This window comes from Panthera onca, chromosome X (genome assembly GCF_046562875.1).
Source record: "Panthera onca isolate mPanOnc1 chromosome X, mPanOnc1 haplotype 2, whole genome shotgun sequence".
NCBI lineage: Eukaryota > Metazoa > Chordata > Mammalia > Carnivora > Felidae > Panthera > Panthera onca.
In genome coordinates, this window is record NC_138357.1 from 118,349,042 (window position 1) to 118,480,356 (window position 131,315).

The 131,315-nt window shown below is 39.1% G+C and overlaps 2 protein-coding genes across 4 annotated transcripts; one reads left to right on the forward strand and one right to left on the reverse strand.

The window, feature by feature from the left end:
* Nucleotides 1–11,478: 11,478 nt before the first annotated feature.
* On the reverse strand, nt 11,479–70,937 carry MOSPD2 (motile sperm domain containing 2). Of its 2 annotated transcripts, none has more exons than XM_081792642.1 (15): nt 70,812–70,937; nt 70,583–70,652; nt 54,446–54,601; nt 52,262–52,348; nt 50,902–51,056; nt 48,147–48,207; nt 45,410–45,448; nt 36,191–36,315; nt 32,469–32,645; nt 31,725–31,837; nt 29,153–29,249; nt 28,192–28,288; nt 27,697–27,826; nt 19,809–19,911; nt 11,479–17,672 (listed from the first exon to the last, which is right to left on the reverse strand). In XM_081792642.1, exons 1-15 carry the CDS (start codon nt 70,818–70,820, stop codon nt 17,631–17,633), a joined length of 1,461 nt encoding a protein of 486 aa, XP_081648768.1. In that variant the 5' UTR covers nt 70,821–70,937; the 3' UTR covers nt 11,479–17,630. The 2 variants fall into 2 exon arrangements, with proteins under 2 accessions (XP_081648768.1, XP_081648767.1); XM_081792641.1 differs by lacking the exon at nt 11,479–17,672 and adding an exon at nt 17,862–19,236.
* A 128-nt stretch (nt 70,938–71,065) lies between these two features.
* FANCB (FA complementation group B) lies at nt 71,066–121,358 on the forward strand. Of its 2 annotated transcripts, XM_081792640.1 has the most exons (10): nt 71,066–71,394; nt 79,047–80,057; nt 81,772–81,924; nt 83,131–83,223; nt 88,552–88,680; nt 92,206–92,372; nt 92,937–93,403; nt 93,522–93,759; nt 94,277–94,598; nt 121,094–121,358. In XM_081792640.1, the coding sequence occupies exons 2-10, from the start codon at nt 79,131–79,133 to the stop codon at nt 121,265–121,267; spliced, it is 2,670 nt and encodes an 889-aa protein (XP_081648766.1). In that variant the 5' UTR covers nt 71,066–71,394; nt 79,047–79,130; the 3' UTR covers nt 121,268–121,358. The 2 variants fall into 2 exon arrangements, with proteins under 2 accessions (XP_081648766.1, XP_081648765.1); XM_081792639.1 differs by lacking the exon at nt 121,094–121,358 and having other exon boundaries at nt 94,277–96,901.
* Nucleotides 121,359–131,315: the final 9,957 nt, after the last annotated feature.

The window sequence follows — 131,315 nt, forward strand, 5'->3', positions numbered from 1 at the left end:
AGTTTATACCTAGATAGTTTACTATTTTGGGTGCAATTGTAAATGGGATTGTTTTCTTAATTTCCCTTTGTGCTGCCTCATTATCCGTGTGTAGGAATGCCACAGATTTGTGTACATTGATTTGGTATCCTGCGACTTGACTTAGTTAATTTATCAGTTCTACTACTTTTTTGGTGGAGTCTCTAGGGATTTCTATATATAGTATCATGTCATCTGCAAATAGTGAAAGCTTTATTTCTTCCTTACCAGTTTGGATCCCTTTTATTTCTTTTTGTTGTTTGATTGCTGTGGCTAGGACTTCAAGTACTATATCGAATGAAAGTGGTGACAGTGGACATCCTTGTCTTGTTCCTGCCCTTAGGGGAAGAGCTCTCAGTTTTTCCCCATTGAGTATGATGTTTTCTGTCGGTTTTTCATACAAGGCCTTTATTCTGTTGCGGTATGTTCCCCCTAGACCTACTTTGTTGAGGGTTTTTTTTTTTTTAATCATGAATGAATTTTGTACTTTGTCAAATGCTTTTTCTGCATCTATTCTCATGATCCTATGGTTTTTTACCCTTTCTTTTATTGATGTGATGTGTCATGTTGATTGATTTGCGGATATTGAACTACCCTTGCATCCTAGGAATAAATCCCACTTGATTGTGGTGAATGATTTACTTAATGTATTGATGATTTGGTTTGCTAGTATTTTGTTGAGGACTTTCGCATCTGTGTTCATCAGAGATGGCCTTTAGTTCTCTCTCTTTTTTTTGTGGTGTTTTATTAAATCTGTTTTGGTATCAGGGTAACTGTCAGAATGAATTTGGAACTTTTCCTTCTTTTTCTATTTTTTGGAAAAGTTTGAAAAGAATAGGTATTAACCCTTTAAATGTTTGGTAGAATTCACCTGTGAAGCCATCTGGTCCTGGAGTTTTGTTTGTTGGAAGTTTTTTTGATTTCCTGTACCAGCAATGTTCTTGTTGGTAATTGGTCTGTTCAAATTTTCTATTTATTCCTGTTTTCAGTTTTGGTAGGTAATATGTTTCTAGGAATTTGTCCATTTCTTCTAGGTTGTCCAATTTGTTGGCATATAATTTTTCATAATAGTCTCTTACAATTGTTTGTATTTTTGTGATGTTGGTATTTTTCCTCTTTTATTTGTGGTTTTATTTATGTGGGTTTTTTTCTCTCTCTCTCCCTCTCTCTCTCTCCCCTCTCTCTTGATAAGTCTGGCTAGAGATTTATCAATTTTATTGATCTTTTCAAAGAATCGGCTCCTGGCTTCATTGATATGTTCTGTTGTTTTTTTGTTTGTTTTTGTTTTTGTTTTTAGTTTCTATATCATTTATTTCTGCTCTAATCTTTATTATTTTCTTCCTTCTGCTCTTTGGGGGTTTTGTTTGTTGTTCTTTTTCTAGCTCTTTTAGGTGTAAGGTTAGGTTGTTGATTTGAGATTTTTCTTGCTTTTTGAGGTAGACCTGTATTGCTATAAACTTCCCTCTTAGAACTGTCAAAAGACTTCATTTGGAGTTCAAATCTTGAAAAGTTTGTTAAAAACCTCAGAAGGTTTTAAAGTGCATGCCTAAATAGGATTACAGATTATTATAAACTTGTATTTACCCAAGATGACAATAAGAGATATTACAGAAGGTAATACAGTTAGCAAAGCTTAACTGCTTTAATATTAAGAAGTTTCAGTGCTCTTACGTAATCAAAGACCTGTTAAAGACAAAACAGAAACAGACTTTCTGGGCAGATAAAGAATAGGTGGGGGAAAAAACCCTTTGTTTACAATTTCTTATCAAGAGCAGACTAATAATCCAAGAAAACTTTGTCTTTTTAATAGAAAAACAGAATTCCAATCTTACACCAGTGTACTTTTAAAATCCATTCATTTCAATCTTAGTCATGACTACACATAAAATTCTTTTCTAAAGCCTTTCATTCACAAACCTTCTACAACTTTCTTTTTACATTTAGATTTTGTCCTAAGCCTCCTCTAAGTAATCAGTTTCATTTTAGGACAAAGTTACTTTCTTTTTTCTCAAGAAAAAAGTATTCCCATTCCTTATATCTTATCAAAAACACATCTTTTTTTTTTTTTTTTTTTTTTTTTTTTTTTTTTTACATACAGAGTCACTTCCCTTATTTCTAGCAGTCTCAATTACAGTGAAAACTAAGTAGTAACCAGTTGTGAAATGCCTATTGCACCAGAATTCTTTAGATTGCCAAAATTATGAATATATTTCACAATTTCTAGAAACATGCTTTTTTCATGGTACAACTTTCAAGAAAGCATAAAATATGTTCACTAACAGACCCAAGTATCCTCAGTTTCTCTGTAATAAGAAGCCAAAAGCAGACAAACCTACATTCAGTAATCTTATTTGGAAAAGATTTAAATATCCAATGAATTCAACCCAATTTGTCATTTAACTTAGCAAACCTTCAATGTTTTAGATTACCAAAGATTCTGAAAGCTATTTAAAAGTTTACACTGTGAATGTAACTAATAAATAGAAAAATAGAGTAAATTCAGGTAGAATGAAAGTTTACTATTACATTTGATGTTGATGACTCCCAAAGACATGTCTGTTTTAATTTACCAAAGATTATCCCAGATCCTGTGAACTTGAAAAACATTTGGGTTAGTTTTTATCTTTCTCAGTTTTAGAATACCCAATTTTTTACAACCACTTGTCTTTTAACCAATTACATAGAACTCTTGCCCGTTCCCACTGCATGCTTCCAGTGACCCAAATGGCTGCTGCGTCCATTGTCCAGGGTTGTGAGGGAAGGAGGAGGTACACAAGGGCCAAGCAGCCAGGGTGGAGATTTAAACAGGGAACAACAATAAACAGACCAAACAACCAGGTGGGACTGAGATTTCCTTCAATCACCTAGACCCTAGACTAATCTCTGTTAGACCACTCCCATTTCGCTAGGTTGGAGCATCCAAGCCTCTGAAGAGCTGGATCCTATGATCTTCTGTCACCTGGGGATGACTGCTTTGTCTCTAATCAATTGTTCAATCCCCCAGAGTATTCTGACTGTTATTCTGGCTTGCCTAGACTTTATGAGACCACCGTAGTTTTATCTCTAAAAGCCATGTCACAGACCTGGCATGACTTATCCCAACAGAAATCCTTCTTAATGAAAGGAATCAGAGTGGCCACTGGATTTCAGGTGAGGACAGAACACCAGGCTGGCAGTCACAAGCATCAAGAAGGGAGAGTCCCTACAAAGAATCTGCCCCTGCCCCCAGTAGCTTGAACAGGTTAGCCTAGGTGAGTTGTTGCTGCCCACTGCTCTATCCTCTGAAAACCAGGGAACCAGGGAGCAAAACTTCAGAAGGACAGTAGTCCTATCTGGGTCACCAAATTTCTAACCGGACCAACGTGAGCAGGCTCCTTGGTGAGTCACAGATGGACCAGGTAGAGTTGTGGCAAAAAGTCAGCTTTATTTGTAACAAATAAGGAGATCGTGGGGGATAACTTCCAAAGCCATAACTCCCTGAGCAATGACGGCTGGGTTCCTTTTATTTAGGGTTAGGATGAATATTTAAACAGAAGATTCTTTTCATCAGATGTAGAGGGGGGCATGAGGTTGTTATGTAAATGAGGGTTGTACTCCTCCTTGGATGGAGATTTTAATATTATAATGGGGTAGAGGTAATTGTCAGTTACTCTAGAGGTCACTCCATGGTCCATCTGTGTGGTTACGAGTTGGGGGTCATGCTCAAACTGGTCTGGGTTGTCTGGGCCGGCTGGAGATCTTGTCAGGGCAGTCACTATTGGTTTGATGGGTGGTTTTGATTTCCATTTGCCTGAATTAAGAGATAACCTATGAAGAGAAGCTTAAGGAAAAATGTAGGACAAAGATCGGTGAGTATAAGCAGGTGGGCAGTAAAGGTCAGGTGACAGGAGTAGGAACGAGAAAGTTAGACTAGACAAAAAAGTGAGTTGGTTCTTGCAAGTTTACTTTCCTTCAGGGGATGGGGGATGACAGAGGTGTCTATCAGGAAGATTACCTAACTAGTGCTGATCAGGTGATTCCTGAATGCCTGGTTTAAGATTCCATTTCTGCAAGAGCCAGAATTGTAATTCAGTCTTAGTTTGGTGATGTGGGACTTAGCATAAGCAACTCCATTTTGGTTCTGTTGCCTTCTTTTTAACAGTTCAAAACCATTCTGAGTATTTGTGGGAGGTGCCTGGATTTGCAGCCAAGTGTGAATTTCACAGGTCCCATATTTCCTAAGCTGAAGAGCTGAATCTCTGACATAATATTCTCCACATCCCACTGTCTACTCAAAGGGCTTTTTGAGCCAAAAGCCCTTTCCCGTCCAACCCAGAACTTTTGTCATTTGAGAAGAGGAAATCTAATCTTTGTGTTGGCAGCAAAGACTGAGAGTTGCTGCTTTTGTCCAGTGGCTATTTGTAGAGCCTGTTTGTAGATGTAAACTTGCCCTTCTATTCTCACTGTATGAGTGGCAGCCAAAGTTGTTACACTACACACAACAACTCTACTTTCCCATCTGCTTTCTGATGACATTTGTTTGGGCCTATCATAATCTATAAGCCCTGCCCTTTTTTCCCATGCTGGGAATACTTGGTAGTTAGCCCTAGTTTCAGGAATCCTTTTTTTATTAGAAAATAGAAGAAAACAGGGGCACCTGGGTGGCTCAGTCGGTTAAGCATCCGACTTCAGCTCAGGTCATGATCTTGCAATTCGTGAGTTCGAGCCCCACGTCGGGCTCTGTGCTTACAGCTCAGAGCCTGGAGCCTGTTTCAGATTCTGTGTCTCCCTCTCTCTCTCTGCCCCTCCCTCGCTCACACTCTGTCTCTGTCTCTCTCTCTCAAAAATAAACATAAGAAAAAGAAAATACAAGAAAACCAGTTAGTAGAGTTATGGTTTATTTAAAGGAGATAAACAAGAAACAGAGTGATGTCGCAGATCCAGCAAAGCAAAATCCATTTACTTACCACCTAAATGAAACATACTCGCTTAATAGGAATGATTACCAGGAGAGAGTCTGGGTAGTAGTTTCTGCTTCCAAAGACCATCCTACTGTGGTAGAAAGTTGCAAACGGCACCTGTTGAAGTATCTTTTATATGTGCTCTGGAGAGCCTCAGGATGTTGAATAATTGGTCCCCAGAATAAGCTCTCTTGTGCTAATGGGTTTTGAACATTAAGTGAATCCATTAATTCTCAGTGGAGCATTAAACATCTGAATTAGTTTTGCAAAGCTAAATATCAAAGTGATTTTTGAAATGAGAATAAACATAGAGCCATTTATTACTAGCGATCACACCAGAAGTTCTAACAACTGAACTCTGCCAAATAGAGGATAGGGCACACCCTGCATTTTTGACTGTGCAAGATGAACCCTCCACAGGGGTATGCTCCCACCAGTATGGAAGTGGGTTAACCACTACTGTCCTCAAGCCCCATGCAGGGATGTATTATGGTTAGTGCTTGAAGCTGTTTGCCCTGAGGCATATTTGCTTTTTCATTTATGTAACAAATATTTATTGAGTGCCTCCCCTGCTTCAGATGCCACATTTCCAGGATGAGTTTTGTTAGAATAGGGTCAGTTATTTTCCACATAGGCCATTTAGAAATTTGTCTCCTCTGTCATTTCAACTCTGAGAAGCCCACATGCTAATAGAACACTTCATCAGCCAGCTCCCAGCATGACACGTCTATGCAAGTGGGAAGAAAAGACTCAGCAGCTGATCTGCAATCCAGCTTTGCCCACCCTGGGGACACATGAAGGAGAAATGACCTGAACAAATCTTAGAGATTGGCTAGTTGGAATCCTTGATGGTACTTGCTAATGGGGAGTCCTTACCTGTGGAATGTTTTTGTCAGGATATACCAGTTTCATGTAGGATTACTCATGGTAAATGCACCTGGAGTTTATGGATATCCGGGACACGACCAGCTGGGGAAATGTCCGTGTTATCTTTTTTTTTTTAAATTTTTTTATGTTTTATTTATTTTTGAGAGAGAGAGAGAGAGAGGGAGACACAGAATCCAAAGCAGGCTCCAGGCTCTGAGCTGTCAGCACAGAGCCTGACATGGGGCTTGAACTCACGAATCGTGAGATGATGACCTGAGCCGAAGTCGGATGCTCAACCGACTGAGCCACCCAGGCACCCCCATGTCATCTTTTAAGTTATCAAAGTAGAAGATGAAGTTTCATGACAAAAATATCTCCATTTCTGTAAGTGATGCCTCATATGTTGAATCTGGGCCGGGGCTACCACACCTGAAAGCTGTGATTCCCTGAGCATCTAGAGAACACTCAATAAATGTTTAGTTCACTTTAAAGGATATCCATACATAACATAAATGCCCACAAAATATTTAGCTAACAAAATAAACAGAGCATATAGCTTCTGGTCACAACTGTTGGAGCCAAGGGGTTGATGAGTAGTCAAACAAAATGGGAGGGCCCTTAGGAAAAAGGACTTCAGAATAAAAGATAGGAGTGCTTTTCAAACTTGAATGTGCATGTGAACCACCTGGAGACCTGGGATCTTGTCCACATGCAACTTCTGATGAGGCAGATCTGGGGTGGGACTTGGGATGGTCTTTTCTAACACTTCTAGAAAGCCTTGTTGGCCAAAGTGTGGTCTGGGCATTGCAGCAGCAGCATGGCCTAGGTTGTTTGAAATGCAGAATCTTTGGCCCTGCCCCAGCCTTTCCTAACCAGATTTTGGCTCCTTTTTCATCAGATTCCTGATTCCTTTGAACATACTCTTTGAACAGGTCCAAGGACTCCTTATTGATTTCTCTCTAAGGTTACCAGGCTCTACTTCAGAAGTGATTTTTTTTTTGGCGCCTCTGTATCTCCATCATAATCATTTGGCTTTTCTAAGCTTAGTGCTATGGGGCAACAAAGCAGATTTCTGTCCCTCGTACCTTTCTGAAACCATAAAACTTTGAGCTTTCAGTCCATTTGATTCAAGCCATGTTTGTTTAGAGACTGCCTAGTAAATAGTCTAATACTACGATGCATGCTGTTTACTGGAGGGCAGGAAAACACACTGCTGAATAATGAAGCCTGTGGGCAAGAACATGAATGTGGAAATTTCACCTATAATCGAGTCCAAACATTAGATTCAGTAGGTATAGCAAGATGTGCTGGGGGTAAACAAAATGCATTTATATGGAGGTAGCTCACAGAGTCACCTCTCTCTCTCTCTCTCCCTTGGGAATCTTTAACAAAAATATATATTGATTTTAAGCCATGAAATGGAAGGGTTAATAGGTACAAGTAGCCAAAGACCATTACCAGCACCATTGAAATTCAAAGATGTAAGTGAAGAAGAAAATACTACTGGCACGAAGTGAGATCCTCAGCGGAATTTCTGTCTTCCAAGAAACATTAAGATGGAAAAGAACACTCAAAAAGGCAATGCCATTAACACAGAGAGGGAAGCAGGCAGAGACGAAAAGGATTATATGCAGTTATGTCCAAGTCTGCCAAGACTTAGGAAATGCCATTAATTTTAAACATACTTACATGCAATGTCTATAATGGAGCCCCCTAAATTAGGATTCTCCTAATGCCCTTGAGATCTTCTTGGATTTACTCTTAGTGAAGGAAAGCCCACAAAGGCCGATGTGTTTCCTGGAGGTGATGACTGCCTATGGGTCATGAGCTAGGCCCAAAGCTGTGTGTGGGTTGGCTAAAATCCAGCTGAACAGAGAGTTGGCAGGCTCTCATGAGCTGCCCTCTGAGTTGCAAACACGTTTCACATATGTAACTGGTCTACAGAAAGATAACAGACAAATATTGGTCCAGACAGGGATAAGAGGGAAGGGAGAGTCTGACCTATGCAATCTGGCCATGAGTAAAATAAAAACTTAGCTGAAAGAACTAAAAAAGAGTGTGGAAATGCAACCCCAAAGAAAGGTCTCTGAGATTGAAGGTAGCTTTTACTTATACACTCTGCCATATTGAATTAAATTAATTTTACAAATGGAAGTTAGAAAGTGAGGGTATGAAGAGCTATACTGAGCTGAATCAGTAAATATCCCCTCCTTTATTTGCAAGTGTCATGGCTTTTTAACTTTTTAAAAATTATTTTGAGAGAGAGACAGAGTGTGTGTGTGTGTGTGTGAGCAGGGGAGGGGCAGAGAGAAAGGGAGAGAGAGAAACCCAAGTGGGCTGGATCATGACCCTTGAGATGAAGCCCGCCACAAGGCTCGATCTCATGAACCGTGAGATCATGACCTGGGCTGAAATCAAGAGTCAGACGCTTAACTGACTGAGCTCCCCAGGTGCCCTGACATTTTAACTTTGAAACCTCACCTTTGGTTCCAGCTTAAATTTCTACTGCAGGCTGGGCTTACAGGCATACAGGATCCCTTCAGTGTATGTTCAAACTCTCAACACCGGGTTTCCAAGTGTGTTTTCAGGACACTTAGTCCCAAATTATATCGCTTGAAAAGAGGATTCCATGGTTTTAAACATTTGGGAAAAACATAATATTCTCAGAGATTGGTCATGCTCATTAGTACACTAATGATTCTGAGAGATTCTATGGGGGAACACTTTAATTTCGCTTAACACTGTGTTTCTCAAAATTATATGACAATGGAAACCGTTTGGCCCAGAGTAAATGATGGAATTAGTGTTCTAGGGTATCTCCTTGGGGAAATGCAGGCTTGCAGGCATAGGAGACAGTACTTTAGAACTGTTGTGGCGCAGTATTGATGGAGCTGTGAGGTGAATAGGGTAAGAAAAGCTGAGGCAAGCTCCGTGCTTATTCAACATTTGGGTGAGCCCAAACACTATCCGGCTCTTCTGTCCATGACTGATGACAGAAGGAATGTCTTTGCGAGGCTTGAAGAGAAAATGGCCTACTGACTTAGAATTTCTGCCAGAGCTGTAGACCAGCTAATCTAGGTTCTTTGAAAACGGTCACTGTCTATTTTACTTCACATTTTCCCTATAGTATGGGGTTACATGCTTTACCCTAAAGCTGTGTTTGGTCACTGTTAATTCATTGATGTACATGGCGGGGGGCCAGGAGGGGTATCTAGAAACGAGGGAGGGAAAGGCTACCCTAGAACTTCAGAATAGTCTATTTTTTAAATCCCAGGAAGTAATTCATTCCTTCACCAGGTAGGCTGCACCCATGTGGCAGTTACGTGCTGGAGAATCAATGGTGACTACCATAGCTTCCCTTGTGAAGTTTATAGTGTAATGGGGAGAAATGGATTAATAAGCATCACACGAGTATCTAAATATAAGCTGTAATAAGTGCCATGAAGAAAATGTGGTGGTGTCCTGGGAATTTCTAATGGAACCTGATCACATCCTTGGAATGAGAGATCCCTTTTCCTTCTTATGGAGGTGCAACTGACATAAAACGTTATGTAAGTTTTAGGTGTACAACATAGTGATTTGATATTTGTGTATATAGCAAAACGATCACTACAGTAAGTCTAGTAAATGTTTATTATCACATAGTTACGATTTTTTTCTTATGATAAGAACTTTTAAATTTCCTCTCTTAGCAACTTTCCAATATGCAGTACAGTGTTATTAACTGTAGTCACTATGCTGTATATTATTTCCCCATGTCATTTATTTTATAACTGGAAATTTGTACCTTCTAAACCCCTTTATTCATTCTGCCTACCCCCTTACCCTCCAACCCTGGCAACCACCAATTTGTGCTCTGTATCTATGAGATCACTTTTTCTTTTGTTGTTTTTGATTCTTCTGTTTTTAGATTCCACACATAAGTGAGATCACACGGTATTTGTCTTTCTCTGATTTATTTCGTTTAGCGTAATGGTCTTAAGGTCCCTCCATGTTGTCATAAATGGCAAGATTTCTTTCTTTTTGTTACAGCTGAATAATACTCCATTCTATACACACCATATCTTCTTGATCCATTCATCTGTTGATGGACATTTAGGTTTCCATGTCTTGCCTATTGTAAATAATGCTGCAGTGAACAAAGGGGTGCATGTATCTTCCCAAATTAGTGTTTTGTTTTCTTCAGATAAATACACAGAGGTGGAATTGCTGGACCAGTTGGTAATTCTATTTTTAATTTTTTTGAGGAACCTCCATACTGTCTTCCATAGTGACTGCACTAATTTACATTTCTACCAGCAGTGGACAAGGGTTGCCTTATTTCCATGTCCTCACCAACACTTCTTATGTCTTCTTGTCTTTTTGATAATCGCCATTCTGACAGGTGTGAGGTGATATCTCCTTGTGGTTTTGATTTGCATTTACCTGATGATCAGTGCTGTTGAACATCTTTTTAGGTACCTGTTGGATATCTGTATATCTTCTTTGAAAAAATGTCTATGCAGATCTTCTGTCCATTTTTTAATCTCATGGGTTTTTTTTCTTTGCTCTTGAGTTGTATGAGTTCTTCACATATTTCAGATACTAGCCCCTTATCAGATAAGTGATTTGCAAATGTTTCTTCCTTTCTGTAGGTTGCCTTTTCTTTTGTTGATGGGCTCCTTTGCTGTGCAGAAGCTTTTTAGTTTGAGGTAGTCCCATGTGCTTATTTTTACCTTTGGTGTCAAATCCAAAAGAAAAATCATTGCCAAGACCAATGTCAAGGAGCTTACTGCCTATGTTTTCTTGTAGGAGTTTTATGGTTTCAAGTCTTGTATTCAAGTCATTAATCCATTTTTAGTTAATTTGTGTATATGGCCTAAGAGAGTTATTTAGTTTCGTTCTTCTGCATGTGGCTGTCTAGCATTCCCAGCACCATTAATTGAAGAGACTGTTCTTTCCCATTTTTTAAATCTTGGCTGTTTTGTTGTAAATTAATTGATATATGTGTGTATTTATTTCTGGGCTATCTGTTCTGTTTAATTGATCTATGTGTCTGTTTTTATACCAATACCATACTGACTTGATTAGCTTTGTTAATATAGTTTGAAATCAGGAAGCATGGTGCCTCCAGCTCTGTTCTTCTTTCTCAAGACTGGTTTGGCTATTAGGGGTGTTTTGTTGTTCCATACAAATTTTAGGATTGTTTGTTCTATGAAAAATTCCATTGGAATTTTGATAGGGATCGCACTGATTCTGTAGATTGCTTTGGGTAGTAGCAGCATCTCAGCAAAATTAATTCTTCCAAATGATGAGCACAGCATACTTTCCACTTATTTGTGTCTTCAATTTTTTTCATTAATGTCTTATCAGTGTGCAGGTTTTTCTCTTCCTTGGTTATGTTTATTCCTAGGTATTTTTTTGATGCGCTTGTCAATGTAATTGTTCTCATTTCTCTTTCTGATAGTTCACTATTAGTGTATAAAAATGCAACAGATTTTGTACGTTGATTTTGCATCCTGCAACTTTACTGAATTTGTTGACTAGTTCTAACAGTTTTTTGGTGAAGTCTCTCGGGTTTTCTATATATAATATCATGTCATATGATATATAGACATAATGTCATGTCTACAAATAGCAATGGTTGTACTTCTTCGTTTCCAATTTGGATACCTTTTACTTTTTTTTTTTTTTTGCTTTTATTTCTTTCTTCTTCTGGCTAGGACTTCCAATGCTATATTGAATAAAAGTGACAAGACTGGGCAAAGAGATACTTTTTCTCAGCAAACGATGAACTGAGTGAGAGTCACAGTGAGGAGGTAAGCAGGGGAAGGAGGGGGAGGTTGGGATAGAGAATTCCAGGCAGAGATGGGACCCATTCCACGAAAGGGAGGTATATACCAAACACCTCCAAAGGCTGAAAGAGCCATAACACTGAAGAAAAAGGCTGATAAGTCCAGCTTGACAGAAATGGTTTACTAAGAGGATTTACAGATAGAAGCATGTCTTGGGTGGCAGCAAGACTAGTAGATCCCACAACATCACCTCCCATAAGACCTCCTTTTGTAACACTAGAGGCTGGGAAGTAGGTGCTAGGAGACCACACAGGAGGAGAATGTTTGAGAATATGTATGTGTCATAGTCATAGCTCCAAGACAGAGCGAGGACATTATCCCGAGGGTGTACTTAAGGATGTGGTTAAGTAAAGGAAAGAATGTGGAACTGGGGTTGTGCTCTAGAAGGCTTCAGGTCAGGGTGGTCATCATGGTGGATTTGTCCAAAATGGCATTAGTCTGGTTCATACAGGATCAGACCATAAAGAGGGAAAAAGAGTGGGGAAAGTGAGGCTGAGAAGGCAGGCCAAGAGCCAGATCTTCCAGGATTTGGTAAGCCAAGTTAGGAAATGTAATTATGAGCTAAGAGCCATAGAAACCACTTAAGGATTTTCATCTGGAGAGTTGTATGATAGGATGGATGTTGCAGTGGAGAGGGAGAGAAGTGGAGAGTGGATGGCCCCTGTGGGTTCAAGGGTGAAGGTCAGGTTTTTAGCTGGTAAAACTGAATGGAGGGTAGTGCCATTCATTGAGATCCAGACTGAGGAGCAGGTCTTGGGGGAAGATCATGAGTTGTTTTTGACATTTTGTGATGGACATTTGGAACTGCCAAGTTGATGGTAGATACATATCCTGTTCTAGACTTCGAACAGGAGGTCTAGCTAGAATGTCCAAGGGTTAACGGCTTACCAATACTAATTACAGCTCTGGGTATTGAGGAGACCACTTATGGGGAGAAAGAAAAGGGAGCCCAGTTCTTTATTTAAAAAAATTTTATTTCTTGAGAGAGAGAGAGAGAGAGAGATCAAGCAGGGGAGGGGCAGAGGGAGAGGGAGAGAGAGAGAATTCCAAGCAGGCTCTGCACTGTCAGTGTAAAGCCCAGTGTGGGGCTTGAACTCACAAACCATGAGCTCATGACCTGAGCCGAAAGCAAGAGTCAGAGGCTTAACCGACTGAGCCACCCAGGTGCCCCAAGGGAGCCCCGTTCTAATATTAACATCTTATAGACTTTGTGGAGGAAGGTAAGTCAGTAAAGGACATTAGAGTGTCAGTGGGAGAAGAAAAACCTGACAGTTGGTGTAGCCAAATGCTGCTGTAAGAATTCACTTCAGAGTCAAACTGAAGCAGGTCCATTGGATGAAGTGACAGGAGGTCATCATTGGAGTTTGAGCCAAGTACTGTTTTTCTGGAGTGATGGGAATAGACATTAAAATGGAGTGAGATAACAGGAACGAGATGGAAGCGGAGATGTGGTGAGGACCCTTCCTGAACAGATTTGAGTTTGGATTTTGGCCTCAACTATATGAACCACCTCATGTATATTGCGTCCTCAAGTTTTAGAATCGAGAGGGTCTATTTGACTTAATGTATGTAGAATGGGAGATGAGAATGCTTTTTTTTCTCATTCTTTCTCAATTCTCTTGTGCCTCTTAAGAGAATCTTGTTGATGGTGATTCTAGTTTTGAAGACACGATACATATATTTACTGTCTTAAATACATTATCTGGTATTAAAATGAAGGTCTGGACTCACCAAGGTAGGAGTTACTATGTCCATCTCTATCGTGGCAACTTTCTAATCAATTTTCAGGGGAAATTCTGAGTATAGTCAATTTTACTCTAAGCACTGACTTTGGATAGAACTCCTCTATAAGATGAACCTCCACCTTTAAATATTTTTGTAATGTTTTTATTTATTTTTGAGACAGAGAGAGAGAAAGTATGGGCAGGGGAGGGGCAAAGAGAGAGGGAGACACAGAATCCGAAACAGGCTCCAGGCTCTGAGCTGTCAGCACAGAGCCCGACACGGGGCTCGAACTCACAAATTGCGAGATCGTGACCCGAGCTGAAGTCGGATGCTTAACTGAGCACCCAGGCGCCCCGAACCTCCACCTTTAATGACAAAGATCTTAAGGGGTTCAAGTGATCCCAGAGTAGTGAATTCTGAATTTGAAAGGAAGCTTTGCTTTTTATATCAGTTTCCTTTTACCTTCCCTTTTTAGCAACTTTTTACTTCAGTCACATTAAAAAACAGTTAAATTTTGTTAGACTATTTTTAATACTATTGTTATTGCTCCTAATAATAACCGCATCCCTCTCCAGTCCCTTAGAAGGAAATAGCTTGAGTCATAGAGTTAGGATATTGGCAAAGTACCCAAAACACATTTTTGACATTTAGTTTATGACAGAGAACAGTGATTTGGTGTTTGGCTCAAAGTTGCTCAAGCACATTTGCCTTATTAGTAGGCAATTCTGGGCAAATTTAATGGCAAATAGTAATTGTACTGAATGAATCTGTAGGCTAGTATTAGAGTGAGGGCTTGGTATAGAAAAGATAGAGGATGTATTAGAGTGGAAACAATAAACGATTCACTTCTTTGATTGTCCCAGATCCAGCAAAAGGGGACAGGTATGCTATTAGGACTTTGGAGGTTTCTTGCAAAGAAGACATATATAGAGTGAATTCAAGTCTGAATTTCTGAGGCAATAGCAAGTCTGTGCAAGACAGTTTTAGATGACTTCCAAAAATTAGATTTTTCTACACACACACACACACACACTGTAGAATGACCTGAAAATGTGCAGAGGACTTTCTGGAATGATAAAATTCAATGTACTGGAGTTTGATCCAAAGCAAATTGGACAATACAAATGCTGGGAATTGTGATGTAAGTTTCTGTAAGAAAAGGATTTTCCCCCTTTCTTACAGTTTTAACCTTTTTGATGTAGCTACCTTGAGAGAGTATATTTATGTCCAAGAAAGCTTATTTAATTAAACTAACTGAAATGAATGGATTATTCTGAAAGAAAAGAGAAAGTTTAAAAAGTGAATTTTCACTACAGCTTTGCTTCCAAAAGTACACAATTACTGGACCATTGCCCTTGTGCATTAATGTGTCATAAGAATATATCTTGAGTGTTCCTGGTTGAACAAATGTTGAAGATACTGGTTATATACTTTCCCTTAAGTTGGTTTATAAGCGTTTGAATACACATGTGCACTGAAAAAGAAAGCCAACTGGGATAGAGACATACTGTCCCAATGCCTGTCATTCGGTGCCTAACACAATTGTCATTGTGTTTGTCACCTATTTTCTTTCACATGTGGGACATCTGTGAATTCAAACCAGTCAATTAGACTGGGTAAGGTTGGTTTAGCTTCCTGACCCTGTCTTCTGATCTGCAAAATGGGGGGACCAGATTGGATGAGCTTGCAGATTCTACCAAACACATCCTGTGTAACCCTCTCCCCTCAAGAGGGGGCCAGAGCTAGTCAATAAGGTGGGATAGCACTCGCATAAATTAGGTTAGTTTATACAGCAGAAGGGATTTTGCAGATGTAATTAATGACAACATTATAAAGATGTGAAAGATCCTATGTGGTATTTTTGTTGAATTATTACAAATTTAAGGGAAACTTATGGGTGTAATACTGCAACATCAACTCTTTGTGTGCATGTGTGTGTGGTGCTTTGAAGGGGTGTGGAAACAACGGTGGAAAGAAGCATCTGACCAAGTCTTCATCAGACTGGAAGGGATATTCCTCCATAGGATTCAAGACAGCCAAACATCACTGGCCTTCTAAAGTATATCCCTTGACCTGGGCACTAGAATTAAGAGTAGGGTACCAAGGAGGCAAGGGTGGGAATTCAAAGCAGGGGAAAGTTCAGAGAACTGATGATTGGCTTCGAATGAGGTGGGATATTCAGTAAGATGGTCCCAAATGTGGAAAGTTCTAGGAAGCTGGGATGGAAGGTGGTGGGGGCAACATCAGCAAAGCCAAGGCCTGACTCTCCAGGGCTGCTGTACCCATATTATTTCCTCCCACTCATACTCATCCCGTGGCAGAGTACCTGGATGATCAGACTCAGAGATCAGGAAAACAGGCTGAAAGAGGTCAAGTAACATCCCCGAGTAACATCTTCACGTGGCAGAGAGGGAAACTGAGCCCAGACAGTCTTACTACAGAGCCCTCACTCCTAACCACCTTTGCCTCAAATGGAATAAATGAGACAATTTGCATGGTCTCCCTGGGGCAGGGGGAGAAGGGGAGCCCTATGCTTCTGGGGGCCGATGTTCTGACATCAGGAAACCTTGAGTGGTTGGTGAAAACTTAAGGGAGGAGGCCGAAGATGGGTGTAAAGTAACCAGTCTTTTCCTAGCTGGAATTTTCCCCACAGGAGCTCTTGTTTCCTGGAGAATTCTATCTTTTAGGTAAGGAGGGCATGGCCTCACAGTCCTCTGGAGACGTGGTGCTTCTTGGTAGGTCACCATTTTGTTTTTGTAGTTCTATTCTGAATTTCTCCTTAGCGTTTTGTATTTCCACTTCTTTTTCAATCTAGAAGATAGATCTGTCCTATTCATTCCATCCTTATGGCGTGGGAGCTGCCATTTGGGAGTTATCATCCAGTGGTGAGGGGACCACACCAACAATCCCAGGGCCCCTCCCCCAGCACACCCTCACTCCGTGGGTGCCTCGTCACAGGGACTGCCTTCCATATACGAATGAGCCAGGTAGGATGGTCTCTCTACAGCCTGCTTCCTGCTGGTTTCTGTCAGGCAGGAAGGTGTACTAGGATTGAGGGGATGTAGGGCAATTCTGACTCATGTGCGGCAGCTCTAGTGAAGGCTCCATGATGGAGCCCCAAGTCATGTCAATGAGCCCAGTGTTGAGTCTGGGGGAAACGGAGAGCTGCACTGAAGAGTAGCCAGGCTCTGGCCTGGGTTGAGGAGAAACAGGACATACGAAGGACAGGTTTACCCGATAACACAATTGTTTCTTTGGAAGCTTACAGCACTGTCCTTATAAAAATGCAAAGCAGGTACAAAAGAAATTAATGTCATCTTTAAAAGGTCAGAGCGAGCCTGAACATTGATTTTAAGATGCTTTATCAATTAGAGACCAGAGGTTTTTCCTGATGATATTTATTTCATAAATGTAATTATTTTTCTAAAACATATTAAAATAGAAAACATGTTCTTTTGATCAATTATACAAAGAAAATACCAATATAGTAATAAAAATACTGAAAATATATGAAAAGCACCAGAATATTAGAGAAATTACACTGGCAACAATTCTAGGAATATATTTTTTTTGCAATTGTACAATAAAGTGCTATTAAATCCAGTCAAAATTAGTGGAAAGATATAAAAAGTTATGGTATTATTATGAAATTTGAGGCTAGGTTTAACCGCAGTTGCATTTTTAGGCTACTTTGAGACCAAGCTAATAATATTAATGTTTTCATGGAAAATCTATTGATTTCCATTCTCAAGCGAAAATCTCGATCTTAATGTTGATCCTTGGTAATTTGGTCATGAATAGGTAATGACAAGATAAAAAATAAAATTATTATCAGAGTACTCAAAGTAATAGTCGCACAAAATGTGATAAAATCAAATGAAGACAGAATAAAATCTGATGTAAATAAGTGATTAGTTAAGACAAGAAGTTTAGATGCCTTTGATCTTATAATTTTCAGTAATCTTGCATAGTCACATTTAGTAGACACACAAACGTTAACAAGATATGTTATTAAATTCAACTGGCCAGACATCAGGGAAGAACATTGTAGTGAGTCCACGTCATTTTCGTAGGAAACATTAAAGGGACACTGTTAGGACAATACACTTCCAATTCTGACCAATGATTTCCTCATTCATTTGCTGAGGAACAAAGAACATACACAAATGCTTTGAGATTAGGCTGGGGATCTAACATGGAAAGGGAACCGCTGTGCACACACACAGGGAGATACTACGGGGAGTACTTAGGGTGTACTGAAGTCACTTTCACGGCTGGAGTTGGCAAACTGCAACAGAAAAACCCAAATTAAGACCAAGTATCAGACCAGTGTCCTTTTAAGGTTTTATTGCTAGGCCAATTTTGAAGGGACTCTATGAAATCACCACTCTCTACAACTCGACTTTGGAATCCTCAGCTTCTCAAGATGAAAGCCGCCAACCCTACACTTCAGAATAAAAAGTTCTCCAAACGTGGCTCAATCAAAACTCAACATTTATTTAACAGGCAGACTATGTTTTCTTTCAGATAGAGTTACATGTGAACCGACGAGAACTGAAAATGGCTGTATGAGTGAGAAAACAAACTGATTTCATCCGCCTCTGCCCCTGCAAGTTGTATCATTTTAGGATTTAGGGACCACCCTCAGGATTACTGTGACGAAGGCAGAGTATCCAGCAAGTGCAACAGCCCTGGTCTGAAGGTTTGTACAAGAGGATCAGGAATTCTAGTTTTCATTCCTAAATGGAGAACCGACACTTGAGTTTTGATTTTTTTTCCCCCCACGCTTATAGGTACTCCAGTGTTGTGTCAAGTTTCCTTCTTGTGGACGATTTTCACGCGAAACTGAAATGTGAATGAATTCTGCTCTGCATCTCAAAACCAAGGTTTCAAAGAAATTTTAACTCCTGTCATTTAGAAAAAGGAGGATTAGACCCTTATAAGAAATGCAGCATGGGGGTCAGTGTCCTGCCCCAGTGAGCGATGGGAAACTGCATAAAAAAGACTGGAAGAGAGGACCAAGAAAACCCAAGCAAACTTAGTTTCCCAAATTGTCTAAATATGAGTGTTCATAAAAAAGTCCGAGATTAATAAAAGGCAGACTGTTAAGGAAGACAGATAAGAAACAAAGGCTAAAAGGTGGTTTGGCATTAAATTGTTTCACATACCCAAAGAATATTGACTAGCATCTGGAAGGAATTCTCAAAATTACAAAGTCATGTTCACAGAAATTAATCTGTATTAAGTACGTGGTTTTTTTTTTTTCAATATACATGTTCTATATACATAGTATAGAAAAGCTAATAAGTTGGCTCAGCTATAATGATTTTGTCATAAAAAAAAGATTACATTTTTTGGCTGTGACAAAGCTTGTTACTTCTACTTTTCAGTCCAGCTAATGTATACATATAATAAAACAAACTTTAGAAGTATTCAAATCAAAAAGAAAAAATAAATTATATCTAAAGTATTAATTTACACAATGGCTATGCCTTGACTTGATTCACTATAACTATGATCTCTTATACTCAATTTCTCCAGTGTTTCCTCATTCTAACAGAGTTTATTTTCGAGACGCGTATTTGTTCCCCTCTAAGTGTTGCACGTTTCCTTTCAGGAAGCACAGATGTGCAAAACTTTTAGTAACATGAAGTTCTGGGTCCTTTTCCAACTAATGAGCGAAAGAGCCATGTTTCTCACTGAACTCCATTTCTTTAAGTGTACAACAAATAGAAGAAAGACACGACAAAAGCAAGCAAGAGCATTGTTAAGGAAAGCAGCAGCTGCTGGAACCAGATACACCGCTGAACTTGGTCTTCAAGCTTCCTATTGCTTTCTAGTAAACGATTGAGCTAAAGAGGGAAAAAGAAGGATGAAAGATGCATATCAGTAAAACAGTACATTAACCATGTGAACGACAACTAGGAATATTAGAAATCCAAACATTTACAGGATGGGGTCCGTCTACTCTGAACAGCTGGGAGCAGGAAATGCAATGAGGGATCACATCTGTTTGGTGAACAGACGTGCGCCTGCTCACTCTAGTTTTGGAAAGATCTAATTTTCCAGTTGAAAAGGAGCAAAGCAGTCACTTTCTGCAGGTACCAAAGCCAGCGAGTCAGAAAGAGAGTCCCTCCAATCTTTTTCGAATTTAGATGGTACCTCTTCCATGAGATCAAATTCTTGGATACTCTCCAAAGCGCCACACCTCGTCCAAATTAGAATGGCCAGAGCTTTTAAAAAGTTAACACATCTCCAAAAGTAACTCACCGCTCACCATTTCCGATTTGGCTGCCCTTCACAAAGAAAAGAGCATTTCTGTCGCGTCTATGCCAAAGGTTCTCTCTACGTCAGTGGGGGAAAAAGTGGATTTCTAATGTTGGTTAGCATTTACAACTTTGTTTTAGGGAGAAAGAACACTTACTTGTAGATAAAGATCTTCACTGGTTTTATCTGACATGTTAAAAGCATTGTCTTTTAATGTAAGGGTGGTTGGTTTACTGCTCTCAACAATATGGCATCTTAACCTGTGGAAATGCAAAGGAAACAGGATCGTAAAAGTAAACTATAAAATGAAAAAGAGTTAAACACAGAAATCTACATAACAGACATGAAAGCACTCATTCTTCTCCCAGTTACACGTAAGGTAGCAGCACAGCATGTATTCATCTTGGAAGGGGAGCAGAATTTGCCACCCCAAGATACGCCTCTCTGGCAGAAGGATTATCTTGGGCTCGCTATTTTTTGAGAAACAGCAGACATAAGAAAAGCTTTGAAAATCTTTTGTCAGGGACATTGACATTTTTAAAGGTAATCTACACTTGGAAGGGTGTTTTCCTCTGTGTACCAGAGGGGGTGACAAAATCTCTAGAAGGGACCCATCTAAATCTGCTTAAGGACCTTACCCTCGTTTACTGTGATTTTCCTGACCGTCTTCCCTGACTCGCTGATGCCCCAACATCTTGTCTTGGGCCATCTGGGGGAGTTTTACTGTTTCCCTGGGTATGTCCCGTGTATACAGGAGGTATACGTGTTATTCAACTTCTGTTTTCTATTAATCTGTCTTTTATTCCAGGGGGTGGAGGTCTCAGCCAAGAACCTAGCAAGGTAGAGGGAAAATTACTTTTCCTCTCCTACGTTTTGGCAACCTACGATGGGCCCTGCTGGGACACCGTACTCACTTAGGCACCTACAGATGGGATCCTGGAAAACTGGCAGAAACCAGTGAAGGGTAAAAATTCTTACCTACCAAAGTCAGCTCTTCTAGATCTCACACTAGTGCCAGGTCGAGAGAGGTAAAAATTTCACCTTGTCCCTACCTTTCCAAATTTAGGTTAGCAGAAGAAAAATCGGTCAAATGGGGTTTTCCTTTCCTCTCGTTCTATGTATTGAGAGCTTGGGTTTGTAACCAGCAAGAATATTCTTTTTGGTCTCTGCCGGCTGGTGGATGCACAACACACAAGGTGACAGGCAGCATTCTCTCTGCCAGCCGTGCCAGCTCGCAGGGCAGTTGTCATTTGGGTCCCCAGTCCGTGAGGGGACTTTGTGCTGTCAAAGTCCAATCCAGGAGCACTTCCCTGGTGTCACAGAGCGCAGGGTCTGTGACTGGAGGCCTCGCACATTGTTGTGGGGACACTGGAGCTGCCATTTTCACGACACCGTTCTCCCCACTTGTGGCGAAGAAAGTCTTTGTTTTCTTACGCTCCCTCTCTGAGGGCTTCAGTGTTGGCACCCTCTTTTGGGAAGCCTCTTGGGTCCATGGTTAAGCCATCAAAAGGCCTGTTGGATCTTATATTAATCTCAATAGCGACTCAAGCCAACTTGTCAATGCCAGATGGTGGATCTTTTACATTTTTAAAGCTTCTATGCTGAAAATACTGTTAGAGAGCTCTCATCCTAAACAATGGTGGTCTTGGTAGCTCTGGAAAGACCAAACTGAAAGGAGAACATGACCCAGTATGGCAGCTGGCCTGAGGAACTTCCTTAGAAAGGAGAGATTATGAAGTTTTCAATCTCTAGTTTCAGAAGATAACCACCTACCAAATTTAGAGAAGAGGTGAAAAGATCAGTCCCCATTCACAGGGACTGTGACTGGCTGCTAAGGGTTGTTCTTCTTATCCATGATTATACTGTAGTTATCAGATGAGCCACATGGTCTCCTGGGGAAAACTCTCCTCACCAGGAACATGACCAGAATTTCTCCCAAGCCCTCCTACAAACGTTCAGGAAATGGATCAGCTGCAGGCTGATGTCTGGGGGCTGATAGAAGCAATAGAACAGGTTGTTTTTCCCCCTGAATTAAATTGGTTCAAGGATGAAGTAAACACTTAGAAAAAGGACAGCATTCAAAGGCCTTTGTTGAATACTTTCTATAAACTTTTTAAAGGCATGCCGCATTAAACCCTAAAGCTCCAGAACATAGAAATCACTTTCTTTCCATCTTAGTTGGAAATCATCTTCCTGATACAGAGCAGACTGAAGAAAATGTAGCTGGATGGGTGGGTCAGTCCCCTGATCCCATTCAGGCTGCAACACAATTATTTGAGGAATTAAAAGCAACCATCTTTGATTTGCAAATCTTTACAAAACCACTAGTGCAACACTGGAAGCAGTTCAAAGTTTGTCTAAACTTACCATCCTAAAACCTACCCTGCCCGCACCCTCTCCCCCAACACCCACCCCCCCCCCCCCAAGTTCATCTGCAAATACATGTCAGTATTGTGAAAGATCAGGACATTGGAAACAGAAATGTCCTGGGCTCAAGACAAAGAAGGAAAATAGAAACAGTAATTACTGAAGACCTCTGATAATAGGCAAATGTACCCCAAAACGGCTTAAAAAAAAGAAATAACAAACCTTGATACTTTGTGCCTTTCGGGTAAAAATTTTCTATCCTCTAGGACCTGATAGCTAGCTCTTCGAAATACAACTTTAGGGTAAACTTATTCCAACTGCCAGAAACGCAATTTGGACCTAAATGTTCTTTTACAAACTAGTGAGTTTTGTGTTATTGTACCTGATTCATGGCTAAAATTCTAGAGCTAGATACCTCAAAAGTCTCTGAGTCTATATGTTTCTGTGTGTCTATATATGTTATGGATGCATAATATTTTTCTACTTCTGGACGGTATTGCCAAAATTAATTTGTAAAAGCTCTATCTGGCTTAAAGAAAAATAAGCACTTATCAAATTAAGTATTCCTAAAACTCTTAGAAATATAGAAACTAACCCAAGTGTCTTTAAAGTTCCTGTGATGTGGAGTAATCTTAGGTAAAATAAAAGGTGGTCAAGTGTGTTGGTTTAATTAAAATAGGCACGTCTTCAAAGTTATCAATATTAGATATAATGCAGATATGCAACTTTTTTCTACTTGAGTTTACTATTCAAATAGGTTCACGTTTTTAGGTAAGTTGGGTAAGAGTTTTTAGGTGAATTTGTGTACTTAAAAACAGCTTTTCAACTCTGTTTGGTAACTTGAGTTTTGCTAAGTAAAATAGGAAATCATTTCCAAATAAGATAAAATATTGAAACATTACTGAGCACAGGTTTATCTACTTTTGGCTTCTTATTACAGACGAACTAAAAATATTTAGTCTGTTAGTAAACCTATCTCGTGCCACACTGAAAAACTGTACCATGAGGAAGCATATGCTTCTAGAAATTATGTATCCCTGAATTTGCCAATCTACAGAATGCTGGTGTTAAATGACCACAATTGTTTACTACTTAATTTTCACTAAAAATTATTGTTTCTAAGAATTCTGATTCATATATGTAATTTACTAGAAATAATGGAGACGACTAACTCCACGTGCAAGGAAAGTAGGATGTGTTTTTAGCTGAGGAAAGGTATGGGCACGTATTTTTCTTAAGGGGAATAAAAGTAATTTTATGCTGAATTAAAGCTGGTTATTTCTGAGTAGGGAAGAAAGCAAAGAAAACTTCTCTTTGTGTAGTCAAGCTGGCCAAGATGGAATTTGTTACGAGGGTTATAAAAATAAGCTTTCATACCAATAGTGTACTTACGTAAAACTAAAAGTTAACATCTGCTAAAAGGACAACATTTTCTTGGACTATCAGTCAGCTACTGATAAGAGACAGTGAAAGGTTTTTCTTTAGCTTTTAAGTAATGTGCCTAGAAAGCAAAAATTGTGTGTTTTATCAAAATAATTTCCTGTGCTTCATGTTATCTTTATCATCAGGTATTTGATTGCTTAGGAAAATAGTCTTCTAAAGATCAAAAGAGCTAAGTTTTACTCACAATGATGTAACTTTCTGCATTTGCCTTTGACATTTTATTGTTACTATGGTTAAATGGATAATTAAGTATTATTTCATGATGATCTAGGATTCTATTCAGTCAAGTGTCTAAAACCTTCTGACATTTTTGACAAACTCCAACTCAAATTCTAACTGAAGTCTTTTTGACCTTGAACTATCTCTGGAATTTTTCAGAGGGCCTCTGGAATGTATGGAAAGATTAGTTTTATAGCTCTTTTTATAAGAGAGAACAAATTAGGCTTATTTACTATGTTAAGTTACATGGGAAGCACTGTCAAATAAGTAATCCTAAACCTTCTTTAGGTTGTATTTGTATGGATATGTTATTAACATAAGTGTTCCAGAAATTGTATAAAATTCCTAGAAATCGGCTATGTTCTAGTATAACGTTATTGTTTTAATTCTAGTTATTATCTTACAATGTTGTATGCCACAGAAATAACCAAATTTCCTTGTCAAAAGCCTTATAATGAACTCTCATCAGGTCTGCAACCATGGCCATTTTTAAGTCTGTCATTTATAGAAGCTATTGTTTTACTCGGATCCTTTCGCAAATGTGCTTCATCTTCAGAGATTCATGGCAAGGACTCTGACAGGTACTCCAGAAAACAGGTTTCTGATGACTTTAAGATCATAAAACTGAACTGGTAAGAATTTCCAGAATAAAAAAGCTGGTTTCAAGCAGACCAAGAATTAATAACATGGGAGTGAATGAACTGATAATTCTACTGTTTAGGACTTTATTTGAAACACTGCTGGTTCTTTAATGTTTTGTTTTCCGAGGTTGAAGGAAATACTCTACTCTTTTCTCATAAGCTATGATTGACAGAACTATACCTTTGTAAGCAGAATTGAAACAAGTTTTCTCCCTCTGTGGTCCCTCCAGCATTCAGAAACTCAAAGTATTCTTTCATGGAAATACGTTTTTTTTGTTTGTTTGTTTTTTTGTTTGTTTTTTTTTTTTTTTTACATCAATTCAGTAAGAATCTCTTCTCCTTGGAAGAGGACACAATTGGAAGCATGGTTATATTACTAAGGCTCTGACTTGAATGTCTTATTTGAAAATGGTATGCATAAAAATCAGGTATGAACAGACAGTTTTAAGGGCCTAAGACTGACTTTAGGGACCCAATAAAGCCCCTTGCAAAAAATGGACCTGTAACCTTGCTTATAGGCTTCTGGATGGCCTTACCAGGTAAGGAAGGTCCCTTACCTTGGCAGGCTCAGGGGCTTCAAGAAGAGAAGAATTCATCTAAATCTGCATAATAACCTTACCCTTGTTTACTGTGCTTTTCCTGATAACCTCTCATTACTGGCTCCTCTGCTCCCACACCCACTCCCCCCAGTCTTTCTTCTTTCACTGGAGATGGTATTGAAGGTGGGGAGAGGGAAAATTATTTTTCCTTCCCTGCCTCTTCCTACTTTATTTTTCCATGTTTATGTTGAGAGAGCATGAGAGCAAATGGGGGAGGGGTAGAGAGCGGGAGAGAAAGAGAATCCCCAGCAGGTTCTGCGCAGAGCCCTCGAACCCCGGTGAGATCATGACAGGAGTTGAAATCAAGCGTTGGGCGTTTTACCACCAGAGCCACCCAGGCGCCCCACTTCCTACTTCTTAGTGCATGTGTAATAACACAAGCAATTACAGATACTGCTCAATAACCTACGGGAAGTTTATTTTATAGGGTAATCAGTTCAACCTACCCGATCTTCCTACTTATTTGAAGGAAACCACCCTTTCTAGGTGGGAGTCAGTGCTTTACTCGGGCCTTCAGTACCAAACCACCAAGTCTCCCTCTTTCTGGGAGGTAAGTGATCCTCTCTTGACTTATAGAAAACCAAACTATGAGCAATTAATTAAAAGAAAAAACCCTGCTTTTGAGGGCCTGTTTGCAAAGAACTTCAAATTAATCTCCATCTTTTATAGCAGTGTTACATAACCTTTCCATTTGTTTTCAGAGCCATGCCTTTGACAAAAATAAACTTGGCTAAAAACACAAAGTGGAGGGTGTCACAACTTGGGAATTTACTCCATCCCAAAACAAGTCAACCCCATCCCGAGCCTTAACCTGTATCTGGGTTCCTTCCTCCTTCCCGAAGAAAGCTGACCCTTACCTTGGATGTAAGTCTTGTCCCTTCAGCCTTGTCAGAAATTTCACTACTGGTGATTTACCCTGTCCAGGTGGCCTCTCTCATTGCAAAACCCATGCCAGACAACTGCTTCATCAACACTACATTATTCCTTCCTCCAGCAAGACTACTCTCTAGAACAGTCATACTACCTCCATTTCTTTGGCACCTGGCTCCTGCCAACTGAAACTACCCCCCCCCCCCCAACCAGGGTGGGCAGTGATGACTTCACTGCCAACACCTCATCCTTCCTGATTGGCATGGAAACACTTCCTAGCACTGGTCCCTTCCTCTTTCGTCAAATGCTCTTCCTTGGACATTTGATGACACAGCTCACCTACTGCTTTCCCTCCTGAGTCCCTGCTGGATTGTCCTCCTCTGGCCATGAAATAATTCTCTAGGCTGGGTCTTACCCCTCTCTTGCTGGGACAGCTGAAATAAAGCTTGTCTTCGTAGGCCCTCTCCTGTCCTCCTCCCCTCTGACAAGATCACTTTTTGCAGGCTTGTTCACAAAGGTAGATCAGGTCAGGTGGACTGCTCTCCTATCTGCCTCTGTCCAGCCTTCTTCCCACCCTGAGTCCTGTCACTCTTACCTATGCGGTCCAGCCACATGTGTGTTCTTTCAATTGCTTTTGAACAGTTAACTCAACCATGACCGTTACTAGGTTTTCCAGCTTCTCATTTATCAAATGGGATAAAGAACTACTTACCTCCTAGGGTCATTTGAATGACTAAGTGAATAAATAAGAGTAAAGCACTTAAATAAGAGCCCGCTGCCAGCCAGTCCTGTTTTAAGTGTTAACTCAGTATCAGTCTTTCACTTGGGTCTGGTCTACACTGTTTTCCACACAGCCCCCAGAATAATCCTTTAAAAAAAAATAAGCCAGATCGCTTCCTGGATCTGCTGAGCACCAAGGGTAGTTTCTCCTCTTAATATCAGAAGTCCTCGCTATGGCAATCATTTGCATTCCTATTATCTCTCTGACCTCATCTCCCACCAAGCTGCCCTTAACCTCCTCGCTGTTCCTTACACAGGCCCAGCACACTCCTTTTTCACTTGCGGTTCCCTCTTCCTGGAAAGCACTTTTTCTAGTTCTATCTATATGGCTTACGCACTCTTTTCCTTCAGGGCCTACAAAAGTGCCATCGGAGTGGCCATTCTTTACCCACCAGTCTTTGTTTTGGGGGGCTGTCCTTTGCATTGTGGGGTGTACGGCAGCATCCCTGGTCTCTACCTGCTAGATGCCACAGTACCCCAATGCCCACTTGTGACAATGAACAATGTTTCCCGACACTGACGAGTGTCCCTGGGAGGCAGAACTGGCACACTCCAAAAGAAAACCACAACACTCCTCTCTGTTCTCCTTTTCTGTGTATCTTTGCATGCACATACATACTTGTATATGCCCATGCAGTCCCAGGTTTTCCCCCTAATACATCATAGGTACCTTTGTGTATCAGAACAAGAGACTTCCCACACTCTTTTGAATAGCTGCAGAGTACTCCTGCATACATTCAAGTGCGTCTGACCGTTGCTTCACTGGTGACCATTTAGGTTTGTTCTTTCCCACTTTTTCCTAGTACAAATCATGCTGCAACACACACATTCTAGGACACAAAGTGAGTGCTCCTATAAAGGGAACGGCCGGGACAGAGAGATCTAGGTTTGTAATTTTGGACACATCCAGGTTCTTGCACAGTCCTGTAAGCAAGTCCCTGCTTGCAACCTCCTTGAGAAACTCCAGATCTCATTCCTGGGCACCCCAGAGCCCCACACAGCTCAGGGCCCACATTAGAAGCCTAAGTGTCTGCCAAATGCTCGAAGGAAGAGACACCTGCCTAGTCCATGCAGGCAAAGCTCTCTGATTCTTCCCATCACATTTGAGAATCTGTAAGAAGCATACCTATGCTCCATCACTTTGTTTCTGGGAACCTCTTTCCAGAACTGAGTCAATTCTGCTGGGCCCGTGCCAGATGACTGTTCCATTTCTGCAGCCATTATCAGAAAACGGTCTTGGGCAGAGACTGTTAAACCTGCATTCCAAAAGAGTAACTTGTTATATAAACAAGCCTTTACAAAAGTTGGACATGTTGGTTTAAGGCATTATTCTAGAAAACAATGGAAAAAGGACAATATGGAACCACCCTAAAAAGGAAAACGTTTTTCTAAAAATTCAATTTCAACAGGCGTCAGTTTAAACAATTTTATGCATTAAAAAACCATTCTAGTGAGACCCATTTACCCATTTCATTTTGCACACGAGAAAATGGATGCCTAAGAATGCAGCGACGTGACGTGCTGACACTCGGATTTCCGGCTTCTAGTCCAGCTCTACGGACTCACCAACCAGCCCCAGGTACCCCAGCACACCCTCTGAGGCCGTCACGTGACAACTCACCCCCGTGGGGAGACACAACTATGTCAACTGAAGCTCCAGGGTCACAACTGCTGTTGCTTGGCTTGACTCTGTATTTTTCTGGAGCAGTTGTTCTCACCTATTTATGAATAGAGTAATCACGTAATCACTAACAACATAATGATAAAACTGATCTTGGGGGCGGGGGGGGGGGGGTAAACGGCTTGAAAGTGATTTTTAGAAAACTAGCAGTTAATAATAAAGTCTACAAAACACCCACGGTGGTCAGGCATAGAATGTATCTTTCCCCATCAACAGGAAAACAGTATCTTTATTTTTTAAAATCTCTGCTAATCTTGGAAGTCCAACTGTCACTCAGCCTTCCTTTTCAACAAAACAATCTGTGCAGTATCCTAGCTGGCAATTGCCTAAATTTAATAACACAAATTCTAAAAAACCGTATTAGGACTTGTTATAATAGCGTTGTCCAATTAAAAACACTAGAAAATCAAAGAAAATATCCTAGTGGTTCAATCTAAATTAAATAGATGATTTAAGGAAATAATTTCTACAATATGGGGCAGTGGCAGACTCGGTCATTAGGTTAGTATCCAGCATAAACTACATTCCAAACTATATCACACTTGGGGGAAAATGCACTCTTGATTTTATAGTTTTATTTTTTTTGCTATTATTATGAATTATTTATATGATGAAGAGTGATTTTCCTTGAGTTTTTATTTACAACAGACATTAAAGCCTGAGATTAATTTGGACATCAGCCTATTACAGCTCATTAAAGATTGAGATACAGATCCCAGGGAAAATTTTAGATAAGCTATGCCATGTGGTTAAAACTAGAAGGCAGCGTAACATGCCTAAAAATATCATAAATAAAAACACTGCACAAGTTACAAATCCTCAGTCTTTCGATTAAAATGTCTGAAATCACTTCCCATATCCAATTTCCACATATAATCTATTAGATCTTTCAGATACTTACCTTAAACGCCACGATGTTTTTAGTTACATTTGTCAACACTATTAAAGTTTTCTTCTCTCCAGATTCTGTACTTCCAAAATACAGTTCTTCTGCTGGGCTAGGTGGTGACAGAAACATAAGGCGTTTGTGTTATTCAGAATAAATGATAATCTAATCATTAGCTGGAAGAAAAGCATTTAATATTATATGCTCATTTGTATAAAGAGATTTCATCAAAAAAAAACCCCTACAAAACAATTACCTAATATAGTTTGTGTTTTCATCTTACTAATTGATTGCATGCTACTTAAAAGTCCTATGGTTGGCTTCCCCAAGATCAAAAGCTAAATAGAAAAGGACAGAAGAAAGAATAGGATGATTCTGGATTAGCCTATAATCAGCACCATCTAAAGGTGCATTTAAACTCTTTGGAAGGTTACACATAATAAAAACAGAGAAGAAGCTGGCACTTCAACTTTAATTACAAACAGAATAGAATGGGGCATAATTTTATACACCAACAGAGAAAAGTCTAATGTAAAATGAATGATCATCAGGGATGTCTTGAAGTAACAGACTAAGGTCTTACTATGTAAAGGCTTTTTCTAAGTAATATGGAATACAAAAAACAAAATTTGGGGTGGGAAATATTTGTCAAACAGTAAAAGCAGTGAGCCTCAAAATACAAGTTTTACTATTGTCACTGTAGAGCATGTGAACTAAAAGACTAAAGCAACGTTTTATGTAGTTTTTATTTTTTTAATGTTTATTTTTGAGAGAGACAGAGTGTGAATGGGGGAGGGGCAGAGAGAGAGGGAGACACAGAATTGGAAGCAGGGTCCAGGCTCTGAGCTGTTAGCACAGAGCCCCAAGTGGGGCTCGAATTCACGAGCTGTGAGATCCTGACCTGAGAAGTCGGGACGCTTAACCGACTGAGCCACCCAGGTGCCCCATTGTGTAGTTAAATTTTTTTAATGTTTTATTTTTGAGAGAGGGTGCGAGCGGGGGAGGGGCAGACAGAGAGGGAGTCACAGAATCTGAAGCAGGCTCCAATCTTTCAGCACAGAACCCGATGCAGGGCTCGAACTCACGAACCGTGAGATCATGACCTGAGCCAAAGTCGGACGGTCAACCAATGGAGCCACCCAGCAGCCCCTCCAATTGTGTAGTTTTGTTACATGAGTCAAACTGTATCAGGTGCCTCCAAACACTGGGTAGAGGAGTGTTTTTGTTTTAGATAAAAAGGTGAATTGTTCAGACTGTCCTTGACCATATACGTAAGTAGATTCATTTTATATCAGGAATGTCGGCATATCAGAGATACATTTGGAGAACACATATTTTTAAGGACATGCTCTCCTAGGAGGGCTCTGCTCATCTTTGGACAAGACAGATTAGCACAGCTGCTGGCTTACTTTTAGAGCCCATCTGAAATATAACACAGAAAAGACCAGAAGGTTATGAATCTCAGAAGTACTCTCAATAACCACGAGACTGATGGGAGACAGCCGCTATTGGGGCACCTGTGCCTGGAGGAGAGAGAGGTGCTGTGACTTTCCTGGGGGCAGAGGCAGGGGATGCTGAGCCCAGACCACAGCCTTGGAAGCTGCCCTGCCCTATCCTTCCCTGGCCAGCTCTTGAAGCTGACCCTCGACATTCATGAGCCAAGATCTAGGGTGTCCACAAGCCTCCAGTGAAAAGTGTGAAACTTCTAAACCATTATAGGGAAAGAGGAGAAACAAACTCCACAGGGGGGAAATGGCAAAGAAAACCCATGACCAGCAGAATATACATGTGGGACCCCCCCCCCACCCAGAAATACACAGATGGTTGAGATAATCCAAATATAATAGTAATCCCAATGTATATAAACAAACCAGTCTTCTCAATTAGAATATCAGTCTTTTTTAAAAGTCTGACCATACTGGTCATAAGAGTCATACCTAAAACAGTTACACAGAAAAATTTCAACTATGGGACAGAAAATGATACATCAGGTCATCACCAAAGTTGGCATGGCAGTATTAACATAAGGCCATATAAATTTATCAACTAAAAGCATCATTAGTGAGAAAGAGATCTTTACGTAATGATAATTACAAACAATCCTGAATCTCAGGCTGAGTAACCTAGAAACAAAAATAGAGATGTGCTGAAATCACGCTTTGGTAAAAGACAAAAACAAAACAACCCCCCCCCCCCCATTTTTCTAGTCCAGCTTTAGCTTTTAGAAGGTCAAACTGATAAGTGCTTAGTTCACTGTCATCTCTGGCACCCTCAAAGTTGTCCAAGTCAAACACTATCAGTAAAATGAGAAAAATATATGTCATTCAGATTAACTGTTAATATATGAATATTCACTTTTATTACCTGATGTGAAATGAGGGCCCTTTAAACACACTTAATGGAATAACAAAAAGGTAGCTAACAATGTCTACTCTGTCTGGAAACCAAGGTGAGTCTTTGGATAACCTTTAATTAGAAAACTTGTGTACTGTTTTTCAAAATGTGGAAATAAATACATTTTCCCTCAAGATGATCAAGACAGATTATTAAAAAAAGCATAGCTAATAAAATCCTCAACTATGATTACCTGATGTGTAGTAAGGGCCCTTTAAACACACTCAATGGTTTTTTGAAAGCTTTCATTTTAGAATCAACCTTTTCATTTTCCTCTGCTTTGGAAGTATGTTCGGTAACGTTAATCTAAAGACCAAAAAAATATGAAGAGAGAAAGATAAAGAAATTTAGTTTCATACTGACAGCTGGGCAGTTCATTAGGTGAAAAAGTAAACACAGTGATTCAATCCAAATTACAATCTTTAACATAAGCTTATTACACCTAAATTACGTATTTGACATATATTAACATGACCATTAACATATACTTGGATGCCTACGACAGGTAAGTCACTACAGAAAATGTAACATGGGCTTTCCCTTAGGGTCTTTAAATCTGTTCTAAATTATAACATTTATCCCTCTATCAAGCCCCTGATGACTCATAAAAAGATAACTAAGTGCTCCTTCCAAAACTGAAATAGAGGAAGTAGATAAAAGGTTTTAAACTGACTACTTTTATCCGATAAAAAATAGTTTTGATAACACAATTCCTAAGTGCATTTTGCCAATTTTTATACCAATGCATGAAATCGGCCTTGTCATACACCATAATGACACTTCTGGTTAGCCAGTGACCTCCTTCCTCTTTCTTTCCAGACAAAATGTTGAAGGACAGGAAGTTAAATGAATTACCCAAAATCACATAGCTAGCTAGCTGCAGAACGGCGGACAGGCCACAGCTTTTGACTCAAATTCATTCTATTGTTAAGATTACCTTTTTTAGAAGAGCTGTTTGTTCTTCGCTGGAAATTGTTTCCAAGGTTTCTTTGCCATCACTCTCTAGATCTTCTTTACTTGAAGCTTCATCTTCACTGGCAATAGGTCCATTTTCACACAATGGTGTCTGGAAATCATCATCTACTAGCGGTGGGTAGCTATACTTGAAAGGATCCTAAGAGAAAGGAATTGTATAACAGCCTGCTGAGAGGTGGGCAGACAAATAATTCTCTCAAGTTAAAAATCCACTCTCCGGGCCAACAAGCAAACCAACACAAAAAAACAGACTTAATTAGTGAATTTTTTTTTTTAAAGGAAGCATTTCAAAACACAAGGGAAAGGGCAACAAGTGGTGTGGGCAACTGATTAGCCATCTGTAAAAAAACCAAGTTGGATCGTGAGCTCATTCTTTGCACCAAAAAGAATTTCAGAGGAATAAAAACTTGAAAGTATGTATTTTTTTAATGTTTATTATTTTTTTAGTAAGCTCTACACCCAACATGGGGCTCGAAACCATGATGTTGAGGTCAAGAGTCACCTACTCTTCCAACGGAGTCAGCCAGGTGCTCTGGAAGTGTAATTTTAAAAAAACATATAAGCTTAAAACAACAACAACAACAACATAAGCTCCAGAAAAACACAAAGAAGGATTAAAAAAAAAAACAAAAAACAGGGGCACCTGGCTCGCTCAGTCAGTAGAGCCTGTAACTCTTGATCTCAGGGTTGTGAGTTCAAGCCCCACATTGGGTATGGAGCCTACTTAAAACAAATACATTAAAAAAAAACAACAGGAAACAAAACACAAAACCTAAGTAGTGAAGACCTTTCTAATCATAGCACAAACACAGAACCCAGCAGGCATAAAAATGCTGATAAAAAATGAGCACACTAACATGAAACATTTCTGAATGACAGAAAACAAAACCCAACACTCAACTCCCCCTCCCGAAAAAAAACCCACAATAAAGTTTTTTTTTTTTTTTTTTTTAAAGGATATATTCTTTTATTTTTTTTTTTTTCAACGTTTTTTATTTATTTTTGGGACAGAGAGAGACAGAGCATGAACGGGGGAGGGGCAGAGAGAGAGGGAGACACAGAATCGGAAACAGGCTCCAGGCTCCGAGCCATCAGCCCAGAGCCTGACGCGGGGCTCGAACTCACGGACCGCGAGATCGTGACCTGGCTGAAGTCGGACGCTTAACCGACTGCGCCACCCAGGCGCCCCAATAAAGTTTTTTTAAAAGCCACAACGAGAAAAATATGTATCACATGTATCAGAAACAAGACAGCTTTTGTTCATATATACAAATCAAGAAGAGTGATAACAGAATTTTAAAAAAAGGAATGATACAGAATTCATAAAGAACAGACTACCTTTTAAATCATAAAAAAATGCTTGACATCACTTACAATAATAGAAATGCAAATTCAAACCACACTAGAATATTTTTCACCTGAGACTGTCAAAGGTTACAAAAATGAGAGTTTGTGCTACTGGCAAGGGTGTGGTTCAAGCATTGCCACATGTTACTGGGAGATGAGCACAATCTCTTTAGAGGGAAACTGGAGCTCACCTTCTACTTACACTGTTGAATCCATGTACCAAGATATTTACAAGGATATTCACTGTAGCACTCCTAATAATGGCAAGATTAGAAAACAACTAACAGTCCTTCCAAAGAGAACTGATTAACTACATTATGTTAAATCCACACAATGGAATATTCTGCAATGGTTGAAAAAATCAGGTAGACCTCTATGAATCAATATGGCATAAACTAACAAGAGATGAAGTGGGAAAACCAGTGAAACAACATATGGTATGTGACTGTTACGTAAAAAAATAAAATGGACAGAATATTTCCAGGAGAGAAAACGTGGACACAATGGTGGCCTCTGGAGAGTGGCAGTGGGCAGTCACCGGGGGAGGGACACATGCTTGGCACTATACTGCTGTAGTTTTCAATCTTCAGTATTGTTTGCTTTTAAAAAAATCATGTATAAGTATTACTTTTGGGGAAAAAATTATGTGAAAGAATATTAGTCCTACTATAATTCTGAGCAGTCCTAAAAAAATATACCATTAACAACAGAGAAGGGAGATAACCTTTTTTACTCCTAAAAGTAAAAATAATTTTTAGTAGGGGCGCCTGGGTGGCTCAGTCGGTTGAGCGTCGGACTTCGGTTCAGGTCACGATCTCGCGGTTTGTGGGTTCGAGCCCCGCGTCGGGCTCTGTGCTGACAGCTCAGAGCCTGGAGCCTGCTTCGGATTCTGTGTCTCCCTCTCTCTCTGTCCCTCGCTCACTTGTGCTTTGTCTCTATCAAAAATAAATAAATGTAAAAAAAAGTAATTTTTGCTAGAGGCTATAAATTTTAAAGTTTATTTATTTTGAGAGAGAGAGAGACAGAGAGAGAGGGAGGGAGGGAGGGAGGGAGGGAGGGAATATGAATCCCAAGCAGGCTCCTCACTGTCAGCCCAGAGCCCGACGCGGGGCTCGAACTCACGAACCCATGAGATCATGACCTGAGCCGAAATCAAGAGTCAGACGCCTAACCGACTAAGCCACCCAGTCGTCCCTAGATGCTATTAATTTTAAGATATAACAATTCTAGGGACAGATTATTAAAAACAAATCAAATATCCAGTTTAACTAAAGGTAGTACGTGAAATGAACCATACTGTGTTTTTCTAGGTTAAAATGTAAAATATAAAGCTTCAAAATAGGAAAGCAGCAAATTTCAAATTAAAAATACTGGTTCAAGTTTTTCTAACCAAAGAAATCTAAAGGACACAGCAAAACTTTTCATCTTCCCGGTCACTTGATTCTGGTTGAATCCAGTTTTGCCAAGTAGGCAGTATCTGAAGTAGATTGGAAAAATCAAACAAAAGAAATTTTATCAATCAGGTTAACACAAAGCATACCAAATCCATAGGTTCCATAGTTTATAAATACACAATACACAGTACGTTTCATTATCGTGTAGTGGTAAAAATTTAACACATACCTAGTTATCCCCGGTCTCTTATTTTTAAGTACTAATACCATTTCAAAGAAAGGTGATAATATATATTATCTTTGAAATTAAAAAGACTGTTAAACAGTAAACAACTGGAAGCAAACTGAGACACGTGAAAAAAAAATTCAGTAACTCACGGTTCATCTCTAGACACAGGAATACTATGTAGCCATAAATAAGAGTAAAACAGCTTTTCATATTGATGTGGAATGATCTCTAAGACATGTTGTAGAGAAAAAAGTAGGAGGCATAAGGGCATAAAAATACACTACTTGTTTAAAAGCGATGAGAGGGAGGAAGAATTACATCTCTATTTGCTTGTGTGTGTTACATATATACTGTATTGCTTATGTAGGCAATACGGGTTCCTGGAAATAAATATAAGAGATGGAACTGGGGAGAAGAAAGTGATTGGGATAGCAGTAGAAAGACTTTTTACTGAATACCTGTGTCTGAATATTCGTATTGAATACTGAATACTTTTCAGTCTAGAACCATGTAAATATATAACCTACTCAAAATTAAAATTTAACAACTCAAAAACTTACATAAACATGTCTATCATGGTGCTATTCTGGAGTATCTATGATCTTTCTTTGCACGTTAAGATACTGCTGCTTCTTGTCCCTTAAGGCAAGAACACGGCTTCATGTGCCCCGATCCAGTCTTATTTTAGAAACATACTTCAAGCACTATACTTACAGTTCCACCCATGTGGGGAGGCAGGTATTCTACACTGACATAGTCTTGGACTTCATTTTTACTTGCAAACTTCAACAAACTCACTGCTTCTGGTCCAAGCCAGGATTTCACAATTTTGAAAGCAGCTGAGGAAAAAACAGTCACTTCATTAAATCCATTGTCTTTCTCAATTAATTTATTGTGTGTGCTAATGCAAGTCTTCTGATATCAGTTTGGGCTAAACTCTGTCAACAGGTATCTTTGTGGGTTCCAAATGTTCCAGGAAGAGTCAGGAAGACTGAATCACCTTGATGTGCACCAAGAAACTTAACAGAGTTTTGGCCTCTCTACAGATCTGTCAATGATCCCAACCGCTAAGACTCCCAGACACGGAATCAAATAGTACTGTGATTTGAGGGATAACTATGCAAGAGTATGGAAAGAGTCATTTTTCCTTACACTTCTGATAAACGCCCAACCTGAAAGACCTCCTCAAATGGGAAGTCAAGAAGAGAAAGCAGTGGCTCTCCTTATTTATGGGTTTGAGCTACACTCAGACTTCCATCCCAACCCTAAACATCTCTGCCTTTCTCCCAAGCCCTGCAGCTTATTTAATTGTGAGGAACTCACGGAATCTGCAAGAATAAACCGTTATCAAACACAACTGTTTAGTAATTACAATCTTGTTCTTTCATGCCATTCTAATTTAGATTTAGTTTTTTTTAAACCTTGTTTCCATTCTGACATTCTAAACACATTTTAAACAAATTAAAAGAGGAATCCTGCATTAAGTTTGCAAAAGCATCAATGAAAAAACATCAGGAAATCAAACAGTATGATAAAAATTAAATCCAGGTTCAGGAAACTGCATTTTTAGTTTGGCTAATTATGCTTAAATTTTATGTAATATTTACATTTTCCTTAATTTCGATTTAAAAAGTCTGTGAGATGACGTATTTGAAGCTAGGTTACTTGAATTAACTAAAATGCTAAATCTGATTTTTTTATAATAGCTTTATTGAGATAATAATTCGCATACCATAAAATTCACCCCTTTCAAGTATGCACATCGATGGTTTTTGGTGTATTTAGATAGTTTTATAACCATCCCCACTACCTAATTTTATTTATTTTAGACAGAGAGAGAGAGAGAGAGCGAGCGCACGCACATGAATGGGAGAGAGGAACAGAGGGGGAGACAGAGAGAGAGAGTCTTAAGCAGGCTCTGCACTCAGCGCAGAGCCCGCCGTGGGGCTGGATCCCATGATCCTGGGATCATGACCTGACCCGAAAGAGAGTAAGATGCTCAAACGACTGAGCCAGCCAGGCACACACCCCCCACTATCTAATTTTAGAATGTGTTTGTAACACCAAAAAGAAACCCCTATCTATAAACAATCTCTCTTTACCCTCCCTCTCCCATTCCTGGGCAACCACTGATCTACTTTCTGGATTGGCCTGTTGTGGATATTGCACATAAATGGAATCATACAACACGTGGTTTTTCTAACTGGCTTTGTTCACGCAGAATGTGTTCAAGGTTCCTCTGTGATGTAGCATGTATCAGTACGTAATTCCTTTTTATGGCCGAGTAATTTTCCGTTTTATGGATCTACAACATTTGTTTATCCATTCATCAACAGATAAACATTTGAGTACTTTCCACTTGACTATCATGAAGAATAGTGCTATGAAGACCTGTGTGCAAGCTTTTGTGTAGACACGTGCTTTCAATTCTTTTGGGAACGTACCTAGGGATGGAACTGCTGAATTATATGGTACTTCTATGTTTAACTTTTTGAGGAGCCGCCAAACTGCTTTCCAGAGTGGCCCCATCATTTTACATTCTCACCAGTAATGTATGAGGGTTCCAATGTCTCCACATCCTCAACACGTCTTTTCGATCACAGCCATCTGAGCTGGTGTGAATTAGTATCTCATTTGGTTTTGACTTGTAGTTCTCTCATGACTAATGATGTTGAGCATCTTTTTATGTGTTTATTGCCCATTTGCCTATCTTTGGAGAAATGTCTATTTAAATCTTTTGCCCTTTTTAATTGGGCCATTTGTCTTTTTATTGTGGTGTTGTAAAAGCTATTTATATATTCTAGACATAAGTCCCTTATCAGATGCACGATTTGTAAATATTTTCTTCCATTCTGAGAGCTGTCTTTTCACGTTCTGGCTGGTGTCGTTTGAAGCACAAAATTTGAAATTTTAATGAAGTCCAATGTATCTATTCTTTTCTTTTGTTGCTTGTGCTTTTTTTGGTGTCATATCTAAGCAACCACTGCCTAATGCAAGGCCACAAAGATGTATTCCTATGGTTCCAAGGTTTACAGTTCTAATTCTTATATTTAGGTCTCTGATCATCCATTTTGAAGTAATTTTTGTATGTGAAGGGAGGTAGAGGTCCAACTTCATTCTTCTGAATGTGGATAGTCAGTTGTCCCAGTATCATTTATTACAAAGACTATTCTTTCTTGAGAGAGATCTTGGGAGACAGTGGCAGACTAGGAGCACCGTAGGCTCGCCTCGTCCCACAAACACAACTAGATAACTACCAAATCATCCTAAATGCCCCATCAATCGATCTGAAGACTGGCAGAACAAACTGCAACTAAAGGTAGAGAAGAAGCCACATCGAAGAAGGTAGAATGTAAGGAGACCTGGCTTGGGAGAGACATGGATCACGGCTGCTTCAGTGGGAAGAGAACCTCAGTCACGGAGAAGGGCAGGTTAGAGAGAGAGAGTGCGTGTGCGCGACAGAGAGGCAGACAGACCAGCACACAGGGGAGCACATGGGGAAAACAAACATGTACAGCAAATGGCTTGGAAAGTGAGAGGGCCTGAATTTTGTGAGTTCTCACAACCAGTGGGGCTCAAAGCCTGGAGTTTTAAAGGTCAGCATGCTTGGCTCTGGGAGAGCTCAGAGGACACTGGGGCTCTTCGTGGAGAGAAGGCAGGGCAAACAGGCCGTGGACATACAGCGAGGAAAAAGTGATCTGAAGAGCGCCTGGGGCACAGAGTGCAAAGGTTATTCGCTCATCTCGGAGCAGGTTTCCGAGGGGCAGCATTCATGAAGAGATCCCTTCTGGAACAAAGAAACTGCCAAGTAGCATTTCATTGCCCCGCCCCAGCGGAAGCCCAGGGCCACCTGTAGGAAGCAGTGCAGTGCTGACACTTGCTACTTAATTTGCTTACACCAACCTCCTCCACATCGCTGCGCTCTAGAAGAACCATCCTTCCCGGTCACGCTTGCCTAAATCCCGGGTCAGCAGGACCCTTTCCCTAGAGGACCGGCCCAAAGCCCTGCCAACATGGTGTCTCCTGACCCAGGAGTTTTGTGAGGCCTCGGATCTGGTAGTGGCAGCAACAGGTCTCATTTCACAAGCAGACCAGAGCATACCTAGTTTAAATGTGCCACATTCAGGCCAGACACCAAAAACTGCCCACAGCAGGCAAAGAGAGTCTCTGCAAATGACTGGCCAGAGGATAAAGCAGCCAGGACACAACAGCAGAGCACACAGAGCACACACTGGAGACAGTCCCAGGAGCACCGGGCCCGGGACACTTAGACAGCAGGGCACCACGGGGTCTCTTCTTCATAAAGCCATCACCCTCAAGGACAGGAGACGGAGCTGCCTTTCCTAACACACAGAAACAGGCACCGAGACTTGGCCAAAATAAGAAGACAGAGAACAGGACAAGGCCACGGCTATGGCCAGAGATCTAAGTGAAACAGATATAAGTAACGTGCCTGATGGAGAATTTAAAGCACTGATCGCAAGGATACTCACTGGACTTGAGAAAAGAGTGGAAGGCATCAGTGAGACCATTAACACAGAGATAAGGAATAACAAAGCAGAGATAAAGGGCTCAATAAATGAAGTGAGAAACACACTTGATGGAAATGAACAGCAGCAGGCTGGAGGAAGCAGAGGAACCAATTCGTGACCTAGAAGATGGAGTAATGGAAAATAATCAAGATGAACAAAAGAGAAAAAAAAAAGAACTACACAAAATGAGAATAGACTTAGGGAACTCAGTGACTCCATCAAACATAATAATACTTATATTATAGGAATCCCGGAAGAAAAAAGAGGAAAGGGGGCAGAGAATTTATGTGAAGAAATAATAGCTGAAACCTTCCCTAATCTGGGGAGGGAAACAGATACCCAGATCCAGGTGGCACAGAGAACCCCCCCCCCAAAAAAAATTAACAAAAGCAGACCCACACCAAGACATATTGTAATTAAAATGGCAAAATATGCTGATAAAGAAAGAATATTAAAAGCAGCAAGACAAAAGAATATAGTTACATACAAAGAAAACCCCATAAAGGTATCAGTGGCTTTTTCGGCAGAAACTTTCTAAGCCAGAAACGGGTGATGTGATACATTCAAAGTGCTGAATGAGAAAAACCTGCAGCCAAGAATAATCTATCCAGCAAGGTTATCATTCAGAATAGAAGGAGAAATAAAGAGTTTCCCACACAAACAAAATCTAAAGGAGTTCATGACCACTAACCGAGCGAGCCCTGCAAGAAATATTAAGGGGACTCCAAGTGGAAAGGAAAGATCGAAAGTGACAGTATAAAGGTAGGAAACACGAAAACAGTAAAAATGAGTATTTCTGTAGGAAATCAGTCAATGAGCTCATAAAATAAAAGGATGTAAAATATGGCAACATATACCCAAAAGAGGGGGAGTAGAGGAGGAAAGAATGGGTTCAAACCTAAATGACCATCAACTGAATAAAGGCTGCTATATGCAGAAGAGGTTATATATAAACATAATGGGAACTACAAATCAAAAACCACTAATAAATATGGAAACAATAAAGAGAAAGAAATCCATATATACCACTAAAGAAAACCAGCAAATCATGAAAGAAAGACAAGAAAGGATCAGAGAAAATCTGCAAGAACAACCACGAAACAAGTAATAAAATGGCAATAAATACATGACTATGAATAATTTCATTGAATGTAAATGGACTAAATGCTCCAATCAAAAGACACAGGGCGACAATGAATAAACAAGACCCATCTATATGCTGCCTACAAGAGACTCGTTTTAGACCTAAAGACCCCTGCAGATTCAAAGTGAGGGGATGGAGAAACACATTTGTCATGCAAGTGGATGGCAAAAGAAATCTGGAGTAGCAATACTTATATTGGACAAACTAGACTTTAAAACAAAGACTGTAACAAGAGATGAAGAAGGGCATTATATAATCATAAAGAGGATAACCCAAGAAGAAGAAATAACAATTGTAAATATTTATGCACCCAGCATGAAGACACCCAAGTACATAAAACAGTTAATAAGAAACATAATGGAACTAACATAATAATATAATAGTAGAGGATTTTAACATCCCACTTATATTAATGGGCAAATCATGTAAACAGAAAATGAACACAGAAACAATGGCTTTGAGTAATACACTGGACCAAATGGATTTAACAGACATATTCAGAACATTCCATACTACAACAGCAGAATACACATTCTTTTCGAGTGCATATGTAAAATTCTTCAGAAGAGATCACATATTAGGCCAGAAAACAAGACTCAACAAATTCAAGAAGATTGAAGTCCTATCATGCATCTTTTCTGACCACAGTGCTATGAAATCATAAGTCAACCATAAGAAAAAATTTGGAAAGACCACAAATACATTCAGGTTAAATAACATGTTACTCAACAATGAATGGGTCAACCAGAAAATCAAAGAAATACAAAAGTACATGGAAACAAATGAAAATGAAAACACAAGGATTCAAAACCTTTGGGACACAGCAAAAATGGTTCTAAGAGGGAAGTTTATAGCAATACAAGTCTACCTCAAGGCAAGAAAATTTACAAATAAAAAACCTGACCTTACACCTAAAGGAGCTGGAAAAATAACAAAGAGAACCTAAAACCAACAGAAGGAAAGAAAGAACAAAGATCAGAGCAGAAACAAATGATATAGAAATGAAAACGAACCTAAAAAACAAAACCAAAAAAATAATATAACAGATCAATGAAACCAGAAGCTGGTTCTTTGAAGAATCCAGTGAAACTGATAAACCTCTAGCCAGACTTAACAAGAAAAAAAGAGAAAGCATCCAAATACATAAAAATCACAAACAAAAGAGGATAAATAACAATAAACACCAAAAAAATACAAACAATTATAAGAGAACATTATGAAAAACTATATGCCAGCAAATTGGATGACCTAGAAGAACATTCCTAGAAACATATGACCTACCAAAACTGAAACAGGAATAGAAAATTTGAATAGACAGATTATCACCAAAGAAATTGAATCAGTAATCAAAAACTTCCCAGTAAACAAAAGTTCAGGACCAGATGGCTTCACTGGTGAATTCCACCAAACATTTAAAGAAGAGTTAATAATTATTCTTAAACTACTCCAAAAAAACATAAGAAGGAAAATTTCCAAATTAACCCAATGAGGCCAGTATTACCCTGATACCAAAACCAGATAAAGATACCACTAAAAAAGAGCTACAGGCCAATATCACTGACGAACACAGATGCAAAAATCCTCAATAAAAAACTAGCAAACCAAATTCAACAATACATTTAAAAAAAATCATTCACCACAATCAAGTGGGATTCATTCCTGGGTTGCAAGGATGGCTCTATATTCACAAATCAATCAACGTGATACATCATATCAATAAAAGAGCCATATGATCATTTCAAGAGGATAGAAAAAGCATTTGACAAGGTACAACATCCATTCATTGCTAAAAATCCTCAACAAAGTTAGTTTAGAGGGAACGAACATACCTTAACATAACGAAGACCATATATAAAAACCCACAGCTAACATCATACTCAACGGTGAAAAACTCAGAGCCTTTCCCTTAAGGTTAGGAGCAAGATAAGGATGTCCACTCTAGCCACTTTTATTCAACATAGTACTGGAAGTCCTAACCACAGCAATCAGACCACAAAAAGAAATAAAGGGCATCCAAACTGGCAAGGGAGAAGTAAAACCCTCACTATTTGCATATGACATGATACTATATATAGAAAACCTAAAAGACTCCACGAAAAAACTGCTAGAATTGATAAACGAATTCATTAAAGTCACAGGATACAAAACCAATGTAGAGAATTCTGTTGCATTTCTATACACCAATAAAGAAGCAGCAGAAAGAGAAATTAAGAAAACAATCCCATTTACAACTGCATCGAAGATATTAAGATACTTAGGAATAAACTTAACCAAAGAGGTCAAAGACCTGTATTCTGAAAACTATAAAACACTGATTAAAGAAATTAAAGATGACACAAAGAAATGGAAAGAAATTCCATGCTCATGGATTAAAAGAATAAATATTGTTAAAATATCTATACTACCCAAAGCAATCTACACATTTAACCCAATCCCTACCAAAGTACCAACAGCATTTTTCACAGTAGAACAAATAATATTAAATTTGTATGGAACAACAAAAGACCCTGAAAAGCCAAAGCAATCTTGAGAAAGAAAAGCAAAGGTGGAGGCATCACAATTGTGGACTTCAAGTTATATTACAAAGACGTAGTGATCAAAACAGTATGGTACTGGCACAAATACACACACACACGTTGATCAATAGAACAGAACACAAAATCCAGAAACAAACCCACAATTATATGGTCAATTAATCTTCAACAAAGCAGGACAGAATATCCAATGGGAAAAAGATGGTTTATTGAAGAAATGTTGGGAAAACTGGACAGCTACATGCAGAAGAATGAAACAGGACCACCTTCTTATACCATACACAAAAATAAATTTAAAATGGATTGAAGACCTAAATGTGAGGCCCTGAAACCATAAAAATCCTAGAATAGAATACAGGCAGTAACTTCTGTGACATCAGCTGTAGCAACTTTTTTCTAGACAGGTCCCCTAAGGCAAGGGAAATAAAAGCAAAACTAAACAATTGGGACCACACCAAAATAAAAAGCTCTGTACAGCAAAGGAAACAATCAACAAAACTAAAAGGCAAATAATCTGCTGAATGGGGAGAAGATATTTGCAAATGACCTATCTAATAACGGGTTCGTATCCAACATATATAAAGAACTTCTAAAACTCAACACCCAAAAAACAAATAATCCAATTAAAAATGGGCAGAAGACATGAATAGCCATTTCTCCAAGGAAGACATCCAGATGGCCAACAGGCACATGAAAAGATGCTCAACATCACTCATCATCAGGGAGATGCAAATCAAAACGATAATGAGATACCACCTTATACCTGTCAGAATGGCTAAAATAAAAAACACAAGAGCGAGCAAGTGTTGGTGAGGATGTGGAGAAAAAGGAACCCTTATGCGATGGTGGGAATGCAAACTGGTGCAGCCACTGTAAAAAAACAGTATGGAGGTTCCTCATAAAGTTATAAATGGAACTACCCCGGGGCGCCTTGGTGGCTCAGTCAGTTAAGCGTGTGACTTCGGCTCAGGTCATGATCTCATGTTTCATGGGCTTGAGCCCTGCGACGGGCTCTGTGCTGACAGCTCAGAGCCTGGAGCTTTCTTTGGATTCTGCGTCTCCCTCTCTCTCTGCCCCTCCCCTGCTCCTGCTCTCTCTCTCTCTCTCAAAAATAAATACACGTGAAAAAAAAAGAAAAAAATGGAACTACCTATGATCCAGAAATCACACCACTATTTACCCAAAGAATACAAAAACGCTAACTCAAAGGGATATATGCACCCTGATGTTTATAACAGTATTATATAATCACATTAGAGTTGGTAAAGAATGTTTTTCAATGCTTTAACAATTTTTTTTTTCACCACAAAATGTATCATGACTGTCTTATTAAGTGACTATAGCAATTTGGAGTGCATTTCAGATTCATCCCACCTTCTTCCTCAATGCCCGAAACCCATGAGAAAACCTAGCCAAGGCCTATGTTCGGTGACATACCCCATCCGTGTGTGACAAACTGAGGCTCCTGGCTCTAGTTTCACCTGAATGGTTGAACATCTTGATGCTGTTTTTAGAGAAGACTAATGTATATCCCCAGAGCCTGGGGCAAGAATGTTAACTGAGTTTGCTTAGGAATCGTCTTTGAATGTTCCAGCTCCGGCCTCTTAAAGAGCATACAACAAGCACAACGTAAATTTTTTTTAAACAACCACAGAAATATGGCTACATTGGGAAAAAGGAAATCAGACATTTTGTTTTAGCAAAGTATAAATAATATACTCACCATTCATTATCCAAGGCATATCAAAGATCACCATTTTCGCTTAAAGACAAAAAAAACAACAAAAAAAAATTCAATGAATGTGATTTAGTATCACTATAGTATCATCACTTATACCTGGCCTAGAAAAAGCTGGTGATCTAAATGTAACTAAACACTGAGCTGGTTGACTCAGTTCTGATTCGGTGACGTGTGAGTGGTGCTCAAACCAAATTAACTTCTCACTGATGAGGGGCCCGCTCAGGGTGGCTTTTGGGAAATCAACAATGCGCTATCATTGTCCTTTGGCAAACAGTCTGTTCTTTTGTTCATTTGTGGCTTTTGCTGTTTGCAGAAAGGTACAAAATAAATAAGTGGGTAAGCGGAGTCTTTGGATGTGGTATGTCATATTAGTGCCGATGTACAGTGAACTTTAGGAATGACCTCAATGTAATTTATTGGTTCTGATAATTTTTTTCTTTTTTTTTTTTTAATGTTTATTTATTTTTGAGACAGAGAGAGACAGAGCATGAACAGGGGAGGGGCAAAGAGAGAGGGAGACACAGAATCGGAAGCAGGCTCCAGGCTCTGAGCCATCAGCCCAGAGCCCGACGCGGGGCTCGAACCCATGGACCGCGAGATCGTGACCTGAGCCGAAGTCGGACGCTTAACCGACTGAGCCACCCAGGCGCCCCAAGTTCTGATAATATTCTAGGGATTACATTGTAAAACCACTTACACGTTTTCCCCTCACCCCAATTTTAATGCATCATTATGTTTTAAGAAAGGCAAATTACTTATACTTTTCTTCATATTATGAGCCCCAGGAAGCCAATAATTCCCAAAGTATACAGTAGTATTATTTGCATATTTAGAAGACCTAAATAGCCCTATTAACAATTACAAGAACCAGAAATCACAAAGGGAATTCTTGATACCTAATTCATTCTATTCCAAATGAATCAAAATGTAATTTCATTCTTCTCTGAGCAGAGAAGCTCCTAGAATGGTTATTAATGTAGGACAGGTAAAGTACATGTAAGAAACAAGGTATCTTCAAAGAGGTACCCTGGAGCTTAATAACCTCAGTCTTCATCTGTGATATGCCTAAAAAGATCTGGACTTAAGATTTTAAGAAATAATGGTTGTATTTCATGACAGATTTTGAAGCATAACCAATTTAAGATTCTATAAAATTTAATGTCTGCAAAATTACATTATGTAGGTAAAATATATGCATTACCTCTAGTTAATTGGAATGAAGTGTTTCAATTCATCTTTATATAGGCCCATGAATTCATTAATAGTTTTCTCAAAAGAATCTTAGATGTGTTTTGTAAGGTAATAATGGTATTTATACTATTGATAAATGGCTCTTCACAAACTTAGATATTTCAATAAACAAGTGGATATTTTATTTTCATGTTTTACATAAGAGGAACAAACTAACCATATGGGGTAGTGACGCCCTATTGACCACTGATTGGCACTGCTCAGTAAAATGAATCGGGGTACGTGGCGGATCCAGGAAGAACTCAGAAGGAATAGCAGATCCTCCAGGTTTCCCAGACCAAATAGTCTCTTTACCTAAAAAGGTCCATGAGGACCCTCTCTGAAGACATGAGAGCATAGGGGTAGGAGTGGCAGTGATCCTCGAAATCCATTATGCTTTTTTTCTGCTCCTTACTTCACATTAATAATATGAAAGCACATCAAAGTAAGATGATTTAGGGGTTTTATGCTTTTGCATCACCTAAGTCATGAGTCCCCAAAGGCCCTAATTATGGTATCTTCCAGGGGTGTGCCCAGGCAGACCTGTGAGTTTCCATTTTCTGATATCCTTGTTGTCTCTCTCCTGCGTTTTTTACTTTGAGCCCACTGGAATTCAAATATATGACTGTTGGGGCGCCTGGGTGGCTCAGTCAGAAGCATCAGACTCTTGGTTTCGGCTCAGGTCATGACCTCATGGTTGGTGAGTTTGAGCCCTACGTCTGGCTCTGTGCTGACAGCGAGGAGCCTGCTTGGGATTCTCACTCTCCTTCTCTATCTCTCCCCCTTCCCTGCTCTCACACGCACACGTGCCCTCTCTCTCAAAATAAATAAGTAAACATTTAAAAAATACATAGATATGACTATTTATGTGGGATAGTGTCTTCATTTCTCCAGAGGCAAACCACCATATAAATCCAAGAAATCAATGAATCAAAATGGGTACCTAAGATTTACGTGTTCTTCATTCAGGTAATTAATGCAAGAATCACAAAAACAAATTCTAAATTCAAATGTAGTCTACTGTTTTCTTAATGATAGTTTTTAAACAGCAATTAGTAATACAGTGTACTTTATGCATGAGTACTGCTTATCACACATATACTTTATTTATCAGTATTGTTTATCTGTTTCTTGCATGTAAAAAGTTCCATATAATAAATATCATTTTAAATGAGTTTTTCACTGAAAGATGAATAAAAATGGGAAATCTTGGAAATAAAGGTATGTTTTATGTCCCCATGTATGTGTGTGTTACAGGATGCCGTATATACAGTTTCGAATTTAAATTCTTAAAACTGTAAAGGACAATGATTATGAAAAATTTCCTTTATGTCTACTAGGATACGCACTTAAACTTCTATGCACACATTTAAGTTCTTCATCAGAATATAAAACTTCAGGTATTAAAGTCTATAGTAACATAAAGCTATCTCAGTCACTGCCTATAGTTTCTACACATTATATTTTTATAAAGGAGTAAGTTACTTACAGAGGTATTTAGGGTAATAAACCTTAAAGCAGTTGATGATAAAGCGCACAAAGTCCATGTCCTAAAACACAGATTATACATTTAAAGCTTTAAGACTATCCACATTAGGGAGCTTTAAATTGCACACTTCCAAAGGTGATAAACTATTAAATACAAATGAGACAATTATTAAATTGTGTAAAAAATAAGCTCATATATAAATATATTCTCAGAGGCTAAGGTTTTAAGTCATTAAGCTACTTATAATAATCAGTCCTAATATCGAGTGAAAGAATTCAGACACTTAAACATCATTCATGTTATTTCCAACTAGTGAGATATGCAGGCTAAGGTAACATGGCATTATAAAGCAGATCGAAAGCAATCCCTACAGAGAAATTCTAAAAATCCGTTGAACAGTTAAAGAATTACTGAAACGAGCATACCGTTTACAACTTTACTACTTGCAATGATGATACATATAACCTATCGATTCTGGTATATTCGCTTTTTACCCCTAATTTCTACACCTTGTAATAGCTTTAGTAAAATACGTTTTATCAATCTCTTACACAACAGCTAATCTGATCATACTGGTGTGCTGTATGTACTTCGCTGCTAACTTCTTTCCTCTTATTTAGAGACCCAGAGGCAGAATTTTTTAGTTTACATTCGAGTGTTGTTCATGGACTCCAATCCCTGGAAAACTTTATGAACATAACTGTCTGTTGCTTCTCCTGCACCGAACACAGCCAACATGAACTTTGGTTATGAGGGTTACTATTCACATGGATCGTTTCATTCCGTGTCATTCCCTGGCCGCAAGCTGATTTACTAATCCTGACTGGCCATCTTAGAAGGGCTGTAGAACGAAAGATAACTGTGCAAATTTAAATCCATCAGTTACTGAAAGGTGAGCTGTCCCATAGATGAGTCTATAAAGTCATTCCTAGCATGTGAGTTAGAGTATCTTTAACTTCAGCAAACTGAAAAGTAAGCACCTTTAACTATCTTCAGTATTCATTATGGAATAAACCCTAGTATATAATGGTAACTTTATAACTAATCGTTATATCCATTGTGCACCGAGGTAAATAGTTTGTATTTAAGAGTCAAATATCTCGAAATAACTAGTTATATACAAATTTGGTTACCTGTGTATGATCTGTGGCCCCCAGAGACTCTGCCAAAAGTCTTTATCTAAGATTCTTGCTTTCATCTTTTAAATGGATAGCCTTGCGTATAAAATCCCAAGTTACTGCTAATTCAAGTGGATTCGATGGGATGCCACTGGTGAAGTATATTAGTGGGTGCTACATTAAAAAGCTCTGTGAAACCTGGTGCTCTGCATTCTGTGAGGATGTCTTCAAGGACTGTTTATTATCTTGTAAAATGTCCTCCCTTTGGGGATCCAAGAAATACTTTTCTTTCTAGTTCAAGTATCAGGAATGAATACACTTCTCCTAAGACACTGGTTTTAAAGTGTGGCCACTGAATAATTTTAAATGATTCCATTTCTTTCAGGCAGGCCACTGAAAGACTGAAGCCCGATTAGTGGCCCAACTCTAACAAATAACTTTTAGCTTTTTTTGCCTTGTAATTCTGCATACATGTTTATAAGCCAACTTAAATCCTTTGTGAATCATGAGGAAGTCATATATAAAAATATCTAAATTAAGGGACACCTGGGTGCCTCAGTTGGTTAAGCGTCTGTCTCTTGACTTCAGCTCAGGTCATAATCTCACGATTTGTGAGACTGGGCCCTGTGTTGGGCTCTGTGCTGACAGCTCAGATCATGATCTCATGGTTCATGAGTTCAAGCCCTGCATCAGGCTCTTCGCTGACAGCACGGAGCCTGCTTTGGATTCTGTCTCCCTCTCTCTCCCCCTCCCCAGCTCACACTCTGTCTCTCTGTCTCTCAAAAATAAACTTTGAAAAAAAATTAAAAAAAAAATAGATTTCCAGAAGTTAACCACCAGGCAATGAGTACGAATATGTATACTTTAAGGTTCTTAACATACTTTGCCAAGTGGATTTTCGAAAAGGTTTCAATGTCGCCCCAGGGAAGTGTGTGGATGCTCCTTCACCGCTACCAGAAGGAGCTAAGGTTTGAACGTAAGAGACAACAACAGCTATGATAAATGTGCCAAAGTCGCCCCATCACCGCTGAAGGGTTTGTAGTTACCGCTGAGGTCACGCAAGGACCCCAATTAAAGACTGGTGGGTTTTACTTATTTTTTAAGCTTGGCAAAATCCCCTGACGAAAACGGGTCTCCAAAGCTAACCAAATCAAACAAAAACCCCAACGAGATGACCAATTGCTGTATGTGCAAAAGTCAGGTGAGCACCTCACAACTGCCAAGCATCGTATGAATCTGATGGTATTAAAGAGAGCGTACCTTACTTCACTCCCTATTTGAGTGTATTACTCTGTGCCAGGCACAGGGTTACGTGCCGCAGGATATTAATTCTGACAGAAGAGTTCACTGTTACCACTTCTGCTCATGACCCTGCCAGCCTCGACGTCCTACCTTGACATTGTGTGTATCAGACGAGGAGCATTCCTAGGAAGTACACAGTTTCAGTGCCAAACACCGAAGCAAATTTATTTCTCCACAAATCCTATTTCATGTCTGACTTCACTCACGATACGGAAGGCAAAAAATAAATCCCAAACATAACTTGGTTAGCTCAAACTTGCAGCGATGTCTGGTTGGGAGGAGTGGCAGGGAGAACATAATGATAAATAAGGCTTTGGAATTAAAGAAATGCTTACTATGCTATTTATTCCAGTTTCTGACAGGTCAAACATCACTGTTACAGGTTTCCCATTTTCTCTTTTAGCATAACGTTCCAACCAGAATGCGATAAGCTTCTTTTTGTCCAGTGTGGTTTTATGGTCTTTTATGTGATACTTCACCCTGATCCAGACTTTTAACAGAACACGGGATAAAAATAAGAAAAATATTTGTCATTATATTATTTTATGCATATATCATTCCTATCCCTTGACATTTTTCTTCATTTACAATAAATTTTCTTTCTCACGTTAAAAACATCGCTTCCTTCTTTTCAACGGGAAATAGCGTGCACTTGGGAACCTTAGGGAGGAGCAGAGATGTAAACTATTCTCCCCTCGTAGGAAATAAACTTCCCTAGTAAGTAAAGGGGAAGAGAAAATACAACAAACAATATTTGGTAATAACCTAAAAGTACTCTTCACCTTGCTTAACCAAAAAGCAAGCCAGTGGTTCTCTGGAGCACTAGAAAAGACCTTCCATGCGGAGGAGCAGCTTAGACAGAGGCCGGAGTCCAGTCAGGGCTGGGAGCCGCAAACCACTCAGAGCACTGTGGCTGGGACAGGCTGTGGCGAGTGCTGGGAAGAGGCGCTAAGGAGACAAGGGCTGGGCTGAAAGGGCTCCCAACGAAATGCTAAGGTAGCTGGGGCCCGGGGATGGTGTGGGGTCACCACTCCTCGTGGAGAGGCAAGGTACTTGAGATCACCCAAGGGGACTGTATTGCTGTAAAGTAAAAGACGCCAAGCAAGGTATGAAGTACGGGACGCATGTGGAAAGGACAGCGGAATGACAGGAATGAGGAATGAAGGCACGGAAGGAAGGACTGCCAGCAAAAGGAGGGAAATGCTAGAATACTGTTAAAACTGGACCAGACTGCATGCCGCATAGAGGGCAAGCAAGCCAAGCGCTCAGGGTGGGGCTCTGATGTTCTTGCCAAGTCCCAGCCTTGGCACCAACCAAGCTGGATTTAGGGTCGGGGCGAAGGGGGGAGGGAGAGGGGTAACGAGGGGGTCACCGGGACAGCAGGGGTGGTCCTTACCGCTCCTCCTGCTATAGCAGATTTCACAAGAAGCTAAGGGGAGAAGGTGGGGGCGGGGCCTTGAAAAGTCCATTCAGCAACCCTTAGCGACTTGAAATTTGCCTTTACCGTTTTATCATAATGCCAACAGACCACACAATGAAGTGTCTGACGCTGTGTCAACACGGCCCTAATGATCCCCAATTGTAAGGAACTTGATGTGTGGTACATACGGAGAAGGTTCTGCCTATTATTAACTCAGCTGACATAAATGCATCTCAAAATCTTGACAAGCCAGTACGTCAATTCAATATACTTACACAACTTGTTGCCTTCTTTGTCATAACCGTGCAGATAAATACCACCTATTTCCAATAACCATCTGGGAATGGAAGATTCAGTGAGGTCTAAAAAAGGATAAACCTGATGAGTAACTTTAACTTAGGAGCGTTTTAAAAAGAAAACTTACAATGTAGGGGCGCCTGGGTGGCTCAGTCGGTTAAGCGTCTGACTTCAGCTCAGGTCATGATCTGACGGTTCGTGGGTTGGAGCTCCACATGGGGCTCTGTGCTGTCAGCTCAGAGCCCACTTCAGATCCTCTGTCCCTCTCTCTCTGACCCTCCCCTGCTCATTCTCTCTCAAAATAAATAAACTTAAAAAAAAACTTATAACGTAAAGGTTAATGTTATATAGTAGGTCTGATACAAAAAAAAAAAAAGACAAGCTTATTCAGGCATCTGGAAAGAATCTCTGGCAATAAAAAATTTTGTTCCTTACTAACTAAACAAACCAACTAAAGACATGGATGAGAGAAATGGGGAAAAATCCATTTCCCTTGACACATCAGCCATTATTATATGGACACATTTCCATGTTTTGGTTGTTTCATATAATAACTGTCAACAAATACTATCACTATTGGGACAATTTCAAGATAACATGCTAGTAAATATCCACATTATAGTCTCAGAATTGATTTAAAAAATCACTATGGCTTCTCTAGTAAATTATTTTTCTGTAAAGTTTGATATCAAGTAGAGTCTAACACATTTTATAATCTTAGGGTGAGTGGAAAATACTTCAAAAAAAAAAAAAAAAGCTAGATCCTTTAGCAGGACAAACAAAACAAGGTCTGCCCAGTCTGTAGTGAGGTTAAGAACCGACACAGCGAGGCAGCAAATGCCAAGTCTTTTGTTTCATTCACCCTGAGAACTTTCCAAGATTCGTTACCTTTTTTCTGTACCATTTACCGTATCTCTGCTATTTGCCACTGGAAACTAGCAGTTCTATATAAGAAAAAACTAATGTTGAGTTTAAAAGTTTATTCTGTACTTAAAAATAATTTCTATTTCTTTGCCTGAATTTTAAATGCATCACTGTTCATTGAAATGACCTACAGTTTTTACATTTCCAATCAAACTATCTCTTAAATACCACCCTCTGCCTCCTGGATTCTTTCTACAAGTATGAAGACTGGGGAGAGTATCTGCTCTGGATTTATTTGTTGACTTTTTTTGTCTTAACTTTCCAGACTCACTCACTCCAGAGTCTGTTACTCTCAAGGTCAGGAAATCCTTCTCAGTACCTCATCAAAACCAGTAGTTATGGGGGCACCTGGGTGGCTCAGTCGGTTAAGCGTCCGACTTCAGCTCAGGTCATGATCTCACGGTCCGTGAGTTCGAGCCCAGCGCCGGCCTCTGTGCTGACAGCTCAGAGCCTGAAGCCTGCTTCGGATTCTGTGTCTCCCTCTCTCTCTGACCCTGCCCCGTTCATGCTCTGTCTCTGTCTCAAAAATAACCAAACATTAAAAAAAAATTTTCAAAAACCGCAGTGGTTATGCCATATTCTTTGTGTTAAATTTTTAGGACAGAAATCATGGGTAATTTTCCTGCAAAGGGTGCTTCATCTACTTGGAAGACTATTTAAAAACCCCTTCCAGGACTTAAAACCCATTTTTGGGGGAAAAATGTCCATCTAGAATTGGGTCTTGAAATCAAGAAGTTAAGCAAAGGCTGCTATAGGCATCCTTGGGGATAAGCCTGTTTTAGGGATCCCCCAATCATTTAGTAATGCAACAGGGAGCATCTATTAGCACAAGGAACTCAGGGACAGAGAAAGACAATAAGGCAATAATGAAAAACAAAAAACAAAAAGACCCAAACTAAGAAAACAGTATCTCCTTACCTCTAGGCCTAGTAGTGAAGATGCTGTCTTGCTATTGTTCAATGGTACCCAACTAAATAAGCGCAGATTAACTCTGTTCGGGGTCAAAGGATCTGAATGTAATTTTGCTCTCCAGTGATCTCATTCCCCTATGAATGATACTGCTTTTAAGACATTCATAAGATGCTCCCCGTCAAAGTGTTAGTGGGTTGTCATAAAACACTCTATTTTGGTGTTTTTGAGGATTGCCAAAAATATCTGCAAATACACTATTTGATCAATGTAAAACTAACACTTATGCAGGGCACAGTATATTGTCGAGGTTAAATTGAACGGCTTACCGTTGACAGACATTTCTTTCCTCCACTGAAAACTCTCATCAAGCATCTTCAGTGTTTCATCGACATTATGATGCCTCCAAAATAAGTAACTTTCAACCCAGTTATCATCTTGTTGTAGCCTTTCAACATCACGTGGATCATATTTATCTGACTTATCTAAGGAAAAACAATAATAAATGGCCAAGTCAGATAAATTCTGCACTGAGGAATACCAAACGCTAATGCCAAAGGAGAAGAAAGATGTACAAGACAAGGCTAAGCTCCAGAAGATAGCTACTTGAAGGGTGCAGTTCAGATGAAAATGCAGTTTAAAGGATTGATGGCATTTGTAATTGAGAGGAGGATAAAGTTATCCAAGGATGGCAAGTTTACTTTAAATGTGCCACAGTAGAATTAAAAAATAAGACCACAGTCAAATATTTTGCTGTTTAATTATGTTACCTGAACTTGAAATCCTTACCCTAGTCAATGAAAAGATGAAGTTTTTTATGTAAAGAAAAAAATTGTGCTCAAGAAGACATTTGTTTGGCAATGCTTGTTGAAAAAATGAAATACAAAATGGAAAACCGACCACGTGTGCAGCAGTCAACGTTTCCCATAATTGACTGGAGTAACTGTTTCCAATAATTTCCCATCATCCACCTGCACATGTGCTATGGTACCTTCCACATTTTGGTCCATTTTTCTGTAACTGACCCGTGTCTCCTCACAACCAGCTATGCACATCCAGGTTCTGCCATTCTGCAAGACTTCTTTCAAATGCTTCCTCTTCCACAAAAATTTCCCTGAGCCCAGAAGTAATTCCTTCCCTCCTGGGAACAGCTACAGGACTTAAACTGGGCTTTTTTTTTTAAAGGCACTTAGCATGTTTTCGTTCCGATCAGAGTTACTGGCATACATGCTGTATCTTCCCACACAGGGACTGTGTGTAGCAGCACCATCTATCCATTTTAGGAGTCCTCCAAAGCAGACTACACTGGTGCCAATGAAAAGGCCTCCAGGAAACATTCGTTGAGCGAAATCTGTTCCTTCTCTATTTTTATTATCTCAGCTAATGGTACCCTCCCAGGGGCCCAAGTGAGAACTTCAGAAAATTCCCTGGCTCCTTCATCTCCATTTTTTTTTTTTTTTTTTTGCATCTGGTTAGACTCTAAGTTTTATAGATTCTCTCTCCTCGCTATTTGCTCTGCCTTATTTCAAGTCATCAGAGGTAACAGCCGAAAGGGCAGGAAAATACAAAGTGCATTCAAAGACTCTTCCTTGAGTCTCAATTTCCTTATCTTTAAACTGCTTTAGACGATCACAAGGTTGTGTGAAGATCAGATGAAAATGTATACAAGAAAGTACTTGGGAGCTTAAAGCACTATAAAATGTAAGATTAGACCATAAGCCATGCACTTGTACAGTGTCACCTTGGAGGTGGTTTTCAATTTCTGGACTCTATTTTTCTAATCTATACAATGGCTGGTTCTGTAGTAGGTAAACTTTGGAAAATGCTTTTTAGCTCTGCTACTCAAAGATTTGTCAGTATTCAAAGTACAAATTTTCTTTAGTTCTGATTTATAAACATGAGCCGGATAGGAGAGTTTACATGGTTTAGCCTCAAGAGGCCCCTGCGAGCAGGTGTCCCCTGAAGAAGCACCATCCAGTCCGGCCACTGGACAGCCCTCTCCACTCAACCAATACAATGTTTTCCCTGAAATGACAGGCTGACTTCTTCATTTCCAAGAACACTTCTGCCAAATACCCAACTCTGAATAACTACAGTTTACTCGCCATGAAAAATGTGACTAATTCAGGTGGCGCAGGAGTGGTTAGTGTGTGCGGCCCAATTTTGTCACACAGAACGTTAAAAGGACATGTACTGAGGGGCCAAGGCTTAATAAAGTTGACCGCTTCATCAGGGACTTTCTAAAACAAAATTGGTTTCTGCTTTTTTTTTAAATTGCGAGCACCCACAATGAAGACTCCAATGACCCCTCGTCTTGATGGGCACTGAGGAGCCAGCACTTTTCCCCATCACTGCTTCTGTGTAATCAGCTCAAATGTCAACATAGTGATAAAGACACACGGCTTCTCAGTATTGTTATGAAGACAGTTGTGACCTCACAGGTTCCTGCAGAGTCGTGGGCATCCCCAAGGGTCCAAAGACTAAACTTAGAACCACTTACCTAGAACAATGTGGCAAGCGGTAAAAACTCAATAAATAATAGCCGCGGGGCGCCTGTGTGGCTCAGTCTGTTAAGCGTCTGACTTTGGCTCAGGTCATGATCTCGCGGTTCACGAGTTCGAGCCCCGTGTCGAGCTGTGTGCTGACAGCTCAGAGCCTGGAGCCTGCTTCGGATTCTGTTTCTCCCTCTTTCTCTGCCCCTCCCTTGCTCATACTCTGCCTCTCTCTCTGTCTCTCTCTCAAAAATAGATAAAACATTAAAAAAAATAAAAAAACAAAAAAAAATTAGCCATAGTAAGTATAAAACATTATTGTTATTATCATTATTACTACCACTGCTGCTATTACCACTAGGGATACCATAAAAGAGACAGTGCCTGTTACTAAGAAATTTAAAACGGACTGCTTTTGGATAGCTTTTAGGGATGCAGGTCTCTGAAGTTAGAAATCTCTATGTTAAAATGACTATTATTATCAGAACATGTATTTGCTTGTGAAATGCTTGTTCAGTATTTATCCCTAGACAGACGCAGAAAAGAGAGAGCAAGGAAAAGATGGAGAAGGAAAAGATTGGGGAGGGGGTCCCGTGGTGGTGGTGGGAGGGAGAGACGTGGAAAAAAAGTCCAGCCAGAAGAGGACAGAGAGGAGGACTGAGGCAAGGAGGGAGGAGAGAGAGAGTGAGAGAGAAAAAGAGAGTAACCTGGGCATTCAAGGGAAGGAAAACCTGGCCTGGGACTGCAAGGCCACGTGTAATAAGTGTGTTGATGACAACATAATTTGCTGCTTTCAAATACTGCACTCGGGCAACTGAACCTGCAAGTGTGAGGTAGTTTTCAGAAAACTAGTCCTGTGGCAAAAAGAGACATTACAGGAATAAACTAAAGATGTACACTCAAAAGGAAACTACAGCTCCCAAAACACATATTTGTGTACGCACATGTCTGCCCCCCACCTACTCAGGACACTGTTTTGAGAGACTTTTACCTCTTGATAATTAAAGCATAAAGAGGAAGAAGAGATTAGTTTTATACACATACAGGTACGTATACATATATATTCCCATAATACCTTTCATCTTTCTGTGAACCACTGAAAACTTTCATCGCAAACCAACATTAATCTTGGGCAGTGGGTTCTATCTATCTATTTATTTATTTATTTATTTGAGAGAGAGAGAGAGAAAGTACATATACTCGAGCAAGGGAGAAGCAGAGAGAGAGAGGGAGAGAGAGAATCCCAAGCAGTCGCCGCGCTATCAGGGCAGAGCCCGACACAGGGGCTCAATCTCATGAACCACGAGATCATGACCTGAACCGAAATCAAAGAGTCAGGCGCTTAACTGACGGAGCCACCCAGGCACCTCTAGAACTGTGTTTTAAAAGTTAAAAAAAACACGAAAAAACGTCTCGCCAGATTCAGTATACAGGGCAGAGTGATGGAGTCTGAAGACCCATGCTATTAACTACGTAGAGGGACCGAGCCAGCCGCTCTAGGCCTGATTTTCTTCTCGGTGAAATAGAGATGAGGTCTGTCTACCCATCGTCCTATGAAGATCAAGAACATCCCCCAAAGTTTAAATAATATATAAATGAATTGTGATTAATGTAAGGTAGAATTATACCCATGAATAGAAGACTAAATTCTCACTGACCTATTAGTCAGTTGAGAAAATCTTAGGAGTATACTGTAGTGATTATAAATGTGCCTGCAGTTTAGATAAAGGTTGGAAAAAATACAAAAGTATTCTGATAATGAAAACTAGAGGACAGTTATGAACTGGACAGCATAATGATGTTCGAAAGCAGCAAATACATAGCTGTGAAACATTATAGTAATTTAGAACCTCTTATTTCTCCAGGACTTGGAGCACTGACCAACTTGAAAGTCCTGGTAGGGCCCTGGAATGGCATCTGTATTAGCTGGACCATTTCTACTGGCTGGACTGCGTTAATGTCAACAATGGGAGCCATCAAGCTGAAATAACAAAATATTCCCTTAAGGCCATCCTCTGTTAGTAGGCCGCAACCTACCCTAAATCTCCGCTTTCCTATGAAGCTATCTGGTGAGAGACTGAGAAGCAGGTGATCTCTTAAAAAAGGGATTAAGCCACTGGCCTATACCAGTAATTCTCAAACTTCAGCACCAGTCAGGATCATCAGGGGGGCTTGTTTAAAAAGGAATTATTGGACCCCACTCCCAGAGTGCCTAATTCATGGGTGGGAACCAAGACTCCATATTTGTACCAAGTTCATACAGGATTCGGACACTGCTGGTCCAGAGACCAACATTTCAAGAACCACCAGTCTATTACAGGTGCGGGCAAGCTTTTGGTATAAGGGCTAGATGGTAAATATCCAAATACCTTAGACTTTCAAGGCCACAGATGGCTGCTGTTGCTGCCTTTTTTTTTTTTCCAGCAACCCTTTAAATATATAAAAACCATCCTCAGCTGGAGGCCTATAGAAAAAACTTTGGTCTGTTGTAGAGAGGGGAGGAGCTTTCTATCTTAGATGAGATATACCTTCGTTTATTTATTCAGGTCTTCTTTTGATGTTTAGTAATATTTTATAGTTTTCTCAAAAAAAGAAAAAATGTTGCAAATGTCTTCTATTAGATTTAGAGGTTTCTGTGTTGCTATCTTGAGCCAATAATAACAAGAAAGGCAAACTTCATACCTCTTATTTTCCTTGCCATACTGATAACTAGGTTATTTTATATACTCTAGAATTTTAGAAATAATAGTGAAGATCACTGTCTTGCCCTTGACTTTACGGGAAGTATTTTCAAGTTTCACAATTAAACATAACATTTGCTGTAGGTTTTTAGAAGATACACTTACAGAAAGTTTTCCTTTGCTAAAAGTTTTGCCTGCTTTATATAAAGTTGAATTATAGCCAGTGTGGTTTCTATCTTTATTGAAATAAACATTTTCCCTCATTTTGTTAATGCATACATATTTGTATTTGCCCAAATAAGTATGGAAAAAAGAGAAAACAAATTCAGTTAGATCAAGGGAAAAGGGAAGGGACTGATGAGGCACATGAGGTGAAAGATGTCTGATGTTTACCTTTTTTTTTTATTTTGAGAGAGAGCACATGGGAGGGGCAGAGAGACGGGGGGGGGGGGGGGGGGGGGGATCCCAAACAGGCTCCTCACTGTCAGCATGGAGCCCAAAGCAGGGCTCAAACTCACAAAACTTGAGATCATGACCTAAGCCAAAATCAAGACTCAGATGCTTAACCAACTGAGCCACCCAGGTGCCCCACAATGTTTACCTTTTTATGTGATTTTTATTGGTGAACTGTACCTAGTCAAAAATTTTATTGGAAAGCATTTTTTTAATGTGGTAAATTCCTCTGCTGCATTTTCTGATCGTGACTCATCTTTGCATTCCTGGGACCAGCAAAACTGCTTGGGCCTCATGTGTACGTGTGTATCTCTGTGATGGGGACAGTGGTAGAAATCTATGGCTCCCAACTCAACTTCTTGAATACTCACTGTTCTATTTATGTTTTTTACTTCTAATTGAGACAATTTGAGGTCATTTTTCTTTTCTCCAGAAAGCTTTGCACTTACTCTAAGTTTTATACCTTACTATGATAAGGCTGGTGATTGTATTCTCTCAGGATTTTTAAAAAACTCTCCACCACATCTATAATTCTGTCTGCTGTTTGCTCCCAGTGTAAGTCTTTGCATTCATCCCTTTCTATTAATCAGTCATCCTAGGTTTGTCTGTTTCACCAGTCCTTTCAAAAAAACAGCTTAGGGCACCTAGGTGGCTCAGTGGGTCTGACTCTTGGTTTTGGCTCAGGTCATGATCTCCAGGTTCGTGGGTTTCAGCCGCGCATGGGGCTCTGCACTGTCAGCATGGAGCCTGCTTGGGATTTTCTCTCTCTCCCTCTCTCTCTCAAAATAAACAAACAGACATTAAAAAAACCCAGCTGAAGTTTATTCTACTATCTTCTTTCCTATACCATGAATATCTGCTCCTATTGCTTTCCTTCTACTTTCTCTGTAAATTTATTCATGTTCATTTTGTAGCTCCTTGAACTGAATCTATTGCTGATTTTTATGGGGGCCTTGTTTTCTAATGAATGAATGTAAGACCACAGATATTCTGCTCAGCTTTAACTATTTAATAATTTCCATTGTGATATCTTCTTTAACCAATGGTTATTTAGCAGAGGTAAGAATTACACACATTACTGGGAAGTTGTTAACCCGTGGGTTATTTAAAGGTATGTTATTTTTGTTTCCTAACATTTGATTTTTGAGTACCTGTTTGACTTTTTTTCTTTTTCTCTTTTGTTTTTTTTGGGGGGGCTGAAACCCGGGATTTGTGACTTCTAATATAGTTGCTTAATGGCATGAAAACACGGTGCGTGTGATCTAGCTGCTTTGGAATTTCTGAGACTTCCTTTATGACCTAATATGTGGTGAATGTTTGCAAAAGCTGCAAGAGAACAAATATATTTTCTTTTTTTTAAGTTTATGTATTTATTTTTGAGAAAGAGAGCACAAGGGAGGAAGGGACAGAGAGAGGGGGACACAGAATCTGAAGCAGGCTCTAGACTCTGAGCTGTCAGCACAGAGCCTGACGTGGAGCTCAAACCCCCAAATTGCGAGATCATGACCTGAGCCGAAGTTGGGTGCTTACCGACTGAGCCACCCAGGTGCCCCTATATTTTCTAAAGTATATACATTCTCTATTGGGCAGGAGAGACTATACATTTATACACACATATACATATATGTATCTATGATCAACTTTGCTCGTTGTGTTAAATGAAAGTCTAAAGTCTTGGGGAGCCCAGCTGGCTCAGTCAGTAGAGCATGTGACTCTTGATCTCAGGGTCATGAGTTTCAGCCCCACGTTGGGGGTAGAGTTTGCTTAACACAACAAAAAAAACATTTTTCATAAAATCTAACATCTTAAGGCTTTCTTGCCTGCTTGTTCTGTGTATTTGTGAAAGGTTTGTTAAAACCATTCAACATGTTTGTGGATTTCTTGAATTTCTCTCATAATTCTGGGAGCGTTTGCTTTATGTATTTGAAAGCTATATGGTGAGACACTATTTTATGTTGTTAATTCCTAAATGTAATACCTTTTCAGGGTTCCATTTATCAACAGTAGAATCCCTTTTGAAATGTACTGATGTTTTTCATTCTAAATATTTCATCTAACAAAAGTGCAGCCAACACAGTATCACTTTTGGTTAGTATTTGTTTTGGACACTTTTTTCCATCTCCTTATTTTCAAGTTTTCTGCATTAATTTTAATAAATTTAATAAATTAATATAGTGTTTTGTAGGTAGAATGCAATTAAGATTGTAAAAATCTGCTCTGTTAATAAGTATAAATTGGTTTACATTTATGGTAAGGTGATAAAGTTGGGGTTATTTTGCTGTCTTACTCTCTTTTCTAGTTCCTATGCTGTTTTTTTCCTTTCACGCTTCCCGCTGGAGAGATTCACCTTTTCATCCCTCCATAGCTTGGAAATTAAATATTTATTTCTGGAGCTCAGTGGTTACCCTTATTTGAAATATTCACATTTTATTGACAAAATCTACAGTTAATTATCTCTACCTTCCTTCTAAATAATTCAAGTCCTTCCAACCTCCCTACACCTGCTAATACTGTTAAAAATTTTTTTACTATTAACATGTAGATTTTTTTTTCTTTACTGATTTATTTACCCATTTCTTTGCTTTTCGTTGTTTCTGGATCTTTCTGCCTCTTTCTGGGTTCTATATTCTTATTCATGAAGTAGTCTAGTAATTTTTTATTAGAGACGGACTGTCATTCTTTGCATATCCTAAAAGAATTTACCCTCACCTTTGACTAAATATTCTAAATGGGCAGTTACCTCCCTTAGCATTTTCAGGAAATTATTTCACTGTTACCTGGCATTAATTGCTGCTGAGGAGAAATCAAATAGCAGTCTGATTTCTGTTCCTTTGCAGACAATCTGTCACTTCTTTCTGGTTGTCTGATTTTTTTTCTTTGTGGTGTTTTGACAGTTTCACTATGATATGCCTAGGGAATAATTTCTTTTTCCTTCATGATGCTCAGATCTTATTATGCTTTTTTAACCTGAGGATTTATTGTTGTTTTAAGTTTTTTGAGAGAGACAGAGAGAGAGAGAGAGAGAGAGAGAGAGATGGAGAGAAAGAGAGAGAGTCCCAAGCAGGCTCCACACCGTCAGCGTGGAGCCCAATGTGGGGCTTGAACCCACAAACCGTGAGATCATGACCTGAGCCGAAATCAAGAGTCAGATGCTTAACCGACTAAGCCACCCAGGTGCCCCACACCGGAGGATTTAATGTCTTTTTTAAACTCTGGCAAACTGTCAACTATTTTACCTTCCAACAGCACAGTCTCTTTTTCCTTCTGGAAGTCCTATTAAATGTATATGGGGTTTCTCATGTCTTTTATTTTCTCTTACACAGTTCTGATTTTTTTTCCTCCAATGATCTGGGTATAGAGTAATTGCCTGTACAATAACTTAAAAACTGTCTATGAATGTCCTATGTCAGTGAATATATAGCAGTATAATGGGAAAAGAAAATCTTCTGCAAGTCATGGCCCTACTACTATATATAAAGTAACTAATGTCAAACACGTTCTATACATACATGCCAAATCTCTAAGGTCAACACAAATTCTGCTGAAAACAGTTTGGATAGAAATGTAGCAAATTTTTGTCCTCCCTTTCCTGGATGAACAACTGCAAGGGGGAAAAAATTATAATTTCTGTGAGCTCTACTCCATCTCCTTGAGATCTAATCAAACCAAACTCGAACGACAGATTAAAATTTTCAGCGATGAAAAATCATTCATGCACTCCACCACCCAGAGGACACAGATTTGGTAAACAGACCCCTCTTTGCATGCAAGCTTTTCAAATAGTTGACTAAATACAAGTGACATGTTAGGAATGACAGTGTACTAGTCATAGTCTCTAAAGGTGCATAATCTCACTATACATTTGGGATGAACATATATGAAGAAGAGAAGGTATCAACAACTTAAAGAGATGAGTTAAAAAAAAAAATATTTGCCAAGCACTGATCAAAGTTATTACTGAGAATAAAGATTCACAAATCAGCAGGTCTATCAATTCCCTACCCCGTCACCCATTTACCGCTCAAGTCTCCCTGCAAAGTTACAACCTTATATTCTCCACGACAGGGGCTTGGTATTTTTAGATATGGAAAACAAGGACAAAAATTGACAAACTCTTAAAATCTTTTCCTCTTATTCTGATCATGACAACGTTAAAATGTTAACCTTGAGAATGTTATAAACGTGGAACAAAATTTAAGAAACTTCAAGTGTCTATCTGCCTACCTTTTAAACCTCCAAGAGGTTATCTGCCTATTAACCTCCAAGAGTGGAGGTTAATACATAACTCATTAGTTATGAGGACTAAGTAATCTGTGATCTCCCACCATATGCTAGCTCGAAATGGAGCTGGGGTATTACAGATACAAAGAGTCTCTCTCCCTCTCTTTCTCACCCACCCACCCCAAGAAATTCCAAACTAATCTAGAGATAACTTATTGAAATTAGTGAGAGCTGGTAAGGTTTTTAAATTCAATATCAATGTAAAAAAGTCAAATGTACTTTCTGCTAACCAGAAACAATCATTTAGAAAATTCTTAAGAAATACCATTTAAACAACCACAAACACATAACACGTAAAGTATCTGGGAATAAATTTAACAAAAGCGACTTAACTTCTATGGAGAAAATTATAAATCTTTCAACAAGGAAGTGTTTAGCAGAGATATACCAGGTTCTTAGATAGGAAGACCCAATCATGATGAGGTCAAGTCTCCCAGAACTGGTCTTCTGATTTAACACAATTTCATTCAAAATCCCAATGTCAGTTGTGGGTTTGTTTGTGTTTTTTTGCAGAAACATGATAGGCTGATTCTATAATTTACATGGAGGAACAAAGGGCCAAGAAGAGCCTGAAGAAGTGATTTTCACAGAAGCAGAAACCAAATGGCCCATAAAGATAGGAAGAAATGCTCAATCTCACTGGTACTCAAAGCAAGGCAATTAAAACCACAATGAGCTATCCCTACACCCTAATCAGATGGGCAGCAATTAACAACAAACACACACCAAATTTTAGAGTGGGGAAAAACAAGGGCATTCACAAACTGCTGGTTTAAATGAAAACCGGCGCAATCACTTTGGGAAACTGTTCAGCATTACCGAATAAAGTTGAACAGGTGCCTCATCTATGACCCACACATTTTGCTGTTGGGCGCAAACCCTACAGCAGAAAGTTCTCAAACTTCACGGTCTCAGGACCCCTTTAATACTCTTAAAAATAACTGAGGGCTCTAAAGGGCTTTTTAGTTTATGTGGATTATACGCATAATTACTCCATTAAGTATTAGAACTGAAAGTTTTACACATGACAACACAAAAGCACATGTTCTATCAGCTGTCAGAGCAATGACATCATCACATGCCATGTGACCTCTGGAAAATGCCACTGTATGCTTGTGAGAGAAGGACAGTGAGAAAGGAAAATGATGTTTTGGTGTTATTGTAAAAGTAGTTTTGAATTCTCAAGCTCCTTGAAATGGTCTCCAGGAACTACAGTTCCTGGGCCAACTCTGAGAACTGATGCCCTAGAGAAAGTCTAGGCATCAGAGATCTTTAAGACTCTTTGGGCTGCCTGTGTGGCTCAGTCGGTTAAGCGTCCAACTTCAGGCCATGATCTCGAGGTTCGTGAGTTGGAGCCCCGCGTCGGGCTCTGTGCTGACAGCTCGGAGCCCGGGGCCTGCTTCGGATTCTGTGTCTCCCTCTCTCTCTCTGCCCCTCCCCTGCTTGCACTCTGTGTGTGTGTGTGTGTGTGTCTCTCTCTCTCAAAAATAAACACTAAAAAATTTTTTTTAAAAAAGAATGTTTGGAGCAGCACTGCACATAGTAGCAAAACTTAGACACAACCCCAAATCCATCAACTGGTATTTTCATTCCATGCACTATTACACGGGTATAAAAAGGACTCAAGCACATTTACGTTTGATAATACGGATGACTCGTGAGTTAGAGAAGCGAGTCATGGAGAAATACATTCATCTTCTAGAGTTTAAAAACAGGTAAACTTAATAAAGGACTGATGTGGAATACGTCACAGGTGGTAAAGCTAATGAAAAGCAAGAGAATGAATAACAGCAAATGCAGGACAAGCAGCCGCCCCTGAGTGGCAGGGCTGGGGGTACACAGGAAGTTCTGTTTCTTTGCCTGAGTGGAAGTGTATAGGTGTTTACTCTATTCATGATTTATACAATTTGTACTTAAAAGAGATTTCAAATTATAAAAAATAATAAGCCAAGACAGGGGCGCTTGGGTGTCTCAGTTGCCTAAGCATCCAACTCTGGATTTCGGCTCAAGTCATGATCTCATGGTTTGTGAGTTAGAGCCCCGCGTCAGACTCTGGGCTGACAGTGCACAGCCTGCTTGGGATTCTCCCTCCCTCCCTCGCGTTCTACCTCTCCCCCACTTGTGTGCATGCATGTGCTCTGTCTCTCAAAATAAACTTAAAACAATAATAAGCTAAACAAAACAAAAATTAAAGGACTAGAAAATTATCGGAAAGAAAATTATTTAACAGCAATGAAAGAAACCACAAAGGAATGGATAATTTTGAATACATTCAAAAAATGAAAAAAGTGAAAGTGAAACAAACAAGTCCAAACCAATTTTAAAAGCCATAGTGATGAAAAAAAAATTGAAACTACAAATCGATGTAAATATATGAAAAGTAGGTTACTCTCGCTAGTAACCAGATGCAAACTAAAATAACCATCAGTTAAGAAATGATGACACTACACATGGGGAAGGCTGTGGGAAGACTAACACTTTCACACGTGGTGGTGGGAATAAATCTTGGTGTGACTTCTGGGGAGGAAAAGTTAGCACGCAGATGAAGTGTCTTAAAAACAGTCATGCTCTTGAAACCAGTAATTCTACTTCTAGACATGAATCTTAAGGAAGCAACCTGAACTACCGTACAAAAAGCTGTATTAACAACTGGAAAGAATCTACATATCCAAATAGGGAGTATTGAAGATAAAAGAAAATTATCTTTTACTTAGGGGACTAAGCATTAAATGCTTACTTCATCCATACGGGGAAATAAATTTGATCGTGTCAATAAAACAATGCAAAGTACACACACAATAGCCGTTTAACTACTTTCTTAATGCATGGAAAAAAAAGACCAGAAAAAAACTGCATCTACTGTTAGCAGAGCCATCTCTGGATGGTAAGCTTATGGAATGACTTTTTGGTATGATCCAAATTCATTTAAATAAATTCACACATTTGGGAAGTCAAGAAACAAAGCTAAAATAAGAAAACCCACCAATCTTTCAAATGTTCTCCAAACTCACTTGGGTACACACACTTTGCTTTTGTTCAAGGCTCTCCAGGGTACATTCCCACTGTTTTTAGCGGATGTGCTCACCCCCCCACCAAAGCTCATCAAAGCGGACTTCCCATGGCTTCCCCAACATGCCCTGCGCCTTCTCACTACAGCTCAGACTATTTGACCCATCTGGATCACTTTCTCCACCGGGCCAAGTTCTACCATCTTCCAAAGTGCATGAGAAACACCACGTTTTCTATGAAGTTTTTTCTCACTCTGTCCTAACCCAATCACCCCGACCAGATGTGATCTTTTCCTTGTCTTTGACTTCTACAGAAATTTTAGCACCCTTATTCCTCTTGACACAATTTGCCTGAACTCTAATAGTTAGCCTGTTTTAACGCCTCTACTGGATTGTAAGTTCAAGAAGGGGCTCTATCTGTCTTCAGTTCTTTTTCTAATATTGACACACTGCTTCCCAGAAATAAGCACATAATGAGTATTTGAGGAACCAAATAAATGACTGTCACAAGGGAGTAGTCTCTTGCCTTGGCCACAAGAAGGAGGAAGACAGAACGGGAAACGTTTCTTATTTGAGACTTAGTGTGGAATTTCTCACAGAAACAATGACAAAAAAAAAGGACCATTTGTAATGCATGAAACAATTATGGACTTTTATTCTTTTTGCCAGCCACAAATCTATCCATAATTGGTAACTTAATTTCCATGGAAACAAAAATGTGCTTGGAATTCCCAAGAACCTACCTCCAAAAGAGTTTCTGGAGTACAGCCAGTGCTTAAAGTGACATATTTGCAGATAATATTTTCCTTTAGGAAAAATATCACATTTGTTTGCTTAAGTCAGCCTTAAGTCTCTTCTGAAAACATTGCTAATGATAATAGGGTGAAATGAAAGACAGAGATAGAAGAAAAGTGCCTGTTCTCTAAGCACTTAATTTCTAAAAAGTAAACCTGAAAGGGCAAACACAAGCAGATCAAAAACCCCTTTTTACCACTTTCCTACTTTTCCTTTACCTGATGCAGTATCTCAGGAAACTCAAACTTTAGAAAATCTTTAAAGATTTTTATCTTTCCTTTCCCATGCAAGTCTTTAAATTAATTGACTTAGTATTTACAACAGCTGTGCAAGATGCCCCACTCACACGTCACGTGTATTCACACATACCCAAGTGTGTATATTTAAGGACAAAACCCTGCCTATAAAGTGCTTTACTTTGAAATAATGCTTGTCTTTATGAAATGTATTGTGAGGGCTGTTCTTTGTCAGATTTTGGCGGGGGTGGGGAGCCAGTTCGGACTACTCATAATGCAGACTTGGATTAATCTCCCCATGTATACATTTAAGCATTGCTATATTGAGTATATCTTGAAAACTGTGTTAGGTATACTGAGGTGAGTCAGACCCTGCCCTCCACGTCCACAGGTTGCCCTAGACCCAAACACATTCCATCGGACGAAATGAACAGTAAGCGAGTAAACAAACGAACATGATAATTACAGGTTATGGTAAGAGCTGTGAAGGAGACAAACAAGACAGGGAGGCTATTTAATAATCAGGAAAGGTCTCTCAGAGATATTTAAACCAAGATGGGAAAGAAAAAAAAAATGGTCCCAGCCATACACACTATCTGGGCAAGAGCCTTCCAAACAAAGAGAAGTGGAGAGCTCCCGAGATAAACACAGATTCAGTCTGTTTGAAGAACATAAGAGATGCAGTGTGGCTGGTTGTGTTTTTCAAACTGTGGGTCGCGTAGGTTGTGATGTCAATTTTGTGGGTCACTGCACCAGGGAGTCGTAGGTTTTCAGAATAAGTATTCTTGAATGAACTTTTGCTTCGGTTATGTGTTCATGCATAGTAGATTGCAAGATGTGATGTTTCTGACTGTGGGCAGTGGTGAAATCTGTACTAAGCGAAGACAGTAGTTACGGATTAGCATGCGGGGGGCAGCAGCTACAGCATGCAGGGCCTTGCTGTGTAGGCCACCATAAAGAACCGAGATTTTCATTCTAGACACAGTGGGAAGGTACTGAAGGGTTTCAAGTTGGGGAGTGACACGATCCAATTTGACATGCTGGTGTTGCCAAAGATTTTCACTGTAGTGAAATTGAGAAAACTTGAGCACAAGCCCAGGCCTAGCCACTAACACCAAGGATTTGGAGCAAATCACTCAATCCCTCTAGCTCTTTCTTCATTTTAAAAATGAGAAGGTTGGACCAAGATGACTTTTGAGATCTTGTCTATTGCTACATTTCTCTGACTACACACACACACACACACACACACACACACATCCTGCTTCCTCCTTTGGGTGAGTACATGGCTATTGGGGAGCCACGAGCACATTAGGTCAAGTTCTGGATTACTTCTTAAAATACTATAAACCATGTGACTGTAAGAATTACATCTCTACAGAAAGCAATTTTAGAATTATCTCTTTACTGGAACCAGCTATATTATTAGACATGAGATCTCCGGGCTAAAAGTGAATCGAGTGCTTTTGCAACTCTCTAGTGCAAAGTTTGGGATGTGAAGAAAATTGACAGGGAGGATGAAAAAAGATTTACTGACCAGGTTATTTGGAACACATTTCCTTATTTATTCTAGGTCATCAACTGACATTTAATCTAGGGTAGTCTAAAGTTGCAGAGAACCTCTGCTGAGCCCTCAAGATGCAGAAGCTTAACCCCTTCCACAGCAGTCAAAGTGATTATGCAGACAAAACAGTTGTTGAGAGCTTGCAATAGGTTAACCCCATGGTAGACAGTTTGATATGTGCTTTTTCAGTTAATCCTGCTAACATAATTATTCACGTTTCACAGATATGGAAACCGGGGCTTAGAAAAGACAACTAAGCTATTAAGTGGCAGAGTCAGGATTCAAATATTTATTCCACGTTTATAACACATTATCCTGTAAGTTTTTAAAAATCACTGTACAAGGATTAAGCCATCAGTTTCAAGTATCTGGGACATCTGTTCAACCACATGAACACATAATATTCAACCAATGAATCAATTCTGGACTCACAGGTACTTTGCTAGGTACAGTGCGGGATGACAGAGAACTTGTTCCAGCACTGGAGGGTCTGCTCCGTGGGTAGCATACTGGGTAGTATGAAGTGGAATTAGGCCAAGTATCCAAGGAATTTGTATCCCCCAATTAAGTACACGTGAATAGCATTACGGCAGCTTCCACGTTTTTTTCTCTATTGTTGCTGGTGAAAGGTCAGCACAGAAACTGTGCACTGTACGGTGTCACCCGTGCCGTGGGCCTTGCAAGTGTCCTCCAAGTTCCATAAACTTGAGATGCTAGAAACTCACCAATTTCCAACTTACATTAACCCTTCAGGAAGCAATGGGCATATCACCTGCCCCATTGGAGCCACCGTGCATGGGATGTTAGGAGAAGAAAACCTTGGAAACGTGCAGGGCCTCATCCCTGTGAGGGTCGAAAGGGTCCCTAAAGCCTCCCACAGAGACGCCCGCAACACCTTCGGAAAGTTGGGGACGCTCATTGCCTACCTGCCTCAACACCGAGAACGCGGTACCCACCTGTCACATAATCAGCTTCGAATCTCCGTCGGGTCTCAGAGACGAGCTTGGCTTTATTCTGGGTGTGACACTGAAAGGGAGACACGAAGGGACGCTTAGACACCACGCACACCATCCCGCTTCCCTTCAGCCCAGCCCACCTGCACTTGGGGGCACGGCCCCCGGACTTCAGAGGAAGCTTCCGGATCTGGGGGGGGGGGGAACGGCAGCAGTGCAGTCGGCTTCTCACCTCGGCCATGGTCGCGCTCGTGGACGTGACTTCGATTGCCGTGGCCACTTCCCCACCTGTCCGAATATCTCATCACTGGCCGGGAGGGCCGGGAGGTACAGAGGGAAGGGCGGGAGGTGGAGACAGTCGCGTGACACCGGGAGGCGGGCGGAAGCGTCGCCGCGCTGCCCAATCTGATGCGGCCGCTTGGGTCTGGAGGCGGGACCAGGCGCTTAGCTTGGCTTTCCATTAGCTTCTGGTGCGGGCTCCGCTCCCTCAGACAGCCCCTGCACTGCGGACCCGCCTCCGCCTACCGCCGGATCACGGGAGCTTACAGCGCCGAGCTCCGCCCGAGCAAGCTCCGCCTGCCCCTCTCTTTCACAACCTTCCCTGGAGGCCCCGCCCCCTCAGCCTCCCTTGGCAACCGTCTCCGGGCAGGCTCCGCAGGCTCCGCGCGCCCCGCCTCCTCTGCTCTCGACGCAGCCTCCGGCCCCGACCTCCCAGGATGCAGCGCGCGGGCGGGAGGTTTGGAGCCGAGGGACGCTGCGCCCGCCTGGGGCGTCGGGAACGTGGCGCCTGTCGGACTCAGGACGCGCGGGCTCAGGTATGGCAGGCGCGTCGTCCCGCACCTTCCCCTGGCCTTCGCGGGGCCGGGCGGCAGAGCTGGGTTGGCCCCCCTTGTGCCCTCTTTGCGGAATAAGGGGATGGAAACGAGCTTGCCGGGGCCTATGGCCGTCATTCTGTGGAATGATGACTAGATTGTAAGTGCTTGCCGTATTGGATTATTTCGCTTGAAACTTTCTTCACCGCGCCGCATCTTTCCCACTTGGAGTGTGAGAAATTTATCACGGATTACGTTTTTGAAACCATTAAACTAGAGCAGTTATAGAAAGTTAAAAGATGTAAAGCACCTTACAGTTTATTAAGGTAGTTCTCAACCGGGGGCAGTTTTATCTCCTAGGAGACATTTGGCAGTGTCTGGAGACAGTTTTGGTTGTCATAATGGGGCAGGGACCAGCTACTGGCCATCTAGTGGGTATTGCTAAATAGCCTGCAATGCATAGGGCAGCCCTTACGACAGTTACCCAGGGCAAAATAACCTTAAGGGCCAAACTTGAGAAAGATTTAGGTTTATAGGGCCCTGGAACAATTTTATGATTGTCGGCCAAAAAAATGGAAAAGAAATCGTTTTGTGTTCGATAACGCTGCCTTTTTTAAAAAACTGAAGGATCCTGAAAACTACAAAGAAATGCCCCCATATTTCCACCATCTATAGTCAACCACGATATGTAGCCTTTTTTTTTTTTTTTTTTTTTTTTTTTTTTTTTTTTTAGTGTGTTAAAAATGTGTTTGGGGAAAAATGGACACCTTGTTTAAAAACTAGTTGAATACATTGTTTAAAAATAACATTTCAGCTCTAGCTACAGCCCCCCTCTGGCTCCACTCCCCTACCCTGATACCTATCTCCTCCAGAATAAACAGTCGTTGGAATTTGGCATGAATCTTTACAGAATCTTTGCTTTTTACATTTTGGACCAGGCTGCCTGGGTTTGAATCCTGGCTCTGTTACTTCCTATTTGGAGGTCTTTGAGAAGGTCCTTAAATTCCATGCCTCCGCTTCCCCATCTGTAGAAGGGGATTATATTGCCTGTAGTATAAGGATGTAGCGAGGAATAAGTCCAAACTGCTTAGAGTAGCACCTGGCACAGAGAAGCACTCCAGGAATGTAGCAATTGTAAGTAAACAACAACAACAACAACAACAACAACAAAACCCAATAATGTTTTATGTGTTTTGATTTAGATAAATAATGTACTCAAGTATATATACATTTTTCTGTAGCTTAATTTTTTTCATTTCGTTTTTGAAATCTAGCCAGGGCGGTATATGTAGATCTGATTCATTCCTGTTAACTATAGTATGATATTCCATCTGTATGTATTCATTACTATTGATGGTCATGGAAGTTTTTACTTTTTTTCTTAATATTACAAATAACAGCACAGTGAACATTCTAGAGCAATGTCTTTGTGCATTATTATGTAGGATTATTTCTCTGGGTTCATGTCTACAAATGAAATTGATGGATGTATGTATTTCAGGTGACTGACAAATTGCCTTCCAAAGTCATCTCTCCCTTTAATTAAGAACTCATAATTATCTCCTAACTAAACTGATGGCTTTGCCTCCATTCTTACCTTCCACCATCGTCAACACTGTCACCAAGATCTTTATAATTCAGAAGTGTAGTTCCGTGATTTCTGTTTTTGAAACCTTTCAGTGTATTATCATTGCTTAGAGAAAGCTAGAAGTAATGACATAGAAAACCTTTAACTTAGTCTTTCCTAATCCTCCTAGTGGATCACCATTCCCCCACTTTCACCTACATTTCAGATGCACTAACGTGTTTTGGAAAAGGGAAAATGGAGCTTGGTTCTGGGTAGGCTCCAACAAATGATTTATAGTTAGAGAGGTAGGAAAACGTATTAACAGCAGACCTATTCTGTAGCCAAGTTGATTTACTTGGGTAAATGTTCTATACGTTGGGAAAAGTACATCTATCGGTATTATGCTTATAAAATTATGTTTAATATTAGGTGAAATTTTCAGTGGGGTGTCTTAATTCTACCTTTTTTTTTCAAAGATACTTTCTGTTGGTCATACTTGATACAGTTTCTCAGAGACATTTTTAGATTTTATCTGCAGATAATATGCTCTTTTAGGATCTTCCTCAACCAGACAGGTAGTTTATTTAAAGAGTTCTGAAATTTATGACACCCAGAGGAATTTATTAGCATTTAAAAATAACATTGTTTATTTGATAGGAGGCTGGGAGGGAAGAGTGGATGAGGGTGATAATTTATTGCCAATCTACTATATTTCTGTTAGTGTGTATTATTTCCCTAGTATACTCATCTGTTTTCATTTTATGTACAAAATATACATAGTCAACTTTGATATATGGTAATACAGAACAGGAAACGCTCAAATTAATTGTGTAGTATTTTGTAAATAATCTGCCCCCCCACTGCTCCCATTAGCTACAGTGGGAGATAAAACTTAACTGGTTTTAGTTAACCTGTTTTTTTTTCTCTTGTAAGGGTGTAAGGCACCACAGTGTAAGCCATTATTGTAAGGGTAAGTAAGTAAAAATTCAGATGACCTAGAGACTGGAATAGTAAGCCTGGTGCCCTGATAATCAGGGTTTGATTAATCAGAGCTTGTTTATATTGGTTTTAGAACTTCTAAGTTGAATCTTATTTTCAGTTGTTTCCAGATTATTTCTTTAAAAATTTTTTTTTAAAGTTTATTTATTTTGAGAGAGAGAGAACATAAGTCAGGTAGGGGCAGAGAGGAGAGACAGAATCCCAGGCAGGACCCACACTGTCAGCACAGAGCCTGATGCAGGGCTCAAACTCACAAACTGAGATCATGACCTGAGCCGAGATTAAGTTGGACACTTAACCAACTGAGCCACCCAGGTGCCCCTGTTTCCAGATTATTTCTTTGTAAAAAAAAAAGAAAATTACCATTTATTCCATAGACTTAAAGGTTTGTTTTATGAACATATGCTAAGAACTTTTAAACAGATGTTGCATTGGTATAAATTAAAATAGATGTACATAGGTATGTGAATTCAATAAGTCTTGAAGATGATAGAAAGTTTGAGAAAAAAATTTATCTTCATAAGTAAATATATTAATAACTTCTAATTTTTAACTCTTAAGGTGATCCATTTTAAATAACTTATTTAAAGTGTGCGTGCTTTTGCAGTAGTATTTAAAAATAGAGACATTTCATGTTACAGTCATTTAAATCTATTTGAATCCGAATCCATGAGAATAAGTTTTCTTTTTGCCAAGAGCTCATGCTAAAAGCCTGTTGGATTAGGATTATAACTGGGCTTTGAATGCCATAATAAACTTTATAGCAATGGTTTGCAACCTTTATCTCAACATCATTCATATGTTCAATACACAATGTTTAGCCTCTATCTTTCCAGGTAGTAACTTAAGGATCATAGATCTATTGAGAAAGGGGGAGAAGGTACATGCAAGGTTTTTGAGTTAGGGGACAGTTACCAGATCAAGTTTGTGTTTTTGGACAATAACTGAAGTAGCATAAATAAATTAATACATTGGAGGGGAAGAGAGACTAGAGTAAGGAAGACCAATTTAAGAAGATTTTACCTCAGCCTCAGTGAGAGATGAAAGCCTGAACTACCATAGTGGCAGTTGGAACAGAGTTGGAAGATAGTGGTTTCTAGGTTAAGGAACTTGGTGATAACATTAAAAGAACAGAATGTAAGGGGTCTGATTTTCTTAAGTCATAACTTTATTAAGGTGCAACAATACATACTCTAAAGTTAGGAAAGGGGGAGAGTCTGCTCACCATTTAGTAGTCAGATTCTCCTTCTGTCATACTTGGATATTGGTGAACCAGAGCACTGTGTTGATTAAACATTAGTTGTGATACTTAATACTAAAATCACAAATGTTAGTATGTTTGATGGAGTCACTGAGTTCCTGAAGTCTCTATTCTCATTTGGCATAATTCTTTTTTCTTTCTTTTGTTCAGCTTGATTGCTTCCCATTACATTCTTCTAGATTACTAATTCGTTCCTCTGCTTCTTCCAGCCTACTGTTCATTCTATCAAGCATGTTTCTAATTTCCTTTATTGAGCCCTTGTTCTGTTATGTTATTACTTATCTCTGTGTTAAGGGTCTCACTCATGTCTTCCAAATTCCTTTTCTGTGTAGAAGTTACTTTTGGTTATTTTTAGTACGATTAAGAAAAGTGAAAAACCTTTCAAGTAAGTAGGTAGTAAAAGACAAGTTCTTAGATCTTTATCTCAGATTATGTCATATTAATGCTAATATATATATATATATCTCATTTAATGCTTGAAAAAAGGAAACTTTTTTAGAAATCTAAAAGACCTGACATGTCTGTGGGAAATTTTAAATCAATTATTACTCATATATTTTGTTGTAATACAATATTTATTTCTTTAAACTAAAAGATAGTTTCATAAGTAAAAGCCACACCTTTGATTTACCTACTTAGCTTCTTTACTGAGACAGCTGAAACTACTTTGTAATATTACTGTCCCAGATCTTTGCATTAGTTGCCTAACAACAAACCAGTAAGCCAGTGACTTCTGCTAGTTTGTATTATCATACAGTATCTCTAGTTACTTCAAGTAATAGGTTTCATGAAATTCTCAAAAACAGTATCATCAACTTAATTACCATGGAGCTATGTATTTATCTGTTACTATATGACAAATTATTCCCAAACTTAGCTTAAAACAGCAAACATTATCTCAGAGTTCCTGAGGATCAAGAATTTGGGAGCAGCGTAGCTTGGTTGATCCTTCTGGCTCAGAATCTCTCCAAGGGTCTGAATCATCTCAAGGAGCTGCAAGATCTGATCCCAAGAAGGCTCACTCACATGGCCATTGGCAAAAGGCTGAGGCCTTGCTAACTGTTGCAGGAAGCATAGTCCCTTGCTGTATGCACCTCTCCATGAGGATGCCTGAGTGTCTTAATATGGCAGGTGGCTTTCCTCATTGCAGGTGATCCAAGGGGCAGGTCAACGAGGAAGCCACAGTGCTCTCTGACCCAGTCTTGGAAGTCTCAAATTGTCCCTTCTGCCATATTCTCATGGCTAAGAGTGAGTCATAATGACCAGCCCTCACTGAGGGAGAGGAGAATTAAGTGCCACTTCTTAATGGAAGGGATTTCAAAGAATTTATGAACATTGTTTAAAACTACATCCAATGATGTATTTGGAAATTCGACAATAAGCTATGGCATCTCCAATTTGAAAGTAGTTGCTGACTAATTTAGTCTGTTTTAATAGAATTGCCTCTAAATTAAAGTTATTTCTATAAAATGCTGCCTTAAGTTAAATTTTTAGATGGTTCAGTGATACTTTTTTTCTATTTGAACTCTTGGTAGATTTTTATAATAAAAGAACAAGACCTAAGCCTTTGGAGTTTCTCATTCAACAGAGGAGAACATTATTGCTTAATTGCATATGACCTAGTTTTATATCTGAAATGGTTGAATTTCCTGGTGTAAATGATCTGCAAGTAGAAAAGAAAGAGTATGAGTTAGAGTTATTTATAGCGGAGAGGGACCTTTCAGCGTTCCAAAACTGTTAGTATGCGACTGTTCTGATGTTTCCAAGGTTAGGTACTATAGAAACCAGAGCTGGCCATGATGGTGATGATAATGATAATGGTAGCAGCTAACCTTTATTGAGCACTTTCCATGTGCCAGGCTCTATTTTAAGTGGGTTATATTAGTTAATTTAGTACCTTGTGAGGTAGTACTGTTACTACACCCTATCTATCATCTGTGGATACCAGGCACAAGGGATTACGTAACTTGCCCAAAGTCATGCATCTAGTAAAAGGCTGGCCAGGCCCACCATTCACATTGTTGTCTAGGCTCTGCAGCGATGTACAATTCATAGCATATGGTGAGCATTTGGTAGCTATTAAAGAAGTGAGTCTGCATATATAGCCACTGAGTAAAGATCAACATCTTTCTCTTACATGTTGTGTTCTGTGTAGGGGGTGTTCCTTTGTTGTTGTAATTTTTTCTGCAGTTAGATTTGGCATGTTTTCTTTTTCTAACTTTATTTTTATTATTTTATTATTATTGACATGTTATATGTTTTAGGTGTACAGAGTATTGATTCAACAATTCTATACATTATTCAGTGCTCACCATTATAAGTGTAGTCATCATACAATGTTATTTCAGTATTATTGACTATATTCCCTAGACTGTACTTTTCATTTCCGTGACTTATTTATAAGTTAGTACCTCTCATTCCCCTTCCTCTATTTTGCCCTTTTCCCAATGACCTCCCCTCTGGCAACCACCAGTTCTCTGTATTTAAAGAGTCATGTTTTTGTTTGTTCATTTTATTTTTTAGATTCTATGTATAAGTTGAATCCTATAACATTTATCTTTCTCTGTCTGACTTATTCTACTTCATATAATATCCTCTAGGTCCCAGCTACCCATCGATAAATGAATGCATAAAGAGGATATGGGATGTGTGTGTGTGTGTGTGTGTGTGTGTGTATAAAACATAGATATATATATAGATATGTATATAGATACATATAAATGGAATATTACTCAGCCATAAAAAAGAATGAGATCTTGCCATTTGTGACACCATGTGTGTTCCTTTGTTCTTAATCTACTTTGCTAATTCTCTCAGGTTGCCTTACTTATAACCAGTGTTCAGAGTACGGGGGATGCATGCCAGGACAGTGTGGTAGTTAAAAGTGTAGGCTCAGCAGTCAGAAGCCCCTCTTCTGAATCTAGTGTCATTGCCAATTAATTTTGTAACCTTGGAAAGTTTTCTGACCTTTGTTTCTCAGTTGAAAGATGTGATGATAAGAATACTTTAAGAGAATAGTTGTAGGCATTAAATGAAGTTATGTATTGTATCTGGCATATAAACCTGAATAACTGATAGCTATTATTTAATTCTTATGTTTATTATAATGTTACCAATCCTGTAGTTTTTTCTACTTGGAATAGGAATAGTGACTTCCTTAAGGTCAAAGCTGCACTGTTTTTGCAAAGTAAGATTTAAAATTGATTTCTATTACTCTTATGGTGAATTTTTTAAAACCGTGGTATGGTGTCTCCTCTTTTTCTTTCTGGGCTTTTCATTTTTACTCTAGAGTCTGTATGAGCTCCTGTTTCAGGGAAGCAGGACCCCAAGTGCCTGGGCTGTGGTACCAGTCTAATTTGAATCATTGACTCATTGAATTGTCATTGTAGAGAGGCTAAGGCTGAGAGGAAAAAACCAGGTTTGAGTCCACAGGGTAGAAAATGGGGGAAAAAAGAAAATGGGGAAACCAGATTAGGTTGGTAAGTTTGAAAGAGAGACAAAAGTGGAACCCTTAAGAAATTCCCTGAGCCAGAAAGAATGTCTTCAGGCACTTTCAATAGACCACCTACAGATTCTAATAGATGCTGTTAACACGTTCAGTTATCTTTTGTGATGTGGCTATTTGCATCGTTTGCAAACTGTGTTTTTTTTAACGTACAGAGATAATATTTGGGATGGGGCTTTTTGATAAGCATAATGTTGTTAAGATAGCATAAAGAGCTTAAAAATATTCATAAAATTTGTAGCTATCTATGTGATATTTCTCTAACAAACATGTTTTCTTTTCAACTGTCTACTTGATGGTAGTTTTCCTCATTACATTTTTAGGCTTAAAAGCATCAATTGGAATCAATTTGCATTCGAAAATTGGACCAACACGAAGTCTTGATATTGTGGAATGACTAGAAAACAATGTCATCTAACGAACAAGAAAGGCTCTTGTGTTATAATGGGGAAGTCCTTATTTTTCGATTGTCTAAAAGAGATGTTGCAGGTAAAGGGCCTGCAGAAATACCCATATTACAAGTCAGGAGAATGGTATTTGACAGAGGAGCAAGAGCTTTTATTCAGAAGTCCACTGGATTCTTTATGCTAAAGGAAGAAAACTCTCATTTAAAAATTGTGTGTTGCAACTGTGTGTCAGATTTCAGAATTGGAATTAATCTTCCTTATGTTATGATACAGTGCAATAAAAAGAACACTTTCAGATATGTTCTTCTGTTTCTTCACAGTACCAATAAATTTGAAAAACGTTTGAGTTTTAGACTAAGCCATGAGTTGAAGGATGGTGTAAGGGTCCTTAATGGCCCTTTAGTTTTATGGAAACGTGCAGAAAAATTCTACTGTATCTCTTCTCTAAATGGCAAAGTTATGACTGTGTCTGTTAATTTTTCCTCTGTTCAGTGGGCAGGGGAGATTGAAAATCTAGGTATGGTGTTATTAGGACCAAAGGCATGTTTTTTATCTGAGGAAGGATGCACCCAAAAGCTTTCAAAATCGGATTATGCAATTTGGAAGACCACATTTTGTGTATACTCCCTTGAAAATGAAGAAGTCATAAGTGATGCATACATTATCCCTCCTGCTTATAGCAGTGTGGTAACTTGTGTGCATGTCTGTGCAACTGAGAATGTCAACAACCAGTTAAGAATGTCTCTGATTGCCCTTACTCGAAAGAATCAACTGATTTCATTTCAAAATGGGACGCCAAAAAGCGTGTGCCAGCTTCCCTTTGGAGATCCTTGTGCAGTTCAGCTTATGGACTCAGGTGGAGGAGAGCTTTTCATCGTATCCTTTAAGTCCAATGACATTTGTGCTGTTTGGAAAAAGAACTTTCAGGTATAGTACTTAATTTCATAATCGTTCAATTGGCGTAGTCTTGGACCTATTAAGTATTTATATGTTTCACAGAGCTTATCCTGAAGTCTTATTATCCAAATCAATTATTAGTACTGCACTTAAAATCAGGTATGGTGCATCATTCTTATTTCTTAAAGTTTTCCAAATGCTACTTGATGAAGGTTTTGCCTTGCTGTTTTGAGTCATAGAACCTTTGAGTTATTTGTAAGGATATAGATATATAGCTACAGTTATTGCGTTATTTATTTGTCTTTTAATATAACTATTTCTAGTTTTTATTAACGTGACAATTAGATGGGCATTTTTCTAAGTTTAGTTATTTGAGAGAGTGAGTGGGGGAGGGGCAGAGAAAGAGAATCCCAAGCAGGCTCCCATGCTATCAGCACAGAGCCTGATGTGGGGCTCAAGCTCACGGACCATGAGATCATGGCCTGAGCAGAAATCAAGAGTCAGATGCTTAACCGACTGAGCCACCCAAGGCACTCTGAGAGAATTTTCTTTTATCGGCTACTGGAAAACTTAAAAGTGTATATATGCCTTGCATTGCCACTCCTATATTTCTTTGGGCAACACTCTTCTAGAGCTGTAGGTTGTAAATGTGTGTGTGCAAGCATGAGTATATAGCTCTATGGTATTTGCATGTTGAGCACATTCTTATTACTGTCTTCATATAGTTAAGTGCACTCCGTGATACTCGTGGTGAGGGTGGGAGGAAGGGAGGATATGGGTATACAAATAAGCTTCCTCCCTGCATAAGTGAAAAATCACAGCTTTGGAAATTAGCCTTATGTGGGGCGGACTGATATATGGTTATATAGATTGAAGTCTTATAGTCTTACTCTAATACATGCCACCCTCTGTCATCTAGATGATGTATCTGCACTGATGCCAGGATTCTGAGTGGGAGTTTTAGCTTTTCTGCCTGAGGAATAAGGGGTATCTGATCCCTATGCTATTAGTTTCTGGGGGGCCGCTCTGGAAGCTTTAAGCTTTAGGGACCTTTATGGAGTTGTCTTGTGTTTTAAACTTTGGGTCTCATGATTTGGTATAGACTGATCACAACTTTCCAGTGGGCTGGGATGGTTCTAGGTGCCCCACTATTAGGATCCATCCCCTTTTGTGTCCCTAATAGTGGCTATGTTCTCCACCAAGGTTTAGGGTATTAAGTTCATCTTGACTCTTAAAAGTTAGTCTGCTTTGAGAGCTTTTGAGTGTTTACCACTACCTTCTAGTTACCTAATGCAATTGAATTCCTTGTGTAATTGGTCAGATCACAAATACATACCTGCTAAGGCTTATGAGAATGAGGGTCATCGTTGAACGTGTTGGAGAAAGAATCTTCACTAGAGTTATTCATGAGAAATGTTACAATTTCCAAAATTGTCATGAGAAGTGTTCAAATTTATAAATTATAATAAAATTTTAATGTAGAAATCAGGAACATGACAGACCCTGGACAAACATTAATAAAATATTAAATTTACGTATCTTGGTATTTATAAAATTGTTGTTTAACTTCCTATGTTTTCTGATCTCCCAATATCTTTAGTTTTTAGTGTTGACACTACCATTTTCATTACTTGTTTATAAGATTGAAGATGACACATTACACCTACATGCAACAAAAGGATTTAGTTTATTTCACATCTGATTTTTTTTCTTTCTCTATTCCTTCTTTTCCACTCTCTTTCAGGTTGCTGCTAAGTGGGAAAAAATTAGCTCAGTACTGATAGATGACTTCATAGGAGCTGGAACTGAACAAGTACTGTTACTTTTTCAGGACTCCTTGAATTCAGATTGCCTGAGTTCATTTACAGTAACAGATCTTGGCAACATAAACTATTCAGTAAGTTATGTGTACTTTTTATATATTACTTTAAGAACCATTTTTGAACATTGGAGCACTTTAAAGCTTTGACCTAGCATTTAAATATTTGTAATTTCATACAGTAAACTCTTTGAACTTTAAAAATAGATTGACTTTTTAAAATTATACATTGAATCTCCTTTCAATAAATGTTACACGAGTTGACTATACTTTTTAAAAATATTTATTTATTTTGAGAGTGAGAGAGAGCGTGCATGCACATGAGCAAGTGGGGGAGGGGCAGAGAGAGGGAGAGAAAGAATCCCAAGCAGGCTCCACACTGTCAGGTAGCACCAGATGCAGGGCTCAATGCCACAACCATGAGATCATGACCTGAGCCAAAATCAAGAGTCAGACCCTTGGGTCACCTGGGTGGCTCAGTTGGTTGAGTGTCAGGTCATGATCTTGCAGTTTGTGGGTTCAAGCCCACATCAGGCTCTGTGCTGACAGCTTGGAGTCTGGAACCTGCTTAGGATTCTGTCTCCCTCTCTCTCTGCCCCTCCTGCACTTGCTCTCTTGCTCTCTCTCTTTCTCTCTCTCAAAAATAAACATTAAAAAAAAAAGCAGTTGAACCCTTAACCGACTAAGCCACTCAGGTGCCCCCAAATTGACTATACTTTTGATATAAATTTGAAATATAGTATATCTGGTGTTCACTCACGTGATAGTAATACTGTAAGTTGCCTTTATTGTTGCTTCTGAAAATTCACATTTTATACCGATAAACATGATAACATTGGATTAATTAAGGAATAAAAATGAAAATGCTCTATTAAAAGAAGTAACACTTCATAATATCTTAAGATCTTGGGCAAAAGGGAAATAATACCCCTGAAGTTTCAGACCTATATGAAATATCTGGAAAAAAAAAAATCTGAGTCTTGGTTTTTTTTCTTAATAAAATGAGGACAATTCCTATTTTCTCTAGTTGTGGGATTTTATAAAAAATCTAGTAAGCTGATACTTTTTGAAGCAGTATACAAGTGTTAGGTCAGTGGTGGTAGTAATAATAGTCATTTTTTTCTAGTTACAAGAAATGATGGGGAAATACATATTTTTTTGTCTCATGTAAGAGTGTGTAACATGGAAAACTGCCCTTTGGATAAACTTTGTGTTCTGTTAATCCTATGAATTTTCAATTTATTTCAAAATTTCAGTTTTAGTGTATTTTTTTTTATTTCTTAGAGTGAAACATTGGATTGCAATGAAGATGACTTATTTGAAGACAAAGAAGGGAATCATTATTTGATGATTCCACCTCTGGAAAGAAGATTGAAAGTTGGTGTCTGTTTGCTTTTTGTTTTTACTTTTTTGGGTTAGTGATATTCTAAATGAAGGAAAGAACATTGAGAGAAAGGATCTCAATGTATAAGCAACGCAGTGATTGGGAAAAAATGGTATTTCAAAGGATCTTTACCTTTTTAGTACCTGTGTAAAAACTATTATGGCATTACTTATAAATGTATTATCTAAAAATGATACCTTTTTGTAGTAAGACTAAATTTAATAAGACTTATGAAACATATGAAGCTCACTTTTGAAAACACATTCTTTCTGGTCTTAAGGATCAGCATGCCATAGTATCTCTTTTAAAAGAGAAGCAAATATGATGAATCATAACATGTACCAAACATGAACAGTTTACCCTCAAATTTTCCCTACAAAGCTCTCTAAGGGAGTTTTTGTTTTTTCCAAATATATGAAGGTAATGCGTATTCCTTATAAAATACTCAGACCGTTCAAAGAAATATTAAAAAGAAACTAATAATCACCTATGATTCGGCTACTGAGATATAACCAATTTTAACACTTTGCCATGTATATTCTTGTAGATTTTTTAAGTGAATATTTGTAAATTTAAATAGAAATTTGATATGATGCATGTTCTTTTGTAACCTGCCTTTTTTCATTCATAAAAATTTTTAAATACTCAGAAAAGTTCAAAGAATAGTATTGTAGTTATCTCTAGTCCTCACGTGGATGTTAACTATTGGTACTTTAAAAAAAATTCTGTTTGCCTCATCTATGCTTTTGTGTACATATGCACGTATGTATCTACAGTTTTGCATAACCATTTAAAGCTTGCAAATATTGTGATACTTCACTCTTATGTATTTTAGCAGGAATTGCCTAAAAAATAAGGACGTACTTGTATGTAGCCATACCATACTATTGTTACAGTTGGAAAATTAGTAATACTCTTTTAATCTTATTTACTATTCTCTCTGTATTCAGATGTCTCTAAGTGCCTCAAAAATGTTTTTTATATATGCTTATCTCAGGGTCTGGTCAAAGTTTACACTTGCAGTTGATCATTGTATGTCTTTGTTTTTTTATCTAGAATAATGCCCCTCCCCACTTTTTTACAATGAGACTAATGAGGAGGCGAGGCCAGTTGTCCATCTTTTTGGATTTATCTGTTTCCTTGTGTTGTCATTTTACTTTTTTCTCTGTCCCTGGCAAACTTCTTTCGTAAAGGGCCATATAGTAAATATTTGTACTTTGCAGGTTCTTCAAAACATTTTTGTAACTATTTTAATTATTGTGAATTTACTAAATGCTTATTGAGCACATATTAGATATGCATGTTGGCAATAGACAATAAAATATCATAGTGGACATGGAACCAAAAAGGAAAAGATTGATTACATTAAACCTTTTGTGCCCTGGGGGTGCCTGGGTGGCTCAGTAGGTTAAGCAGCTGACTTCTCAGGTCATAATCTCGCAGTTCATGAGTTCAGGCCCCACATCTGGCTCTGTGCTGACAGTTCAGAGCCTGGAGCCTACTTCAGATTCTGTCTCCCTCTCTCTCTGCCCCTCCCCCATTCATGCTCTGTGTCTGTCTGTCTCTCTCTCTCTCAAAAAAATAAACATTTAAAAAGTTAGAAAAAACCTTTTGTGCTCTGAATATATAAAAAGACAAATTATGTAAATAGTTATTGTAACAAGCGATGAAGGATTAATTTCCTTGGGACGTTTGGGTGGCTCAGTCAGTTGAGCGTCTGACTCTTGATTTTGGCTCAGGTCATGATCCTAGCTAGAGTCATGGGCTTGAGCCCTGTGTCTGGCTCTGCACTAAGTGTGGAGCCTGCTTAAGATTCTCTCTCTCCTTCTGCCCCCTCCCCCTCCCTCTCTCTGTCTCTTAAAAAAAATGATTAATTTCCTTAATATGAATATGCATTCAGAAACAGTATTGCTGAGAATGTAAAGTGGCTCAACCTCCTCAGAAGGAAAGTTGTTACAGCTATTAAAATGTGGACAGGACTTTTCTTCTTACTCTCGCCATTTTACTTCTAGAAATCTGTCCTAAGGATATACTTGTACAGTAAACAAAGATGATTTTATAGGAATGTTTATATAGTATTTATAGACAACAAAATTCAGTCTAAATATCCATCATTAGGAGTTTGGCAAATCAGTTATCATATACCTGAACTATGGAATACCATGAAGCTATCAAGAAGAATAAGGTAGATCTTTATACTGAGTTAGAAATGACGCCAAAATAATTTAATTTATGAAAGCATGACTTTTAGGAATTCCACCTCTGGTAATGTGTCACCCACTTTATTTGGACCAACTCTTCTGATAAAACCAAGTTAAAATCATAGTTGAAATATGTCTTTAAAATCTCCCTAAAAGCTTCAGAGAGGTGAAAATATAAATTACCAGGCCAAGCTCTAAAGGCTGGAACCCAGAGAGAACCCAGAGAACACTGATACTGCTTTTGCCCTGGGAGCATTTGTGTTTAACCTAAAGCAGTAGTACCCTAGGCAACTGGCAGAAACAAACACAAAGTCCTCTCTCAAAACACACATTTATCCATGGCCTCTTATAAATCTCACAAGTAATTTTTCAAAGAAAATGAGCCACCCACAGAATAACTAAGCACATAAACAAGGCATCATGAGCAACTATTCACTGAAAATGACCAAATAGCATTTCTATGAACTAAAAAATACATTGAAATAAAAATGTCTCATCAGATGAGTTTAACAGCTGACTCAAAGAGATACAGAGCAAAGAAGCAAACCAAACTATGTTACAAAAATTATTCAGAAGGTAGCACAGAGTCGTTGGAGGAAAATATTTAAAAAAACACACAGGGGAGGCAGGAACATATGAAAGTGAATAAGACATAGTTGCATGTCCATTTTATTTCAAGTATCCACACGTTATTACTAGCTCTCAATTTGGATAAAAACATTTCCAAGTGTTGGAAGGCCTTTTAGAGATTAACAAGTCTTCCTTCCCCCTCCCCCATTTTATATATGAGGAAGCAAATAGCCAGAAAGGTTAAGTGACAGGCAGAACTTGAACCAGCGTCCGTTTCACCGTTCTTTCCCTTATAAAATTTGTTTTCCAACTGAACGGTTGGAAGGAAACAAGTTGGAGGGGAAACAAGGAGACCAGGACCTTGGAGAAACTTGTGCATGTGTACAGGAATGTTTACAGCATCACTGTTTGTAATAGCCTATGCCTGGATATAATCCAGATGTCCATCAGCAGAAGGATGGAGAAGTGAGCTGGTATGGTCACATGATGGAATACTACAGAGCAATGAAAGTCTACAACTACTAGTGACAAATGGGATGACTCTAAAACCTGGTACATACAGAATGATTCCATTCATAGAAGGTTTCAAAGCAAAACACACAAAAAACTAAAAATACTCTTTAGGAGTTACGGTGATGGTAAAATTATGTAGACAAACAAGGAAGTTACCTTAAGAGGCCAGGGTAGTGTTGCCTCCGTTGGAAAAAGAGGAGTTGGTGACTAGGGAGGGTCCACAGGCAGCCAACTGCATATGGTTATTTGGGTGTTGACTTCCTGATTAGTTTGTAAAGTGTTTTCTGTATTCACTCTTCTCCATGTATAAGAGAAATCGCAATAAAAACAAAAAAGCAAGGTCTGGTGTCTTGTAGCACCCTATGTGCCTGTATTTGGTTTGGGGTGGATTTTACTTCCTTAGAGTGAGGAGAAAGAGAGCATTCCTTAACATAAGCATGGAAAGGTTCTAGAAAGATAAACAATATGTTGGCTGTACAAATGGGATTGAGGGTCTAGAAAGGGAAGTTGAAATGTATTTTTATGCTGTTTAAATGTGCTACCATGTGGTTATTTTTATAGTTTTATAATAGTACTTCACAACATAGAATATTTGAATAATCTAATGATTCACTATTTAGTCCTGGAGTTGGGGGCGGTGCATATTGAAAGTAGGGAAGAGAGAACACAGGTAACTTTTGAGGGTACCTTCATTGTCAGTCTGCGTACATATTCCTCTCTTCTACTCCCTACCCCTCCAGCATTCTCCAGTTAGACTCTTCCCCTCTGACGTGTCCAGCTCCCTCTCCGTAAGTCACAAATTACTCAGGGAGTGAGTGATACAGTGTGAATAATGTGGAGCCCGCAGAACTAGGTCAACAGATGGTTTTTAAATAATAGCTAGACACTTTACCTACTTTGTGCAGTGAGGTAAGATATAATTCAGTCTTTACTTTCTAACTTCTGTTCACCAATAAAAAGTTAGGGAATTTACCTGACTTTAACTGTAATTTGAAAGAAAGGAATTTAAAAACAGGATGCGTTTTGTTTTCCAGTATAGAAAAACATGTTACATTAAAAGCTGGATTAATACTTCAATAGTCTCAGGTATCCATCTGAAATGAAATAGCTTCTGTAAGTTCAAAGACATGACTTTAAATTTTCAGTAGCAAAATATATTTCATGAATGTTCCATCTTTAGTAGTGAAATCTATTTATCTGGTATAATAAAAGGAATGGATTGCTCTTTGCCCAGTCTTTGTTTTCTGTAGTTAAGAGTTGACCCCAGCACTGTTTATTAGCACAAAATTAAACTTGTAACAGTTTGGGGGCTATGTGTTATCTTTAAAATTTGCTATAGGGGCACCTGGGTGGCTCAGTCAGTTGAGCGTCTGATTCTTGATTTTGGCTCAGTTCATGATCCCAGCGTCATGGGATCAAGCCCTGCATTGGGCTCTGTGCTGAGCGTGGAGCCTGCTTAGGGTTCTCTCTCCATCTGCCCCTCTTCCCAGCTTGTATGCCGGTGCTGTCTCTCTCTCTCTCTCTCTCTCTCTCTCTCTCTCTCTAATAATAAATAAATAAATTTGCTATAGATGTTATATTAAACAGGATTTCAAATAGTATCAAATTAAAAGTGACCATTTCTACTCATAATGATGTCTTTGCTTTTTGAAGCCGAAATTATTTCAGCAACGAGAAAAATAGTTTTCTTGTGGGGGATAGGAGTGTTGGTAGGCCTTAATTTTTATTCATATGGATTACACATTCATGTTCATATTGATTGATTACTTAATTCAGTGGTGAAATGCATGCTAATACATTGGCATTCTCTCAGTTTGATATATAAACTCTGTTGCAGTTACTTGCTCTGTTTTTTCCTTTATAATTACTTAACATTTACAAAGAAAATAGTTTTGCTCTGAGAAGTATTCTCTGCTTTTCTACGGAAAGATGAATTAATAAACGAATTTGGAGAAAGTACTTTCTGAATTAATGGTATTGTCAGACTTCATTTGAAATGATGTCTCTGGCAATGATTTTTTTTTTTCTACTTTACAGGTTGGATTGGCTTCTATTCAGGAATTAAAGCAGCATCTCTTGCTTAAGGAAAAAATTATTTCAAAATATTGGAAAATTTTAATAAACCTGATTCAAGGGACAGATGAAAGTACATCAGCTGCAGAGAAGGTAAAATTCATCATGTGACCATTGTATCATTTTATGAATTGAAAATCTACAAGCTATTGGAAGTCATTTTTTTTTTTTTACTTTTTAGTTTTTTCCTTTTTTAAAAAATTTAAATTTTAGTTAACATAAAATGTAATATTAGTTTCAGTAGTGGAATTTGGTGATTCATCACTTACATATGACACCCAAGTGTTACAAGTGCCCTCCTTAGTACCCATCACCCATCTAGCCCATCTCCCACCTACCTTCCTCTGTCAACTCATAGTTTGTCCTCTGTCATTAAGAGTCTCCTGTGGTTTATTTCAGTCTCTTCTCTTTCATTCCCCTGCTTCACCTATATTTATCTGTTTTGGTTCTTAAATTCCACATAGGAGTGAAATCATATGGTATTTGTCTTTCTCTGATTGACGTATTTCGCTTAGCATAATACATTCTAGTTCCACCTACTTCATTGTAAATGGCAAGATTTCATTCTTTTTGATGGCTGAGTAATATTCTATTGTATGTATATGTATGTACATGTGTGTATATATATACGTACATACCTACATACCACATCTTTATCCATTCATCAGTCGATGGACATTTGGGCTCTTTCCATAGTTTGGCTATTGTTGCTAATGCTTCTATAAACATTGGGGTGCGTGTACCCCTTTTGAATCTGTATTTTTGTATCCTTTGGGTAAATACCTAATAGTGCAATTGCTGGGGTGTTGGGTAGTTCTGTTTTTAGTTTCTTGAGACAAACGTCCATACTCTTCTCCAGAGTAGCTGCACCGGTTTGCACCAGTTGCACCACCAACAGTGCAGGAGGGTTCCCCTTTCTCTGAATCCTTGCCAACACCTGTTGTTTCTTGTGTTGTTCATGTTAGCCATTCTGACAGATGTGAGGTGGTATCTCACCATGGTTTTGATTTGTATTTTCCTTATGATGAGTGATGTGGAGCATCTTTTCATGTGTCTGTTACCCATCTGGATGTCTTCTTTGGAAAAGTGTTTATTCATGTCTTCTGCCCGTTTCTTCACTGGATTATTTGTTTTTTGGGTGTTGAGTTTGGTGAGCTCTTTATAGATTTTGGATACTAACACTTTATCAGATATGTTGTTGGCAAATATCTTCTCCCATTCTGTAGGCTGCCTTTTATATTTGTTGATTGTTTCCTTTTCTGTGCAGAAGCTTTTTATCTTGATGAGGTCCCAATAGTTAATGTTTGCTTTTGTTTCCCTTGTCTCTGGCACCATGTCTAGTAAGTTGTTCTGGCCGAGGTCAAAGAGGTTTGTTTATCCTCTTTGTGTTATCCTCTGGGATTTTGATGGTTTCCTGTCTCACATTTAGGTTTTTCATCCATTTTGAATTCATTTTTGTGTATGGCGTAAGACAGTGGTGCGGTTCCATTCTTCTGCATATTGCCATCCAGTTTTCCTAGCACCATTTGTTGAAGAGACTGTCTTTTTTCCGTTAGATATTCTTTCCTGCTTTGTCAAAGATGAGTTGATCATATAGTTGTGGGTCTTGAAGAGTTATTTACATTGGAATATTTGGATATATTGGAAAATTCCACTCAATGGAGGCAAGGAGCAAAGTGGCAGGGATTATAATGCTGGACTTTTGTGACTTAAAAATATTTGATTAAGGAGTCAGTATTTTACCAATTTGCAAATTATTCTTAATCTATAGGATACTAAAATCCCAGTTGTCAGGAGCCTTGGGGAACAAGTCCTTTTGTTTAAAAGATTTAACTATTAAACATTTTTATTTGTGTAGTTTTAATAGAAATCACCCCTAAGTGAATTATATATTTTCTGACTTCTTAAACAGAATATACTGAGCATTATGTAACCTTTTATTAATGAATACATAATTTCATCATTATAATAATCGTTCTTTTCATCTATTGCAGTGTTCATTTCTAAGGCTATTTATTCTTGTAGTTAATGCCCCCAAATTGCTGTGCTTTTTTAGTGTTTATATCTGCTTTTTATAATTTTACTCTAATGTTCTTTATAGTTGACCAGCATAAGAACCTCTTTAGGTTCTTGCAATTACTTATGTCAATACGGTAGTGTAGAAGGTTACCAAAAACTCCTTCAACTTCATAAAAAATAGTATTTATGAACATTAGTTCCATACAGAGAAAGACAGTGTAGTAAAATTACAAATAAATTAAGAAAAGCTGGACATGGAGAAACTTGATACTACATTTTACTCCCTCAAGTCACCTTGGTGCCTAGCTCGGAATTCCTTCTAGATTGACCAGTCTTGCAGCAGTCTATGCCTTGTGTCTGTATTTCAGTCTTAGTGACATGAGGACTTGGGTCCAAAATATGATTCCATTAATGTAAGAATCATAACAAAAGCACAGCATGTTGCTTTTCTGTATTACTGTTCTAATCTCTTGGGAAAGCTCATGAAAGTCATTGTTAAAAGTCTCCCCCATGTCCCTTTCCCACCTCATACCAGTGATTTTGCTAGTATTAGAAAAGGGGAAGAAATGTTTCGAAATTAATGCACTGAAATAATTATGTGCAAGGCACCATTTTGGGCTGTTTACATGATTAATTTTAAAAGCAATTCTGGCAGGCAGTAAAAATTACCCCAGGTTTCAGATGAATGGCCTGTCTCAAATCTCACAGCTCCTGGCAAAGGTATCAGATTCCTAGAAACTTGTTCAGCCTACTATAATGTAAGTGTATCTTATTACATATTACAGACGTTTTTTCAGTAATTACCACATAGAGGGGCAGTATAGAGTAATGGTTAAAATAGGACATGGGCTCTGGAACCAGTCTACTTTGGTTCAAATCCCAGCTCTGCCACTTGCTAGCTGTGTGACCTTAGCCTCCTATCTTCCTTACCTGGAAAACGTACATAATAATACTACCTAACTAAGGTACTGGGGGTTTTGTGAAGGTTAAGCAGATTGAATCCTGAGTAACACTGAGAACAGTGCTGGACACGTAGTAAGCATTCAGTAAGTGTTCTGAATCATTATGATTATTATTTCTCCTCCTCCCACCATTTCTATTGTTGTTATAAATCGATATATGTGTGGAAGTGAGTGAATATGGCCTGGACTTTAAGAGTACAATTTTAGCCATGATTGATCAGCAGTCTAAAGATTTTTAATCAGGTTTATTTGTACAAAATTTTACAGTTATCATTTTAGTCTAAGTCACTTTAATAATCTTTGGATTGTTCTCAGCCCACCCAGGACATATATTATCAGGTTATTTTGGACTCCAAGTTTATATCTTTGCTGGCTCTGTGTTGGATACCCCATCTTGTTTCCAGTCAGGCCATGCTTCTTGGTCTCAGTAGATAGTTTATTATATATAGGTTCTATAAATTTTGTTTTAGTGATTTATATATAGCCTATAGTATAAAATGGTATGGTGCAGATGACAGTGTATTTTAAAATATGTAAGCTTTAAGGCCCGACTGAAAGCTGATTTACATTATTTTTTTAGTTTTGCTACATTGGTAGTTTTTTTGGTAGTAAGTTATTAAACATGTTTTTCTTTAAGGCACATCTTGTTACTCTTTGTGGTAAAGAAGAAAACCCTGTCTGCACCTTTGAGGAAAAGATACCAGATGATTTTCAAGATTCAGAACGGCTAATAGAGAAGATATGGTACCGTGTAATAGATGATAGCTTGGTTGTTGGAGTGAAAACGACATCTTCTTTGAAGCTGTAAGTATCATGATAACATTATCTTGATGGTCTAGAATAGCAGTGTCCAACAGAAATATAATGTTAGCCACATAAGGAATTTTAAATGTTCTAATCAGCCATGTTAAAAATGTAAATGGAAACAGGTGAAATTAATTTTCACAATATTGTATCCAAAACATTATCATTGCTGAGGGGTAAACAATGTTCAATATTAAAAAGTAGAGTTTATTCAAGTTATTTAGGGGAGTATAGAATACAATTTTTACTCTAAACGGGGCGGGGGGGGAAGAAAGCTACCTCAAAAATAAAATCCAGCATTATTTTACTGTTCCTTTCTCCTAAGGAAATTATTTTCCTGAAGTTCAACGTATTTACAGTGTTGTTGGCTTTCCTATTTCAGGAAATGTGCTATTACAGGATCTTTAAAAATGTGTTTGGTTTTTGCACTTAATTTTTTGATAATTTGAAATGATACTTTCTAGGAAAAGAGAGGATATAGTTTTGTTATTGTTTGTGTAGCATTTAATCATCTCTTTGATTCTAAAGAATGAGCTTTTGGACTCAACTCTGGATTTTTTACAGGTCCCTGAATCATGTGACTTTATCACTGGTAATGGATCAAGCTCATAGCTCCAGCTGTCGACTTATTAAGTGTCACAATAGGGTGATCAAGTTGAGTAGGGATTTTCCCCCAGCATCACGCTCAGTGCCATGTGAAATAGGATCAGAGGCAAAAAGGATCAAGTTGACTATTGATAGTGAGGAAGAGGGAGAGGAAGAGGAAGAAGAAGAGGAGAAGGATGAGGAAAGCTCTGCTGGAGAACAAGCATCTGAGAAAGAGTGTGTGCAAGTCATTACTGCTGTAACACCTTTTTCACCACTTTTAGCATTCATTGATTTCTGTTGCATTGTGCTGCTACAAATTAGGGAGAGGGAAAATGGTAACTCTTCTGAAGATCATTATATTTGGTGTGGCAGACTTTTCATAAGTCTAGAAGATCTTTCAAGTAGGAAATACCTGCTGACATTTCCAAAGAAGAAACCTATAGGTAATTTTTGTTGGTACTTTTTAATCATATACCTAATTGAATTAGAAAATTTTAAGAACTCTTTCGATTTGATAATGGACAGTTTAATGACAGAGCTTGTGACATGTTTTTCTCATAGAACACGTGGAAGATCTCTTTGCACTTCTCACAGCATTTAACAGAGCTTGTTTTCAAATCACGTCGCCCACCTATTCTCTGACTTCAATGAAGACGTGGCTACTAGAACACATGAAATGTGAAGTAATCCAAGAATTTCCAGAAATTTGCTTTTGCAAAAGGCCAGGAAGTTTCTATGGCACACTCTTTAACTGGAAACAAAGAACACCATTTGAAGGGATTTTGATAGTCTATTCCAGGTAATGCCCATCAAATTGGAATATGTCCAGAGAAGTTAGTGCATATGTGTGTGGTCCAAGAGTCATCTCCAGAGTAGATATCTGTGTCACTGTGGGACACGTTCAGGTCATTGTCTGGGATAGCATGAATGGACACAGGTGGCCTCATTTAGAAACTGAAGCTTTTAACTTCATGTTTGTTTTTGGCTTTTTTTTTTTTTTTAGTCGGTTAGGACCTAATAGTTATTTTAAGATTTCTACTTATCTTTCCCCGACAATGAAATTTTAAAAATAGAATACTGATGTTATTACTCAGAGAAAAAAATGTCATCAGGAAGCAACTGATTAACATTAACGGATTGGTATAGGATATGTATATTTGATTGCTACAATCTGAATTATATCAAAAGATCACATGCAGGCAGTATTGGTTCTATTCATCAGTAGATGAATATTAAGTGATTACTACAGTAAGTTGTACACGACTGCTTTGTGCTGTCCCGAGTTTTGTAATATTGTGTTTGTTTTTTTATTTCAGGAATCAAACAGTTTTGTTCCAGTGCCTTCATAATCTCATCGGAGCTCTCCCTATAAATTGTTTCTTGAAAAAACTAAAATCAGAAAGTGAGGATTTCCTAACTGATCATTTGGCATCATCTTTGGAGAAGGAATTGGTTATCCTTGGTTCTCTTTCTTCTGCCTTAGTTGAGGTTGAAAACAACTTGGTGCAGAGTTGCGAAGCAAGCAAAGAAAAGAGTAGTGGTGTTGTGGCTGCTTTATCAGACAGAAAGGAAAACATCCATCCCTACAGAAAAGAATTTCAGAGAGAAAAGACGCAAACGTTGGGGACGAACCTAAAAGTGAGTGGTGCTCTTTATAGAGAAATGACTTTGAAATTAGCTGAGGTTCAGCTGAGATCAGACCTTGCTGCACAGAAACTGGCTGGTTTATAATTACCATCTCAATTTGATTATATTTTGAAATATGGTTTCTCTGCCAGGACGTTTTGGTTCCACATTTGTTTTAATTTTACATTCTGTGCCTCCTTTGCAAAAATAAAGATCGAGGCTTTACCGGCGGTGCACAGAACAGCACGCCTTAGAACAGCAATTGTCAGCTGGGGTCATTTTGCTTCTCTCCACCCGCATCCCCCACCTAGGGATTTGGCTGTGTCTGGAGAGTTGGTGGTTTTGTTTGTTTGTTTGTTTGTTTTGGCTGTGAGAAGTAATTGGGGGTGGGGAGGGTGTGGCAGGGCTGCTATTCGCATCTCGTGGGTGGAGACCAGGGGTGCTGCTAAACATCGTACTCTGCACAAGACAGCTCCCACGACAAACAGTGACGCTGCCCCAAATGTCAGTAATGCCAAGGACGAGAAATCCTACTTAAAGTTACCACTTAAGTGAAGACTGAAGTGATCTAACAGTATTCTGGTCCAAACCTTTAAAAAAGTAAATGGTCCCTTTATTGTATCCTGTTTAGTAGAACCTAGCGTATAAAAATCCGCTTCAAACAGATAAACAAGGTTGTTAGGATTCACAAGTTTCTGTGGAAACTGAAATGGCAGTGTCTAGGTGAGACCATTAAAATGAAAATCTTTGAACCCCTTGTTAATTTAAATTTTATTAGAAAGCTCCTCGGAAATTGTGTAAGTCTATAGAAATATGAAAATTTTAGGGCATTTCTCTGAAAAGCATATTTCTTTCAAAAGGCTAAACATACTTCATACACCACTCTTTAAAAAAACTGAAAATGGCTTTAAGCTGTTTGTAATTCCAACTCCAGGCCAAGGTAAGATACAGAATTGTAACTAAAGTAACTTAAAGAATATGATGCTCCCTTAGGGACTGAGAAATTTCAAAATAAGTGAAAATTCACTTAACAGTTAAAAAGTGATTTTTAAGAGGTCCAGTGAGACATTTCAAAGGGGTAAAGATTCAGCCTATTCTTTTTTGGGAAAAATAAGAATTCTGGAGTAATGAGAGAATGTCAGGAGAGGGGAAGACACAAAAGGGCATGGGCCAAAAAGAGTGTTTTGGATTCTTTTCTCTCTAAAATGTTAAGTGAGATGGAAGTTTTGATCTCAGTTGAAAGAAACAGATGATGATAGAAAGTGGCATTTCATGCTTGCAGCTCTGAAGTGCTAATTTCCACCATGCCTTCAAAATGCTTGTACCTCATGATCTGGTGACGCAGATGGGTTTAGAAAATATAGGTTATAACTTTCTTGTCTTGGTTTTTATGATTGTCCATGTAACATGCTACCTCTCGTTTTAGTAATCCATTACGAGTGGAGATAGAACCCTTCAGCTCTCTTTCAGGATTAATTATGGAAGTCTGGAAGCATTATGTGTCAGAAGATACATTCAAACTGCCTGTGACATGTTCTGAAAGAACAGCCATGTATAAAATATAGGAACTAAATTGTAAAATGGAGGCTGTCAGAAAGTAAACAATTTAATTATAATAGTTAATTGCTAGGAAAGTTAGGATAATTGAAGAAAAGCATGTTGCTTATTTTTTTTATCTATAAAAGGAACCAAAAAGCATTACTCTATATACACCAAAAAACCTCTTTGCAAGTGAGTTTTGTACTCCAGTATATTTTTTCTACTCACTACATACAAGAAAAGGCAAAGTTGCAGCAAATGATGCCCTTGCCACTCTCTTATGAGTCACTAGTGTTTGTACCTGTAAGCACATTCTTCTGACCACTGCCCTCTTGAATCTGAGGGTACCCTCAACAACGCTTCTCCCAAATCCACACTGAAGTGAAAATGAGTTTTGTTTTAGAATGGAGCATGCCACAGTTTTCAGACACCAGACTTTCTGTTGTCCTCCTGATCCCTTACCTAAGGAACATGTGCAAGCCAGCTTATGTAGGACCTTTTTCTGTTCGGTGACTAGGTTGAGGGAGGGGGAAGAAAGGTAACATTAATTAACTGCCAACTATATGCCAAACAGTAAGCTAGAAACACACATACATACAAATATCCATATCCATACATATGTATGCTTAAATCCTTCACAGCAACCCATAAAGTAGAACTATTAGAATTGTCCCCAGTATGAAAAAAATGTTAGGCCAAATTAAGGGTATGCATGCAAACAACTTGATACTATATACCCTTGTTACAAATATCTTCAAAATGAGCAGCTCCTTTTAGAATTCTAATAATATATAAATGAATCTTTTATTGTTCTGATAACATCTCTTTATACCATATAAAATTGACTACTCAGTTTTTCTCAGTCTTTTTTTTTTTATTGTCAAGTTAGCTAACATACAGTGTGCTCTTGGCTTCAGGAGTAGATTCCCATGATTCATCACTTACATACAACACCCAGTGCTCATCCCAACAAGTGCCCTCTTCAATGGCCATCACCCATTTTTCTCCACCCCCCTTACCCCTGTCAACCTCAGTTTATTCTCTGTATTTAAGAGTCTCTTATGGTTTGCCTCCCTCTCTATTTGTATCTTATTTTTCCTTCCCTTCCCCTGTGGTCATCTAAGTTTCTCAAATTCCACATATGAGTGAAATCATATATTTGTCTTTCTCTGACTGACTTGTTTTGCTTAGCATAATACCCTCCAGTTTCATACACGCTGTTACAAATGGCAAGGTTTCATTCTTTTTCATTGCCGAGTAGTATTCCATTGTGTATATATACCACATCTTTATCCATTCATCAGTTGATGGACATTTAGGCTCTTTCCATAATTTGGCTATTGTTGATAGCGCTGCTATAAACATTGGGGTGCATGTGCTCCTTCGAATCAGCACTCCTGTATCCTTTGGATAAGTTCCTCACAGTGCAATTGCTGGGTTGTATGGTAATACTATTTTTAATTTTTTGAGGAACCTCCATCCTGTTTTCCAGAGTGGCTGCACCAGTTTGCATTCTCACCTACAGTGCAAGAAGGTTCCCGTTTCTCCACATCCTCGCCAACATCTGTTGTTTCCTAAGTTGTTAAATTAGACCACTCCGACAGGTGTGAGGTGGTATCTCAATGTGGTTTTGACTTGTATTTCCCTGATGATGAGTGATGTTGAGCATCTTTTCATGTGTCTGTTTGCCATCTGATGTCTTCTTTGGAAAAGTGTCTATTCATGTCTTCATTTGATTAATCCATTTCTTCACTGGATTATTTGTTTTTCGGGTGTTGAGTTTGGTAAGTTCTTTATAGATTTTGGATACTAACCCTTTATCTGATATGTCGTTTGCAAATATCTTCTCTCATTCCATCAGTTGACTTTTATATTTGTTGATTGTTTCCTTTGCAGTGCAGAAGTATTTTTAGCTTGATGAAATCTCAATAGTTCCTTTTTGCTTTTATTTCCCTTGCCTTTGGAGACATGTCAAGTAATAAGTTGCTGAGCCTGAGGTCAAAGAGGCTGCTGCCTGTTTTCTCCTCTAGGATTTTGATGGTTTCCTGTCTCACATTTAGGTTTTTCATCCATTTTGAGTTTATTTTTATGTATGGTGTAAGAAAGTGGTCCGGTTTCATTCTTGTGCATGTTGCTGTCCAGTTCTCCCAGCACTGTTTGCTAAAGAGACTGTCTTTTTTCCATTGGATACTCTTTCCTGCTTTGTCAAAGATTGGTTGATCATATATTTGTGGGTCTATTTCTGAGTTCTCTATTCTCTTTGTGTGGTTTTTTAAAATTTTTAAATATATTTTTGAGAGAGAGAGAGAGAGAGAGAGAGAGATACAGAACGTGAGTGGGGGGGAACGGGCAGAGAGAGAGGGAGACACAGGATATGAAGCAGGCTCCAGGCTCTGGGCTGCCAGCACAGAGCCTGACGCGGGGCTTGAACTCATGAATGCGAGATCATGACCTGAGCTGAAGTTGGACGCTTAACCGACAGCCACCCAGGTGCCCCTGTGTGTCTGTTTTTGTGCCAATACCATACTGTCTTGATGATTACAGCTTTGTAATACAGACTAAAGTCAGGAGTTGTGATGCCTCTAGCTTTGGTTTTCTTTTTCAACATTACTTTGGCTATTTGGGGTCTTTTGTGGGTCGCTACAAATTTTAGGATTATTGATTCTAGCTCTGTGAAGAATGCTGGTGCTATTTTGATTAGGATTGCATTGAATGTGCAGATTGCTTTGGGTAGTATTGACATTTTAACAATATTTGTTCTTTCAATCCATGAGCATGGAATGTTTTTCCATTTCTTTGTGTCTTTCTCAATTTCCTTCATAAGCTTTCTAAGGTCATCGGCATACAAATCTTTTACCTCTTTGGGTAGGTTTATTCTTAGGTAGTTTATGGTTCTTGGTGCAATTGTAAATGGGATTGATTCCTTGATATCTCTTTCTGCTGTTTCATTATTAGTATATAGAAATGCAGTTGGTTTCTGTACATTGATTTTATATCCTGCGGCTTTGCTGAATTCAAGTATCAGCTCTAGCAGTTTTTTGGTGGAGTCTTTTGGGTTTTCCATGTAGAGTATCATGTCATCGGTGAAGAGTGAAAGTTTGACTTCTTTGCCAATTTGAATACCTTTTATTTCATTTTGTTGTCTGATTGCTGAGGCTAGGACTTCCAACACTATGTTAAACAATAGTGGTGAGAGTGGACATCCCTGTTGTATTCCTGATCCCAGGGGGAAAGCTTTTTTCCCCATTGAGGATGATGTTAGCTGTGGGCCTTTCTTATATGGCTTTTATGATGTTAAGGTATGCTCCTTCTGTCCCGAGTTTCTTGAGGTTTTTTATTAAGAAAGGGTACTGTATTTTGTCAAATGCTTTTTCTGCATCTATTGACAGGATCATTTGGTTATCCTTTCTTCTGTTGATGTGTTGTGTCACATTGATTGATTTGCAAATATTGAACCAGTCCTGCAGCCCAGGAATGAATCCCACTTGATCATGGTGAATAATTCTTTTAATATGCTGTTGAATTCGATTTGCTAGTATCTTGTTGAGAATTTTTGCATCCATGTTCATCAGGGATATTGGCCTGTACTTCTCCTTTTTAGTGGGGTCTTTATCTGGTTTGGGAAATCAAGGTAATTCTGGCTTCATAGAATGAGTCTGCAAGTTTTCCTTCCGTTCTATTTTTGGAACAACCGGAGAAGAATAGGTATTAACTTTTATTTAAATGGTAGAATTCCCCTGGGAAGCCATTTGGCCCAAGGCTCTTATTTGTTGGGAGATTTTCGATAACCGGTTCAATTTCTTCACTGGCAATGGGTCCGTTCAAATTTTCTATTTCTTCCCATTTGAGTTTTGGTAATGTGTGAGTGTTTAGGAATTTGTCCATTTCTTCCTGATTGTCCCATTTGTTGGCATATAATTTTTCATAGTATTCTCTAATAATTGTATTTCTATGGTGTTGGTTGTGATCTCTCCTCTTTCATTCGTGATTTTATCTCTTTGGGTCCTCTCTCTTTTCTTTTTGGGAAGTCTGGCTAGGGGTTATCAATTTTGTTTATTCTTTCAAATAAACAGCTCTTAAATTCATTGATCTGGTTTTTTGGGGGAGGGGGGATACTACATTGTTTATTACTGCTTTAATCTTTATTATTTCTCTTCTGCTGGCTTTGGGATTTCTTTGCTGCTGCCTTTCTAGTTCCTTTAGGTGTGAGGTTTGGTTCTGTATTTGGGACCTTTCTTGCTTCTTGAGATAGACCTGGACTGCAATGTAGTTTCCTCTTAGGACTGCCTTTGCTGCATCCCAAACGGTTTAGACTGTCATGTTTTCATTTTCATTTGCTTCCGTATATTTTTTAATTTCTTCTTCAATTTCCTGGTTGACCCATTCATTCTTTAGTAGGATGTTCTTTAACCTCCATATATTTGGGGGCTTTCCAAATTTTTTCTTGTGCGTGATTTCAAGTTTCATAGTGTTGTGATCTGAAAATATGCACGGTATGATCTCAATCCCTTTATATTTGTTGAGGGCTGTTTTGTGACCCAGTATGTGATCTATTTTGGAGAATGTTCCATGTGCATTCAAGAAGAATGTGTATTCTGCTTTTGGATGAAAAGTTCTGAATATGTCCGTTAAGTCCATCTGGTCCAATGTGTCATTCAGAGCCATTTTTTCCTTATTGATTTTCTGCCTAGATGATCTGTCCATTACTGTAAGTGGAGTATTAAAGTCCCCTACAGTCATGGTATTACTATCTATACATTCATTTATGTTTGTGACTAATTGATTTATATATTTGGGTGCATAAACATTGGGGGCATAAACATTTATAACTGTTAGCTCTTCTTGATGGATAAGCCCCTTCATTATGCTACAGTGCCCTTCATCTCTTGTTACAGTGTTTGTTTTAAAATCTAGTTTGTCTGATACAAGTATGGCTATTCCAGCTTTCTTTTGACTTCCAGTAGCATGATAGATAGTTCTCCATCCCTTCACTTTCAGTCTGCAGGTGTCCTTAGGTCTAAAATGATTCTCTTATAGGCAGCATATAGATGGATCTTGTTTTTTTATCCATTCTGATACCCTGTGTCTTTTGGGCATTTAGTCCATTTACTTTCAGAGCGATTATTGAAAGATACGGATTTAGTGTCATTGTGTTATCTGTAGGTTTTGTGCTTGTGGTTGTGTCTCTGGTCCTTTGTAGTCTTTGCTGCTTTCCACTCACAGAGTCCCCCTTAGGATCTCCTGCAGGGCTGGTTTAGTGGTCATGAACTCCTTTAGTTTTTGTCTGGGAAAGCCTTTATCTCTCCTTCCATTCTGAATGACAGCCTTGCTGGATAAAGGATTCTTGGCCGCATACTTTTCCTATTCATCACATTGAATATTTCCTGCCACTCCCTTCTGGCCTGCCAAGTTTCGGTGGACGGGTCTGCTACTACCCTTATGTGTCTTCCCTTGTAGGTTAAGGCCTGTTTGTCCCTAGCTGCTTTCAGAATTCTCTTATCTTTGTATTTTGCCAGTTTCACTACGATATGTTGTGGTGTTGACCTGTTTTATTGATTTTGAAGGGAATTCTCTGTGCCTCTTGGACTTGGATGCCTGTTTCCTTCCCCAGATTAGAGAAGTTCTCAGCTCTAATTTGTCCAAATAAACCTTCTGCCCCTTTCTCTCTCTCTTCTTCTTCTGGAACTCCTATGATACGGATATTGTTTCATTTCATGGAATCACTTAGCTCTCTAATTCTCCTCTGGTGTTCTGGTAATTTCCTTTCCCTGCTTTTTTCAGCTTCATTATTTTCCATATTTTTTTCTTCTGTTTCACCTATTCTCTCCTCTGTTCCTTCCGTCCTCCTTGTCATTGCATGTAGTTATTTTGCATCTAGTTTATAGCATTTCTTAATTTATCAGGACTATTTCTTAGGTCTTTCATCTCTGAAGCAATAGATTCTCTGCGGTCTTCTATGCTTTTTTCAATTTTGGCTATTTAGTCTCATGACAGTGATTATAACTTCTTGTTCAGATATATTGTTTATATCTGTTTTGAACAATTCTCTGGCTGTTATTTCTTCTTGGAATGTCTTTTGAGGAGAATTCTTCCGTTTCATCATTTTGCCTAGGTTTCTGTCTTTTATGTCTTTTAATAGCTTGTTATGTGTCCTGTACCTGCAAGAACTACTGTATTACAAAGGGGTCATACCCTGTCCAGGGCCTGGCACTCCAGGAAGTGTTTCTGGTGTATGTTGCGTGCACTCCGTTGTTGTGTATTTGGCTGCTCTACCCCACTGGTCAGTCCTCTGCAGAGCTCCTCCTTGTTTGTAGTGGTGGAGTGTTTGGACCTTCCACCAGGTGTGATTTGATTTGTTTGTTGAAGTAACCCTGGAAAAAAGAAAAGGGGAGGGGACATATTAAACCGCAGGACAGTTGTCTGTTCGCACCTGGGACCTGTGGCTGTGCTGGACTGGAGGAGGGCCCATCTGGTTCTGTCAGTGTCAATCTCACTCCGGTAAATAAGTGGGTGCCAGGCTCGGAGGGGCAGAGTTTGGTATAGACGGGTCCAGCCTCCACTGGGGGCCCTGTCCTGCTCTCTGAAGTCCCACGTTGTTGGTGATGGGGAGAAAAACGGTAACACACCAATCTCTCCTCCCCAGAGTGGGTGTCTCAAACCACACTGTTCAGGCAGCCCTCACAAAGTAGCACGGACGGCTGGCTTGTGCTGCTCTAGTCTTCCGGGCCCCCTAGACACTCAGCTGGGATTCAAACCCTGATGTCTTAAAGGATCCCGCCCCACGCGGACCCAGTTCTGGGGCAGGGCCCCTCCACCCTGCCGATATGGCTGGCGCCTGCAGGGTCTTTTATCCTTGGGTGGGCAATACGCCCTCTTCCCACAGCACTCGAGGGAGGGACTGTGCTCTCCCAGTGCGCCCCTGAGATCACTACCATGCCCCGGGCCAGCTCCCCTCCCTGCAGGCACACACTCAGAGGGACTCTGGTCTGGAGAAAGTGGCACACTTTTGAAAACTCTGATCTTCAGCTCCTAAGGCTGTTTGCAAAGTTGAGACTGGTACTCTCCGTATTTTTTGCTTCCCATTCCAGGGTCTGGAAAGGTTTTTCTCTTGTCCTAGCACAACACTGCAATCCACACCTTCTCTTTCTCTCCCTTTTGTCATTCCACAGAAGGGGATCCCTCCCCTCCGTGCCCATGCAGTTTTATGTCCCCCAATTTGCATACACACACCTCTGTCCCACCACGCCATCTCCCTCCACTTGTGGAGATTTTTCTGTCACTGTGCAGTTTGATTTCCTTGGTGTTCCAAGTGTTTTGACTTCAATACAGCTGTATTTGAAGGACGAGGGAAATCCCAGTCCCCCTACTTCTCCACCATCTTAATTCCTCCAGTTTTTCCCAGTCTTGGAAAGGGAAAGATCTAATTAACTTACTTCTTTGCTGGCTCTTCCCAATAAAAGCAAAAAAGTCAACTGTCCAGGCTAGAAACCTATGTAAAGCTTGCTCTCTCTCTCTCTTCCTCTCTCCCCCTCTCTCTCTTTTTGCCTAAAACTTGGACAATACCAGATACTGAGAGATATCCTTTCCCTTCCTTGTACAGAAAGTTGTGGCAACATTACTTTCCATTCTAAGAATTTGACAGTGAAAACGATTTCTTGGGTAACTCCATCTGGAGAAAGTTAGGCGTTTCCTACTAAAGCCCTTTTGGTGCAATGGAAAGAATGCTGATCCGTAAACTGTGTACTTAATTGAATCCTTTGTTCTCTTTTCCCTTTTTGAGTTTCCTGGATCTGTTACTTGAATTGCTTTCTGCCTCAACAAAATAGCCCTCTCTTATCAAATCCTACTGTGTTGAGTATCTTTCCCTGTGCTAATGGTCTGGCTGCTTTCTGGGATCTTCTTTCAAAAATCTTGTCTTGCCTTTTAATTCAGTAGGGTAGCAGGTGCTGTCGGATAGTGAGTGGTCGTAAGGGCAGAAAGTCAGAAACCTGTGCCCTCGCCGTTCACATTTTCTTGTGCTACACTTGGGAACAGCTGCAGTGGACAGAAATGCTTCTGTCCATGACTGAAGTCAACATAATGGTCCTGAGTTCAGCTAGGAAGATTCTTTAGCATCTTAAACTTTATCTTTATCCATTTCATCTCAGGAGCAGTCACTTGCCCCAGAAGTACAAGCAGTGTTATGGACCAGTACAGCATGCCGTTAGTAATCAGCTAAACACTTAGCACTGGATACCAAGTCAGTCAGAAGTGGGAGAGAAGTGTAATGCGCTCTGCTGATGGCCTTTTCCTCATTGATTTCGTCCTTTTCTTGTAGCAGAACTCTCACTTTGTTCAAGAAACTTCTTTCCACTGTTCATGTGATTGGAAAGGTGGGCCCCACCCCCAGTTCCAGAGGTTCCTCCTGACTAGAGGAAGCCATTTAATGTAAGACGTTTGCTTGGCAGCTGTTACCGCTCTGGGGTGGGCACAGGTCCTCAATCGGGAAAAAAAAGTTCCTTTTGACAGAAATCAAGGTTTTGATTAATCGCACCTGCGAAGATTCCTCACTGTTAGACATGGGAAAAAGAATTCCAGAGGACAGAACTCATTGTGGCCTGTGTAGACTCCCAGGACAGGAACAGTTTCCCGTGGAAGCAGGACACTTGTAACTGCTAAAAGAAAACTGGGGCCCCACACACTCCTTTCCTTTCTGAGCAGTGGCCCTCTGCCTTCTTTCCTGGTTTTTGGTTTTGATTTTTTTTTTTTTTTTTTTTTTTGGTTTAAACTCAATTTCGTTTGTACCTGATAGTAGTTTATATCTGAGATAACTTGCTTTAATTTTCAAAAAAAATTCTTTGTATTTTCTCTGTTCCTTAGCTGAGCTTCTGTCTGGCATGACCCCAGGCCACTGGTTTAATTAGGCTTTCCTCAGTGGGTTAGAGGTATATGTCTGATTATTTAACCTCTTTCTCCAGATTTCCTGTCTTATTTTTTAATCAGATTTTGCTTTTTATTTTTAATTTAAAAAAAAATTTATAGTTGCCATGAATGTAAAATTATACATGTAAGTGCATATTTCTTATGTTTCTTAGGTATCAGGAGAATTAAGACTTGCAATTCTCTGTCGTTGTTTTTATATCCTCAGCTATATCCTTTCCAGTAGGAAGGAGAGAAATCTTGGTCAATTCTGACTTTCTAAGAGTCTTTGTGCTAGGAAAAACAGGTTGGATATTCTGGGACTGTTTTGGAAATACAGCAGTACTGCTGTGTCAGAAGAGATGCACACCATTATTACTTTTGAGCTCGTAGCTTTTTCGAAGGTAACAAAGGTACTAGAACATGAACAGTTGCCTTTTGATACATACTAGGGAACAAAATATAAGCCTTTCTAACCATTCTAACCTCATTTAAAAAACAAGATGTTGGGAATTTTTAGTGTAGTTTTTGTAAACCTGATGGGGTGTTTTAAGGTTTAGAATGACCCAGTAATTCAGTTATGTTAAGTTCAATAATATAATCTTCTTATAAGTTATCCAAACAGGAAACGAATAGGCTGTGACACTCGAAAAATTCTGGTAAGTGTAGTAAAAGCATGGGGAGTGGGGGCCAGCAGTAGCATCTGAAGGGAGCCAAGACCAAATGTGCTCTTGATCATCTGCAAAATCTTCAGAGAAAATGAACATGTAGTACATGTGTTGACCCAAAGAAGGGGACGTGGGGTTTGGTGTGCAGGCTGGTCTGGTGTTTCCTGGAGCTGGTGCCGCCTGGAACAGGAAAGAGTTAGCCTGCAACTACAAATAGTAGGAGCAATAATAATAAACTATTTGGCTTCTAAAGTTGGTTTGTAATAACACAGTGCCATGTCATCTGACAGTTTTAGGTTAACCAGATGCACCTATTGTTAGAAAAAGATTACAAGAAATGTACAGTTCAATAAAATTATAAATTTGTTCATATAATTGAATTATCAGGGGAAATGTGTTCCATGCTATCCTCAGTCCTGTAATGGACAAGTTCTTAGAGTTGATTGGTGGCCCCGCCTGAGTTTTATCTTTTGACTGCTGCCCTCCAACTCTATTTAAATCCCTGAGTCTCTCTTCCCTATTTTCTTTCAGCTGTCTTTGTTAGAACTATCACTCTCCAGACATATTGCCATTTACCATTGCTCACCCATAGTCGGAAGTCTCTTAAATGAGTCAGTTCCTTAAATGACACTTAAGTAACTTCTCTTTGAGCCGTCTCTAGGAGGTTTTAAGGTTCTCTGAAGTGTTTGTTGTTGGTAGGGAATCACTGTGGTAGAGGGTGGAATCCCACAAAAAGTTGAGATCTGTCTAGCCTAGAAGACATGGTTTTATTCCATAGGAGTACTACATCACTTGAGAAGAAAAGGGGTAGAATTCTGTTTTCTCTTTTAACTGTTTCCATGCTCTAATCCTTCCAAATGACATGCCAATAGAAAACATTTCGTCTCTTTCAAAATGTCAGTGCTGTATGAAGTGGAAGGGGATATGGAGATCTTTCATTCAATCATGTGTTTATTGACATTTTACTGAATACCAGGTCATGCCCAGGTGTATCAGCACGTGCTGGGGATATAAAGATGAATTCAAAACCTTCTGGGCACTGTGCTCATTAGGGGCACCCTCTGGGAGCAAGAGTTCTTAATTTGGGGGAACAAGACTTTTTGGGAATCTGATAAAAGCTAAGAAGAGTATTCATGTCGGAGGTAGCTGTGGATTACAGTGCTATTGGAATTTTGCCTGATTCAGGGATCATCTGCCAGACCTGTTCATGCCCCATAAAGAAAGGTGCACAGAGAAATTTATACATGAAGAAGTTCAAACCAGAGCACTTGGTCCAGTAAAAGGTGTCTAAAATACTTAAATCATGCAATTTTGAAAACCTTATTGACGGAAAACTTGGTTTTATTATATTGGTGAACCCATAAAATAATTATATTCAAAACCCTTTTTTTTAAGTTTATTTTGAGAGAGACAGAGATAGCATGAGTGGGGGAGGGGCAGAGAGAAAGGAAGAGAGAGAATCCCAAGCAGGCTCCACACTGCCAGTGCGGAGCCAGATGCAGGGCTCGAACTCAGGAAACGGTGAGATCATGACCTGAACCGAAACCAAGAGGCAGAGGTTCAACCAACTGAGCTACCCAGGCACTGCTCAAAACCCTTTTAGAATCAAAAAGAAGAAAACAAATTTGTTGTGAAAATTAAAGTAACACATCTATGTATGTTAAAGCAATTTCCTTAAACTGATTATCTGAATTATTTTGCCTATTGCAGCAAACACATAACATTAAATTTACCATCTTAATCATTTTAATTGTATAGTTCAGTAGGGTTTAGTATGTTCGCATTGTTGTGAAACAGATCTCTAGAACTTTTTAATATTGCAAAACTGAAACTCTGTACCCAGTAAACATTAATTCTAGCTCCTCCTCTCCCCAGCCCTTTGTCTACACTTATTAATAATTCTCAGCAATGGTTGTACATAAGAGCCACCTGAGGACTTCTTAGAGTGATTGGCTGATCCTGAGCCCCACCCCAAAGATACTGATCCAGTTGTTCTAGGTTCTGCCTTGGGCCTTGGCATCAGTGTAAAAGCTCCCCAGGTGGTTCTGACATACATCCAGGGTTGAGAGCTACCACTTTACTAGAAGCAGCAAATTAGCTTGACCCTTTCAGAGGGCACAGTTTCACAGATTTTTCTTTGTCACTGGAATATTTCTCTTAACAATGTAATATCACCTTGTTTCTCAAGCTTTAATGTACATATAAATCACCTGGGGATCTTGTTCAACTCTACTTTCCGATTCAGCAGGTCTAGGGTGGGGCACGAGACTGCAGGTCTAATAATCTCACAGATGAGGTTGATGCTCCTGGTTCATAGACTCCATTCAGATTCAAGGGTGATAAGCCACCCTATGGTATTGTCAAAGTCCAGGCTTTTGTGTTGGGAAATATTGAAGTTTTTAAATATAGTTTCGTTGTCATGCCATATATTCTCACAGTCAGATATATTTTTTGAATGGATAAGTACAAAGTAATCCATCTCTGCTGGCATTGTGCTCCCACTGATACAAATTCTGCACAGAAGTATTGCCTTGTATGATCTCTGTTCCAAAATCTTTGGTGATGAAAGGAAAACCAAAGGATACCTTAGACTCTTACTTGCTTCTTTGACATTTTCTAATTTAGGTTATCTTCCATGCTTTCTCTCCACAATCATTGTGAAAGGATATCTTTTCTTTAATTCCTAATGATGAAAAATTACTTTGAATACTGAAACAATGGAAAGATGATTGTACAATGCCTAATGACACCCTTCATCCATTAGGACTTATATTGAAAGAATACCCAACTCAAAACAAATTGATCAGTGAGGGAGATGTCCTGGTTATTATAACTGGTGGGTGCTGTGCAAGCTTGAGTCTGTTTGATTCAGCAGCTCAGCTGGGTATCAAGGATGTTCTCATCTTCATTCTAAGGTTGGCTCCCCACACAGTACAGAAAGGCTGCAACACTTCCAGAATACACATCTGTACATCACTGCATCCAGAAAGAGAAAGCTTACAGAAGAGCGAGGAGCCTTCTTTTCCAAAGGAAAATCTTGCCTCATGTCTTACTGCCCACATTTAGTCACACATTCAGTCCTGAAATGGTCGATGGCCATGTGAATACCCTGTATGAGTTGGCTTTGGCCTGGGTTATAAGAGAGAGACTTTTCACTGTTTGCTACTACTTAAATGGTTTTATGTAAGCATTCGTTACAGGTTGAATCATGTGCCGCCCAAAAGATATATTGATGTCCTAATCCATGGTACCTCAGATTGTGACTTTGTTTGGAAATAGAGTCATTGTAGAGGTGATTGGTTGAGATGAGATCATACTGGAGTAGGGTAGGCCCCTAATCCAATATGACTGGCATCTGTAGCTTACAAGATGTGAAGACCTAGGAAGAACTCAGTGGTACACTGTGGGCAGAGATTGGAGTTACGTAGTTGCAAGCCAAGGAATGACGAAGATTGCCAGCAAACTACCAGAATCTAGGAAGGACTCTTCTACGGATTTCAGAGGGAGCCTGACCCTACCTACTTCTTGATTTCAGACTTCTGACCTCCAGACCTTTGAAACCATACTTTTCTGTTGTTTTAATCCACTCAGTTTGTGGCATCTTGTTTTGGCAGCCTTAGGAAACTAATGCAAGACTTATCTATTACATTAGTTTTAAATTTTTTTTAAAAAAAAGGGTGGGGCGCCTGGGTGGCTCAGTCACTTAAACATCTGACTCTTGGCTTCAGCTCAGGCCATGATCTCAGGGTTTGTGAGATCAAGCCCTGTGTCGGGCTCTGGGCTGACAGTGTGGAGCCTACTTGGGATTCTCTCTCCTTCTCTCTGCTCCTTCCCTGCTTGCTCTCTTTCTCTCTCTTTCTCTCTCAAAATAAATGAACATTAAAAAAATGAAGGGTATTTTGGAGGAAGCAAGGTAGGCTATTGTGAAAGCCATGAAAAAACAGCAAGATGTTTGCATAGACTAAAGGCAGATGGTTGTCAGTGTTAAATATTCTGTCCTAAATATCTTAATTTTATCAAGTTTTTTTTTTCCATTTTCATTGCTACCTCCCTATTCCATGCTGCCATTATTTCTCACCTGGACTTATTTCAGCAGCTTTCTAACTTGCCTCCACGTTTTTACTCTTGCTTCCTTCCAGTGCTGTTCTCCAGACAGCAGCCACAGTTGTCAAAGCACAAATCTGATCGCAAAAGCCACTCATCATCTTTCCATTCTTTCGGTGTTCATTCAGTAGCTTCCCATTACTTGTAGAATAAAGATCAGAACCTATATGTGGCATGTATGGTACACTGGTGTCATCTAGCCTACCTCATGACTTTAGTTAGGATTCTCTTCTGTCCCTGTTGACAGTAGTCATTGACATCCCATCGTTTCTTCAGGCACAGCATTGTGCTTTCTGCGTCAACCTCTGCACATGCTGTTCCCATTACCTGTGCTGCTCTCTTTCCAGTCCTACTTTCATTCACCTCATTTCATGCTCAATCACCCTTCAGATCTCATTTGAGATTAATTTACTTGCTCATAGAAACCTCTGACCCTCCAAGACCAGGTTAAGTCCCCCTGGTATATATACTTTTGTAGTACACTATGCTTCTTTCCACTGACTATAATTTAATCACTAACTAATTATAGGCAGGTACTGTGGTTAACTCCAATTTGAAATCAGGACTGTTAACTCCAAAATGTAAAACCTTGTACTCTTAGCTTCCTCATGGACAAAGTCCATTTTCTGTCTCAATCAACTTGATGTCCCATCTAGCATAGTACTTTCACATAATTGGTACTTAACTAATATTAGCGTGTTTTTTTTAGAAAAAAGAAAACATGAATGAATGAAATGTAGTTTTAAGAAATTTAAGGTAAGAGCAAACCTTGGTGTGTTTGTATGTGTGTGGTAAAGGGGAGGATTTCCATATTACATGTCACATTGAGAAGCTTGTACTTAATTCTTTAATCAGTGGTTTTTAGACTTTGAAATGCAGTGTCTCAAAATTTAAGAAGTATGAGCTTAACAACAGAGGGGACATAGCAGAATGTAGAATTAGTGAGCTGGGATATGGGTCAATGGAAAATAACTCAGACTGAAGCAGAGAAAAAAAGAGTAGAGTATAACAGACATATGAGACATACTCAAATAGTTTAATATTCATATAATTGAATTCCAAGAGGAAAAGAGATTGAGACAAAAACATGATTTGAAAAGTTGAGAATTTGGTTCAAACTGTTGAAAGATCAACCAAGAGATTCAAGAAACTCAGAAAACTCCAAGTAGGAAAAAAAAAGTAGGAAACCACATGCGAATGTGGAAAAACAGCTGATAAACAGGGACAAAGTCAATTAGAAAACGTTAAAAGTAGTTAGAGAAGAAAGGTACATTTCCTTGAAAAGAGCAACAGTATAACTGACAGCCACCGAAATGACTGAAATCAGAAAGCAATGGCATTTCATTTTTAAACTGCTTATAAAAATGAGCATAGAATTCTATATGTAGCAAAAATGTACTTCAAAAATGAAAATAAAGACAGAATTTATTGCTAGCAGGCCTACTCTAAAAGAAATATTAAAAGGATTTCTTCAGGCAGGACCAAAATGAAACTGTATGGAAACAAAGATGCAGAGGGAATTGAAGGACCTATGAAAAGATACATAATGGGTAAATTCTACATGAATAAATATTGTATAAAACAATAATTGTCATGTCTTGAGTTGAAATCATTTGTACAACTTAAATGCGTGACAACAGGGGAGTGACATCACCAAGATGGTGGAGCAGGAGACCCAAGTCTCCATACCCCCACAAAGAACAATAACCAGACAGCTATCCACAAGTGAAAATAGCTCTGGAAGAGCTCAGGAGTCCACTTAAGAAGCCTCAGCAACACAGGTGCCCTGCTCCTGCACGCTGCCAGCCTGACTTCTGTCACTACTGTTCACGTGCCTGCAGCTAACCCCCGTAGCCATATGAGTGCACAGTGACAGCTGCCTGTGTACCAGGAGATGGTCCTGACCCGTCATAGGTTCTACACTGTCTCCTGCACTAGTGGTGAGCCTCTGCAGCTGTGCACCTATATGCTGCTTGCTTCAACTCTCATCATTGATCCCCACTGCTGTCTGTCTGTCAGCCCCTATAGGAGCAAGAGTGCACATCAAAAGCCTCACAGCTGCTAGGGCACCGGAAGCCGGCCCTGACCCGGTCACAGGCCTGTATCAACACGTATGCCTGCGGCTAGACCCTGCAGATGTATACCTGCACGCCAATGGCCCTGATTCCTTTCATTGAACCCTGCCGTCATGTGTGTACCTTTGGCTAGCCTCTGCAGTTATGCAAGGGCACACTAAACACCCTGGGACCCTCCAGATACTTATGTGTTCACAGTTGGTCCTGGCCTCTGAAATTGGCCTTGGCCCTTGCCACTGCTTGTATGCCTGCACCCGGCCCCTGCCACCACACAGGCACCTATAGCCAGTTCCCACAACTGATCATGTGCACGCCACCAGTTCTGCTCCCTTGCCTCTGGACTTGGAGGTTCCACTAAGGAACTCAACACCCATTGTAGCCACCACAGACACCTTGCACCTCTCACTGCAAAGGATCATACAGTTGTCAATGTGGAAAACAGCTGCCTGAGCTGATGAGACACCACCCCGCTGCCCAGCCCCAGAGGTACCACATGCCTCCACGCTTGGAGTCCCACACACTAGACCAAAGGCCACAGCATGCTCCAGCATGTCTTGACCTACAGATGAAGTTTTTTTCTTAGCTAAAGTCAGTCCATAAAGTCTGGAAGAAGTGATTGCTTCAAACGTATAGACACATACCACAAGGCTACATGGATTGCTGTGAGTCAGGGAAACATGACAACACCAAACTTCACAATAAACTTTCCATAACTGACCTCACAGAAATGGAGATCCACAAGTGTCCTAACAAAGAATTCAAAGTAATTGTTCTGAAGCTCAGAGAAGCTCACAGAACTACAAAAGAACACAGATAGAAATTCTAACAATCAGGAAAACAAAAGAACAAAAGGAGAAGTTCAACAAAGAGAAAACATTAAAAAGATTAAACATTTTGGAGCTGAGGAATAAAATGAAAATTTTAAAATGCAAAAGAGAGCTTCAATAGCATACTCAGTCAAGCAGAAGGAAAAAAAAAATCAGCAAATTAGAAGATAGGCCATTTGAAATTACCCAGTCAGAGGACAAAAAAAGAATGAAGAAAGCCTACGGGACTATCGAACAACATTAAGTGAAACTATGTTCACATTATAGGAATCCTAGAAAAAGAATAAAGAAAGGGGCAGAATGCTTGTTTAAAGAAATAATGGCTGAAAACTTCCCAGATCTGGGGAAAGATATGGGCATACAACTCTATGAAGCTCAAGGGTCCCCCAAGCAGTTTCAGCCCAATGGAGACTTCACTGAGATACATTATAATGAAGCTGACAAAAGAAAGGAAGCTTGTCACATACAAACCCCGCCCCCAGGTTCGAGGGAACCTCCCTATAAGGTATCAGCAGATTTCTCAGCAGCAACTCTGCAGATCAGGAAAGAGTGGGATGATATATTCAAAATGTTGAAAGGAGAAAACTGCCAACCAAAAATACTTTATCCAGCAGTTTTCCTTCAAAAATAAAGGCTAGATTGTTACATTCCTAGACAGACAAAAATGAAGGGTATTCACCACTACTAGACCTACCTTACAAGAAATACTGAATACCTCAAGTTGAAAGGAAAAGATAACTAGTGACATGAAGTCATATGAAAATATAAAACGTACTGGTAAAGGTAAATGTATAGTCAAATTCAGAATGCACTACTATTGTAATAGTGGTGTATGAATCACTTATAATTTTAGTGTAAAAGTTAAGGGACAAAAGTATTAGAAATAACTAGCTACAATAATTTGTTAATGGATACAAAATATAAAAAGATGCAAATTGTGACACCAAAAATATAAATTGAGAATAGACTGTTAAAAATATAAAATGTTTTATGTAAGCCTCATGGAAACCCAAAAGCAAAAACTTATAGTAGAAACATAAAAAGATGCAGAGAAGGGAGTCAAAGCTTATCACAATAGAAAATCATCAAATCACAAAGGGAAAAAGCAAGAGAGGAAGGAACAAAGGATCTATAAAACTTCCAGAAAATGGTGGTCAAAATGACAATAGTTGAGTCCTTACCTATCAATAATTACTTTAAACAAAAATGGACTCAATTGTCAAATCAAAAGATGTAGAGTGGCTGAATGCATAAAAAACAAGACCCGACTATATGGTGCCTACAGGAGACTCACTTCAACTAAGGACACGTTTAGGCTGAAAATAAAGGGATGGGAAGAAAGGTACTCTGTGTAAATGGAAACCAAAAAGGAATAGTGAGAACCACACTATGTCAGACCAAATATAATTTAAGTCCAAAATGTAGTAAGAGACCAAGAAAGTCTCTTCTGACGACCTCTTCCGAAGGTCACTCCTGAACTACCAATAGGTCAAAGGTCATTATATAATGATAAAGGGGTTAATTCATCAAGAGAAAGTAACAATAGTAAATATATATGCACCCAACATCAGAGCAACTACATATATAATTATTAGCAGATCTAAAGGGAGAAATAGAGAATACACTAATAGTAGAGGACTTCCATACCCCACTTTCAACAATGGATATATCATCCAGTCATTAAGCAAACTTTGAGCCTGAACTACTCATTAGACCAAATGGACCTAACAAACATGTGGAAAATTCCATGCAACAGGAACAGAATAAAATTCTTCTCAAGGGCTCATGGAGCATTCTTTAGGATAGATCATATGTTAGGCCACAAGTCTTAACAAATTTAAGAAGAATGAAATCATATCAGTGTCTTTTGACCACAATGGTATGACTAGAAATAAATAACAAGAGAAAATCTGGAAAATTCACAGATAGTGGAGATTTAACAACACATTCCTGAACTACCAATAGGTCAAAGGAGAAATCAAAAGGAAAATTAAAAAATATTTTGAGACATACAAAAATGGAAACATAAGATTCCAAAACTTGCAGGATGCATGAAAAGTAGTGCTAAGAAGAAAGTTTATAGCAATGAGTGCTGACATTAAGAAAAAATAAGGATCTCAAATAAACAACTTTATACCTCAAGGAACTAGAAAAAATGAGAACAACTATGCCCAAAGTTAGTAGAGAGGAAGAAATAACAAAGGTCAGAGAATAAATAAATGAAATAAAGACTAGAAACACAGTAGAAAAGATCAATAAAACTAAGAGTTGGTTTTTTGAAAAGATAAAATTGGCAAACTTTTAGCTAGACTAAGGATAAAAAAGAGGAGACTCAAATAAAATGACAAATGAAAAAGGAGACCTTACAACTGATGCCACAGAAATAAAACGGATTATAAGAATCTACTCTGAACAATTATATGCCAACAAACTGGATAGTGTAGAAGAAATGAATAAGTTCCTAGAAATCTACACTCTAACAAAACTGAATCATGAAGGAATAGAAAGTTCAAACAGACCAATAGCCACAGTGAGGATTGAGTAAGTAATCAAAAAGCCTCCCAACAAAGAAAAGTCCAGGACCAGATGACCTCACCAGATGACCTTTAGTACCTTAAATACTAAATATTTAAAGAAGAATTAACACCAAACTTTCTCAAACTCTAACAAAATATTGAAGAGAAGGGAACACTTCCAAACTCATATGAAACCAATACTATTCTGATAAAGCCACACAAAGACACCACAAAAAAACTACAGGCCATTGTCCCTAATGAATATAAATTAAAAAACCCTCAAGAAGATACTAGCAAACTGAATTCAGCAGCACATTAAAGGATCAAACACCGTGACCATGGGATTTATTCCTGGGAAGCAAGGATGTTTCAACATCTGAAAATCAATTAATATAATATCCTCATTAACAGAATGATGGATAAGTATCACACGATCATCTCAGTGGACACTGAAAAAGGATTTGACAAAATTCAACATCATTTCATGATAAAAACTCTCACTGAAGTAAGAATAGAAATAAATGACTTCAACATAACAAAGGTGATATATGACAAAGCCACAGCTAATATCATCCTCAACAATGAAAGGCTGAAAGCTTTTTCTCTAAGATCTGGAACAATACAAGAGTTCCTACTGTCACCACTCCTATTCAAGGTAGCACTGGAAGTCCTAGCCAGAGCAATTAGGCAAGAAAAAGAAATAACATTCAAATTGAAAAGGAAAAAGTCAGAGTATCTCTGTTTGCAGTAACGTGATCTTATATATATAAAAATACAAAAGACTCTACTTAAAAAAACCGTTAAAACCAACAAATGAATGCAGTAAAGTTGCAGGATACAAAATCAACATACAAAAATTAGTTGCTTTTCTATATACTAACAACGAACTATCAGAAAAAAGATATTAAGAAAACAATCCAATTTTTAATAGCAACAAAAAGAATAAAATACTTTGGAATGAATTTAACCAAGGAAGTGAAAGATCCATATACTGAAAACTGTAAAACATTGATGAACAAAATGAAAGAACTCATAAATGGAAAGATATTCTGTGTTACGGATTGGAAGAATTAATAATGTTAAAATGTCTGTTCTACCCAAAGCAATCTACAGAATCAGTGCAATCCCTATGAAAATTCCAATGGCATTTTTCACAGAAATAGAAAAAAAATTCCTATAATTTGTATTGAGCCACAAAACACCCCCAAATGCCAAAACAATCTTGAGAAGCAACAAAGCTGGAGGCATCACCCTTCCTGACTTCAAACTATATTACAAAGTATAGCAATCAAAGCTGTATGATACTAGCATAAAAACAGACATTTTGAACAAAGATGCCAAGAAATACACAGTGGGGAAAGGAAGGATAGTTTCTTCAATGAATGGTGCTGGGAAAACTTGATAACCACATTCAAGAGAATGAGATTGGTCACTTATTTTGAACTATACACAAACGTCAACTCAAAGTTAGACTTAAATGTAAGACCTGAAACTGTAAATCTCCCAGAAGAAAACATAGGGAAGACGTTCTTTGACATTGGTCTTAGCAGTCATTTTTTTGGAATTGATACCAAAAGCACAGACAACAAAAGCAAAAATAAACAAGTGGGACTCCATCAAACTAAAAAGGGAAGCTAAGGAACCATTAACAAAATGAAAAGATAACATACAGAATGGGAGAAAATATTTGCAAACCATAGATCTGATAAGGTGTCAATATCCAAAATTAGAAGGAACTCCTACCACTTAATTGGAAAAAATCTGATTAAAAATAAACAAAGGATCTGAATGGACATTTTTCCAAATAAGGCATACAAATGGCTAACAGGTGCATGAAAAGGTGTTCAACTTTTTCAATCATCAGGGAAATTCAAATCAAAACCACAAGGAAATAGCATCTCATACCTGCTAAGATGACTGTTATGAAAAAGACAAGAGATAACAAGCATTGGTGAGGATGTGGAGAAATGGGAATCCTTGTTCACTGTTGGTGGGAGCATAAATTGGTACATCCACTATGGAAGATAGTATGGAGGATCAACAAAACATTAAAAACAGAAATTAATTAAAAATTTAAAAATCATATGATCCAGCAATCCCCACCTCCGGGAATTTATATCCAAATGATATAAAATCACTCTCTCAAAGAGACATCTGCAGTCCCATTTTCACTGCATCATTATTCACAGCAGGCGAGATACAGAAACCATGTAGGTGAGTTCTGGGCTGCAAGTCCCTTCAGAGAGTTGCAGTGGATTGGTTGTGCACTGTCTGGTGTGAAGATAGCTTTCCTTTTCCCTTTGGGGACTGCGAGGTAAGGCCTTTGTAATTCTCTGGTTGGGCCTGAAAAATCACACAGGTTTTTTGCCACAAGTTGGATTCCTTAGTTTCCATTGTAAAATGGGGACTATAAATGACAGTATACATATAAAATGTTTAGGAAACACCTGACATGTAGTAAACTCTCAATAAGTGTCGGTATTGTTATTTTAACGTTACCATTATTATTATCTTTGACTTAAAACTCCTTGTTGTGATCTTGCATTCTGTAGTAAGAAATATATATATATTTGGTCTTTGTCCCCATTTCTGGCACAGAGCTTCTGTGCTTCCAATTCCAAACCCTTGGAATTTCCTGTGATGAGAATGATGAAGGGTTTTTTTGTTGTGTTAATGAGGTGACTTTTGGACTTAAGGATGTCAGTGGAGCCAACTAGGTGATTAGAGGGTTGGAATTTTCAGTCCCCCCTACTGATTTCCAGGGAGGGAGAGACGGGCTGTAGATTTTGTTCAATTACCAAGGACCAGTGCTTTAATTAATCATGCCTATGTCACAGAGCCTCCATAAAAACCCAAAAGGAATGAGTTCAGAGAGCTTTGGGGTTGTTGAACACATGGGGATTTGTGGAGATGACATGGTCAACACTACAGATGACATGACACTATATACAGAAAATGCTTAAAGAGCACCAAAAATCTAATAGAACTGATAAATGAACTCAGCAAAGTTGCAGGATATAAAATCAATATACAGAAAATCTGTTGCATTTTGAGATACATTGATAATTGATACATTGATAATGAAGTAGCAGGAAGAGAAATTAAGAAAACAGTCCCATTTACAATTGCACCAGAAAGAATAAAATACCTAGGAATAATCTTAACCAAGGAGTTTGAAAGACCTTTATGCCAAAAACTATAGAAACATTGATGAAAGCAATTAAAGATGACACAAACAAATGGAAAGACATGCCATGCTCAGATTGGGAGAACCAATATTGTTAAAAGGTCCATACTATCCAAAGCAATCTACAAATTTAATTCAATTCCTATCAAAATACCAACAACATTTTTCACAGAACTAGAACAAATAGTCCTAACATTTTTATGGAACCACAGACGCTAAATAGCCAAAGCAATCTTGAATAAGAAGAACAACACTGGAGATGTCACAATCCTAGATTTCAAGATATACTACAAAGCTATGATAATGCAAAAACTATGGTACTGGCACAAAAAGAGACACACAGATGAATGGAACAGAATAGAGTCCAGAAATAAGCCCACATTTTTATGGTCAACTAATCTATGACAAAGGCAAAAATAAACAATGGGAAAAAAAACAGTCTCTTCAAATGGTATTGGGAAAACTGGACAGCTACATGCAAAAGAATGATACTTGACCATTTTCTTACACCATACACAAAAATAAACTCAAAATGGGCTAAAGACTTAAATGTGAGCTCTGAAGCCATAAAATTCTAGAAGAAAACACTGGCAGTGACTCTTGACATCAGCCGTGGAAACATTTTTCTAGATATGTCTTCTTTGGCAAGGGAAACAAAAGCAAAATTAAACTATTGAGACTATTCCAAAATAAAAGGTTTTGTACAGTGAAGGAAACCATCAAAAAATGAAAAGATGACCTACTGAATGGGAGAAGATATTTGCAAATGATATATCCAATAAAGGGTTAATACCCAAACTATATGAAGAACTTAACCAAAACATACAAATAATCCAATTAAATATGGGCAGAGGAATGAACAGACATTTTTTCCAAAGAAGACATACAGATGGCCAACAGACACATGAAAAGGTGTTCAACATCACTAATCATCAGGAAAATGAAAGTCACAACAACAGTGAGATATTACTTCACACCTGTCAGAATAGCTCAAATCAAAAATACAAGAAATAACAAGTGTTGACCAGGATATGGAGGAAAAGGAAACCTTGTGCACTCTTGGTGGGAATGCGAGCTGATGCAGCCACTGTGGAAATAGTATGGAGGGTCCTCAAAAATTTAAAAATACAATTACCATACAGTCTAGTAATTCCACTACTGTGTATTTACCCAAAGAAAACAGAAACACTGTTTCAAAAAGATACGTGCATCCTTATGTTTATTGCAGCATTATTTACAATAGCCAAAGTATGGAAATAACCCAAGTGTCCATTGGTAGGTGAATAAAGAAGATGTGGTGCGTATATACAATGGAATATTACTCGGCCATAAGAAAGGATGAAATCTTGCCATTTGCAACAACATGGATGGATCTAGAGGGTACTATGCTAAGTGAAATAAGTCAGCGAAAGACAAATACCATATGATTTCTCTCGTGTGGAATTTTAAAAGCAAAAATGAACAAAGATAAAAGAGACCAAACCTCAGACTCTTAACTATAGAGAACAAACTGGTGGTTGCCACTTGAGAGGTGGGTGAGGGGATGGATGAAACAGGTGAAGGGGATTAAGAATACACTTATTTTAATGAGCACTGAGTAATGTATAGAATTGTGGAATTATTGTACGCATGAAACTAATATAACAGGATGTTAATTATACTTGAAAAAGAAAAAACCCAAACGCACATGCCCTTTGACAAAGAAATTCTACTTCTAGGAATTTTTAAAATTCCTGAGATATATTTGCAAACTTGTATGTATGTGTATGCATGTGTGTGCACATGTACACAGTTGTTTACTTTGCCATTTTAGTAATGTCAAAAAAATGAGAACTGAATGGAATTGGTTAAATAAATTGCACGCTTCCATTCAGTGGTGTTCTACATACCTGTACAAATGGAGGTTGCTCTCTATGCAGTGACATGGAAAGATATCAACATTTTTGTTCAGTCAGGAAAGCAAGATACAGGATATGTATGGTGAATTACCTTTTGTGGTAGAGACTGAAAAAATGTGAGTATGTTTTCCAGCGTGCTTACATTTGCATATATCTGGACAGCTGCATAGGAAACTTTGGGAGGCTAAGTAATGGCCACTATGGAATCTAGAATCTACGATGGCATTTCTATGGCAAAAGATGTGATTAAGTTAAGGAGATCATCTGGATTATGCAGGTGGGCTCTAAATGCCCTCACAAGCACATTTGTAAGACAGAAGCAGAGAGTGATTATACACAGAAGAGGAGAAGGCTCTGTGGCCAGGGAGGCAGACATTGTAGTGAGGCAGCCACAAGTCAAGGGATGCCAGAAGCTGGAAGATGCAAGGAGCAGTTTCCTTTAGAGACCTCTGGAGTGAGTGTGGCTCAGGCGACATCTTGATTTCCTCTCAGTGATACTGAGTTCAGACTTCTGGCCACCAGAACTTTGAGAAAATGAATTTCTGTTGTTTTAAGATCCTGAGTTTGTGGTACTGTGTTGCAGTAGCCGTAAGAATGTAGTTCAGAAACTAACAAAAGTAATTACTTCTTTGGAGAATCAGGTGATTGAAACACAGTGGTGGTAGCCAGATTTTTCATCAGTGATCTTTTTATAGTGTTTTGTTTTTTACAAGATGAATGCATTTATGTTTTCAAAATGTAAACTGTTAAAACATTAATCTCTCATTCAATTCAAAACTTTCCCCCTCTTCCCAGCTCTGGCCTGGCTCCCAGTTCTGCAGAGCAGCAGTAAGGAAGAGGAATAGGCTGCATTCTGGACCTTCCCGTGCTCTGCTGTCCTGGCCGGCGCCTGACACGGAGACTAGCGGGATAGAGCAGTCCCTCTGCATTGGTAGCTGTTGGTACCTCTGTCACAGAAGCACATCCTAAATGGAGGTTCGCTATTTCACAGCTTGTGTGTATGAGCTTTTTGGAGATCTTTCTGGAGGCCTCAGCAGTGCCACATTTCACGATCAAGGTGAAAAATGACTTCTTCTGACTTCTTTAACTCCTGGCTTTTGAATCTTGGGAAGCAGTATCTAGTATCTTTTCCCATACTGAACAGTGGATGCCTTCTCCTCTTAATATTTACACAAACAAAGGAATTCAGTAGATTTTGCAGAACAATGAAGATCAGTTGCAAGGTCACCACCCACCACAGGCACTCCATTCAATGTCTGCCTTAACAGGCAATCTGTTACACAAGCAGTCACAAAGTTCTGCCATTTTGATTTCAAAGTATTTCTCAATTCCATTAATTTTCTTGGCCACTACCTTGTTCAGGCCACATCTTTCACTTGGATTATTCTGGCAGCTTCCTAACGCCACCCACCTTTGTTACTGCACTCCAATCCACTCTCCAGATGGTAGCCAGAGTACTCTTTCCAAACACAAATCAGATCACGTCACCTCTTTGTTTAAAACAAGTCCAGTGCTTCTCATTGCCCTCCTAGTGAACCCCTGACGTAATTTTACAAGACCTTCATCATCTGGCCTCTACTTACTTCTCCAGCCTTATGTGATCTTCCCTTGCCTTCCCTGCCACCTACCTGTCCGTTTCCTTCACTCCTAGTCCTGTCCTCGTGTCTTCCCAAAACAGTTTCTTGCTACCCCCTTGACCTAGTTTGAAGGAGGAGAGAATGTCCCCATGACAAAGAAAAGAAAAATGCCAGGATGCCCTCATTTCTTCTCACTTTGAAAAATTGCATCTCTTCTTATTTTTCTAGTATTCTCCTAAATAAGCTGGAGGTAGCTGGTGGTCACTGAACCAGTCACTTAGATGACTAAGTCATCACCTGTCTTTATGATGACGAGGCACTAGACACCCGTGGACATCAGCTCTTGGAGTTTCATGGGCCCCGAGCTGATTAAGAAAAGCCCCATTTAATATCACTTTACATTAGTTTAACGTGGCCTGGTTATGTGACTATATAAGTTTGTAGCAGACTAAAAGAGAACTGGAATAAACACCTTTTAAAATAACTAGGCTAAATAGATAATAAATTATATTAAATATTCTTATTCCCTGTTATGTTCATGTCATAGGTTATAACTATATGTCAGCTGTATAAGAGAGGGTTAATTTATTAGCAGCATTTTCTGAACAAGTGTTTTAAAACATAATGAAAACAAGAAATTAGACACTTTTATTCCTGCTTTACTGGCCTTTATCAAGCTAATACCCTCACCATGGAACTTCACTTTCCATAAGATTTTTTTTTCTCTCTCTTTTAAGGATTTTCTGTAATTGAGACACATAACTTATTACTGAACTGTGGTGTGATTGTAGTGTATTTCAACTACATTTATGTAGTAGTTTCTTACCTAAAAATAATATTTCAGTCATTGTAGACATGATGAAGTTTTGAGAATCAAAGCTGCTTATGGTAAAATATCCTAATTTTCTATATCTCCTTTATTCTTTGTAGTAAGAAGAGAAAGTTATAGTAGACCAAACTTACTATGACACCTTTAGTAATGCAATGAATAGAATATTTTAGACACTCTGAATATATATCTAAAATCCATGATTGGGACGCCTGGGTGGCTCAGTCGGGTAGGCATCCAACTTCGGCTCAGGTCACGATCTCACAGCTCTTGAGTTTGAGCCCCGCGTCGGGCTCTGTGCTGACAGCTCAGTGCCTGGAGCCTGCTTCGGATTCTGTGTCTCCCTCTCTCTCTTCCCCTTCCCTGCTCATACTCTGACTCTCTCTGTCTCTCAAAAATGAATAAACACTAAAAAAATTTAAATCCATAATCAACATTAATTTCAGAAAATATTAAGATTCTCATCACTTGGCTTGACATACTTGTGGAATTCTTTTGAAGAGGATTATATAGCTAAGAAGGGAAGAATGCATACAGTATAAAATCATATTTAAAAACTTTTTACATCATTTTAGACTTCTTAAGGGTTGCAAAAATAGGACGGAGTTCCAGTGTACTATTCCCCCAACGTCTCCTTATGTTAACATCTCTTATAATCATAATAAAATTCATTCTAACAATAAAAACACTATTTTCATATAAAGATCTGTATGCTGGGATTATTGCCATCTGTCTTTCTAGTTATCATTTTTTAAGTTTATTTATTTATTTTGGGAGAGAGAGCGCGTGTGCACACGCATGAGTAGGGGAAGGGCAGAGAGAGAGGGAGAGAGAGAGAGAGAGAGAGAGAGAAAGAGAATCCCAAGCAGGGTCTGCACTGTCAGCACGGAGCCCGACTTGGGTCTCAAACTCACAAACCACGAGATCATGACCTGAGCTGAAACCAAGAGTTGGATGTGTAACCAACTGAGCCACCTAGGTGCCCCTCTAGTTATCTTTTTAAATTTTTTTTCTAGTTATCTTTTTTAGATTTAAAGTTCAAGAAGGTAAAATATAGGTCGAATTGTATTTGTGCCCTAGCAAAGGTTATTTATTACCACCACTCTACTTAATAGTTCAGTTATTTCTGATACTATATTTTATTAGGTTTCATTCATTTATGTGATGTTTTTATTCTGTACCTCCTATGGATTAAACTCTTACAAAGCCCCTGCTCTCAATGAACTTCCCTTCTAGGTGGGAAACACAAAATGATAGAACAAATGAGATGGACGATTACAATACCAACATGATGGATGTGATAATGCAATACAGTTAGTTCAATAGTTAAGGGAGCATGAAAGACATGACTCTAGTCTAGTCTTGGAGAATCCACAAAGAGTTTCAATGAAGTGGCTTTAATTTGTGACATGAAGGAGAAGTAGGAAGTATACCAGTAAAGAATGGAAGGAAGATTACTTCAAGCTGGGGAACAAGAATGGGAAAGGCTGGGAAGTGAGAGATGGGGGAGGGAAGGTGAGAGGGGGAGAGAGAGAGAGAGGGAGGGAGGGAGGGAGGGAAAGGGAGAAAAGTCTTTGCCAAAAAGGGCAAGTAAATTAGGAGGATAGGACTAGGAGAGAAGGAAAGGGACAGGTGGGTGGTAGGGAAGGCAGGGGAAAATCACATAGAAAGCTTGAGAAGTAAGTAGAGACCAGATGACGAAGGTCTTGTAAAATTACACCAAGCGTTCACTAGGAGGGCAATGAGAAGCACTGGACTTGTTTTAAACAAAGAGGTGACGTGATCTGATTTGTGTTTGGAAAGAGTACTCTGGCTACCATCTGGAGAGTGGATTGGAGTGCAGTAACAAAGGCGGGTGGCGTTAGGAAGCTGCCAGAATAATCCAAGTGAAAGATGTGGCCTGAACAAGGTAGTGGCCAAGAAAATTAATGGAATTGAGAAATACTTTGAAATCAAAATGGCAGAACTTTGTGACTGCTTGTGTAACAGATTGCCTGTTAAGGCAGACATTGAATGGAGTGCCTGTGGTGGGTGGTGACCTTGCAACTGATCTTCATTGTTCTGCAAAATCTACTGAATTCCTTTGTTTGTGTAAATATTAAGAGGAGAAGGCATCCACTGTTCAGTATGGGAAAAGATACTAGAACACCATACTGCTTCCCAAGATTCAACGTTAAGGAGACCTGTAAACATAGGCCAAAAAGACCTCTTTGAGAACTAGGCGTAAGGTGGGCAGTGACATCTTGTGAATATAATGACTGAAGAAAGGGGGCTGCTGAGTAGTCCCCGAGACGACGGTTTTGGAGTTTATGGAGAAGGGCTGGTTTGGGCACAGTCTGCAATAGTGCTGGAGGCTCCTTCAGGCCTAACTTCCTGGTCTGTTGTGGTACAGGATGTGGCACTCCTCAGAACCTGAGGTGGGTGCTTGACCAGTCTTTCCAGCAGCAGTCAACTGTACAGGACCTGTTCACAACAGCAAAATTGTATGAGAACTCTGTCAGATACCAATTCTCTAGTTGGTCCTCCACTTACATGAAGAAGCAAAGCCATCCTTCCCACCCCGATCCCACTCCTTGGATTGGGTAATCCCTGGAGGTCATGGTCAATTATGGGAAGATGTGATGTAGAAGGAGGAAGTAGACTTGCTGCTACCAGGAGGAGTGGAGTCTTGAATTTATAGTGGTTCTTATCTGTATTGTGCCCAGTGATGGTGAAAGAGGTGATACTGGTTCTATTTGGGTGTTCGGAGTGAAGGAGAAGGAGGAGTCGAGGATGTTTCTTAGGATTTTGTTTTGGGATCTGGGTCAACAATGACACCAGTCCCAGATGTATGGAATTCGTTCCCCCTCCCTATTCTACACTTGGCTGGGCTTGTATGTCTTTATGCAGGCACTAGACAATAACTAACATTTGCGTAGCAGTTTCCCATTTATCAGGAGCTTTCCCACACATTATTATATGTGATGATACCCAGCTCCCTGAGAAGTCCACCAGGAAATCCACTATTTCTCTTTCTCATGATAAGGAAATGAAAGCTCAGAGAGGTGGAATGACTTGCTCAAGGTAATAGAGCTAAGAATTCCAGCTCTGAACCCATTTCTTGTAATTCATTCATTCTCTTGCTCATTTGTATATTCATTCTTTATTTCTTTTTTTATTTTTTTTTAACTTTTTTTTAAATTTATTTTTGAGACAGGGAGAGACAGAGCATGAGCAGGGGAGGGTCAGAGAGAGGGAGACACAGAATCTGAAACAGGCTCCAGGCTCTGAGCTGTCAGCACAGAGCCCAACGTGGGGCTCGAACTCACTGACCGCGAGATCATGACTTGAGCCGAAGTCGGCCGCTCAACCGACTGAGCCACCCAGGCGCCCCTCATTCTTTATTTCTTACACAAGTGTTTTTTGTGTGCTTCCTACACCAGTTGGTGGGCTAATCTCCGGATATATAAAGATATGCGTGATATCCACCCTGCCCTGAAGGACTTCCACAGGCAGATGTGTTCATGCGTAAGAAAAATGCAAGCAGATTTCTCTAAGAGAGGAGGGGTGTTGTAAGGGCACAGAGAAATTCATGTGAGGCAACTCTATCTTCCCAGAGTTGGTGTTTCAACTGGCACATGGATGACGTATAGGAGATGTCAGATGGAGGAGAAAGAAAGACACTCCAGGCGACTGCTTTTCCTTATTGTGCATTCCATGGTTCTCAGATTTCAGAATCTTGAATGTCATTGAGAGAAGTGTGAAGTTAATGAGACCAAGTTCTATCTTTTATGAAAAATTTACGAGGAGAGAGCTAAGGATTGAATTGAGGGAGAGCATTGTTTTGTGCAAATGGTTAGATTTAATGAGTAAATTCTTCCTTAAAGGTCTTTTTTTTTTTTAAGTGAATTATGCAATAGAAAGAATTATGTTTCTAAAATGGGTAATTTTCTCTATTATATTTCATGGTTTGAACTCAGAATACTGCGTTGTCCTTCAAATTACAAGGGCAGGGAAATAGAGGTGTCATAACTAACAAATATAAAATTGCAGTTGTTTGCCAGAGTAGCGTTAAAAATGTGTTGTTCGAGCAGGTAAAAATATGGTGGTCCTTTTGATCCTTCATGGAAAATACTGTGACATTTCTATGGAAAGAGAAGTTACAAAGTTAGACCTTTCTGTCCTAATTCAATTTGAGCACTACTCCTTTCAAAAGTTAAATGGTATACTGTATCATCAGTTCATATCGAACTAAATGTCTTCTGAACTTTCTTGCATCGTAATTTATGTTTTTTCTCTGCCTCTACCCCCATCTCATGGCAACAGCGTATGGGTGAGAGATCAACCCCAACTTCCCTCCCTGAACTCCTACACTGCCTCCGGCACCGTCACTAGTATGTACAGGAAGATATCTCCATTACCCCATCTCCACCCAGCCCCAACTTGTCTTTTCCAAGATAGGAATCTATTTACTTTGTTATTGTTAGGAAAAGTAAGATCTTCCTTGAAGAACATTTTTATAAACGGCGAATGAAACTTCAAGGAAACAGGATAGAATTTAGACTGATCTATTGCCAAGGCCAGAACACTGTCGGTGACACTGTACAGGACTCCTATTGTGGTGTAGGACAGAGGCGCTGCTGCAGGCAGGCCATCTGGAGTTCAGTCCTGGCTGCGAGCCTAGCAGTGCACCCTTCCAGGGCATCCCACCTGGCTTGTATCTAGCATGTGAACACCTAGGCCTTTGTCTGAATAAATGTTGGCTGAGTGAATAAGGCCATGGAACAGAGCTCACCTGTCTGGTTCAGTCTCTTTGCCCATTGGAAGCATTCCTTTGAAGACTTCTCTGTCCCTAGAAATGTATTGTTCCTGGGTGGCCCCTTTTCTTTTCACCCTACAGACCTCCCTGGGTGATCTCGCTCAAATGGTTTGACCTATCATCTATTTATTGGTAAATAATAAATTTAAAATTTATAGCCTCTTTTTCTGTCTCCTTTCCCCTTCCCTCCCTTTCTCTCCTGTCTGCTCCCCTTCTTCCCCCGCCACCCACCCTCCTCAACTCTTGTTCTCCATAATAATTGACCCATTACATTCCCAAGAGTTCAACTGTTATCTCAAGAATCTGTGAAGTCCAGGGGCACCTGGCTGACTCAGTCAGTAGAGTATGTTGTAGAGATTACTTCAAGATAGATAGATAGATAGATAGATAGATAGATAGATAGAAGCAAAGTCACAGAAATGTTCTTTTAAAACAAGTCTATGAGGGGCGCCTGGGTGGCTCAGTCGGTTGGGCGTCCGATTTTGGCTCAGGTCATGATCTTGCGGTCCATGAGTTCGGGCCCCACGTCGGGCTCTGTGCTGACGGCTCAGAGCCTGGAGCCTGTTTCAGATTCTGTGTCTCCCTCTCTCTGACCCTCCCCCGTTCATGCTCTGTCTCTCTCTGTCTCAAAAATAAATGTTAAAAAAAAATAATGATAACAAAAAAATAAAAAAGATTAAAAAAAAAAAAAGTCTATGAGCTCCTGAAAACCACTCTGGACTTGAGCCAGGGTTCTTCTTTGTCCCACCTATTCCTCAGTGTTGTCAGTTCTTCTAGCCAGCAAACAGCTTCTCACATCATTGCTTCTGCCTCATTCTTTCGTCCTGCCTCCACCTCCAGACCTCCTTATTTCAGAGCTTATTCACTGTGATAAACTGTCCATTTGTCTCCCCGACTTTGTTGTATTTTTTTTCCTGTTTTGATTTCGCTATTCTGTTATAAATTAGTCTCCCTAGAACTCTGTGTTCATCATGGTATCTTCTTCTTTCTTGGAAGCTAGTATAGAGTGGCTCTGTGCTCTGTACTAGTGCATACACATTTTCCCTCCGAGTACTCACAGTCTGCCATCCGTGGGCCTCCTGTCACCTGGCAACCCTGCCTCCCATCCCTGAAACTCACCTCTAGACCTGCACAGCCTCACACGTAGCCAGTAATCGCATGTATGATTGAACCCTTGGAATTTGTCCTGTAGGCCTGAGGAATTGAGCCTTTAATTTATTTCATTTTAATTGCTTGACATTTAGATTTAAAACTGAAGCAGTTTGTTACTATGGATGTGAACATTAGCAAAATGATTTTTGGTATTTGATTCATTTACTGGAAAACTTTTAAGTATGTTTGGAACAACTTGGGTATATGAATTCATCTTTTCAATTAAAAATTATATAATATCTAAGTGTAGATCAGATGTTTCTGATGAATTTAGCATCCAAATTGAGATATGCTCTAAGTGTGAAATACACCTTATGGGGTGCCCCGGTGGCTCATTCCTTAAGCGTCTGGCTCTTCATCTTGGCTCAGGTCACGATCTCACAGTTTGTGGGATCAAGCCCCACGTCAGGCTCTGCACTGACAGCATGGAGCCCGCTTGGGATTCTGTCTCTCCCTCTCTCTCTGCCCCTCCCCAGCTCATGCACACACCTGTGTGTGCACACGCCTGTGTTCACTCTCTCTCAAAACAAATAAATAAACTTAAAAAAAAAGAAATACACATTGAATGTCAGAGACTTAGTATGAGTAAAAGAATGTCAAGTATCTCAATAGTTTTTGTATGTTGAGTATTGTATATTGAAATAACATTTTGAATATATCAAATTTGAGAAGATATATTTTTATTTTTATTTTTTTAATGTTTACTTATTTTTGAGTGAGAGAGAGCGGGGACCCAGGCGTCCCGAGAAAATACATTTTTAAAATCAATTTACAGGCATACTTCGTTTTACTGTGCTTCACAGATATTGTATGTTTCACAAAGTGAAGTTTTATGGCAACCCTGCACTGAGAAGTCTTTTGATGCCATTTTTCCAACAGAATTTGCTTGGCTTGTGTCTCTGTGGCACAGTTTGGTAATTCTCACAATATTTCAAACTTTTTCATTATTCTGTTTGTTATGGTGATCTGTGATCAGTGATTATGACTCACCAAAAGCTCATAGGATGGCTAGCAATTTTTAACAATAAAGTATGTTTCCATTAAGCTTTGTACTTTCTTAGACATAATGCTGTTGCATACTTAATAGACTACAGTATAGTGTAGACATAACTTTAATACGTACTGGGAAACCGAAACATGTATTTGACTCACTGTATTGTGATCTTTGCTTTATCGTGGTAATCTGGAACTGAACCTGTAGTGTCTCTGAGGTATGCCTATAATCTGCTGCATTTTGCTTTTCTTAATGGGGCTACTAGAGAATTTTAAACTACATGTGTGGTATGCATTATATTTTTATCAGACAGTGCTACTCTAGAATAATTGGGCCATTTTCTGTATTCTCCCCTCCCTTCAACTTAGATTTTTCAGGGCAGGCTAAATTTTTAATATTTCCTGTAACCACCGTCTCCTACTTCTTCATAAATAACTCGTACTTGTGAGATAACCCGTACAAATGAATGCTTTAGAAAATGTGCTTGAGGCTTCCATCCCTTTCAAGTGTTTTCTCATCTTGTTCTTTGCATCTGAGGCATCTTTGTTTTCTTTTCCAAAGTCTGTATATTCTCTGGGTCCAACATGGGTGACCTGTGCCACCTTACCTCTGTGCATCCTTGACCATTTGCCATGGGTTGATGTTTCTTATATCTCAATTTCCAGAGCACCTAGAGTTAGTTTCCACATCCTAAGACTCGTTGCCACACCCCACACTGCTTTGCATTGCTCTGATTTCTTACATGTAAATTGTTCCTTCCCTTCCAGACGGCTTAGTCACTTGAGTCAGGCATCATGCTTTCTCTCTTCTTTGACACACCTACCAGATGTAAACTATTTTTTTTTTTTTTTTTAGAAACACAGAAGCTCAGTAAGGATCAGTTGATTAGTAACTCAGTGCAGGAAAATTCGGTATAGTTGAAGTACATCCTTATTGAGTTTCCAAATATTAAATTTGGCAATTTTAATTAAGAAATATGTTTATATTTTTTAAGATGTGCCATTGTGGAAGAAGAGCTTGCCATCAAGTCAGCCAACTAAGGCTTTAGTTCCACTTCTTCTCTGGGCGCCTAGAAACCAGATTGGCTAATCTCTAAGGTATATTGCAAATTACATATTTTATAAGTCTATGATGGAAATCTTTCTCAACTGCTTTACACAGTACTCTGAATTTTTTAAAATAGAACATGCTGAACAGAAATTAGCATTTTTTAAAATGTCAGAGTCATTATTAGGAATGTCAATTATTATGCACTGACAGTGTGATGCAGCCAAGGGGTTATTGTGATATGTGGGGCTGCTTACTCTCCAGAGCATGTGGTTTTTATTTTTTAATTAATGTTTGCCATTTAATTTCCTCTTTTAATGTCAGACTGTCACCCGTCACTTATTGCTGGTGCCAGTTCTGCCCGTATGAATACCTTTCCTGTCCTCATTACACCTAATTTGGGACTTCTAACCTAAGGTTGTTTGGGGGAACCCAGTAATGATAAGCTTGTTTGACTTATGTCTGAAATTGGTCATTTAGTCCCTCAGCAACCATTTACTGGGTGCCTGTACCTGCGTGTGAGGCTCCAGATGGTGCAGGGGCTAAAGAATTAATAGTTTATGAACTCTCTTGATAACCTTGGGGGATTTCCCAGTGAGAAAAGTATCTGAACTTTAGTG

What these genes read in the sequence shown, in the direction of transcription:
- MOSPD2 (XM_081792641.1), bottom strand. An exon ending in CGAAGCTGATTATGTGACAG is followed by an intron (nt 54,602 to 70,582) that starts GTGGGTACCGCG and finishes GTTTTTCCTTAG; the next exon opens with ATAAGTCAGATAAATATGAT. An exon ending in AACAAAGTGATGGAGCATAG is followed by an intron (nt 19,912 to 27,696) that starts GTATGCTTCTTA and finishes GCATTTCCACAG; the next exon opens with GTTAAGATGCCATATTGTTG.
- FANCB (XM_081792640.1), top strand. Translation starts at nt 79,131, where the DNA reads ATGTCATCTAACGAACAAGAAAGGCTCTTGTGTTATAATGGGGAAGTC. An exon ending in TTTGGAAAAAGAACTTTCAG is followed by an intron (nt 80,058 to 81,771) that starts GTATAGTACTTA and finishes ACTCTCTTTCAG; the next exon opens with GTTGCTGCTAAGTGGGAAAA. An exon ending in GTACATCAGCTGCAGAGAAG is followed by an intron (nt 88,681 to 92,205) that starts GTAAAATTCATC and finishes TTTTTCTTTAAG; the next exon opens with GCACATCTTGTTACTCTTTG.